Source organism: Monodon monoceros, unplaced genomic scaffold (genome assembly GCF_005190385.1).
Source record: "Monodon monoceros isolate NGI ecotype Baffin Bay Population unplaced genomic scaffold, NGI_Narwhal_1 Super_Scaffold_3, whole genome shotgun sequence".
Classification (NCBI taxonomy): Eukaryota; Metazoa; Chordata; class Mammalia; order Artiodactyla; family Monodontidae; genus Monodon; species Monodon monoceros.
The window spans coordinates 83,938,272-84,082,450 of NW_021703780.1; the positions used below are offsets into that span (position 1 = coordinate 83,938,272).

The window sequence follows — 144,179 nt, forward strand, 5'->3', positions numbered from 1 at the left end:
CCCAACATCCAAACCAATTTGGGGGGTTGGGGGTTGAGTCCACCTTCTGCAGGGCAACCACTCACTGTGCAAGAACACCAGAACAAAGTTTTTAAGATCACAGAAAGAGGTATTAACCAAATGATGCACTTTTGAAAAAATGATTCCGTTCATATTGATTAGGGGAGAAGCGGAAGTGTTTGAACAGAGCCCTCGAATCGGAGTGGCTGAACTGCTTCTCTGGGCTGCTGGGTGACTGCTTCAGGAAGTCGTTCAGTGACCCACCGGTGGGTTAGCCCTACCTTCACTCTCTGGGTCCAAAGGAGCCAGATTCATTGCTGCATCTCCCTGCTGGAGAGGAAGGGGACTGCAATTTACTTTTAAGGCAGTGAGGCATATCACTTCTGCCCACGCTCCATTGCTGAGTCACATCCGGCTAAGGGTTGCTGGTAAATGCAGTCTCTAGATGTCCAGAAGAGTGACCCGGTACCCAGGTAAAACGTCTTGGGGGAGGGGCAAGGGGAGGGAGAGAAAGAAGGGAGAAAGGAGGGAGGGGGGGAGGGAGGAAAGAGAGAAAAGAGAGAGGGACGGGGGAGGGGCGGGGGGAGAGAGAGAATCTGAGAATGGATGAATGAATTGTGGAAGACAATTGGAGTCTACCAGCCATACCTTCCATTCAGGGATTTTCCCCCTCCCTAACCGAATCCGGGAGAATTAACAGGGAATATTTAACAACTGTTGTCCAACGGACTAACGATAGCAGACAACATTTAACTCCCAGAACCCAATCACAATACATAGTTAGCAATATTACTGTGAAAATTTCTTACTTTGAGCAGCAAACATTTTCTTTTAAAATTTTATACAAGAGTAAATATTCACTCATATATGCACATCCTGGGTCTGAAAATATTTTGCTCCTCCATTTTGAACTCCAACTTGAGATTTCAAAAATATATCTTAAGAGGAAATGTTTAGGAGGACAGGCTGATCAGTGAAAGGGCCTTGGCAACATCTAAGCAGAGAGCCATCATAAAAGAAGAAGGATTGATGTTACTACCAACACACAAGGCTGTGCCTGTCCATCTCACAGTGGACCCTATGGAGAAGGGACGAAACTGATTTGATTCGAGACAAGACAGGAGAGGTGAAGGTTTGAGGGTGGGGCGGGAGGTGGGTAGAGGTGAAACAAGACTGGCATGGAGATAATTATTGGTAAGAAGCTGCATGATGGAGATAGAGGCTTCCTCATACAATTTGGTTTAGTTTTGTTGATGTTTAAAAATTTCCATAAGAAGTTATTGTTTTGCTTGTTTGCTTTGAAGAATGAACCACACACACTCATGCCAGCCTCAGTACTGTCTCTAGGGAACAGGCCTGTTCCCAGTCACGTGAGAAAACACCACTTGTGAAAACCATTAAAACGGTGCCTGACTTTATAATCTTGTGAAAAATGAAGTGAGAAAAGAGTCGGGTGAGATTTCTGATGATAGAACCAATGATGAGTAAAGCCTGTTTATGTGTTTCACCTGTCACTCGTCTGGTTTGGTAAAGCTCCAACAAAAGACACAGGGATATGCTGGGAAGGATGAAGGTCTTCAGTTAGATAACCGGGTTTGTGAGGGCACAGTTTTGGCACACACTTTTCTACAGTTAAAAAAAATGCTGCTCTTAAAAAAAGGCTCAAGTCAGACATGACAGTTTTCATGAAAATCAATGTTTGCCAAGAAATCCAAAGGTCCATCTGAGTTTGGTCAGTAGCTGCTGGCGTAAGGTCTATTTCTACCTTAGAAAGCATGGAATCCATTCACAATATTTATATCAGACTAGATAGTTGACTTAAGTTTTCTTGCATAAATTCTCACTTTACCTTACTTTTAGAAATTCTGGCCTACGAAGTTCCAGCTTCAGTGAGAGATTGTCCCGGGGACTGGAAGAAACAGCACCACCATCTTTATAGCCCAAGACTTTGTGTGCTTTGCACAGAATTATTTTAAAGGCTCTCCATGAAGCATGATCACAAGGTTTTTGAAACAATGGTTTGATAGGTGCTAACTTTGGTAACAAGTTAAAATATAATAACCAAATAGAAGGGTACACTCCTCAATAAAAATAATGACGATGGAGAGAGGTAACAAATGACAAAGTTCTGTTTTTCTTTGGATCGTAGTGAGTCAGTAGGTACAGTTCTAAGTTTTCTACACAAGCTTCACATTTGTTCTCTTGGCTGTGTACATGTAGTCTAAGTTTTTAGGTAGCGATTTAAAATATTAAGTTGATATATATAAAAGCAAAATTTTATAAAAGTTATACGTCTTTTAACCTGGGGGGAAACAGATGATGGACCCAATCAAATTTTCACCACTTATGAAAAAGGACATGTTGAACGTTATATAAAAAGAGCACTGAGCAAAATTACCCATAACTCCACTTGAAGTCTATTTTTCTTATCCAACAAACTGACCAAGGAACATTTCTTGAACCCAAACTAAACTGAACCAAAATTAATCCTTCTATGACCAACTATGGCACTTAGTACAGCAAAATCCTATACACTCATGGGACACGTTACTCCAGAGGTAAAGTTACACATAATGTGCATTTGTAAGCCCTGGCTGAATAAATAATTACAGAATGGACAATTTTTTTTTGCAACTGTTAGTGGGTTAGCACGGCCACTTTAGTCAGTTAAACACATTCCAGAAGTTGTTTATTTGCAACGTTGAATCCATTTACAACACTTGGTGGGTTTTTCAAGGCCAGGCTACACTGGCATCGCCGTACGGCCAGCAACTAGCACCCTGCCTAACCAACCCGTGATCAACACCCTGTTACTATTGGCTGAATCAAGACAGTGAAGTCCTGTGAGTCCATTCCTGATTACAGTCAGTTTTGCATGTCATAATTTTCCTTCATGCTCCAAAACCTCACTGATGTAACACATTATTTTTATACTACCTTAAAACTCATGCAAACAGAGCCTTCCAGTACGTAAAATGAAAACTTACACAGTTAGTACTATATTACAGACTTTGGAGTCTTTACCCATTTTAGAACGTGGGCTATATAGAAATCCGCTTGTAGTACCAACTGACAGCTGTGACAAAAATAAGCATATGATATTAAAAATAAATCAAATGATATAGAGTACCATCATTATTCTGATACAGAATTTTTACACAGCAATATTGATACAGGTACAAATGACAGGATGTCAGGCAATCCATTACAACAGACCTTTGGGTTACAAATAAAGTTTAAATGACAACTTAACACCGATTTAAAAATGATAACTAGTGTTATGCCAGATTAAAATCAATACTTTCTCTTCAAGTGACATTTTCTAGAACATCTCTAACTAGGAGACTTTCGTTAAAAAAAAAAAAGCAACTTTTTAAAAAGGAAAAGAAATAAATGTAATATTATACTGGAAAAGTCTTTTTAAAAAATCCCAAATCTAGAAATCTGGACTAAATTAATTTGACTTCCCATTCTTTCTGTCCTCATACTAGTCAAACTGCAGACCTGAAACCCACTTGCATAAGCAGGTCCAGTTAAAGTGCAGAAGCACCCCTGCCTCCACTCCATATAAGAGAAGTTTGGGGGGTCTAGTTCAACTACACATTCTTTTCACTGTTTAAGTATCAGGCAAAAAGCTTGATTCTCATCAGTGATTCTGCCAGCAAGCTCAAGGATGTGGATCCCCACTTTAAAATGCTACAGGCTCAGAGGGAAATGCCAAACAATAAAATGAGAGTCTTAAAACTCACTGAGGAGTGAGGGAAAGAGACCAAGGTGTGTGTGTGTGTGTGTGTGTGTGTGTGTGCGCGCGCGTGTGTGTGCATGTGTACACACGCAGTGGGGCAGGGGGTGTTTTAAGAAAAAGAAAGTTTCTGTACCAAAATATCAAATTCCTATTCTCCGCACTTCTGTGAAAATGGACAAGTTATTGGCATTAAAAAAAAGCCAAACCAAAACACAAACAGGGAAATGAATGAGAACTGGCTCCATAATGCCTTGCACTTTACATTTCTATACAAAACATACATCTGCTTTCGATTAAAAAAAAAAGAAAAGTAACACATCACTTAAAAATCAAAGAGGAGGGCTTCCCTGGTGGCGCAGTGGTTGAGAGTCCGCCTGCCGATGCAGGGGACACGGGTTCGAGCCCCGGTCGGGGAAGATCCCACATGCCGCGGAGCGCCTGGGCCCGTGAGCCATGGCCGCTGAGCCTGCGTGTCCGGAGCCTGTGCTCCGCAAAGGGAGAGGCCACAACAGTGAGAGGCCCGCGTACCGCAAAAAAAAAAAAAAAAAAATCAAAGAGGAAAACGTTACTTGGAAAGTTGAGGAAGCAATAGCATTTCTTTCTGGCATATTAATTGTTTGGCACAATCACAGGTAAACAGACTTTACGGACGTCGTGTGGCTGTTCACACTTAAAGTTTCTCCTCTAAAGTGGTTACTTTCGGGCTAAACAAGTATATCGGTTAAACGAAGTCCGTGAACAGGCTAAGCCGGGCAGGCATGGACACGTGTGATGCATTCTCCGTCCAAAAAATGGAACCTAAAATAAAAAAGAAAACTGAGTCAGAGCAGGAAATGTTAAAAAAACAAAAACTTTGTTGAGAAATCTCTTTGAATAATAATAGCTAGTGTTTACTGAGTATTAACTATTCATCAAACAACAGGCTCAGCATTTTTTTTATGTATTATCCTTTTCCATCCTTACGACCACTCTGTGAAGATGGCAAATACTTTAATTTACCCATTTTACAGACAAGAGACTGAGGCACAGAGAGATTAGGAGCTTGCCCAAGGTCACATATCCAGAACTTGAAGCTTGGCTGGCAGGGGGAGCTGAGGGACCAAGCTTTTAACCAGCAAGCTACACTGCCTTCTACTTGTTCTCATTTTAATTCTTTCTAGAGCGTCCTGTGACTGCAGCTCCTTGAGAAGAACATAACATTATGGGCACAACCACATGTATACTGTGAGCAAATAAAAATTCACTGATAATGAGAAATATATAAATTCATACATTTGTGCAAATATGTGAGGGAGTTCCCTGGTGGTCTAGTGGTTAGGATTTGGTGCTTTCACTGCTGTGGCCTGGGTTCAATCCCCGCTCAGGGAACTGAGATTCCACAAGCCGCACAGCGCGGCCCCCCCCCAAAAAAAAAAATCAATAAAAAAAACCCGAGAAACCATTCCTCCCCCCCACCACCAAAAAAAAAGATGTGAGACGAAGTCAAAATTCTGGGTGGGGCAAGGGGATAATAAGAGTAAAATTAGGGAAGGAGGCAAGCTCGATTTGCAGAAATGCAATAAAGCAAACCTGGGCTTAGGGAGAACCAGCAGTGAAAGGTCAGCTTCATTCCAAGAGCTGTTCAATTGCTATTTCTAAGAGCCCTGCTCATGTCTTGGGTGAAGCCGGGTTGAGGAGGGTCAACCAGCAACTGGGTTGGTGGTTCTCTGTGCCGCGGCAAGTGGAGGACCCTCAAAACACGTATGCTTTCTAGAGGCAAACAGCAAAAACCATTCTTCCCCCTGTAGGGGTGGTGCCCTCTTGAGAACCTGCATGCTTTGCAAGTGATAGGGAGAAAGTTTAACCCCAGGCCTGGAGGCAATGGATATTCAATGAAATGGGATGGCAAATTACCCGATCCAGGGTAATATGAGAGAGGCCAGTTCTTACAGACTCACGCCTCCGCTATCCTTCTACAGTTTCCGCAAGGCACGGAAATGCATCCTTCCCGCCTCCCAACTCTTTGGTATCATTCTAGCGTATTTCCTATTCCTTCCACCAAAAGAGGCCGCCCCACACCAGTAATCTGTCCTTAGGAGAAATTCTGAGATGCATCTTCCAGATGCCCTCTAAATCATTTCTTTATACATCAAACAAAAGGCTGTCTGCAGACAGTGGCAGAACCATTCTAACCTTATTGTTAGGTTGCACTGGATGACCCATAGAATGACCCATTGAATTGGATGGATTCAGGCTGATTACTCTGGGCATTATCTTTGGGTGCTCCCATGCTCGTGTTCTTCTTACCTCCTTTTTCCTTTTTCTTCTCTTCCTCTTTCTTCTTTCCTGCCTTCCATTTCCAAAATGGTTCTGGAAGGGCCAGGGAGATGGTTGAGATCATAAATACACAGGGAAGAAAGGGAAGCAGTAGGACGGCAGGGGAGGTATGAGGTGAACAGGCTGAGCCATTCCAGTTCCGTTGTCTTTTTGCAAGAGCATTATTTTCAAGGTTTTAATGACAGCGTCTACTCGGGGGCACCTGGGCCATCGGCTCCATGCAGACGCGTGCTAGAATGGTTCTGTCACTGTGTGTGTCGAAAGGCCCACGGATAGCTGGCTCATTTGTTGCCACCGAGACTATGTCAGAGGAGGTGGAGGCAGCAGGAATGGCCTGGACAATTACAAGTGGATGGTATGAGATGCTATAACTCATGACCTTTATGATCCTTTCGTGACCCTGAGATCTGAGAGATTCCTTTCACCGAGCCCCAAACGACTACACGAACCAATGGTTCTCAATTTGGGGTGATTCTGCCCCCAGCCCCCCAGGGGACATCTGGTAACGTCCAGAGACATTTTTGTGTGTCACAAATGAGGGGAGGGGGCAGCACTACCGGCCCCCAGTGGCTACAGGCCAAGGATGTTGCTAAACATCCCACAAGTCAGGGGACAGTATCCACAGCAAAGAATTATCTGGTATAAAAAAATGTCAACGGTGCTGAGGTTGAGAAAAATGAACACAGACAGCGATATCCAAGGAGCCTGGAACAAGTGAGCTCCAACTGTAATAAGGGTGTCAAACTGTATCCATGGAGAACGCCAAGCATGTGTCTTTTATTCATTCATTCAACAGGCATTTACTGAGTGTCACCAACATATCAGACCCTACTTTAGGTCTGCAGATACAGTGACGAACCAAACAGGAAAGGCCGCTGCCCTTCATGGAACGTAAATTTTAATGACAGATACCCAGTAAGACAGTTTCAGGTACTCAGAAGAACTGCCCTCTTGGTTTCAGTGTGGTGCTCTGTGCATCTCGACACCATGGTCACTCTTTGGCTTGTCACGTAGGTCGTCCTCAGCAAAAGTAGCAGGAAAAAGAAATTAGCGCTGGCGGCCTGCCACGGGCCGGGCCACATCAAGGCATCATGTATGAATGTCACACCAAAGCGGGAGCCAGATTTCTGCCTCGTTTTGACACAAGCCAAGGGGCCTCCACTTGAGGTGAATTAACGTACCTGACTGAGGTCACCCAGCTAGAAAAGGAACGTGTCACAGTCAAACCCAGCTCCATCTTCTTCCAAATACCACCAGGCCCAGACTCCAGGCTCTGGGAAGAAAGGGACTCTTGTCTCCGAGGACATAGCACTCTGCTTGGCACACAGGCATTTAACAAATATTTTCTCGAGTGTGTCCTATCTCCTGCGCCCACCACAGGCTGTGACCTCCCTGGAGGTAAAGGGGTGACCTTCTCAGGTCCTGGAGCTCCCCCTTCACCCCGAGCCCCCCTGCCTGGCACTGATCAATGCCACCAAACTCGGAAGCCAAAGGCTCTCGCTTACATAGGGTCCCTCCAGGGTCTAGGAGGGGCCCTGGCAACGTGCTCACTAGGTCGTGTGCTTTTGTGAAACCCTCAAAAATATCTTTGTGTTATTCTTTTTCTTACTGAGAGCACCAAGACTGTGGAAGCCTCAACCTAGATCTGCTCCAACTGAACTTAACATAATGATTAGACTGTCCTGCAGGTCCCTTTATACCTGAACGCCCTTTTCTTATTTTTATGCTTTTTCAAGATCCAGTCTGTGTTTCTCCCTCCTTCCTCTGAGCCCTTTTTCACTGGACCAGCCTGTAGCAGTTTTCTCCTCCATCTATGAGCTCTTAACCACACAGACCACGACTTCTGACACAATACACCCCATAGATAACTTGCCCGTTTCTTGACTGGTCCATTCACTGCTACTTCTACATTCACTGTATGACAAACCTAATAGGTGTCTGACAGTCACACATGCATGAGAAAGTGTTCATGGAAGATGCATCTTCAGATGTACCCAAGGAGCTCATCACTCAGTACCAACTTGATGGTTTACTTTAGAATCAACTATACACTCAAGCCAATGTTTCTAATAGTCTAGGTTTCCAACCAGCAAATTCTAGAAGTTACCGAGGCAGAACCTTCAGCACTCTTGAGAAGGCATGATTCCCAATACATTCGCAGCACTTTTAAAGAGAAAGCAGTCCTGGTATGAAACAGAAGTATTATTCGTGCTGTCTCTCAAAACAGAGTCAATTGTGTAAAAGAAGGAAACATAATGGGACATGTGCAGAAAAGCCTAGTCACGTGACATAAAAAGTACTGGCCCTATTATAATTTTAATCTTAATAAAACCAGGCTTGTTACAACTTTTCCAATAGAAGTACACAGCTCAAAAAAATTCAAATGGTATAACAGTGCATAAAATAAAAATGACAAGTCCCACAGCTTCTGGTTGTAATAGCTATGCAGAGTGCCACCGTATCTTAATTTGGTAAAGTTCTAAATTGTTTCTTCTAATCTTTTTGGAGTAGGTATATACTCACATAACCCTAAATCATGCAGTACTTTATCTGCTCCCATCCTGTGAGTAGAGGGTTAACCTGGGGCCTGGGTTGATGGAGGCCGACCTGACATGGACCTGGGCCTCCCACTGCAGTGTGTCCCCAGAGAAAGTAAAGAAAAGCAGGGGATGGTGGGTCAGCCTCACTGGTTGGGTGAAACTGCACTTGAGTTGGGGGAGCCTTGAGCCTCTGGAACTAGGGGGATCATAAAGGATTTGCAAGAAATGAGTGGTAGTTTCTATGAGTCAAGAGGACACCCCCGACACACACACACCCTGGCAATCATGTATGGCAGCCACAGCACCTGTGTGGACGAGAGGGCAAAAGAAGCTGTGTGCTCGGGGAGCTGATGAGCTCCCAAGGAGGCGAAGATGCTGTACTTCCTACGCTGTGTCCTGTAAGGCTAAGTAAATGAAGTATTAGACAGGTGTGCTCAACCGGGGTGATTCGAGCCGCCTCCAACACCCCCGTCCTCCCCGCCCAGGGAACATGTGGCAATGTCTGGCGGCACTTTTGGTGGGCACAACTGGGACGGGGTGCTACTGTCATCTAGGGGGTAGAGGCCAGAGCTGCTGCTAATAAACATCCTACAATGCACAGGGCGGCTCCTACAACAAAGAGTCATCCAGTCTAAAATGTCAAAAGAGCCCAGGTTGAGAAACCCCGTATTAACCTAAAGCATATTCATGTCTTGTGAGTTTCTCTGCCAATCTGAACCTGTAATCATGGGCATGAAGCTGTCCTGAGAGAGCAAATGCAGACAGTGGCTCTTGACATCTGTGACAGCAAATGAGCATGCTTTGTTTCTTCCACCCATCTTTCGCTAAATTTTGCACTTATATTAGTTATATTTTAGTCAGTATTAAAAAAAAATTTATACTCTATTCGGAAATTATACTGTTTCACCATAAGTTGGTTCTGAAATAGAAACAGCTAATAACTTTTTAATTCTTCCTTTTTTTTTTTTTTAACATGAACAAGACCCAGGTTTTAATCAGAAATTTTTTGCTTCAGAAAAGGAAAATGTATTAGTCAAGTTTTAAAGTGCAGCTCAAAAATAAAAATAGAAAACCAAAATGAGGGCTAAAAATGTTAATATAAAAAATGGAATGTAATTTAAAAACAAGATTGTTTGAAGGAAACATAGTCGTTAAAATTTTTTGATAAAATAATAAGCAATAAGAATAAAAGTACTAGTCACATAATTCTAAACTTCCAAAGCCAAGGGGTAATCAGAATGGGATGGACATGGCTAATCTTTATAAACTCTAAAAGTGTGGGTATTAATAGAAACGAATGTTTCTTAAACAGCAAAGTATTCCCAGTAGACATACGATTTAGTAATGCATTCTTAATTGTTAAAAAACTAATTGTTAAAAATCAATACATGTTAAAACTATTATTTGCCTAAAAATGTGTTTAGAAAACATGCATCCTATTCTTTTTAAGTAGACATATTTTGTTCTATTTTTGAATTATCAAATGTGAAGTTAAAAACTTTACAATTACAAAACCGTAGCCTAGCAGTGACTGTAAACTCTACAAGTTAATTGATACATCTGAGAAACAAAACAGTAAAATAAACTCAGGGGCCACCAGTTTCTACTTAAAGGTCTCAGTTTCATTCATCAAATACTGTTCACTTTATCAAAATAAACAAACACCTGTGGCTAATGTCAAGACCAAACCAGAATGGAAAGTTTAAAATTTGAGCAGGTGTAGTCCTCACCTATTCATAGCCCGTGTTTTTAAAGCACCAATACCTGGGACCACAGTCAGAGTTAATCCACTTTATTTTTTAACCAAACAAAAAGAAAACAGGGAGGTAAAAGTAATAAACACATCGCATTAAAAAGAATTTTCTATCTACGTTTTTACCATCTACTAATGAGCTCTAAAACTTCAGAGTGGAGTTTCACCAGGATATGTTTATTAAAAAATGTTTGTTCTTGAGTTGTTTTGAATAGAATATAATTGAAAGATACTCTGGAAGAACCAGATTTTCACCGGGATAAATTTCGCCCAAGACAAGTAACAACTCTGGGACTAGAACTCGGTCATTGAAATGACCTATGAAAATGTGTTTTCAAGACAGAAAAAAAACCAATATGAAAAGCTGCAACACTGAGGTCTAGAAACACATTTCAAGTGGGCATCTGACAAGGGGGAAGTTCAGATCTGACATTAAAATCTTATTTTTTCAGTACTTCAGTTCTTTTATCACTTAATTCTGTTAGGAAAACCCTACTCGGTTATTATAGACTTCGTTAGTAAGTGTGATAAAAGCACAGCACAGAGATGTCCCTGGGTTTACGGCAGGAGAATGACTTTGTTTCCTTTCAGAACTGACCTTGCACTAAACCTCAACTAGAAACTAGAGGAACCCAGGGAGGCAGAATCTGGTTCTCTTGTCAAAATATGTCAGATTTGGAAAACTCATCGGAACTACAGGATGAGACAGGGGCCAACTCTGGACCATTGTCCCTCATCTCAGTGAGCATCTTCCCCACACAAACCAGTTCGGGTTAACTGCACTGAAAAACATGTTCAAATTAAACACGACGACAGCTTTCACGGAAGTAGAAGAATATAGTGGTTAAGACCACACAGACAATGGAGCATCAGACAGAAGTGAAATCCACAGCCTGCCCTCTGACCTATCACCTCGGGACCTCAGCCACTCACTGAGCCCCTCTGCGGCTGAACGTTGTTGCACGGAAAATAGGACAAAAGTAAATCTTTCTTCGCAGGCTTCCTGTGAGTATTACCGTGAGAAACACATCCACAACACTTAGTATCCAGTGTCTGGTACACCACTGCATCCAACGAACGGCAACTAGTACTGCGATTCATACAAAAATAGTCCCCCAGAATGTGTCACTCTTCACTCGCTTTAGCAAACTGGCCCTGAGATTCTTGTACCTGGGGCACACGTGAGGTTATACTAACACTGTACGAAGACAACGTAAGTCTTAAAGGGGGGGTGAGTTAAGAGTCAACTTTTCAGCAACAGCGACTCCAATGGACAAAAATGACTCTCGTTGGATAAGGCAGATGATAAAAACTGAGATCAAGGTCAAAGGCGGCTGGGGCTTCACCATCCCTCCCCACCTGGGGTGGGGACGGGCAGGGGGCAGAGTCTGGCACAGAGCCAGACAACTAATGGTTTAAAACATTTCCTGTCTCAAAATGGCCAAGAATAAAAGGTGCATATCATGCTTACAAACGACAAGACCGGCTCACGGGGAGGAGAGGTCTAAACACAACAGGAAGTGTTTCTCAAGGAAACCACAGGAGAGCCCAATGCCGTCTTCAGATGGGTCCAATCAACCAGGGTCCCCACTACAGCACACAGAGCGAAACCCAAGCCAATACACGTCCTTCCTTATTTCATTCCAAGAGAGTCAAAATATTAGCTGTTATCTGTAACTCTGGAGGACGGGAAAGATGTTTGGCACTACTACAGTTTTAAACCCTAAGCCGCATGTGGGAAAAAAAAAAAAAAAAAAGAAGCAGCAGAAGGTGGAATCTAGCTTGCTTTGAAAACATTCAACCTATTTTAAGACTAGAGGATACCACGTGTAGAGAGAACACGGCAGGTGACTGAACTCGCTGCCAACGAGCCACCAGGCCTGGGACTTGTCCTTCAGCACACATCCCTGCCCCTGCACCCCACGTAACTGTTGGGTAAATGAAGACGTACCACTAGAAGAGCAAGGCACCTGCAACCTGGCATCCCTGGGGGATCTGGCTGTACTCATACTGTATTTCAAACGTTTTGAATCTGAAGGGCAAGGATTCTCCAGGCTCCACAAACTTCTCTGCTCTCTCCTGCCTGCCACCCACCCCCTTCCAGATGTCACGTACAGCTGCCCGACCCCTGCAGTCAGGAGAGTCTGCAACCCCTGGGGACACAACCTCTAAAGCCCTGTCCAGTCCTGCCATTGGTCCTGCCACTTCTTGGCAGTCACTTTTCAAAAGTGGCGTTCAGGGCATTGTGATATTGAGCTGTTAGATAATAAATTGGCACGTTAAATATCATGAACCTCCACGGTTGTGAACAAGGCATCCTGTGGAGAGAGTCAAAATAGAGGACTTTCAAGTTAAGATACAAGAGTGATTGCATCATGGATGATTTTCTGCAAAAACCAAAACACAAACTTATTTACTTCTGCCTTTTTGGTAGGTCTGACGTTAAACGTCTTTTCAAGAGTGTGCATACTCTGATTTCTGCAAAGAAGCATACGCAGTATATATATATATCCTGAATTTTTTAAAGTAAATTTAAGTGTTTGAAATTATTTTCATGAAATGCTTCTAATGCCAAGAGAAGCATGATATGTAAATGATTAATAGAATAAGGATGGTAAAGGATACAATTCTCTCAAATGGAAAGGGAAAGGAGTGAGGAAGTGGTTTTCCACTTCAACTTCTGATTCCCAACTTCTAGCACATTACCCTGGGTTTCATGTCACACAGGCCTTGCTCAGAGTTGAGTTACTGCAATGTAAGAGAAGCACCAAGAACACAAATATATATACTAACTTTACGAGTCAGCGGATGGCAGCTGTCTCCCACTTTGCCCATCGGTGTGCAAATCCGTATGCTCTTAACCCAGATACTAACAGCACAGCACATGCCTCCACCACACTGGGGGTCCTTGTCGCAGGCCTGAAATGTAATAAGCAAACACATAAATACAGATAACAGGAATGACTCAGGCTAAGGGGATCTAAAATTAGCAGTAAAAAAAAAATGCCCTTTTAATATCCAACCGCTATGATTTTAAGAATCTTACATATAAAAAAAGAACTGTTATCTTCATTTGCTTGAACATATTTACAACAAAATCTGACCAGAAGTGATTTTCCCACTTGGGTTAAAAAAAAAAAAAAAAATCACCTAAATAATGGCCCACACATTATGAAAATCTTAAACCACAAGATTTTTAAAAAACAAAATGAGCTCTCTTTTTCTTGCGCTTTATGGATGAACCAGCTTTGAATTTGAAGAACGTGTCTATATTAGTCTTTTACCATACATGGCCATTAGGAACTCTATAAATTGAGTCACAAGATTTTATAACTATTAGCTGCAGAATACATTGGGCCCGATTTTAGAAAGGGATTTAAATGGTCTCTAAATCTGGCATGAAATGCTCCAGACCCATAAAGGCACTGATGTCGATTTTTGAAATACTACTCATTTTCTCTTTCAAATATTTGCATTTTGGTTCACGAGATTTGATGTTTCTCACACCACTGACTTGATTTTCACCATTTCCTTTTGAAAGAAAGAAATCTCACAGGTTGAGAATGGACAGACCAAGACTTTTTGCCTTATATTACTCTTTTCCGGGTGAGTAACCTGCAAAAAGGAAATTACTGGCTTAGGATATACATATGTGTACATTACAAAATTACCTGAACTATCCTATAAGATCCATCAGATTTAGAAATGCAAGCGACAGATGCAATTATCAACAGTGATTACTCAAGACTGTTGTTCCTGATATAAAAAATTGTAAATACATATAATCAAAGAATTAACTATGGAAGAATTTCCATACTTGACTAAGTAGAAGTAAATAATGAAGTCTAAACTTATTTGCATGAAAATAGATCTGAAGAACTATTCTCCTCTCCTAAACCAACCATAAATAGGACGCTTTGTCTCAATGGTGTGCAGTAATGTTTTGCTAGTGATAAGGTAAAAGCATCCTGTACTATATACGTAAGAAACTAAAAAGTGTATAATTTAGACACAAATTTTAAATGTAGATTTCATGGAAACAACTAAAACACTTCTTCAGAGTTCTTGGTTTTGGGGACAGCTATAACTTCTCAAAATGGAAATATATGGGCACACTCTTATTCACTATTTTTTCGTTAAAAGTGATCAGCTATCTTGTTTTAGAGTTGGTTTTCTTTCCTCCATAAGAATTTTTTCTCGAGCTATTTAAAACAAATATCTGGATTTTAACTACAATTTTCATCTTGGGGTATTTGAACATTTATAGGAAAATATATAAACATTCCCACTTTTCCAATTTTTATTTGAATGCCAGAAATCACACATATGTAGCCATTTTACATTCCATAAATGAGACGTTCAATACACGATCTTTTCCAATACTGCTTTAACAAATTTATGTGGCCATATAAATCAATTTAAAAATAACTACATATACTACCCCCCCCAAAAGTAAATATTTAAGGTGGAGGTTTCAGGCAATATTTTACTTCAACAGATGCTCAAGAGCAGGAATTCTGAAGCCCCACTAGCTCTTTTAATAAGACAATCAAAATTCAGCCAAAATCTCTTAAAATTCAACCAATCACTTGGACGTTTAACAGCCTAGAGATGACATATCTAGATAAGTTATTGAGTTTTTTTATTTGACTCCAGATGGTTCCTGTCATGGAAACATAACTACATTTCTTTATTGCCATGTTGTTTTAGAGAAATTTTTTAAATTCTTTTTTTTTTGTAGCACTGATTTAAAACAACAAGAAAAACAGCACACATCATTATATAATAAGCCCAGTCTAAACCTTAACAGATAAACATTCAATGTGATAAAATTTCATTTTGTAACACAAAAAGCTTCAGTTCTCAGACATACAAAGAACTGCATAGGTTTATATATTTTTAATTAGACAGCTGTTTCCTAATGCCCTTCATATTTAACCCACTGCTGATCTATTCAAATAGTGTTGTCTTGTGAATGGAACAAAAAGATACTTATATCACAAAGGAATCTGGGACTCCGAGGATTAGGAGAAATTTAAAATGAGCCAGCAGGGGAAGAGGGGGAAAAGAAACTCATCAGGTTTCAATTCTCATGGATTCGAAAGACCTGTAAAAACTCTTTTTCAACCACAGGGACTGACAAAGCTATTCAAATACATTTGTAAAAATCTCTACAAACTATTCTCATAAATATCACAATGCTTATAATTAAGCATCTCTTGGCTGTCACCCAAATATCTATTGGCTGTAACCACATACTGTTCTAGTATGAGGACTTTCAATGTGCTATAAGCCTACTAACTAACATGGAGACAACAGAGCTTAATTTTCTCAAGACAATGACATTTCCCTTAAATTTAAATGTTATTTCATTATCTGTGTATCATCATTTCAAACACAGAAGTTTTATTTAAACCCTATTGTGTGCACTTAGATATCTGAAATAATTTAATGGAGGTGTAAAATAATTTCAGACTTAAAAAAGAAGAGTAAAGCATTTAACAAGCAGGAAATGGTAGCGATTTTGCATTGTTGACGAAGACTAGACATTTTTATCTTGTGCTGTAAACTCATCCTTCGGATCCACACAAAGAAAACTGTTGGTGGACGCAGAAGAGAACTGAACTAGTTCCTACTTGTACAAATGATGAAGACATCTCTCTAAACTGCAACATCTACATGGCAACCTACTCCATAATTAAGCCAGAGCGCTGGAGGTGCTTTATCAATAACTGGAAGTGGAAAACTTTTACAGGGAGAACCTCGGGACGCTGGAAAGACAAAAACAAACAAACCAAAAAACCTGGAACCCAGAAGGCAGCGTCCACATTGCTTTTCAAAGTGCACATATGTCCTCAGACCAAGTTATTTCCAAGGGTTTTTGCGGAGGATGCCTCGGGGAGCAAACCCCTTGACTACAGAATTCAGGCTCCCGGGATTTGGGGGTACAGGTCTTGCCCCTCTGCATTTCAGGACACTAAAATTTTAAGGATAGAGGCTGGAACGTCTGGGGAAAGTGCTTGAGAAAACCGCGAAAGGAAACTTCTTTCAGCTTAAGAGAAAAACAGACCAAACACGAGGAGAGAGGGGGAAGCAAGCGGGAGAAGGTGGTGATGAAGGTGATGAGGTGAGACTGTGGTCACTTTTTCTTCCAGGGAGCGCCCGATGTCCCGGCCGTCCGCGGCTTTGGGAGCGGGGCACTTTTCCAAGTGCGCCAACGGGCGACTGGAGCAGGAGTCCCCACCCGGGATGACCCTCCCGGTGGCCCCCGCCTCCCCGTTGCGGTCGCCACCCCGCCCCCCACCCGGTGCCTCTCGGGCGCGCGCGGCCCGGGCGGACAGGTGCACCGGGGGCCGCTTACCCCGGTGATGACGGCGGCGTCCCCCGCGGGGGGCTTGAGCAGCAGCGGCGGCAGCAGCAGCAGGAGCAGCAGCGGGGCGCAGCGCGGGCTACTCATGGCGCCCTAGGGCCTGGGCGGCGGTTGGGGGGCCGTTGGGGGCGCGCGGGTTGGAGCGCGGAGCGGCTGGCTGGCGGGCCGGCGTCTCGCGCGAGCCTGCCGGCGGCTATAAAGACGAGCCCCGCAGTGACTCACACCGCCACCCGGGCAGCCGCACGCGCGGGGGCCACGGCGCGGGCACACCTCCCGCGCCCACCCGGCCCGGCCCGGCCCGCGTCCTCACCGCGCACGTGCTGCCGCGGGCCCCCGCGCCCCCGCCCCGGGCGCCACGCAGGCAGCGCCCGCCGCAGCCTTCCGCACGCGCCCGCATGGCTTTTGTGGTCGGGGACACCCTCCTCTGCTGTCCTGGTTTCCCCAGTTCCACGTGCTCAGCGCCGCAAACTTGCAGCTCATTTGCTCTCCAGATGTTTAAGGAGCGCCTACTACGTGCTAGGCGCTGTGGACACACGGGGGGGAGCAAGGGAGGTGATAAGAACCGCTCAATTCGTTCATTTTTGTATGTCACCTACTGACTCTGGGTCCGTCCTTAGGGTCCAGTAATCGAACAGAGAAAGACATCAAACAAACGCCCTGGGAACGTGGAAGACGGGGGTGGGGGGGGGGAGAACAAAGGGAGGGCAAAATTATCCCACATCCCTGACGACGCTGAGGGGGTCTGTGCTTCCAGCTGTGGGAGTCCAATTTCTTTCTTTCATTTCAAATGCTGTTCCTTTCTGCTCACATCTGTTTCCGACCCTCTGCTCTCTGATTTTCCTCGCATGCATTTTCTCTCTTTAACATCGCGCCAGCTTCAGGCAGAGCAATTCAGAATGATGCCAAAGCGGAATGAGATCGCCAGGCTTCGGATGCCAGCCTGAGGCCCCTTAAGCTCTAGGTAGGCAGCTCTCTCTTTTACTTTCTAGCCCAAGATAATCACCGTTCAGTCTTTGTAAGATGCCATACGGCGGTACTAGGATTCGTTCATTTGTGTCAACATGACTTGAGTGCCTACTGGGTTCTAGGCCACCTACGAGAGGACCAGTGACAGATTTGCCTTCCACCTGTGACCTCGAGCCTAGCTCCAAGAATCTCAGACTGTTCTTCCTCAACGAAATTGATTTCAAGAAATCCTAGGTGTGACCATACCAAACTTGCTGCCACCGAAGTTTTGGGAAGTCCAACTTTCTTCCTGAAACCTCAGCTTTCCCTGGTCTCAAAAGGACCACAAACTGTTGAAAAGCAGATGCATCTTCCAGCCTCTGTAATAAATGCAGTGAGGAGAGTGGGGAAAAAGTTACTTTCAGACTGTGGGGCTCCCCCATGGCAAAGCATTCAGACTAAACGTGGAAAAACAAAACAAAAAAAACCAGGCAATTATCCTAATGAAAACAGCTGAGTATTTGGAAAACTAGATCTTTGACTGATTTTACAAAGCTTTTTCATGCGTGTTTTTATGTTTGAGAAACGTCTTGAAAGAGAAAGCAAAAAAGCATCAAACCTTTTTTTTTTATGTTTTAAAAAACTGTTAAAATTGGATCCACGGTAAAATAAGTGGGAACAGCAGCAAGTGACAGATTGGTGGAAAGTTTCCTTTTCCAGTCTCCATGCCAACGCTAGCACTGGAATGCTGCCGGGTAAACGTAAAAACCAGTCAACAAGGATTTTAACATTCCTACAACTTTTTTTTTTAATGGTCTATTTCATATTTGTTACTACTGAACGCCAGCTTGGGTATTCCCTGCTTCTCCAAGCGTAGAAAACCAGATACCTACGTATTCATAGGAAAATCAGTTTTCAAAAGTAGATGGCTTCATACACTGCTGTTTGGAAAACAATCCTCATAAGGCTGTTTTGAAACAAGGTTGGAAACACTTAACAATAGGGTTGGTTTGGTTTCATATCGATTCTTTTGATCCTGCTGTTTCTTTTAATTGTTTTAATGCTTTAGAGGAGAAATGAAGGCCTCTGATATGACAGATCTTTGCATCCACGGCCAAGTTAGAAAATTGAAGTCTGAAAGGTAGTTCCATCTTAGAAAGATGAAAGGCTGAGTTTAATTAGTTCATAAATATCAGCTAGGAAGGCCACTTTACCGAAATAGAAATTGATGCGTAGTTTAACTATCCTGTTCTCTTCCTTACCGTGAATTGTGCCACACGATCAATGCAGCCGTGGGATAACTATAGAAGGAGACGCAAACTGTGTGTAGTTCGGAGTGTAGCCTCCCGTGTTCTAGCAGACCATCAAGGCTCAGGTGAATTGAAGGGGCAGCACAGGAAAGTCCACAGACGCCAGGTTTGTGAGTCAGGCTGACCTGGATTGGAATTCTCAGTGACCAGTGGACAAGTTGCTTAAATCTTTTAAAGCCTCTGTTTTCTTAGTTGTAAAATGGATAAAAAAATACCAACCTCAAGGTGTACAACCTCCATGGGGTTTAAAGATTATAATACCTTAAGGTGCTTATTAGCACGTCCTTAAAACATACTGGGAGCCAGCCCTGTTAAGCACTGCCTCTTATTCAGTCTCTTCCCGTGGTGCCCTCTGATAATGTCAGCCAACACTGACAGTTTTTTCTACCTTGCCCACCAGACTAGATTATACACTCACTGGGACAAGGATCCTTGTGTCTAATTTAGCACACACTCCTCTTGGCACATAGGCATGTGGCAGGCCCTCAGGAACTGATCATCACTGAGAGTATATCCTATGGACGACAGTCTGGATACAGGTTACAAGAAAGAGATATACAGTGTGGACACATTTAATTTACATGAATCAATTAAATTTACTCATCAAAAAGCTAGAGGGATACATGCTTTACCTGGGGCAGTTGATTCAGCCTGCCACTCTACTCGGGGGACATGTGACTGAAATGAGGTAAACTAGGAGATACAAACCTCTGATTATAGTCACTCTGGGACTCAGGCTGACCAAGCCTCCATCTCAACATGTGCTTCATGATTGCCAGTGTAGGGTGGTGTCATGGGTTAAATTATGTCCCCACCGAAAGCTGTTTTCAAGTTCTTACCCCACAGTACCTGTAAATATGACCCTATTTGGAAGTAGGGTCTTTGCAGATGTAATCAATTTAAGACGAGGTCCTACCGAATTAGGGTGGGCCTAAATCCAATGACTGGTGTCCTTATAAGAGAAAGAAGAGGGATACTTGGACACAAAGACACACAAAGAGAAGGCTAAGTGAAGATGGAGGCACAGACTGGAGTGATGCATCTACAAGCCAAGGAGCCCCAAGGATTGCCAACAACCACCAGAACGTGGGAGAATCAAGGAAAGTTTCTTCCCTAGAGCCTTCCGAAGAAGCATGGCCTTGTTGACACCTTGATTTTGGACTTTTAGCCTCCCGAACTGTGAGAGATTAAGTTTTTGTTGTTTTAAGCCCCCCAGTGGTGGTAATTTCTCATGGCAGCCACAGGAAACCAAGCCAGGTGAATGGAGCTGGAGGGTTGCACACCAGCTCTCAAATGCCTCTGCCTGGAATTGACACCTATCACTTCTGCTCACGTTTTAATGGCCAAGAAGAAGTCAAAGGACTTAGTCTGTCTTCAAGGTGGCAGACAATGCAAGTCTGTAATACACTCTGGTTTCTGAGGAGAACCAGAAGTCTGGTGGGCAGCACCATATTTTACAGGAAAGGAATCCTTCATGGCTTGGACTCCTTAATGAGCACGTAATAGGGAAAAACCTTTGAATTCTATTACAAGTTAATCACTAAAGGGATGTTGCCTATAAGCTTAAATTATCCATGAAGGCCCATATCTGGGAACCCTGCCTTCCAGGTAAGGAGCATTAAGCTGAAATACCTTTGTGTAGCTCTCAGGGAACATCCTGACCAGGCCCACCTGTGAATGACTGCAGGGAGGAAGAAATTAACACATCCCCTCCCAGAGGCTGACGGGAACCAGGAAATGTTTGACTTTACTCCCTCCCCTTTTAGTATAAAAGAAGCCTAACTTCTAACTCAGGCGAGAGGGTTCTCTGGGATACAAGTCCGCCATGTTCTAGGTGTGCTGGCTTTCTGAATAAAGTCACTGTTCCTCGCCCTAACATCGCATCTCTTGACTTATTGACCTGTTGTACGGCGAGCAGTACAACTTTGGACTTGGTAATAAGCGTAATGAACTTTGAAGGACACTAGTAATTACTATAAATGATAATGTATTCTTTCCTTTGTGTTTTTTCCAGTTCAGTATTCCCTATACTAGAATTATACAAAGACTCTGAAAAAAAGTAAATGTCAAAACTATTTTCTTTTAGGCCGGTGGTAAACTGAAATTCATTTACTCAACAGACACATCTACTAAGTACGTACCACACGCACATGTTGGGTAAGGCACTGGAGGTACAGCGGTGAGCAAAGCACGTGAATCCAGCGCCCTGGGACTTTATAGTCTAGTGGGAAGAAGGACATGCATCAAATAATCATACAATTATGTAATTACAGGAAACATGTAGAGCACTAGGAGAGAGCATATGGGGAGACCTGGAGGTTTCCTTAAGCTAATGGTGTCAAAGCTGAGATCTGAAGCTTGAACAGGATTTAACTGAGATAAATGCGGGCAGCGGGAATGCGTGGTGGCTGGGCATTATTCCAGGCTGGGGAATTGCTTACTGGAGACTGGAAAGAGCATCCATGTTCAAGGAGCTGAAGAGAGGCCAGTGTTGCCCAAAGAACGAGTCTAAAGGGAAGTCTGGTACAAATGTGAAGCCAGAGCAGTGGTAGGGACCCAATACAGAGCCTTTTGTAGGCCACGCTGAGGATCTTAGTCTTAATATGGCTGGGGAAGAGAGAAAACATAAGGATGGACCAGGCATGGCGCAAGTAGCTTTTGAAAAGGAGACTCTTTTCCAGTACCAAACTCCTCGTGCCCCTACCCCGAAGCTCTTTGGGTGAAGGCAACTCCAACATCCTGAGGATGACCTTGGGGCCACCGTTGACCTTCTCTTTCTCCCACACCCCCTGTCCAATCCATCTGGAATCCGACCACTTTTCCTTTTGTCAGGGCCACCCTTCTTCCTCTTTTCTTCTTTTTGGTGGTACGCGGGCCTCTCACTGTCGTGGCCTCTCCCGACGCGCAGGCTCAGCGGCCATGGCTCACGGGCCCAGCCGCTCCGCGACATGTGGGATCTTCCCGGACCGGGGCACGAACCCGTGTCCCCTGCATCGGCAGGCGGACTCTCAACCACTGCGCCACCAGGGAAGCCCAGGGCCACCCTTCTTGTTTGGAGCCATCATCATCTCCAGCCTGGATGACTAGCATCGCCTCCTTACTGGCCCCCTGGCCTCACCCTTTCACCCTTGCCCTCTACATCCTATCATCCCTCCAGCTGCCTCAGCTCTTCCACTCCAGCCATACCAGCCTCCTGGAGGCTCCAAAACACACAGGCAGGCCCCCACACTGCGAACTTTGTTCTGAAACCTCTCTTTGTCAGGACTGCTCTTCCCCACAATGATAGGAACATGACTGAATCCCTCCCTCCTTCCACCCAGACCTCAGAGGCTTCTCCCAACCACCCTGATAAACGTGCAACTGCCCCAGCTCTCCAGATGCCCCTCACTCTACTCCTTTTCACATTTTGCTTTCTCCTCTAGAGCACTTAGCACCTTCTGGTGCTGTTATTTACTTACATATTATATTTACTGTCTTGCTCCACCCGCCTCACACATTACCGGAATAGAAGCTTCACAAAATTGGGGATTTAAAAAAAATATCTTTTGTTCACCAATTTAAGTCCAGTGCCTGGAAGAGTGGCTGGCACATGGCAGGCACTCGATAAACATTTGGTGAACGAATTACTGAAAATGTGGAGAAGAGACTGGATGGAGGGATGGATGGGTGGGTGGGCGGGTAGATGGATGGACGGATGGACGGATGGACGGATGGACGGATGGATGGATGGGTGGATGAAGATGTGTCTGATGGGAGGCTACTGTAGTGGTCCAAGGGGCTTCTGCTACTGTTATTGGCAGTAAAGAGGGAGAGAAGTGAACTGATTCACTCAAGCAGTGAACAGGCAGAACCTACTATTGATTGAGATAAACAGTGGAAAAGGAAAGGTCAAGATTCATCACCAGGATTCATCTTGTATAACTGATCAACAACAGGTATGCTGGGGTGCAGGAAACTACCTGGATGTGGGGAAGGGCAGCCAGACAGGCCTGGGGTGCAGAGAAGAGGCTGGGCTGGAGATAATATTCTGGCCAGATATATTCCCTTTAAATTATCTTTTATTTGTCCATTTCATACAATATAGCCAGGGGTTGGGAAACTGTGATTTACTACCTGTTTTTTTAAATAATGTTTTATTGGAACACAGCTACACCACGATTTTGTGTTGTCTGTGACTGCTTTTAGACGACAAGGGAAGAGTGGAGTGCTTTTGAGAGGAAGATTGTATGGCCCACAAAGCTAAAAACATTTATTATCTGGTCCTTTATAGCTTCTGCTGACTCCTGCTTTAGATGATAAAGAAGAGGAGTCTGGAGTTTCTCTACTGATCCTCAGGGCAAATTTATTTCTTTTTCTTTTATTTTAGGGCAAATTCATTACCACCATATTTTCCTGGGCTTGTTATGGGCTGTACTTTTGATGATCTCTCTGGTTTTTCAGTTTAATTCATCTGCTTCCTGAGTTTGGGAATTTTCCCCAAGTGCTACCTTCCTGATGGACACCTACCACGTTCACCTTGTTAGATGTAATTTCATCTTAGTTGCCTGTTACACAGTAGGTGCTCAATATATATTTGTTGGTAGAATTTGAGGTAGAAGGGCAATAAATGTGTGTTTGGTCTGCCATCTTGAACTGGGAGCCTGAAACCTTTTCTCACATATATAAACGAAGAGCACTTTCATTACTCTTATACGTGAAGTTCTACTTTTAAAAGTGATTCCAACTTGCTTGACAACTTACTTTTTTTGTGTATCATCTTCGTATGACTTCTAATTATCACAGCATAATAGGTGGGCCTGATAATTTAATAGCTCGGTCCCATCTTTCTTTGTGTAAATGATTTTCATTGAGATGCATTCAAAAAAAGTAAAATAGGTATTCTGCTTGTTTTTTCACCCTTCATCCTTTATCATTGTGCTATTACACGGTGGCTTTTCTTGTTAATAAACCCATAATATCCGTCTGAAATATCTTTTAAAAATAATAACCATGCTTTAAATGTGACATAAGAAAAATGGAATTGCTTTTACAATTCTAAGTAGACATCTATTTTAATCTATTTCAATGCTGATGATTTCTCTTTATTTTTAAAAATAAATCACTATGCTTCAATTTGAAAGCCAACTGTCTACGGAGGCGCTAAAATTATTTGGTCTATTCAAGTGATAATGTACAATAAAGTTTACCTATTTTTAAATAGTTGAAATATTAATCCAGGAGAAAGAGTTTTCTTAAAACAATTAGTATAAGATACATTTGAAATAATATGAGGGGTCAGGATGATCATTTGCTTCTAAAAGATTTAGGTTTTATTCATTATAATACTGAATGTCTTTAAAATTCGTTTTTAGCTTGAAGAGGGGCCTAAGGCTAAAGCTTATATATCATGTATTTCATCAAAAGGGAGGGATCGTTATGCACATCTGTAGCATATTTGGTAACTTTCCAGAGTGAAAGAGGAAGTCTCATATAGTAAAGAGTTTTTTTTAAAGATAAAAGACAGGGCTAGGTCATTACTTGTTTATTATTCTAGATCAACATTTATTCATGATCCCACACTAAATTTCATTTAGCAATTTGTTTTTCTCCCCTAAATGTGAATCATATTTATTTTTCTTCTGACAGAAAGGATGTGAAATAATAAGGCATCTGGGTAGACGATTTTTTTTTTGAATTTTAGTTTTTATATAGCAGTTTCTTATTACTTATCTATTTTATACATATTGGTGTATACATGTCAATCCCAATCTCCTAATTTATACCCCCCCCTTCCCTCCTTGGTGTCCATAGGTTTGCTCTCTACATCTGTGTCTCTATTTCTGCCTTGAAAACTGGTTCATCTGTACCATTTTCGTAGATTCCACATATATGCATTAATATACAATATTTGTTTTTCCCTTTCTGACTTACTTCACTCTGTAGGACAGTCTCTAGGTCCATCCAAACTGAATGATTCGGTTTCATTCCTTTTTATGGCTTAGTAATATTCCACTGTATACATGTACCACATCTTCTTTATCTCTTCGTCTGTTGATGGTCACTTAAGCTGCTTCCATAACCTGGCTATTGTAAACAGTGCTGCAATGAACATTGGGGTGCCTGTGTCTTTTTGAATTATGGTTTTTCTGGGTATATGACCAGGAGTGGGATTGCTGGGTCATATGGTAGTTCTATTTTTAGTTTTTTAAGAAACCTCCATACTGTTCTCCATAGTGGCTGTATCAATGTACATTCCCACCAACAGTGCAAGAGGGTTCCCTTTTCTCCACACCCTCTCCAGCATTTGTTGTTTGTAGATTTTCTGATGATGCCCATTCTAACTGGTGTGAGGTGATACCTCACTGTAGTTTTGATTTGCATTTCTCTAATAATTAGTGATGTTGAGCAGCTTTCCATGTGCCTCTTGGCCATCTGTATGTCTTCTTTGGAGAAATGTCTATTTAGGTCTTCTGCCCATTTTTGGATTGGGTTGTTTGTTTTTTTAATATTGAGCTGCATGAGCTGGCTATACATTTTGGAGAGTAATCCTTTGTCTGCTGATTTGTTTGCAAATATTTTCTCCCACTCTGAGGGTTGTCTTTTTGTCTTGTTTATGGTTTCCTTTGCTAGGCAAAACCTTTTAACTTTCATTAGGTCCCATTTATTTATTTTTGTTTTTTTTTCCATTTCACTAGGAGGTGGGTCAAAAAAGATCTTGCTATGATTTACGTCAAAGAGTGTTCTTCCTATGCTTTCCTCTAAGAGTTTTATAGTGTCTGGTCTTACATTTAGGTCTTTAATCCATTTTGAGTTTATTTTTGTGTATGGTGTTAGGGAGTATTCTAATTTCATTCTTTTACATGTAACTGTCCAGTTCTCCCAGCACCACTTATTAAAGAGACTGTCTTTTCTCCATTGTATATCCTTGTCTCCTTTGTCATAGATTAGTTGATGACAGGTGTGTGGGTTTATCTCTGGGCTTTCTAACCTGTTCCATTGATCTATATTTCTGTTTTTCTGTGAGTACCATATTGCCTTGATTACTGTAGTTTTGTAGAATAGTCTGAAGTCGGGGAGTCTGATTCCTCCAGCTCCACTTTCCCTCAAGATTGTTTGGCTATTCAGGGTCTTTTATGTCTGCATACAAATTTTAAGATTTTTTGTTCTCATTCTGTAAAAAATGCCATTGGTAATTTGATAGGGATTGCACTGAATTTGTAGATTTCTTTGGGTAGTGTAGTCATTTTCACAGTACTGATTCTTCCAATCCAAGAACATGGTATATCTCTCCATCTGTTTGGGTCATCTTTGATTTCTTTCATCAGTGTCTTATAGTTTTCTGAGTACAGGTCTTTTACCTCCTTAGGTAGGTTTCTTCCTGGGTATTTTATTCTTTTCTTGCAGTGGTGAATGGAATTGTTTCCTTAATTTCTCTTTCTGATCTTTCATTGTTAGTGTATAAGAATGCCAGAGATTTCTGTGCATTAATTTTATATCCTGCAACTTTGCCAAATTCATTGATTAGCTCTAGTAGTTTTCTGATTGCATCTTTAGCATTATCTATGTATAGTATCATGTCATCTGGAAACAGTGACAGTTTTACTTCTTCTTTTCCTATTTGTCTTCCTTTTATTTCTTTTTCTTCTCTTATTGCCGTGGCCAGGACTGCCAAAACTATGTTGAATAATAGTGGCGAGAGCGGACACCCTTGTCTTGTTCCTGATCTTAGAGGAAACGCTTTCATTTTTTCACCATTGAGAATGATGTTTGCTGGGGTTTTGTCATATATGGCCTTTATTATGTTGAGGTAGGTTCCCTCTAGGCCCACTTTCTAGAGAGTTTTTATCATAAATGGGTGTTGAATGTTGTCAAAAGATTTTTCTGTTATCTATTGAGATGATCATATGGCATTTATTCTTCAGTTTGTTAATACGGTGTTTCACATCAATTGATTTGTGTATATTGAAGAACGCTTGCATCCCTGGGATAAGTTCCACGTGATCGTGGTATATGATCCTTTTAATGTGCTGTTGGATTCTATTTGCTAGTATCTTATTGAGGATTTTTGCATCTATATTCATCAGTGATATTGGTCTGTAATTTTCTTTTTTTGTAGTATCTTTGTCTGGTTTTGGTATCAGGGTGATGGTGACCTCATAGAATGAGTTTGGGAGTGTTCCTTCCTCTGCAATTTTTTGACAGTTTTGAGAAGGATGGGTGTTAGCTCCTCTCTAAATGTTTGACAGAATTCACCTGTGAAGCCATCTGGTCCTGGACTTTTGTTTGTTGGAAGATTTTTAATCACAGTTTCAGTTTCAGTGCTTGTCATTGGTCTGTTCATATTTTCTCTTTCTTCCTGGTTCAGTCTTGGAAGGTTATACCTTTCTAAGAATTTGTCCATTTCTTCCAGGTTGTCCATTTTATTGGCATAGAGTTGCTGGTAGTAGTCTCTTAGGATGCTTTGTATTTCTGCGGTGTCCGTTGTACCTTCTCCTTTTTCATTTCTAATTTTATTGATTTGAGTCCTCTCCCTCTTTTTCTTGATGAGTCTGGCTAAAGGTTTATCAATTTCGTTTATCTTCTCAAAGAACCAGCTTTTAGTTTTATTGATCTTTGCTACTGTTTTCTTTGTTTCTGTTTCATTTATTTCTGCTCTGATCTTTATGATTTCTTTCCTTCTACTAACTTTGCATTTTGTTTGTTCTTCGTTCTCTAGTTCCTTTAGGTGTAAGGTTACATTGTTTATTTGAGATTTTTCTTGTTTCTTGAGGTAGGCTTGTATAGCTATAAACTTCCCTCTTAGAACTGCTTTTGCTGCATCCCATAGGTTTTGGATCATTGTGTTTTCATTGTCATTTGTCTCTAGGTATTTTTTGATTTCCTCTTTGATTTCTTCAGTGATCTCTTGGTTATTTAGTGACGTATTGTTTAGCCTCCATGTGTTTGTGTTTTTTACATTTTTTCCCCTGTAATTTATTTCTAATCTCATAACACTGTGGTCAGAAAAGATCCTTGATATGATTCCAATTTTCTTAAATTTACCGAGGGTCACAAAATTGATTTGTGACCCAAGATGTGATCTATCCTGGAGAATGTTCTGTGTGCACTTGAAAAGAAAGTGTAATCTGCTGGGTTTGGATGGAATGTCCTATAAATATCAATTAAATCTATCTATTTTTTGTGTCATTTAAAGCTTGTATTTCCTTATTAATTTTCTGTCTGGATGATCTGTCCATTGGTGTAAGTGAGATGTTAAAGTCCCCCACTATTATTGTGTTACTGCTGATTTCCTCTTTTATAGCTGTTAGCTTTTGCCTTATGTATTGAGGTACTCCTATGTTGGCTGCATATGTATTTATAATTGTTACATCTTATTCTTGAACTGATCTCTTGATCATTATGTAGTGTCCTTCCTTGTCTCTTGTAATATTCTTTATTTTAAAGTCTCTTTTATCTGATATGAGTATTGCTACTCCAGCTTTCTTTTGATTTCCATTTGCATGGAATATCTTTTTCCATCTCCTCACTTTCAGTCTGTATGTGTCCCTAGGTCTGAAGTGGGTCTCTTGTAGACAGCATATATATGAGTCTTATTTCTGTATCCATTCAGCAAGCCTGTGTCTTTTAGTTGGACATTTAATCCATTCACATTTAAGGTAATTATCGATATGTATGTTCCTATTACCATTTTCTTAACTGTTTTGGGGTTTTATTTGTAGGTCCTTTTCTTCTCTTGTGTTTCCCACTTAGAGAAGTTCCTTTAGCATTTGTTGTAGAGCTGGTTTGGTGGTGCTGGATTCTCTTAGCTTTTGCTTGTCTTTAAAGCTTTTGATTTTTCCGTCAAATCTGAATGAGATCCTTGCTGTGTAGAGTAATCTTTGTTGTAGATTCTGCCCTTTCATTGCTTTAAATATATCATGCCACTCCCTTCTGGCTTGTAGAGTTTCTGCTGAGAAATCAGCTGTTAACCTTATGGGAGTTCCCTTGTGTGTTATTTGTTATTTTTCCCTTGTTGCTTTTAATAATTTTTCTTTTTCTTTAATTTTTGTCAATTTGATTACTATGTGTTTCGGAATGTTTCTCCTTGGGTTTATCCTGCCTGGGACTCTCTGTGCTTCCTGGACTTGGGTGGCTATTTCCTTTCCCATATTAGGGAAGTTTTCAACTATAATCTCTTCAAATATTTTTTGGGGTCCTTACTCTCTCTCTTCTCCTTCTGGGACTTCGATAATGTGAATGTTGTTGCATTTAATGTTGTCCCAGAAGTCTCTTAGGCTGTCTTCATTTCTTTTCATTCTTTTTTCTTTACTCTGTTCTGTGGCAGTGATTTCTACCATTCTGTCTTCCAGGTCATTTATCCGTTCTTCTGCCTCAGTTATTCTGCTATTGATTCCTTCTAGTGTATTTTTCATTTCAGTTATGGGATTGTTCATCTCTGTTAGTTTGTTCTTTAATTCTTCTAGGTGTTTCTTCTTTAATTTTTCTAGGTCTTTGTGAAACATTTCTTGCATATTCTCGATCTTTGCCTCCATTCTTTTTCCAGGGCCCTGGATCATCTTCACTACCCTTATTCTGAATTCTTTTTCTGGAAGGTTGCCTATCTCCACTTCATTTCATTGTTTTCCTGGGGTTTTATCTTGTTCCTTCATCTGGTACATAGTCCTCTGCCTTTTCATTTTGTCTATCTTTCTGTGAATGTGGTTTTCATTCCACAGGGTGAAGGACTGTAGTTCTTCTTATTTCTGCTGTCTGTCCTCTGCTAGATGAGGCTATCTAAGAGGCTTGTGCAAGCTCCCTGATGGGAGGGACTGGTGGTGGGTAGAGCTGGGTGTTGCTCTGGTGGGCAGAGCGCAGTAAAACTTTAATCCAGTTGTCTGCTGATGGGTGGGGCTGGGTTCTCTGCCTGTTGGTTATTTGGCCTGAGGCGACCCAGCACTGGGCCCTAGAGGATCTTTGGTGGGGCTAATGGTGGACTCCAGGGGGGCTCATGCCAAGGAGTACTTCCCAGAACTTCTGCTGCCAGTGTCCCTATCCCCACGGTGAGCCACAGCCACTCCCTGCCTCTGCAGGAGACCCTCCAACACCAGCAGGTAGGTCTGGTTCAGTCTCCTATGGGGTCACTGCTCCTCCCCCCGGGTCCTGATGCACACACTACTTTGTGTGTGCCCCCCAAGACTGGAGTCTGTGTTTCCCCAAGTCCTGTCGAAGTCCTGCAGTCAAATCCCACTAGACTTCAAAGTCTGATTCTCTGGGAATTCCTCCTCCCGTTGCCGGACCCCCAGGTTGGGAAGCCTGACGTGGAGCTCAGAACCTTCACTCCAGTGGGTGGACTTCTGTGGTATAAGTGTTCTCTAGTTTGTGAGTCACCCACCTAGCAGTTACAGGATTTGATTTTATTGTGATTGTGCCCCTCCTATAATCTCATTGTGGCTTCTCCTTTGTCTTTGGATGTGGAGTTTCTTTTCTGGTGAGTTCCAGTGTCTTCCTGTAGATGACTGTCCAGCAGTTAGTTGTGATTCCGGTGCTCTTGCAAGAGGGAGCACACGTCCTTCTACTCTGCCATCCTGAACCAATCTTAGGTAGGGGAGTGTTAGGCACAAACCAGTTTAACAGAGTCTTCATTCCTAAACGTAAAGCCACCTCTCTCTACGCTTTGCATATGGATGGCACTCAGTAATTCCCAATACATCTTCTATAGTAGCCGCAGCTACCCTATGGGGCAGCTATCACAATCCCCATTTTACAGACAAGGGAAGTGAGATTAGGAGACAATAATTATGTTACACAGAATCACAGTAACTTCTAAGTAGTAGAGCTGGGTTTCAACCCAAGTTGGTTTGATGCCCAAAACTTCAATATTATAGCTTCCCTTCCCATTTATATGCTTTACTTAAATATTGCCATAAAAAATTTAGGTACCAATAACCAGAAGAAGCAATCACTATGCTATGAAGTTTCCTCAAACTCGTCTTAAGACTTCTTCTTCCTCAACTAAGAGATCAAGACTTAAAAACAAAATGGCAGAAAATAGGTACAATTCTGGACTTTGTGTTTAGGGGGAATTTTTCCAGAGGGTTCCCTAAAAAACAGATTCAGAAGAGCTATTAATTTTTTTTTTATAAAGGAAAGAGGCAATCAACATTTCTTTTCTGCAGTTTCATTTGTCAGAGTTCTAAGACAAGACTGGTACCTCTGGTCTCACAGGTAGCCTATCAAAGGCATCCTGCTTGTATTTTTAGGCAGAAAGATCAGCAGAGTGAGCTTAAGGTTGGAGGCTCAGGGCTCTAACACAGCATTTGCCTGTGAGTGTTCCTTCTTAGAAAAATACAGAGCTTTATGATCAAATGATTTTGGACACTTCTTAAGGACTCACAATTCATATCAACACATTAAAGGCCCTGAGAACTCTTGCAAGAAGACACCAGCCCAACATGGTGCAACAGAGCATTTCCAAAACATGTGGGGATAGAGCCCTTTTTCCACATATCAGAGATAAAATTTTAGGCAAATCTAAATCCCCTACCTTGACCACATGCCAGCCTTAACAAAAAATCCACTAACTTTAGAATACGTGTTTTGAATACGTAGACAGTCTTAGATGAGCTCATCAATCAAATACAAGGAATGTTCAGACACTCTGATTCATCTAACTTGCTTTACAGACGAGGAAACTGAGAATCCAAAAGATTTCATCTCATAGGAAAAAGGAGACAGAGCTAGGAGTAGGGCATGCTTCTCTTGCTTCCTAGTTCAGGGTGCTTTGTTTTGTTTTATTTTGTTTTTTGACTACACATGAGGCATGGGTACCCATCTACAAACCAGTTATAAACACATTTTCCAAATACAGGAGACTATGTTGTAGATATTCCTGCCCTGTATGTTGAGTCATGGCAGTCGTTGGTACTATCGTTCCTACAGTAAGAGAGATGGCCAGCAAATTGTGTATTCATGTTAAAGCACCCTGGTTCTCTATCCACTGGTGTCATTTGCCCTTCACCCACTTTGGCAGAGTTTGGGTTTGCTAAATGTATACATAAGTATCATCAACATTTGGTCCATGAATTTGCAAAAAGGATAGCATAGGCTGGTGGGGGGAGGGTGTTTGTTGGAAAATTAGTTTTGGTGGGATAAACTCTCACTTGGAGAATCCTAGGTGGTAAATTGTTAACTCATTTGTTTACTTCTAAAATGTTTTTGAGTTGATAGATGCAATTCACCATAACGAAAGTATTTCCAAGCCATAGCCAATGATCCATAGTAATGGCGCTTTTATGATCTCATTACAGCAATCTCCCCCCCATTTTCTCCTGGGTTGGGCTGTTTAACAGACTGCCATCATAACAGGTGGAGATGGAGGGAGGAGCAGACAGGGAGTGTGGTCAGATGAGTTATGGGTGCTTCAAAGTGTTTTCCTTGTACAGTGGGTGGGGCTCCAGAACCCCGCCTTGTCTGAGGGGCTCACAGTCCTCAAAGCTGATGAAAAACCCCAAATTTTATCCCAGCACCAAGTGCTTCCAGCTGTTATTTTTAAATTAATTAATGGCCAGTCTGATTTGTACACTGATCTCCGACACACTGTTTGTGTAAAAGAGTAGATTTCAATTTTTTTTTTTTCTAGTGGAACAGTCAAGTTTTGATCAGAATCCTGTCAGATGAAATTCTTCCTGATTTCCTTTCTTTTATATGCAGAGAGGGCAGTGGGAACTGTGAAGGGAAAGCAGAGGCAATTTTATTCACCAGAGACCCTGCTATATGCCTACAGGGAGAAAAGTGCAGTGAGAACCAGCAACCACTGCATGTTGCTACCAGATGGTTCTTTGTGGAGCCACAGTTTCACCACTACCATGTTCAAAGCCCTAAACTGTTTCCGAAACGAAGAGCTCATCTCATTAAGTCCACACTCCTCTGAAAAGTATGGAAGATTCCCTGTGATTTGAACCCAGCCTTCCTGTTCAGTAGTCTCACCTTTGAATTCTAAGCAAGCAGGTTTCTTTCCTGGAGTCACACAAGCCAGGAGCATCCATCAGCATCCCTGCTTCCGCCTTCACTCCCGCAGGGTGGTCCCTCTTCTGTCTTGCTACTTATTCACTCTTCAGGGTCAAAGCTGTGCATGGCCTCCCTTGCAAAGGACGGCAGTCAACATTTAACTGTCTCTTCTGAAGTCTGAGAGCATGTGGCGTGTAGCCCCTGACCACTTGAGAGACACGTCTACATCTGAATCAGGGCTCCTTCAACTGCTCTCTTTTACTTCATGGCTCTGAGCCTCAGCTTTCTCATCTGTAAAATGGGGATAATGATGGCTCCCTCCTCAGAGACTTGCTACGAGAATTAAATGAAATAAGGAGTACATGTGATCCATCAACTGCATCACTGTAAGAGTTCAATAAATGTAAGCTATAAGCATCCTTATACCTACCTAATAGGTAGGAAATGACTGGTAGGTAATAACAAGAAGAACTGAAAGTATTAAGTGAGACCATGTAAAGTGTTTAGCAGATTGCGTGGCATACAGTACGTCCCCAATCTTTGTTTGTTAGCTATTATATTACAAAGATGATAATGATGCTAACGTCATAGAGTAAGAAAAAAAGGAAGTGACTCATCTAAATATCTATGTGCCTAGCACAGTGCCTGGCATATATGAGTCTTTGAAAATGTCAGCTATTACCATTGCGTATCCTTCTGTATTTTTATCTACCTATTTACTGAATGTGTTTGTAATTTTTCTGTTTTCCTCAAGTGTTAGGCCTCTACTGTTTTTTTTTAACTTTTGAATGTATGTCCCAATTATAACGAGTCACAGTATATCAACTGATGACCTTGTTAAGTCAGAGTCTGACATGTACAACCCCCTGCAGTACACTTTATATTTTGAATGCTACTATTTACTTTTATTAAATATCATTATACATTTATTAAAAGTTGGGGCAAATTTTGGGTTTAGTAATGTGCTGTCAAAATTTGGGGGCTCTAGTCAACAGCTCCCCTTTTCCCCTCCTGAGGCAGGGCAGATTTAACAGATACTGAATCAACTCAGAGGTGTAGGCTGTGAAAGGTAAAAAGGCTTCCGGTCTGACCTTTGAGGCCTGCTTGTTAAAGTTTTTCAACATTGATTTGTATTTAAAGAGTGTTTGCTCTGCAGTCAGACTTGATGAAGTCCAGTCCCAGCTCTACCATTTCCGACCTGACTAGCCTTGGGAAAGATAGTGAAGTTCTCAGAGCTTCAGTCCTCTTATCAATAAAATGAAGCTAATAATAATAATACTTGCAGTAGAGCGCGGTTACGAGAAATAAACAATATGCCTGATGCACTGTTAAGGACCCAATAAAACATTTGCTATTATCAGAAGAAAAGGGTAATATGCCAGCCTCAGTGTCCTGGTCTTGACAATGGACTCTGATTATTTAAGACGCTATTGTTGGGCGAAGTGGGTGAAGGGTAGTAGGGAACCCTTTGCATTATTTTTGCAATGTCTTCTGAGTCTAAAATTATTTCCAACAAGGTGTTAAAAGAAAAAAGAAAGAAAGAAGAAAAGGAAGGGAGGGAGGGAGGGAGGGAGGGAGGGAGGGAGGGAGGGAGGAAAAAAGAAAAGGAACAGCCCCAGAGTACAGTTCAGCAATGTTGACCATCATCACTCCTGAGGGCGCCCGGCCAGAGAATGTGCCTGCCTGTCTCCAGTGACAGGCAGGTCTCCCTTAAACTTGGCAAATAGCACATTCAGACCACACAAGCCACTGCCCTTGCTCACTCTGGATCCCTGCAGCCCTCTGCTTAAACAGGGGAGGAGAGGCTCTGGGAGCCAGAGGGACTGAGCGCTGGTCCTTGGGCAGTGAGGGTTTATATCCTACATCAACAGATTGGCCTTCTAACTTCATGACCCACACCAAGGAGACCTGGTTATCACAAGTGCCCTGCTCCCTCTCTGGAGGTGCGGAAGGTCAGGCTCTGAGTCTGCAAGGTTCAGGGAGACCTTGGACGATCATCACTGAATCAAGGTGAGGTCAACTTGTGACCTCTTTTGGGAGACAGCCAGGAAGGCTTCCCCCCAAAATGCCTCCCTTCCCAGTTCTGCAAATGGAGGGTCTGCGGCTTTTCCAGTTCTGGTTTTAATCACTCCCGATACAGCACAGTGCAGCCCGATAGAGCTTTCCCCAGTGATGGAAATATTCCATATCCATGCAGTCCAGGGCAGTACGACCAGTCACATATGCTTACGGAGCACTTGAAATGTGGCTGGTGCAAGTGAGGAATGAAATTTTCAATGTAACTTAAATAGCCACACGTGGCTAGTGACTACTGCATTGTATGATACAGACACAAATTAAAATTTTTCTACACTGCTGTGAAGATGTTTGAAACATAAGGCTGGACAAGAATTCAAAAAATGTACCAATATCTCTACCCATATCCTTTTTGAGCAAAATGTCTTAAGCTACGAGAGCCTGATGGCAGGAGGAAGATACACAGCCCACAAATACCATGGATGACCCACTTCTATGGAAGATATGTCTGTCAGGAAAAGATATGAACCAGCTCTGATAAAAGTGATAATAGCAAATATTAAAATAAGCACTTACTAGATGCCAGAAATTGTGCTAAGTGTTTAGTATGTATTACCTTCTATAATCCTCCCAACATCCCCGAACAGTTATTATTAGACCAACATCTAACATCTCGAGCGCTTCTCATGTGTCACGCGTGATTCTAAAGCCTTACTTGCTTTGTCTCATTTAATCCTCCCAACCCTGTGAGCTAAGGAGTAATATAACCCCACTTGTAAGCCCTGTGGCTTTGTGCAAGTTTCTCAACTTCAGAAAAATGGAAACATAGAATCTAAACATAAAAGTGTAAAATATATATGTACATTAAAAAATACTAATAAACCAAGGGCCTGTGTGGCCATCATTCAGCTTCAGCATTTGAACACCGCATGTGCTTCTGAAGCCCCTGTGTGTCCCTCCCCAAATACACACCCTGATTTTTTTGTTAACCACTACCTAGCTTGTGTTTTGTAGTTCTGCCAGTGATGTACAGATCCCTAAACAAACACGGGCTCTGCTTCCGCTTCATTTCACAAGTATCTCTGGGTCCTTATTCTGTTCCAGGTTCTACAGAACTTGACTTCTGAATTCCTCAGGAAGCTTTAAGTTGCAAGTACTAATGAAACCCCATTCATGCTGGCTTAAGCAAAGAGAAAGATTTTATGTACTCTAGAAAGTGGAAGGACCAGGGGTGGGTCCAGGCTGGTCTTCATCATGTTTTGGGTTGAGCTGGTCTCCTCTGTCGGGCTCTCTTGAATGAGGTAGCCCCTGCAGCTCCAGGCTGACACCGTCTCTGTTTCTCATTTACCAAAAGCAGGGGCTAAACCTTCCTCTCCAGTAATTCCAACAGAGATCCCAGGACTGAGTCTCGGTGGACCATTTTGGGTTAGGTGTTCATCTCTGAACCCATCACTATAGCCACAGGGACGGACTACACTGTTGGACAGGCTTGTGATATGGGGGTGGTGGGGTGAGGATGGTACACATGTGAGGGTAGTCCCACCAGACCACTTGAACTTAAGGTGAGAAACAGGTGGTTCTCCTAAGGAAGATAAAGGTGATAGTAACAAAGGAAGAGAGGATGGATATGCACAGGTAAAGGCAAGAGATGGGTGCCCCACTTCTGAGACAAGAGGGATACTTTGTACACATCTCAGCTACTGATGAGCTATACACACCTTCCCAAGACACAGGAAGCAACATAACTGCTCCCGTGAGAACCTTCTCGACCTCTTGGGAAAACAGACGCTGTCTCCAAAATTGTTCTATTTCTAAAGGAAGACATTACCAAAGTCTTTACCTTTGGCTTTTCATTTTTATAGACCGTACTCTTTGACTATAAAAATGTACTTTATACTTTTAAATTGGATAGTATGTCTCTAACTTCCTACTTGATGACTACATATATTCTCTGTATACCAGAATGAGGTAAATGAAAAAGAAATTGGTGGGTGCTATTTCAGAGATGGATGGTACAGAGATCAGCAGAAAAAGCTAGAAACGAACACAAAGCAACCCATGATTACTCATAATAAAGATAACCACCAAACAATGAGGCTTTATGGGGCTAAAATTATGAAATATTTATAGACTAGTTCATTTTGTTTGCCACTGCAAACTAGTTTTCATTTTTCACATTTCTCTCTTTGTTTCTCTTAGAAGCCATGGAAATAGCCCCTTCCATTTCTTTCTTCTCTGCAAATGGATTCACCTCAGCATTTGCTGACCTTTTCTTGACATACTCCCTTTGACTGTGGCCAGTTGCAAAAGAATGCAAAGAACCTGATCATGAATGCTTCCAGAGGATAACGATTTCCAGCCTGACCTTGAATCAATGATGGCACAATCACTTTGTAGAATTTTAAAATACATACATCAACGACGATTCTTCTACCTTAAAATAATTATATTCCTCAACAAGACTTTTGGAAAGAAAAACAGTATGCTTCACTCTATAGACCTATTTACCTAAAATTTGCAAGCAAATCCCACTTTTGTAAACTGAATCACTGGTTAAGGTCCAGGGTAACTTAGAAATTTTTTCAGTGAATCATGGAATAATTCTAATTTTAAAAGAGAAAAATACTTCTGAGCTATTTTGCATAAGCTTACTACGTAAGCTATCTTACATAAGTTTCTCCATTTGTAGCTGTGGAAACTGAGATATACAGGGAGAAATGACTTACCTAAAGTACACTTAGAGCGAGTTTCTTCTGTGATTTGTACATATATATGTACACATATACGTGAGTGTGTATATATACATGCGTGTATATATATGTGTGTATATCTGTATAGCGTACATATGTATGTATATATTGATATGTATGTACGTATGTATGTGTGTGTATATGTGTGTGTGTGTGCGTGTGTGTATGTAATTGCAGATTTTGTTTTCAATGTTTACTTAAAAGAAGGTCGGTCTACAGGACCAAAAGAAGATTATTTTCTTCACTCTCTTGTTGTTTGGATATAATTTATCATTAATTATAAACTTGGTAGATAATTAAGGTAAAACTTATAGATTTAAAAATGGCTTTTTAAATGAAAAAGGTCATATCACCAGTGCTTTGCAACCGGGGGCGATTTTGCCCCACAGGAGATATTTAGCAATGTCTGGAGATATTTTTGTTGTCAGAACTTGGGGGAGGGGGTGCACCTGGCCTCTAGTTGGTAGAGGTCAGGGATGCTGGTAAACGTCTTACAACAGGATTTCCTGTTGTAACACTTCCTGTTGTAAGGACTTCCTGTGGTGGCGCAGTGGTTGAGAATGCACCTGCCAATGCAGGGGACACGGGTTCGAGCCCTGGTCCGGGAAGATCCCACATGCCACGGAGCAACTAAGCCCGTGCACCACAACTACTGAGCCTGCGCTCTAGAGCCCGCGAGCCACAACTACTGAAGCCCGCGAGCCTAGAGCCCGTGCTCTGTAACAAGAGAAGCCACCGCCATGAGAAGCGCGTGCCCCGCAACGAAGAGTAGCCCCCGCTCGCTGCAGCTAGAGAAAGCCCGCACGCAGCAACGAAGACCCAACGCAGCCAAAAATAAATAAATAAATTTATATACATATAAAAAAAAGTCGTACAACACACAAGACAGCACCCGCAGCAAAGAATGATCCAGCTCCAAATGTGAATAATGCCGAGGTTGAGAAACCCTGATTTAAATGAACCCATTACTGCAGGTAAAGACTTCCGCAAAGATAACAAACCCTGTTCTTTTACTTATTTTGTTGGCGCCGTGTCCAAGCGTCATAGGAACCCTGTATCTGTTTGAGAAGCCTTTTGACCCCCTTTTGTACTTATTCTCTGTTTCTTCCTTCCTGTGAAATTGAACTTCACCTCCCTGAGGTCAACTCTCCGCCAAGGCTTGAAAGCTGCTTAGGACTAAATTCAGCCGCACATAAAAGAAAAATCCAACTTCCTCTGGCTTCACCAATGGGGGTCTTGTTCTCCTCACTTAAAAGAAGATGGCTGTCCAGGGCTGGTGGGCTGGATCCATGATGCCATCCGCGATGGGGGCTTCCTCCCCCGTTCCGCTCAGTTACCCTTAGCACTGCGGTCCTCATGCATGTCCCCACATGGTGGCAGGAGGGCTGCTCCGCCAACAGCCCAGGGGAGGGGCGGGGAGTGCCAAGGGTAAAGACTGCCTACAGGTTGAGAATGTCCGCCTCCGGTAACCAGCCCAACTAGGTACTCATCCGTTAGTCTCTAATATAGCACTCTGTTCATTTCCTATGCAGCACTTACCATGTTTGACAACAATTTTTATCTGGTTTCTTGCTCTCGGTCTGTCTCTGCCCCCCACTAGATGATACACTTTGTAAGGAGAAGGTAGCCGCCTTGCTGAGGCTCTGCCCACCCACCCTGGCATCACTTGTACCGTTTCTGTGCTCTCCGCCCTTTGCTGTGAACGGTGGAGCTGCTCTCAGGCTCCTGGAAGGGATTTCTTCTACCTGTGCAGGGAGCCAGGAGTGCCAGAGTATTTCCTTCCCCGTGGGGTGACCTGGGGCCAATGACCTGCTAACACAGGACTATGAAAGCCTAGCTCCCTTACCTTGAGTCAGGAAAAACTCAGAGGTGTCCTTTATACTCCAGAGCACCGTGCAGGGGCAGGTTGAGGCTGGGGCTTTGCCTGAGAGCACCGCCTGGCTTGCCTCCTTCCTTTGATTGCTCTAGTCCCACACACTCCTCCCTTCTTCACCCCTCTCTCCTGGGAACACTGCCTTAAGAAGTCATTTCCACAAGACTTTTGGTCTCAGAGTCCCCTTCTGGGGAACAAACCATGTTGTTTTTATTTACCTGGCACCTAGAACAGTGCCTGACATACAGTGGGTACTTGACAACCTCTGCAGGACTGGTTAAAAAAATACAGCATTAAACTTGATCAAGCCACCAGTCCTAGAGAAAAGACACATTTGAATTCAGTCAAGTTCATATGAGTCAGTAACAATTAGTAACTCATCTCTGTGGAGGTTTGATTCTGTGGAGTGAAACAAATTTAAAATAATGGCCAAAGTTGGTCATCACAATTCTTACTTAAATTTGAGGGCATGGATCAATATACTATGAGAAAGATGAAGTTTTTAAAATGTGTAACATTCTTCCATTTGTTTAAGTTCCCACTCAGAAGTCCGGAAGTCTCACCCTACCAAGAGGCCACAAAACTCTCCTTTTTGTAAGCAGGCTGGCTGTACTCGTATCACAGAGCAAAGCTCCAGGGAAGGATGGCTGAAGTTACTACACGTCAGAGCTGGGGGTCAGGGAAGAAGGATGAATCCCTACGGGGCGCCTTCATTTCCTGTGCAGAGCTCTCAGGGCCTCAGGGCTCATGGAGTCTGCTCACGTACATAAGCCCTGGTGTGGGTGGACTCGCCCCTGGCCTGCTGGCTGCCCTTCATCGTTCTGGGTGCTTGTCCGTGGTGATGCTACTTCAGGTCATGGTGCCTGGCTCCTCCACCAAATCTCCTTGAAGCCACAGAAAGCCCTCCCTCAGAAGCACAGGCTTAAAAGAAGGGAGCCCAGCACTGGCTAAGTACTGTGTCTGAATTTCAGTTAATCTCTTACCTCACATTTATATTATTTCCCCTTAGGGCCAAGTAAATATTTTCCTGCCACAAGCCATTCTTGGCTTTGGAATTGAACTCCCTACATTCAAATCCCAGCTCTGCCACATCCAAGCTCTGTGATCCAGGGCAATTCACTCAATCCTTTTTGGTTGCACTTTCCGGTTTATATACTGTGGGGCATTTGAAGGCCAGGTCTCGGTCTTTTTTGACCGTTACTATATTCCCAGTGACTAGACAGTGCCTCGATTACTATATTCCCAGTGACTAGACAGTGCCTCGATTACAGCTAGTGCTCAATATTTGCTGATTAAATGAGTGAGGGTGTTGGTGAAGGTTGAAAGAAACCGTGAATGTAAAGAACTTAACATAGTGTCTGGCGCAAAATAATCTCTCAATAAATTATAGTTACAAATATATATATACTTTCACTTTTTTTTTAACATCTGGAAACTTAATTTCTAAGCACAATGCAACATGTTAGAATTAATCCTCTTGATTAATAGGGCATCTCCGTATTTTCTGATAGCAGTAGTACATGTGGTAAACATAGATGGTTGTCCAATTAGCCTCTATTCCCTCCTATGTTTCTTCCTAACAGAAGCCACATTCCGGTCAAGTATCCACCATCCTACGCATCCCCTGACTTAGAGGAATGTAACCCAAGACTAGGCTCTGAGAGTGAATCCTGAACCATTTGAGCCAATCACATGCCATCTGTCCCGGTATCTTTGAACTACTGATGGTTCCACCCCTTCCTCTAATGTCAGATAATATATTTCCTTATTGTTTTAGTCATTTAGGATGGACTTCTTGCTACCCTGAAGCCAGAAACATCCTACCTAATGGACTACAGAATTATTTAGGAGGTGATACTAAAAGTGCCTTCTTCAAATAATAGTGGTAACAGTGGCAACGATTACTCACCACTGTGTGTCAAACCTTGTACCAATACCTTTAATTATTCTACTTATTTATTCTTCTGAACAATCTTATGAGGTAGAGAGTATTATTAACCTCGTTTTTCAGATGAGGAAACCGATGTCCAGGTACATGTCAAAGTTACAAACACACAACACTCTAAAACGGGTCAATGGGAGAGCTGGGATTTAAACACAGACAGTCTGGCTCTGGAGCCAAAATTATGCCTAGCCATAAAACCTAACCATTAAGCTATATAGTATTTACTGCTATGAAGGTTCACAATGAAGAGGAAAAAACCAGAATGGAACATGCCTCCATTTAAAAAAAAAAAAAAAAAAAATATATATATATATATGTATATATATATATATATATATATATATATACACTAAATCTTTCTTAGGAAATATTTGAACACTAGCACAATTTTATTGCTGGTGTACCCTGTTTCATAAAATCATCCCCTTTTGAAAACATGTATTCATTTACTCAATCATTCATCAAATATTTATTGGACCCTTATGTGTTAGCCATGTGCCCGGTGCTGGAGATACAAGAGTGAATAATTTCCTGTCTAGTGGGAAAGATAGACAAACAGCAATCACCATGCTGCGTGACAAGCACTTTCATAGGGGAAAACACAGTGCCTGCCCCATGGGAGAATCTGAATGTGGTGCCAGTGTATAATGCCTGGATGGCCAGATGAGAGGAGTCTCCAAAGAAAGCTGAGAAAGCATGATCAGAGATGTCCCCAGGGCAGGAGAGCTTTCTAAGGAAAGGGGGAACAGTGTCAGAGGCTGCAGAGCAGTGAACTCAGAAAATGAGCATGAAGTGTTCAAAGGATTTAAAAACAAGGTTTTTGGTGTCCCTGTGGAGAGCCATGTCCATGGAGCAGGTTTGGTTTGGGGTGTGTAGAAGCAACCTGTGGGTAAACCACCAATCTCTTGTGCAGGGGTTACTTACAATTCAGAAAGTCACTGTGATTAGTGATGATGCAAAGATAAAGAAATTATAGGGCAAAGGAGAGTTCCAGTGGGTTTTACTCTGCTTTACGTTTCTTTACAGGATCTTTTGCAAACTTGAAATGATGTAATTTGTGGGCTTATTTGTCATCTGTCTCCCCTCCAGAATGGATGCACCAAGAAGGCTGAAACTTTGTCTTGTTCATTCCTGCGTTTTCAGAGCTTGGCACAAAGCTGCCATTCAAAAAATATTGGTTGAATAAAGGGTTGAAAGAATCTGATGAAAATACGTAAAGGAAAAATAATAAAATAGAAATAGTACATTGAGCTGTAGGGACATGAGTCCAGAATATTTACGAAATAATTATAGATGACGGTTCAAATAAGAAGGAAGTTGTGAGGATAAGGATAAGACGTCTCCTGTGGTCAGCCTCCCAGACTTGTAATTTAAAAGGAAATCGACAATGCTCAGAGACTGTGACGCATTTCAAAAAGACTTTTCTAATCTACAGCTCTCCTATAGACTTTTATGAAGAAATTTTATTACCAATTAGATCCTACACTGCAAAGTAATCAGCTTAGGGAAAAAAAAATAAATGTATGTGTGTGTTTGTGTGTATGTATGGGTACATATATTTTTTCTTCATGATTTTAATCAAGTAAGAGAGAGAAGTATGTCTAAGTTTGAAGCTTGTATATCAGAAGCTTGCATTTTTACTGAAGGTACTATCATATATAATATACAACATCTATGCCAAAGACATGTTTGGCTTCATTGTAGGAAAAAAGACCTACTTTCTACCGAATCATTTTTATGGGAGATAAACATTGAAATGGCACTCCCAAGAAAAGCACTTTCCTTTGCCTAATTTGCTTTTATCTCTGCTTTCTACTGCTTTCTTTATGTTAGATGTTTTAGCAGAAATCAATTAATTATACAATCATTTTAAATGAAATATTTCATAATTTTACCAGACCCAATTCTACCAGTGACTCGGTGTGGTAGATACGCATTCAATTTAGATATTGAATCCTGGTTTCCAAACCCTGTGATTACAGTGATAAGGATGGAGTGCGGAGAAGCGGGATAAAGAATGTCTTTCAAATATTATGGACATTATTCTTCATGACTACACAGGAAATTAAGAAGGAAAGACTTCCACTTAAAATATCTTTACAGTATAAGTAAAAAGCAGAACTCATAAAGTCAGAATGATTTGGGGAAATTCATTTGTCCTTGAATAGATTTTACAAGTGTGAAATGGCTGGTAATATTCCAGATTGCCCTAGCTGTCTAATTAGTCTGTTTAGGGTACCTTATGTTGAAGAAACAAATACACCCTCAAATCTCAACGGCTTTCAAACAGAAAAGCTAATTCTCATTATACACCTATCTCAGAACAGGCTTTAGAGAATTCTATCTCCAGGATGGCAGAGTAGGTTCCTGATTGACCGCTCTTCCCACAGATAACAAAGCTGAAGCCTGAACAAGATACATAAAAAAGCAACTACGTACGTGGAGAGTGACCAAAGCAGGCAGATTTCAACAGGAGTCAAAATTTGGAAGAGGCACCATCAGAGCACGAGTCTCCCCTTTTTATGGCTTCATCCGACAACAGGCTGCAGTCACAGCACAGGTGGCCTAAATTTAGCTTCACTAGAAAATCTGCTGTCTTTCTGGCCTGAAGAACCAAAGGTTCTGGTGCTGGAGAGTGAGGAGGGAATCCCAGAAAAGAGAGAGCCAGAGCAAAGGAGCCTCAAATTCTCTGCATAAACTTTGCCCAAGTCTCTGAGCTCTGAACAATGTATGCATGGGGCAGACTCAAAATAGCTTGGAGGACGGCTAAGAGCAGAAAACTGAAATCTGACCTTCTGTCCTTCACCGGCAACAGAGTTCAGAGTCTGAGTCTGTCCAAGTTCACCGCCTGCTAAAACAAAATCATCCACACTCTTTGTAAGAATATGAGAGAACCAAGAGCTTCTACAACATAACCAGAAAGAAGGCAGGAAAGAGAAAAAGAGGAACAGAAGGCAGAGGGGAAAACAGAAAAAAAATAATAAGATGCCATAACTAAATGAAATCATGTGGATAACTACATTAAATATTAATGGATAAACAGTCCCTTCAGATGGCAGAGATGATCACATCTGGTTCTGGCTCGTCACTCTGTAACCTAAGCTACAGGAAGACATTTCTAAAATGCAGCTTCTATGAGGGCAGAACGAAAAGAGCAATGGGGAAAGTACATGATGACTCAGAGATTCTGCTCAGAAGTAACAGCCATCATTTTCACTAGCATTTTCTTGGATAAGGCAAGCCACAGGACCACGCTTGGCTTCAATAGGGCAGGAAGCTGTAATTCACTCACACAGAGGGGAAGCTGATATGTTAAAATAAATAAAAAAATCTACTCATGAAGACATGTTTACCATTATGAAAGAGTAAGTATCTTAGGGTCAATGACTCCTACATAATGGAAATGTTCTTAGAAAATATAAACTCTCCTGACAAATCCATCCAATATTATCTATGTGACCACAGATAACTCAGTAGCCAACCTTCTGCTTGATCTATACCCCTTTCTCAGAGATGCTTTCTCTTGCTAAGTGGACTATACAAAACCAGTAATTATAGACAGAGAGAAGTTTTTGCAATTTTGGTATAAAATTTTGTACTATAAAAATTGATTCTGAGCTTCCCTGGTGGCGCAGTGGTTGAGAGTCCGCCTGCCGATGCAGGGGCACGGGTTTGTGCCCCGGTCTGGGAAGATCCCACACGCCGCGGAGCGGCTGGTCCTGTGAGCCATGGCCGCTGGGCCTGCGCGTCCGGAGCCTGTGCTCCGCAACGGGAGAGGCCGCAACAGTGAGAGGCCCGCGTACCGCAAAAAAAGAAAAAAATTGATTCTGACGTAGCCATATGTCATTTATAGTTATTTGATATTGCCTTTTTCTCTTCAAACATGAAAGGATATAATCCAGTACACATTTTATGTATACGGGTACCTTTCATGGACTAATTTATCTTCATATCTTATTCCTGATAGGAAATCCACATCACATAGCCTTAGTTCCTTGATTTACCTTTAAAAATTGCATGAGCACATCTCCACTAATTTTATTTTGCAAACTTGTCTTTTTATATAGTGAAATATCTAAATATAAGTTCAGAGCCTCATATATTTTAAGAATTTTTGCCTTCTTTTGTCACATAATTTAGAACTATGCCGCATAATCTTATCTCATACAATTCAAAACAGTAATACAAGATACATAGACAAAGGCTCTCCTGCGGTTTTAAACACCATTTAGCAAGTTCTATAGTTGAAGGGTTTGCAGACGTAACTATCACTTCCTTATTATGGTGAGTATATGAATATTTTTATAAACCAAAGATGCTTCTATAGCCAGACACAGCTTGAACCTTTCAAAAGACAATTTTAAGTCCCTTGCTGTTAATCCTGTTCTAGTATTTTAGGGAAGCGGTACAGTAAATTCTCAATTCTTTAGACTCACAGACAGAAATGTACAGCAAAGAAAGTACCTCAGTCATTCCTAGTTGGCTTTGGTTTTCATTTTTATACTTAGAAAGTGCTGTGAAATTAAAAAAAAAAATTTATTACATTATCAAGTATACTATATTCATTTACTTTCATATTTTATGTCACTGGGGACTAGATAAGTTGTACCAGATAGCAACATTTTTTTTTTAATATCTATCTATTTATTTATTTATTTGGCTACGCTGTGTCTCAGTTGTGGCATGTGGGATCTTTTAGTTGTGACATGTGGGATCTAGTTCCCTGACCAGGGATTAAACCCAGGTCCCCTACATTGGGAGCACAGACTCTTAAATGCTGGACCACCAGAGAAGTCCTCCAACATTTTCTTTAGATCATGTCATCATCACCTAAATTATGCTTAGAAATAAAAAGACACTAACAACACTTCTTAGCATGGCCTTTTTTATAATGTGTTAGCCTGCAGCCTTGGACTATCAGTTGAAAATTATAGCACAGGACAACAAAGTAGATCAGTTGATAAATGAACCTGACCATCTTTTGCAAAGTTAAAAGCACCATATCAATTTAAAGTGTTATTGCCAATAATTAAGGAGACCAAAATCACCAGCTGAGGCTAAATTGAATCTGTTACCCAGTGGAACAGATTGTAAAAATATTCCCTCACAGCTCTTTTGAACTCTGAAGTTTCTTTTTAGAAACAGCTTTGCACATAAAAGGAAATTGTTTGTGAATGCTAGCTAATTTGGTTTTGCCTGATGGTACTAGCACTGGTTTAAATGCCCTTGGTGAACCCTCTGATAAGCTTCATTCAATAATCAGAGTTACTTACTGGAGAGGCCTGATTGGACTTGCTAAATCCATGATGTGCTCCACTGATGTGGAGGGGAGGTGTTGAAAGTTCATTATCAAATACCCAATCCCCTGTCTAACTCAAACAAGGTATTTCTTCCCCTCGAAAACCACAGTTGGTCTTCTTAAAACCTTGTGTAATTTCACTTAAGATGCTAACATTCCTCCCCTCTGCTAGGCAGCCCTCGTAATAAGGGGATTTGATGGTCTCCATGTTCTTTGAGGTCTACTTGGCTTCTATGGTATCGTGAATGCCTTCGCTAAAGCACTTCCACAGTTCAATTCTGGCAAGAATTACAATTAGTGACGGGCAAAATTCATTTTGCATTTATTATTGGGCATTTAGTATCTCTCAATAGCTTGAAAAGTATTATAAAACAGCCATGTAATTATTCCTGTCACCCAGCCTTGTGGGCAGGCTGAAGACAAATCACTCCACCCAGAACAAGCTGTCCTAACCTTTTAATCCTAAATTAAACTCTGATGGCATTTACTTGAGGAGAGGAGTTGGGGAGGGCAACGAATTCTGCCTCAGTCACAGATTCGCTGGGATGACCTTGGGCAAGACACTTCCCTCTCTTAGGCTGTTTTCTTGTTTGTAAAATGGGGGTCATACGGCTTTTATGAAGAATTAAGTGAGATCATATTTGAAGTGTTGAATAATATGTAGGAAGGGCTTAATAAATGGTAGCTACCATTATCCCATGGTGTATTAGCCAGGGTCTCCAGAGAAACAGGGCCAACGGAATGTATGTATATGTTGTATGTATATGTATGTATATATTGTGTATGTATGTTGATTGTGAGATTGATCTTAAGGAATTGGCTTACATGATGGCAGAAGCTGGCAAATCCAAAATCGGTGGGGTAGAATGGCAGGCTGGAGATCCAGGGAAGAGCTGCAGTTAGAGACCAAAGGCAATCCGCTGGCACAATTCCTCCTCCCGGGGGGAGGTCAGTCTTTCTCTACTGAGGCTTTTAAATGATTGGGTGAGACTCACCCACACTGTGAATAACCTGCTTTACTCAAGGTCTATTGAGTAAAATCAATAAATCAAGGTTTATTGATGTAAATGTTAATTTCATCAAAAATACCTTCACATCTAGAATAATGTTGGACCAAATAATCTGGGCACCAGGGCTTAGCCAAGTTGACACATAAAATAAGCCACCACACACAGTAATGAGAATATGGTGCCTTGTGGATGTCACTTTGGTAAGTATTTTAAGGATATTAATTTAGTTACTCCTTCACCACAATCCTTTGAGGTGGGTACTGTTATAATATCCATTGTACAAATGAGAATGCCTGAACAGAGAGAGGCTGTGTAACCTGCCCAAGGTCAAAGAGCCAGGAATTTGAGCTCTTAATGGCTGGGCTAGACTATCAGCCACATGAGAAGAGAGCCACATGGCTGTGGCACCTGCCATATCTAGCACAAGTCTATATGAATATTTGTTCAACAGATACCCAAATGGCTCATTCATCTACCCTCTTGGGTTCCTTTAGGCAATGGGATATTTTCTCTGAATTGATTAGCTATTTTGCTTGGTTTTGTCTTGTGGATGAAAGCTTAAAATGACATATTCTTTCATGCCTGAGATAATCCCCAGCAATTAGTGACAATGTGCTGAGTAAATGAACTTAAATGTGCAGAGTAAGTGAACTCATACATACATAGAGGCTTTAAGGAGACCGTGTAAGTTTCCAGGTGGACTTGTGTATGCCAAGGGAATGGCCCAGGTTCGGAGAAAATCTGGAATTACTGAAAAATATTTACTCATCAGTATAAAATTTTTGCTCAAGCATTCCTAATATATGTATATCTATTTATAGATTATGCTGCACGCTATTGCATTGATGGATAAAGACATTCTAAGCATCACAAAGAATGAACTTTAAATGAGTGATATAACAAATAAATGTTAATGAAATTCTACCTTTTTTTTTCCTTCTCACATCTCAGTGGCTTGTCTTGTATCCTCCCCACTTTGGTTTTCACTGACTTAAGAATCTCAGGTAATTGGAAATTTATCCATCTGCACAACTTAGTAAGAAAAGAGTTGGCTCTCCCCACCAGCCTCATGTACCCAAGACGATAACGGGGCTCGGCAGAAGAAAAGAGTGAGGATTAAATGAGATAATATGTGAAAGCCCTTGACACAGCGCGTGGCACTTGTTTTGGTCACGAGAGACGCGGTATTGCATACATGTTAAGAGTACAGATTTTAGAGGCAGGCACTTGGGTGCAAATCTCAGTTCTACCATGTACTAGCTGTAACTGAATTGATGGAATTGTTACGTGGATTAAATGAATTAAAACAAACAAACAAACAAGTAACATCGTGGCATGTAGTAAGCACTATATAAACGTTACGGGGCTTGATCACAAGGGTCCAGTCAACATTAAGTGTTAATTATAAAAGCCAATGTAATGACATATGCTGAGGTCATTATGCCTCCACCCCTATTTCTCTGTTCACCCAAAATGTGATATAATAAATGTTCAGAATGATGACTTTGAAATACTGCCCCAGGATTACATTCATCTGCATACCCATCACAATTTTTACCATATCTGAGTACCATCTGTACTGTTATTTACTTAATATGTCTTTTTTTAAAAAACAAATTTATTTACTTATTGGCTGCGTTGGGTCTTTGTTGCTGCATATGGGCTTTCTCTAGATGCGGCGAGCTGGGGCTACTCTTCGTTGTGGTGCGCGGGCTTCTCATTGTCGTGTCTTCTCTTGTTGCACAACACGGGCTCTAGGCGCCCGGGCTTCAGTAGTTGTGGCTTGCTGGCTTCGCTGTTCCGTGGCATGTGGGATCTTCCCGGACCAGGGCTCGAACCCGTGTCCCCTGCATTGGTGGGCGGATTCTTAACCACTGTGCCATCAGGGAAGTCCCAATATTTGTCTTTAAATCTAGTTGGCCCTAACACCTAGAACTACTTCATTATTTCTGAGAGCAGTAATATTAGTGAAATCATGCATTTGCTACGCTAGTAATATTTGTTTTCCTAAAAATAAATGACAATAAACACATAACCACTAAACCAGTCCTCTCACCATAAGAAATACTGCATTACACAATCCTTAAATTATGAATGCTTCAATTATATGTTCATTTATTATTTGATCTCATTAAGTAGACTGAATATGTTAGATATTAAACCATGTTTCCTTCAGAACACCCTAGTTCTCAAGAAGTTTAGCAAATTGAGATTCTAATCTTCTTGTTTTTTTTGGTATTTAATTGTCATTTTCTTTGGATGAGAAGAATTTCAGTTTCATTCTTCTTCTTTGGGTCACTTCATAATGATTAGATTTTCCTTTAAATAAATAAGACCCATAAAAACTTTGATGATTGTTACCATAGGGATTATAAAAGTACCAAGTTACATTCAATTAACCGGATTTCCCCACGCATGCATATGAGAGACAGATTAATTAAAAAAGAAATTCAGCAATATTGAAATCAAAACTATCTCTATCAAAAGTGTGGAATTTCTACCTTGAACCTGACCATAAATAATGTCCTAGGCAAATGCATGTTGCAGTGAATCAGAGCCTTTGATCTTCCTGCTGTTCGCCGTCATTTTTTACTCTGGAAATAGACTCTTCTTATCTAAATCAGAATCCCAAGCAGATTTCTTTTAAACACTTTGAACCAAACTGCTAACCTCTTGAAAACCTATTAGATAATCAGATGCCTTTGATTTAAAGTGGAAAAGATATCTGCTTGAAAATAATATAAATGCTTGTGCAAATTAATTTCTCTAATCTATATTCAAGGGTCCCATTTTAGCCTTCAACTCTATCATCTTTATTACACATGTTAAAGTCATTATTACTATAACTATTAGGGAAAAAATCATGAGAGCCAGATTCATGCTTTCCATTGGTCTTGCTCTCAATCTACGGGACAAGATGGAAAGTGATCTCTTTTAAGAAAACATTGGATTAAATGGGGTATTACTTAATGAAACACACTGATATAGGTTAGGATTTCTCAGTCTTGGCGCTACTGACATTTGGGCCTGGGTAAGTCTTTGCTGTGGGGCTGTCTGTGCATTATGGGATGTTTAGCAGCATCCCTGGTCTCTATCCACTAGATGCAAGTAGCACCTTCCTCGAGCTGTGACAAGCAAAAATATCTCCAGACATTGCCAAATGTACCCTAGGGGCAATCCCTCCCCGCAGAAATGAAAACCACGAACAGGTCAACAAGAAGGCTTTGCCATTGCTCTTCTGAATTGTCACTGCTGTGTTTGGGGGAAAAAGTTGATTTCTTTATATGAGATTTTTGTGTGTGTGGCTGTATTATAAAATCCAAACTATAAATAACAGAAGTGAGAAGACTGAACATTTATTACCCAAAGCCATATAAATTCAATAATAAATAATGGCTCTCTAAAATATGAGAAGCCTTTTTCAAAGTCATTAGTTCTAATCATAAATGAATTTCTTTAAGTTTTGCACCTCTGTAATGAACTCTGATAAATTCATGGAACTGGATGTTAAATAAAGAGATAGAAAGGTCTAATTTGCTGCTTCATTAAGCTAGCTGATTCCAAGACATTGCGCATATTGCTTTGAATTTCATATTTCTGAGCAGTGGAGACAATGGTTGTATCCATGTTTAATGTAGTGTGGCAGACAATTAGGAGCTCAAATGGATTAAATCTCATTTCATCAGAGATACACACAGTGATTATTATTTTATTGCCAAATACCGTCAGCATTACATTTCTTCAAGAGCTACTGTGATACCTGACTCGCATGCTTACATTGCATTAAACACTGTGTGGTAACAACGATTTGGGCCGTTTTTCTTATAGGGCATTATTCTGTGCTTTATTCCGTGTATTCACCCAACGCTAGTTTTTGTTTGTTTGTTTGTTTAATTCAATTAACTAATTATTGGCTGCATTGGGTCTCTGTAGCTGCGTGAGGGCTTTCTCTACTTGCGGCGAGTGGGAGCTACTCTTCGTTGCAGTGCACGGGCTTCTCATCGTGGTGGCTTCTCTTGTTGTGCAGCACAGGCTCTAGGCCCGCGGGCTTCAGTAGTTGTGGCATATGGGCTCAGTAGTTGTGGCGCACGGGCTTAGCTGCTCCGCGGCATGTGGGATCCTCAAGGACCAGGGCTTGAACCCACGTCCCCTGCATTGGCAGGCGGATTCTTTTTTTTTTTTTTGCGGTACGCAGGCCTCTCCCTGTTGTGGCCTCTCCCGTTGCGGAGCACAGGCTCCGCACGCGCAGGCTCAGCGGCCATGGCTCACGGGCGCAGCCGCTCCGCGGCATGTGGGATCCTCCCAGACCGGGGCACGAACCCATGTCCCCTGCATCGGCAGGCGGACTCTTAACCACTGCGCCCCCAGGGAAGTCCCCCAACACTAGTTTGAAGGGGATAAAGTGTTACACACCCTTGATTAAACTTTTACACACACTTGATTTCCGAGATACAGCTGGAGCATTGAGGGTACAGCATTGGATTAAAAAACATGTGCTCTAGTCCTCAGGCTGCCCCTTTCAACCTAGGTGACCTTGGGAAGGTCACTTTACCGAAAATAGAACTAGAAGAAAGGTAATTTTCTTTCATTGTTTTAAATATTCTTTGTCAGATTTTTCAAATTCTAAAAATAGTGCTCTTTGAAAGAAATGAAATTATACAACAAAACAATTATTCACCCCTACATCTCCTTGACCACCCTATAGCCCACCCCTCTTCAAATCACTAATATTAACCATTTCGTATATATCTGTCATTTTTCCACCAGCCTCCTGTGAACACCTGCAAGTAATTTTACCCCAATACACTGTACTTTCTTTTTAAATTAAAAAATGGGATTATATTAAACAAATTTTGCTTCAACTTTTTTTTGTAACTTTAGACCTAAGCCACTGTTTAGATTTAAAATAGCTGCATAATATTTTATAGTATAGATAGTATAGGCACAAATATTTGTTCAACCATTTCCCTCCAGATTGACCCCACCTTATTTCCAGTCCAAACCATGATGCAATCAATGTCACTGCACATACAGCAGCGAGGCTAGATTCCTTCCTGCAACTGGAAATGGAAAACAGGATGTTTCACCCAGATTGACTAACTCCTTTGCGGCCCAGTTTCCACAATTGCACGTTGAGAATCACAACATCTGTCCTCCTTCCTTCAGACATCCAAATAAGGATGGGCTGAGCAAGCATACACAAATGATGTGGTGGTTCTAGAGTCAGGAGGACCCTTGAGAGAAAGCCCGCTCAAGCCAGGCTGCAGCCTTTCAAAGTCACCGGGTTTTGTCTGCACGATCTGATGTGAAATTTGTAAACTTGTCAAAAGCTCCCCAACTCTAGAGCATTTTTATCAGTAGGTATCACCCCTTTATCAGTAGGTAATTCACTGTTACAGGGATTGGCATTTAATTTACAAAGTATCATAGCAAGTACTATTGCAATGCAGTGCCTGAGTTCTGAGAGCTGGGGTAGACAAGATGTGTGTGCGTGTGTGTGTGTGTGTGTGTGTGTGTGTGTGTGTGCATGAGACAGAGAGAAAGGAATCATGCATTCAGTAAACTCACTTAGCATGGAGTGAAAGGCATCCAGTAACATGTTTACAACAGTGCAGGCTTTGGAAACTGCTCATAGGGATATGCCATACATTTAACGTTTAACCTGGTAGCATAATTATTTTTAATTATTTTATTTTTAATTATTCTACGAAAATATCTCATAATGTGCAGTGTAACATCTCTCTCCTGGAAATAAAAGGTCTTAGAAATACATTCATATTTATATCATATTTGTTCCTCAAACTATGCTTGTATTTATGAAGCAGGAAAGTGTCGACCGACAGTGACTGTTTCACTCTTATCTGAGCGGCTGCAAAAGTGCACATGACATTCTAGTTCAAGGACTTGGGTCTAGACCAAAGGTTTTTAAACTGTGGTCTGTGATCCACTGGGTTATGAAGTAAAGTTAGAGATCAAGATTGGCATTTTTAAAATTAAACAGAACAGAATGGAAAATATCAGATTTATAGTAATAATTCTAATTATTGTTTCATAAATACAGGTGTGTGTACGTGCACACGTGCATATGTACTGATCTCAGCGTTGAATGTTTTTCTCACTGTGGTCGCTATCAAAGACATTTGAAAGTCCCTATTCTAGTGACACTTTGCTCATGAGAGCTGTGGGCAGTCACCACTTTGCTGTCTAGTACAGCTGCCTCTGTCTGTGTGCTGCAAAGATGCGACTGGAGGAGCTTTCTTCCCTCTTCTCCTTTTCTTCTCCCCAACATCTTTTCTTGGAAAGTGGTTTTTGATGGGACAGGGTAAAGACACAAGAAGCTGATACTAAACCTCAGGAGGCAGTCATTGTTAGTGAGTTAAAAGTTTGTTTGCTTGGAGGAGGCTTTGCTCTGAAGAATTGGACCTGAAAGACCTCATCCTGGTTATCCAAGATGGAGCAGGAACCCTGGGATTCCTTTCGTTGTTATGTGAAACAAAAATTAAAGCAGGGGCTTCCCTGGTGGCTCAGTGGTTGACAATCCGCCTGCCGATGCAGGGCACACGGGTTCGTGCCCCGGTCCGGGAAGATCCCACGTGCTGCGGAGCGGCTGGGCCCGTGAGCCATGGCCGCTGAGCCTGCGCGTCCGGAGCCTGTGCTCCGCAACGGGAGAGGCTACAACAGTGAGAGGCCTGCGTACCGCAAAAAAAAAAAAAAATTAAGCTCTTGTGGCTTTCGCACAATCTGCAGAGCAGAAATTCAGATGCCCTTTTCTTTTGTATTCAATTGCTACACTACAACTAAGGTTGCAGTTCATCATAAATGGTCAGACGAGTTTTATATCTTCCTCTCTCTCTCCCATGACCATTATGCCTGCAGACAGAAAGACATTTCCTCCCCAGGGGCAGCTAAACGGCGCTGGGGTGAAGAATCCCTCAATAACCACTGAACTGACTGAACACTGATTACTAATTAAAATAATTTTTTGCATTTTAATGTTTGATTTTTCTAATCTTCATTCTTTAAAAACATTTTTTTCTAACATACAGGAAAATATCTACCTACCTCCTCCATGTAATAACTCTTAATGTTTTCCTATATTTGCTTCAGATGAATTTTTTCCCAAAGAAATAAAAATTACAGATTCAATAGAAGTTTCTTTTACACTCTTCTCCCTCCTTCCTCAGAGGTACAATGAAGCAGATACTCTGATTCGCTTTTTGGATTTTTTAAAATCTTTTACTACATCCTGTGTGACAGTAAGCAATATAAAGTATCTTCTAAAACAGAACATTTTAAACATAAAGAAAATTAGGGGGAATGGTAGGAACTCTGGAGTTTTTTAACATCTGAGTAAATGGTATCATTTTCCATAAATCCTCTTGCAGTTTGGTTTTACATGCCTCATCTTGTTTCTGAGGGGGATCCAGGTTGATAGATGGAGATCTATTTCATGCATTTTAACGGCTCTGGAAAATCCCATTCTAGGAACGGCTACAACTTACTTCTCATCCCTCTGATGGTGGAATATTACGTGACTTCCCATTTTTCCAACAAGGCCGCAGTGAGGACCCTTGTACACATCTCCTTGCATGAATGAGGGTTCCTTGAGAAGTGGAATATAGGATCGAACAATAGGCATACTTTGAATTTTACTAGGTTTTGCCCAATTGTTCTCCAAATGGTTACACCAGATTTCACTCAACACAAAGAGCCTATGATTGTATTTCCCCACATCTTCACCAATACTTGTCAATGTCTGAATTACACATTTTACCCATCTTAATGGCTGTGACATTTCTGTGGTTTTAAGTTGCATTTCTTGGACACTAGTGGGGTTGAACATTTTTTCAGGACTCCTCTGTGCCTGAAGACGTCATTGGCTATATTCAGATTGGGGTGTTGATCTGCTTCCTGTGGATTTGTTTGACTGGAATCTAATCAAGAATAAGCACTTTGTTCAGGCACAAGGCTAGGGGCTGGGAATACAAAACAAATGAGGCACCGTCTCCATCCTGGAAGACTTCTCAGTTTCATGGGGAAGAACAACGCACGTGTGAACACACATCATACAATAAAAACAAAGTCTGAGGGCCATGGGACCACAGAAGAAGGGAGTTACACTATTCAAGAGACTTTCAGTTGAAAACGGTAGAAACCCAACTCAAACAAATTTAATCAAAGAGATTTCTTGACTCATGTCAACTGAAGGTACAGCATGGCCGGATCCGGGGCTTGTACAGAGCCTTCTGGAGTTTCTCTTTTTCCATTCTCCTCTCATCTTTATTTCTCTTTGTGTGTTAGACTGATTCTTTGTATGCAAAGAGGCTCTCTTTAAGTGGCAGTGTTGGGAAGTTGTGAGGGGGGGGGGCTGGTTGGAAGATGACAGCTGAATTGTTGAGAGAGAGAGAGAGAAAGTAACCTGTCTTATCCCAGTTTGGAAAATTCATCGAAATGATGCCCCCTGGAATAATAACAAGCATTACGAGTGGCCTGACAGTATAATCCTTCTTGAGGTAGAACAGAGTAATGGGAGTGTGTCTGTCTGTGGGTGCGGCACTATAGCTGCCAGCCTTACCACAATGACATGGAAAAGACAGGAGTTTCTCAGCAGAAGAATACTGAGCAGACAGAAACAAGAGATATATCAATATATAACAGAAGGGCACTAGAAGAAGCCTATAAGAGATGTACATTTTTGGCCCCCTTTAGAGCCCACTGAGACACAGATGCAAAAACACTGGGTTTGGAACCAGGAGATTATGGTAACAATGCCCATGTTGACACTTACCAGCTGTGTGATTAACTAATCGCTAACCACCCTGAACCCATTTCTTTATCTGTAAAATGAGGATAGTTATGTCAACTTTCTAGGGCTATGGTGATGATAAATACTATAACCATCCACACATTTTCAGTGGATGTCTTCAAGTTGCCCCTCAAAACGGGACATTGCCAGCTGACTTCACTTCGTTACACAGAGATCTTGGTGGTGCTGGAGTTACAAGTCTTTATTCTCCTGCATTAAATATTTAATCGCTTGTGCTAAGAATGAAACTGAATGAAAATACTCTCAAAATACAATGTATATTTAATTGTTATTTCATTCTTGATACATTTCCGTTGATGCCTTTTGTAGTGATAATCTTTTTAATAAATATTCATCTTCTTTTGAGAGCAAAAGTGGATTCATTGGTTTCCAATACTACATTTTAAACAGGGCATATTTTTAGGCACCAGTGATTTTTAAAAGTCTCTCTTTGAGCTCCTGGAAACTTGTTATTTTCAACTGGAATTAGAGAACATTTCTAACATATTTCAGACAATTTCCCCGAACAAGGACAACAAGGACGCAAACAAATGTATTTCACTAAGGAAAAATACAAATGGGAAAGGGCTTTTTGAACAACAGGTAATGATATTTCAAGGACGATGCAGAACTATTCATTTCCGATATTCTCATTACCATTTCTAGCAACAGGCATATACGTCTCTCAACTTCTGTGTAGCTCTGTTAACCTCTCTACACAATATTCAATTTTCTTGCAACAATTCAGCTGATTTATTATTTCCCTCTTGCCTTTTAACTGCTAAAGATGCAATGTAACCCCATAAATTCGTTTCAGTCTCTCAGTTTCCATACCCAAGGTCGTTAATACCCCCCATATATCCTTTGCTTACATCACGCCTTTAAATGTGCCCTTTCTTGCCCAATGAGTTGTTACATAATTACACGGTGCCAGTAACAATATCATCTTGTTTTTATAGTTTTATGATTAAGGATATAAAAATGAACTGAATTCAAGAAAATGTTAGAAGATATTTGCAAAATATAAGAGATTGCTACCATCGTTTATCACATATAAATGATAAAGTATGTACATATTTAAAATTGAATTTTCTTAGTAGATAGATTAAAAATGTGTTCTGGAAAAATCGTTATATTAATGTGTGACCTGATGATTACGTATACATGGAGTATATCTTCTTTACAGGAGGGTTAAAATAATTGTGAAAGATTTATTTTTGCTACCACGAACCCCCCCAATTATAACCAAAAGTTTTCTATTGAACATTTACACCTAAAAGTATAGTGCTTGAGAAAGGAGAACAAATTTTTTAATGGGAACAACTCCCATACCATACAATTCTCAACCTGATTACAACTCAAAGTGTACCAGGGAGTAGTTAGGGTGACAGCTGTGTTCCAGTGTGCCAGGGACTGAAGGGTTACTGGGATGTGGGACTTCTGGTGCTAAAACTGGGAAAATCCCAGCAAAGTGGGATGAACGGGTTCCCCCACGAGGAGTCTGGCCTCAGTTCTTTATCCCTATCCCTCAGCATCCCCATTTTTGCCATGATCTCACTGTGGACAATAACACTTCCTTGTCCCTTGACTTGGGGCTTGGCCAAGTGACTTGTTTTGGCAAAAATATATGGGCCTAAATAATAGGTTTGAGGGGTCTTGTGTGTTTTTGATTTCTCTCTTGCATCTCTGCCACACAAATGCTCTGCACTCGGCCCTGACTAGCCCACTAGCCCAAGGAGGGTCAGAGACAGGTGGAACACGGCCACGCCAGCTGACACACAGACCTGCAGTGAGAAGCAGCTTTGCCCAGATGAGCCCAGCTGAGATCAGAAGAACCCTAGCCAAACCACAGATGTATGAGTAGAAAATGCTTACTGTTATAACGTCACTGAGATTTTGTGCTTATCCACCACACAGAATTATTGCGACAAAAGCTAACTGATACAGGTGGTTAACAAGTACTCATTTAATAAATATTTATCAAGGTGTTACCATGTGCTAGGTCCAGGGGATGCAATGACAAGCAAGATGAACAGAATTGTTATTCTCATGGAACGTATAAGCTATTGCAGTGGTCCCTGAGACCGTTTCGGGAAGGTCGGCAAAGTCAAAATTATCTTCATAACAATACTAAAACATTACTCGTCTTCTCCCCATATTTATTGTGCTGACATTTACACCAATGATACAGACAATGGAGAGTGTAACTTCTGATATCCTGATACAAATCCAGGCGGGGATGCTGAACTGCAGGAGAAGTCATTGTATTCACCACCCCTCATGCACTTTCAGTTACAAACATGTCAGTTTGGCTTATGAATGTCCTTGATGAAGTAGTAAAAATTACAGATTTGATTCAATCTCCACCCTTGAGGTTAAACTTTTCAATCATCTGTATGACACAGCGAGATATGCCCCTAAAGCACGTCTGCTTATAATGGAATAGTCAGTATTTGATTGAAAACTGGTTACTCCTTCGTTGGAAAAGTCAAATCCCTACCTCGCAACACACTCAAAACTATCTTCCGCTCAGATTAAAGATGTAAATACAAAAATAGAACAAAACACTATTAGAAGGAAATACACAAGGACACGTTTTTCTACAACACTGACTTAGGATACTTCTTTCTCAGCATTGCATAAAGGCCAGAAAGCACAAGGGACTTCGGTGTTTTCCTTTACATATTTCACTGTTGTTTTAATTTCTCTGAGATTATTTTTACAATAAAAATAATTAAATTAGCCCCACTAAATAAACAAAACAAGTCTCTGCTGGCATTCTTCACCAATTGCAACTCAGGATTCATTGATGTCATATGAAGAACAAGCAAGTTTTAAACACAATTATTACACAACCGATCCCAGTTTAACGGTAAATCTCATCAGAAAACAGGTCTAAACAATCCAAGACTCTTCACACCATTTGTCATCCAAAGTCAGCATTGGATCCCCGCGAGAGTGATGGCCCATTATATAAATTATGTAATTTCCCTAGACGTTCCAGAGGGTGAGGAACTTTAAAGAGTTCGTGACAGCTTACTAAAACCAAAATCAGAGAGGGTAAACACAATCGTAAGATGTTCCGGTTGGAACAGTCAATTGTTAACAGCTTCCCTTAATCTTTTTCGGGCCTAAAGCATCTTCTTCCTGGGATACGGCGCCAAACCCTATGGCCTCAAATTAATTCTTATTAAAGAGCCATGCCTTGTAGTGAGGTGGATAGACCTAGAGACTGTCATACAGAGTGAAGTAAGTCAGAAAGAGAAAAACAAATACCGTATGCTAACACATATATATGGAATCTAAAAAAAAAAAAAAAAAAGGCTCTGAAGAACCTAGGGGAAGGACAAGAATAAAAATGCAGACACAGAGAATGGACTTGAGGACACGGGGACGGGGAAGGGTAAGCTGGGATGAAGTGAGAGAGTGGCATGGACATATATACACTACCAAATGTAAAACAGATGGCTAGTGGGAAGCAGCCGCATAGCACAGGGAGATCAACTTGGTGCTTTGTGACCACCTAAAGGGGTGGGATAGGGAGGGTGGGAGGGAGGGAGACGCAAGAGAGAGGAGACATGGGGATATATGTATACGTATAGCTGACTCACTTTGTTATACAGCAAAACTAACACACCATTGTAAAGCAATTATACTCCAATAAAGATGTTTAAAATAAAATAAAGAGCCATGTCAAGACTGCTTTTTAAGTGGCAGCCCACAGAAACGGGAAGGATGTGAGTCAGACTGTAGGTTTTCACAAGGTCTCTGTTAGCACATACCATGCCCTTACAGGAATTAGAAAAAGACATCCCTCCTCTGGGTGGATAACAAATTGGAAAAAGACACATTAGAAAAAGGATCCTCCTCTGGGTGGATGCAGTGAAGCATCAGCTGGATTTCCACAGCCCCTAGTTCCCATAGCTGAAAGCCGTTGCGAGGGTACAGCCTGGCCAGCTGTGTGCTATATAGCCCCATGTCTTCACAACATAAGCTCTGCTTCTTGCTGTCTGGCCACAGAATTATACTTTAAAGAAGCAATAATAGGGAATATGCATTCATGCTGTAAAATTCCTCCTTGAACTATCTGTGACACAAAGCTTATTTGGACATTCTAGTATTTGAGACACAAGGATAAAGGTATAAAATCTTAAACTAAATTAAATCTTAAAGCTCTATCTTTTATTATGTTATAGCAGTGATCAACAAACAAAAGTCCATAAGCCACAGCAGCCAGGTTTTGTAGATCAACTTTTACTGGAGTAGTAAACCCACACTTATTTATGTACGGTCTATGGATGCTTTCATTCTACAACTACAGAGTAGCTGTAATAGTCACCATGTAGCTCACAAAGCTTCAAATATTTACTACCTGGTCCTTGGGAGGAAAAAGTTTTCCAACCTCTGTATTAGATCACCAAGTAGCACTGTCTCCATCATACTATGTCAGCCTTTTGCCTAAATGTCCTTAATGAATTGCAATTTATTTATTTATTTGTTTTTTTAAACATCTTCATTGGAGTATAATTGCTTTACAATGGTGTGTTAGTTTCTGCTTTATAACAAAGTGAATCAGCTATACATATACACTGCAATTTAATGCTAATCCCACTGCATATAAAGATGAATTGTATAATAAACAGTCATGTCCATCAGATCCTCTCTATATAAAACACCGTTAAAATGATGATATTTTCCAATTTCAAATGCAGTTCAACCTCAAAGTTTCCATGAAACTAATTGGATTTCTATAAAACCAAAGATTAAGGAAGGCAGTAGCCATTAGGTTACTGAGCATCTCTTAGTAAAGAACTCCGGTCACAAATTCCTCCATAAAATCATGAAAGGGAAAACAGAAGCAGACTCACAGACATAGAGAACAGACTTGTGGTTGCCAAGGGGGTTGGGGGGTGGAGAGGGAAGGAAAGGGAGCTTGGGATTAGTAGATACAAACTATTATATATGGAATGGATAAACAACAAAGTCGTACTATATCGCACAGGGAATTATATTCAATATCCTGTGATAAACCATAATGGAAAAAAATATGAGAAAGAATGTATATATATGTATAACTGAATCGCTTTCCTGTACAGCAGAAATTAACGTTGTAAATCAAGTATACTTCAATAAAATAAATTTTAAAAGGTCTTGGAAGGGAAAAATTTGTCTTTGCAAACGAGCTCACTGCCTTTGTTAAGAAAGAAAGCATTATATAATTCAACTCCTTTTACCTGGCTGCTACGACACTCACAGCTAAATTCAAGACTCACCTAAAGTAATTTGTCACTCCAATGTAACATATGCTAAACTATCTTTGTGCTGTTTACTTTTTTAACTGTTTTGTTTTTATATCATGTTATATTGCCTTTATTCCTTTTTTGAAAGGAGGAAGTTTTATAAATCTTCTATTATCAAATCATCTTGGCCCAGTGTTCCTCCCACCAACAACAATTTCGTGTAGGGAAAGTACATGGGTTTCATGCCAACCAGATCAGGGTTCAAACCTTAGCTCTGCCCCTTACTAGCACCATGCCCTTGAACAACTTATTTAACATCTTTGAGCCTCAGTTTCTTCACGTGTAAAATGAAACAGTAATACCTATCTTGCAACGTTGCCAGGACAATTAGAAAGAATATATGTAAAGTACCAATGAACTTTGCTTATATCATGTGTTCCTACTGTTACAGATTGAACCACAGGCCCCAAAATGGCATCACTTGCGCTAAAGCCCATGATACCAAACCTAGATTAAATACCTGACCTAATTGCAGTTTTCACCTTCCCCAGGAGTATAACTTTTTATTTAATTTTTTTTAATTTTAATTTTTCATTTTATAATTACATTTTATTGAAATATAGTTGACGTATAGTATTATGTTAGTTTCAGGTGTACCACTTAATGACTTGACATTTGCATATGTTATGCAATGATCACCATGGCAAGTCTAGCAACCATCTGTCCCCATAAAAGTTATTACAGATTATTTAGTTGCGAGGAGGAACCAAGATGGCGGAGTAGAAGGACGTGCTCTCGCTCCCTCTTGCGAGAACACCAGAATCACAACTAGCTGCTGGACAGTCATCTACAGGAAGACACTGGAACTCACCAGAAACGATACCCCACATCCAAAGACAAAGGAGAGGCCGCAATGAGACAGTAGGAGGGGCACAGTCACAGCAAAATCACATCCCATAACTGTTGGGTGGGTGACTCACAGACTGGAGAACACTTATACCACAAAAGTCCACCCACTGGAGTGAAGGTTCTGAGCCCCATGTCAGGCTTCCCAACTTGGGAAGTCCGGCAACGGGAGGAGGAATTCCTAGAGAATCAGACTTTGAAGTCTAGTGGGAAGTGATTGCAGGACTTTGACAGGACTGGGGGAAACAGAGACTCCACTCTTGGAGGGCACACACAAAGTAGTGTGTGCATCAGGACCCAGGGGAAGGAGCAGTGACCCCAAGGGAGACTGAACCAGACCTACCTGCTAGCGTTGGAGGGTCTCCTGCAGAGGCGGGGGGTGGCTCTGTTTCACCGTGGGGACAAGGACACCGGCAGCAGAAGTTCTGGGAAGTACTCCTTGGCGTGAGCCCTCCCAGATTCTGCCATTAGCCTCACCAAAGAGCCCAGGTAGGCTCCAGTGTTGGGTTGCCTCAGGCCAAACAACCAACAGGGAGGGAACCCAGCCCCACCCATCAACAGTCAAGTGGAATAAGTTTTACTGAGCTCGGCCCACCAGAGCAACAGTCAGCTCTACCCACCACCAGTCCCTCCCATCAAGCCTCTTAGATAGCCTCATCCACCAGAGGGCAGACAGCAGAAGCAAAAAGAACTACAATCCTGCAGCCTGTGGAACAAAAACCACATTCACAGAAAGACAGACAAGATGAAAAGGCACAAGGCTATATACCAGATGAAGGAACAAGATAAAACCCCAGAAAAACAACTAAATGAAGTGGAGATAGGCAACCTTCCAGAAAAAGAATTCAGAATAATGATAGTGAAGATGATCCAGGACCTCGGAAAAAGAATAGAGGCAAAGATGGAGAAGGTACAAGAAATGTTTAACAAAGACCTAGAAGAATTAAAGAACAAACAAACAGAGATGAACAATACAATAACTGAAATGAAAACTACACTAGAAGGAATCAATAGCAGAATAACTGAGGCAGAAGAATGGATAAGTGACCTGGAAGACAGAATGGTGGAATTCACTGCTGTGCAACAGACTAAAGAAAAAAGAATGAAAAGAAATGAAGACAGCCTAAGAGACCTCTGGGACAACATTAAACGCAACAACATTCACATTATAGGGGTCCCAGAAGGAGAAGAGAGAGAGAAAGGACCAGAGAAAATATTTGAGATTATAGTCGAAAACTTCCCTAACCTGGGAAAGGAAATAGCCACCCAATTCCAGGAAGGGTGGCGAGTCCCATACAGGATAAACCCAAGGAGAAATACGCCGAGACACATAGTAATCAAACTGGCAAAAATTAAAGACAAAGAAAAATTATTAAAAGCAGCTAGGGAAAAATGACAAATAACATACAAGGGAACTCCCATAAGGTTAACAGCTGATTTCTCAGCAGAAACTCTACAATCCAGAAAGGAGTGGCATGATATACTTAAAGTAATGAAAGGGAAGAACCTACAACCAAGATTACTCTTGGTTGCAAGGATCTCATTCAGATTCGATGGAGAAATCAAAAGCTTTACAGACAAGCAAAAGCTAAGAGAATTCAGCACCACCAAACCAACTCTACAACAAATGCTAAAGGAACTTATCTAAATGGGAAACACAAGAGAAGAAAAGGACCTTCAAAAACAAACCCAAAACAATTAAGAAAATGGTCATAGGAACATACATATCGATAATTACCTTAAACGTGAATGGATTAAAAGCTCCAACCAAAAGACACAGGCTTGCTGAATGGATACAAAAACAAGACCCATATATATGCTGTCTACAAGAGACCCACTTCAGACCTAGGGACACATACAGACTGAAAGTGAGGGGATGGAAAAAGATATTCCATGCAAATGGAAATCAAAAGAAAGCTGGAGTAGCTATACTCATATCAGATAAAATAGACTTTAAAATAAAGAATATTACAAGGGACAAGGAAGCGCACTACAGAATGATCAAGGGATCAATCCAAGAAGAAGATATAACAATTATAAATATATATGCACCCAACATAGGAGCACCTCAATACATAAGGCAACTGCTAACAGCTATAAAAGAGGAAATCAACAGTAACACAATAATAGTGGGAGACTTTAACACCTCACTTACACCAATGGACAGATCATCCAGACAGAAAATTGATAAGGATACACAAGCTTTAAATGACACAATACAGCAGGTAGATTTAATTGATATTTATAGGACATTCCATCCAAAACCAGCAGACTACACTTTCTTCTCAAGTGCGCACGGAACATTCTCCAGGACAGATCACATCTTGGGTCACAAATCAAGCCTCAGTAAATTTAAGAAAATGGAAATCATATCAAGCATCTTTTCTGACCACAGCGCTACGAGATTAGAGATAATTACAGGGAAAAAAATGTAAAAAATACAAACACATGGAGGCTAAACAATACGTTACTAAATAACCAAGAGATCACTGAAGAAATCAAAGAGGAAATCAAAACATACCTAGAGACAAATGACAATGAAAACACGATGATGCAAAACCTATGGGATGCAGCAAAAGCAGTTCTAAGAGGGAAGTTTATAGCTATACAAGCCTACCTCAAGAAACAAGAAAAATCTCAAGTAAACAATCTAATCTTACACCTAAAGGAACTAGAGAAAGAAGAACAAACAAAACCCAAAGTTAGCAGAAGGGAAGAAATCATAAAGATCAGAGCAGAAATAAATGAAACAGAAGCAAAGAAAACAATAGCAAAGATCAATAAAACTAAAAGCTGGTTCTTTGAGAAGATAAACAAAACTGATAAACCATTAGCCAAACTCATCAAGAAAAGAGGGAGAGGCCTCAAGTCAATAAAATTAGAAACGAAAAAGGAGAAGTTACAACAGACACTGAAGAAATACAAAGCATCCTAAGAGCCTACTACAAGCAACTCTATGCCAATAAAATGGACAACCTGGAAGAAATGGACAAATTCTTAGAAAGGTATAACCTTCCAAGACTGAACCAGGAAGAAAGAGAAAGTATGAACAGACCAATCACAAGTAATGAAATTGAAACTGTGATTAAAAATCTTCCAAGAAACAAAAGTCCAGGACCAGATGGCTTCACAGGTGAATTCTATCAAACATTTAGAGAAGAGCTAACACCCATCCTTCTCAAACTCTTCCAAAAAACTGCAGAGGAAGGAACACTCCCAAAGTCATTCTATGTGGCCACCATCACCCTGATACCAAAACCAGACAAAGATACTACAAAAAAAGAAAATTACAGACCAATATCACTGATGAATGTAGATGTAAAAATCATCAACAAAATACTAGCAAACAGAATCTAACAACACATTAAAGGGATCATACACCATGATCAAGTGGGATTTATCCCAGGGATGCAAGGATTCTTCAATATACGCAAATCAATCAATGTGATACACCATATTAACAAACTGAAGAATAAAAACCATATGATCATCTCAGTAGATGCAGAAAAAGCTTTTGACAAAATTCAACACTGATTTATGATAAAAACTATCCAGAAAGTGGGCCTAGAGGGAACCTACCTCAACATAATAAAGGCCACATATGGCAAACCCCCAGCAAACATCATTCTCAATGGTGAAAAACTGAAAGCATTTCCTCTAAGATCAGGAAGGAGACAAGGATGTCCACTCTCACCACTACTACACAACATAGATTTGGAAGTCCTAGCCACAGCAATCAGAGAAGAAACAGAAATAAAAGGAAGACAAATTGGAAAAGAAGAAGTAAAACTGTCACTGTTTGCAGATGACATGATACTATACTTGGAGATCCTAAAAATGCCACCAGAAAACTACTAGAGCTAATCAATGAATTTGGTAAAGCTGCAGGATACAAAATTAATGCACAGAAATCTCTTGCATTCCTATAAACTAATGATGAAAAATCTGAAAGACAAATTATGGAAACACTCCCATTTACCATTGCAACAAAAAAATAAAATACCTAGGAATAAACCTACCTTGGGAGACAAAAGACCTGTATGCAGAAAAGTATAAAACACTGATGAAAGAAATTAAAGATGATACCAACAGGATATACCACGTTCTTGGACTGGAAGAATCAATATTGTGAAAATGACTATACTACCCAAAGCAATCTACAGATTCAATGCAATCCCTATCAAATTACCAATGGCATTTTTTACGGAGCTTGAACAAATCATCTTAAAATTTGTATGGAGACATAAAAGACCCCGAATAGCCAAAGCAGTCTTGAAGGAAGAAAACGGAGCTGAATCAGACTCCCTGACTTCAGACTATACTACAATGCTACAGTAATCAAGACAATATGGTACTGGCACAAAAACAGAAACATAGATCAATGGAACAAGACAGAAAGCCCAGAGATAAACCCATGCACCTACGGTCAACTAATCTATGACAAAGGAGGCAAAGATATACAATGGAGAGAAGACAGTCTCTTCAATAAGTGGTGCTGGGAAAACTGGACAGCTACATGTAAAAGAATGAAATTAGAACACTCCCTAACACCATACACAAAAACAAACTCAAAATGGATTCGAGACCTAAATGTAAGACCGGGTACTATAAAACTCTTAGAGGAAAACATAGGAAGAACACTCTTTGACATAAATCACAGCAAGATCTTTTTTGATCCACCTCCTAGAGTAATGGAAATAAGAACAAAAATAAACAAATGGGACCTAATGAAACTTAAAAGCTTTTGCACAGCAAAGGAAACCATAAACAAGAAGAAAAGACAACCCTCAGAATGGGAGAAAACATTTGCAAATGAATCAACGGACAAAGGATTAATCTCCAAAACATATAAACAGCTCATGCAGCTCAATATTAAAGACACAAACAACCCAATCCAAAAATGGGCAGAAGACCTAAATAGACATTTCTCCAAAGAAGATATACAGATGGCCAAGAAGCACATGAAAAGCTGCTCAACATCACTAATTATTAGAGAAATGCAAATCAAAACTACAATGAGGTATCACCTCACGCCAGTTAGAATGGGCATCATCAGAAAATCTACAAACAACAAATGCTGGAGAGGGTGTGGAGAAAAGGGAACCCTCTTGAACCGTTGGTGGGAATGTAAATTGATACAGCCACTATGGAGAACAGTATGGAGGTTCCTTAAAAAACTAAAAATAGAACTATCAAATGACCCAGCAATCCCACTACTGGGCATATACCCAGAGAACATAATTCAGAAAGACACATGCACCCCGCAATGTTCAGTGCAGCACTATTTACAATAGCCAGATCATGGAAGCAACCTAAATGCCCATCGACAGATGAATGGATGAAGAAGTGGTGGTACATATATACAATGGAATATTACTCAGCCATAAAAAGGAATGAAATTGAGTCATTTGTTGAGACGTGGATGGACCTAGAGACTGTCATACAGAGTGAAGTAAGTCAGAAAGAGAAAAACAAATATCGTATATTAATACATGTATGTGGAACCTAGAAAAATAGTACAGATGAACCGGTTTGCAGGGCAGAAGTTGAGACACACATGTAGAGAACATATGGACACCAAGGGGGGAAAACCGTGGTGGGGGATGGTGGTGTGCTGAATTGGGTGATTGGGATTGACATGTATACACTGATGTGTATAAAATTGATGACTAATAAGAACCTGCAGTATAAACAAACAAACTAACAAACAACTAATACTAAACTTTCTTTGGGTTATTTGTATGGAAATATGTTAACATAAATGTTTCAGACATTACATGAAGTTTCTAAAAATCTTATATGTTCTGGTATAACGTTATGTCATAATTCTAGTTATTACTTTAAAATGTATATCTCAAAAATAACTAAATTTCCTTGTCAATTGCATTATTATGAACTTTCATCAAATCTTTAACCGTGGTCATTTTTAAGTCTTATTTATTTACAGACAGTTCTGGTTGTACTCTGATGATTTTGCAAAAATTTTCCTATAAAAGGGTTTCATCTTCAAGGAATTCATGGAAAAGACTGACAAGTACAGGTTTCTGGTAACCGACTATACTGCTGAACTGAATGAATAAGCATTTTCAGAACTCTAATGGAAAACTGATGAACTCATAAAAGTGCTAACAAAAGATCAAGATGAAAAAAATTAATTACATGGGACTGAGTGAACTGATGAGGATGATTATAATTTTTGTGACTTTCTGTTTGAATAAAAAAAAAATCCCACAAGGACTGAGGGGGAAAAAATATACAAATCAATTTTCACTGCAAAGTAAAGGAGCTGTTACAGTGGAGGATTCCTGGACTGAATGTCAATATTATGACACAGTATGCGTGTGTTTCGCGTTTGGTAATGGCAACATTGTTGCTTTTGTTGTGGTCATCCATTTACAACGCTTGGTGTCAGTCTATTTACCTCTTGTGAAAATAAAATACAATGTGTGTGTATGAAAAATAAAGTTATTACAATATTATTGACCATACTCCTTATGCTGTATATTACATCCCTGTGACTTACTTATTTTATAACTGGAGGTTTGTACCTCTTCATCCCCTCACTTATTTCATCCATCTTCTCACCATCTTCAAATCTGGCAACCACCCACCTGTTCTCTGTATCTATGAGTCTGTTTTGTTTCATTTGTTTGTTTGCCTGTTTGCTTGGTTTTTAGACTCCACATATAAGTGAGATCACATGGTATTTGTCTTTCTCTGTCTGACTCATTTCACTTAGCATAGTGCCCTTTAAACTATCCACATTGTCGCAAACATCAAAGGAAAGATCTTTTGCACATCGAAGGAAACTATCAACAAAATGAAAAGGTCACCTACTGAATGGGAGAAGATATTTGCAAACGATATATCTGACAAGGGGTTTACACAAAGTATACAAAGAACTCATACAGCTCAATATCAAAAAAACAAAACAAAACAAAAAAACAACCTGATGAAAAAATGGGCAGAGGACCTGAATAGATATTCTTCCAAAGAGGACACACTGATAGCCAACAGACACATGCAAAGGTGCTCAACATCACGAATCGTCAGCGAAATGCAAATGCAGCGAAAAAACCACAATGAGATACCACCTCACACACATCAGAATGGCCATCATCAAAAGAGGACAAATAACAAGTTGGTGAGGATGTGGAGAAAAGGGAACCCTTTAGCAAAGTTGGTGGGAATGTAAATTGGTGCAGCCACTATGGAGAACAGGAGGATAAAGGGATACAATCTTAAATGAAGGTTACTAAAAAAATTAAAAGTAGAACTGCCGTATGATCCAGAATTTTAACTTCTGGATATTTACCTGAAGAAAACGAAAACACTAATTTGAAAAGATGTTTGCACTCCAATGTCCATTGCAGCGTTATTTACAATAGTCAAGGTATCAAAGCAACCTAACAGTCCATCAGTAGACATACAGATAAAGAAGATATGGTATGAGCTTCCCTGGTGGCGCAGTGGTTGAGAGTCCACCTGCCGATGCAGGGGACACGGGTTTGTGCCCCGGTCCGGGAAGATCCCACATGCCGCGGAGCGGCTGGGCCCGTGAGCCATGGCCACCGAGCCTGTGCGTCCACAGCCTGTGCTCCACAACGGGAGAGGCCACAACAGTGAGAGGCCCGCGTACCGCAAAAAAAAAAAAAGAAAAAGAAAGATATGGTATATACGTGTGTTTGTGTGTGTGTGTGTGTGTGTGTGTGTGTGTGTGTGTGTGTAATGGAATATTACTCAGCCATTAAAAAAATGAAACCTAGCAATGTAATTTTAATTCTCCAGTCTGGAATTTTCTGGTGAGCACCAATGAGTTAATCTGTCATGTGGGCTCTCTCCATCCCCCCAAGGAAGAAGATGTAATCAGTATTATGGACCCTCACCCTTCCCCTGAAAGGTGACCTGGCCTGAAATAATTCTTCTCTTTTGTAATAGCTTCCTTGTCCCACCCTCCTTCTGCTTATAAAAACCTTCTATTTTGTACAACCCCTCTAGAGCATCCTTATATTTATTAGATGGGATGTTACCTGATTCATGAATCATTAATAAAACCAATTAGATCTTCAAATTTACTTGGCTGAATTTTGTTTTTTTTTTTAACGCTACCCAATATGCTTATAATATTTAACATTTATTAATTTTAATTTTAAACATGTAAATAGAACTTGAGATAGTTTTGAAATGGGATCACGTAGCCATTTGATGACTTTAGCATAATGTTCCAGGAGAACTTTCACACAGTGTCTTGGACAATAAAAAAACATTATTTTGTCATACCCAAATTTTATTAAAAGAATAGTATTATTCCTGCTTAACAACCAATAATATTTGTAATTTTCTTTGCCAATGTGTTCTAGAGGTAGCTTTGTTATCTGTCAGATAATCAGGATCACGAGAGGAGTTCTTAAAATTCTTTTCTCTGCATAATCATGTTTATGATCCTAAATTGATATTTGGCAAATGGAATAAACTGATAAATCACTCAAAACATTTTTTTCCATACAACATTTAATAATTCATCTTTGAAATGGCATTGTTTATACCATTATAGCCTCAATTTACAACAGACTCTTCAAATTATATGGAGGCCAAATCAAAATATATCGGATACAAATCATGACGAAAATAACAACTATTATTCTGACAAGAATTTAGATATGACTTAACTGAAAAATGAACAGAACAACACATTCATTAACTATATGGAGCTTATTACTTCTTATCCTAAAAACAACACAGAATTAAAATCAAAGATTAGTACAGACAGAAAAAAAATGGGAAAAATATGAAAGAAAACCAGAGCACATTTATTCCATTCAAACATCAGCTTTATTTGATTGCAAAGAGCTATGGAATAAATCAACCCGTCTAAAGTTACGTAACCCGAAAGGAAAATTTTTCTTTTCAGATGATCACAAATGGACCCCACGGAAGGAGAGGTTGTGTTTGACTAGTATTCGCTGCTCATCAATTTTAAATGTATAAGCACATGAAACATTAACATATAGACAGTTGGCTTCTTCTAGCCAGATCTGTGATTTGGACTAAATCAGAGTAAGTCCTCAGACGAGAATGCAGTCCTGCTTGGATGGTGTCTTGCAGAGGGCGCAGGATGCAGAGTCCCACGTGACCAACCCCCAACCTTTGCCTGGAGACCGTCAAGTTCTCTCCCCCTCCCAAGAAGATCTGGGGCCTCTCCTTTTCCCCTCAGTTTCTTGCCTTGGAATAAAACTTGGAGCTTCTTCCTGAGGTTGCAGAAGTGCTCTCCAGGCCAGGCCCAGCTCCTGAGATAGGACTGCCAGATTAAATGCTGGTCACCCAGTTACATGTGAATTTCAGAGCAACACCAACTAATTTTTTTTAGTGTAAGTATGTCCCACGAAAGATCTCGGATAAAATTATGCTAAAAAATTATTCATTGTTAATCTAAAATTCAAAGTTAATCGGGTATCTTGCGTTTTATGTGCAAAACCTGGACACCCTTGCTGGAGGGGACAATTTTTTTTTTTTTTTTGGCGGTACGCGGGCCTCTCACTGTTGTGGCCTCTCCCGTTGCGGAGCACAGGCTCCGGACGCACAGGCTCAGCGGCCACGGCTCACGGGCCTAGCCGCTCTGCGGCATGCGGATCTTCCTGGACCAGCGCACGAACCCGTGTCCCCTGCATCGGCAGGTGGACTCTCAACCACTGCGCCACCAGGGAAGCCCCAGAGGGGACACTTTTAGATGACAACATTATCGTTCTGGCAGCTGTGAGGCAATCGAAAACTAGTCCTACAGCAAAACCCAAAGACTGAAATCAACATGAAATAGAACTTCCAGAGTGTAAGGAATGTCCTCCAGTATCAATACAAACATTCAACAAAGGTCGGTCTGAGGTCTTTTATATTAAAAATGAGAAAAACTTGGCCCAGTTGGTTGCTTGGGGGAGAGAAGATGGGTAAGAAAAATTCATACTGATCTACTTTTTCAGTTTTTGAAACTGTAAAACCTTTATGTAACTATCACAATATAGCAAAGCTAACTAACTCTATCTCATTCGCTGTATCCCATGTGTCACATTCCTACCATCTTCAGATGATTGCCAAAGAGCATTTCTTTTTTTTGTGCATTGGCAAACTTCCTTTTGCCTCATCCTGTGAAGCCAGTCCCCCACAGGCTTTCTGCTGGTCGAGTGGCTATGATGACTTGATCAGAGGTATTATTTTGAGTGCTGGGTGTGTAAAATGCTTTACATACAAAACTCTATGGGAACCCTCTTACACGGCTGGTGGGAATATAAATTGGTGAAACCACTATGGAGAACAGTATGGAGTTTCCTTAAAAAACTAAAAATAGAGCTACCACATGATCCAGCAATCCTACTCCTGGGCATATATCCAGAAAAGACAAAAAGTAATTCAAAAAGATACATGTACCCCAGTGTTCATGCAGCACTATTTACAAGAGCCAAGATATAGAAACAACCTAAATGTCTATTGAGAGATGAAAGGATAAAGAAGATGTGGTATATATACAATGGAATATTACTCAGCCATAAAAAAGAATGAAATAATGCTATTTACAGCAACACGGATGGACCTGGAGATTATCATGCTAAGTGAAGTCAGTCAGACAGAGAACGACAGACAAATATATGATATTTATATGTGGAATTTTAAAAAATGATACAAATGAACTCATTTACAAAACATAAATAGATTCACAGACATGGAAAACAAATACATGGTTACCAAAGGGGAAAGATGGGGGGGAAAGATGGGAGGGAAAACAAGTACATGGTTACCAAAGGGGAAAGATGGGAGGGATAAATTAGAAATGTGGGATTAACAGATACATATTACTCACAACACTGTAAAGCAATTATACTCCAGTAAAGATGTAAAAATAAAGATACACACTACTATATATAGATAAACAACAAGGACCTATTGTATAGCACAGGGAACTATATTCAATATCTTGTAATAACCTATAATGGAAAAGAATCTGAAAAAGAATATATATACGTACACACACACATACATATACACACAACTGAATCACTTCGCTATACACTGGAAACATTGTAAATCAACTATACATCAATTAAAAAAAATAAAACAACTCTGTGAGGTGGGTACTGATATTCCCATCTCACAAGTGAGAAAACAAAGACCCAGAGGCTATCAGCTTGGCCTTGGTGGGTGGTGCGGCTATGAAGGTAGGACTGGTCTTTAAATCCTGAGAGGAATTCTAGCCCTATGGTCCTCTATGCTACCTCCTTCTTCTCTGAGGCCCTGTAGAGCGATCTGCACGTGCCCAAATTCTGCCCATCATTTGCAGAAGGCCACGAGGTGAAAGTGAGACCTCCAAGGGGAGAGTGAAAATTCAGGGGAAGAATTACTAGGAGTCAGGTGCATCCTGCTTTCTCCACTTCCCTTCTTTGTTTGTTCTTTCCATCAGTCCTTATTTTTTATTTTTTTGTGGTACGCGGGCTTCTCACTGTTGTGGCCTCTCCCATTGTGGAGCACAGGCTCCGGACGCGCAGGCTCAGTGGCTATGGCTCACGGGCCCAGCCACTCCGCGGCATGTGGGATCTTCCCGGACTGGGGCACGAACCCGTGTCCCCTGCATCGGCAGGCGGACTCTCAACCACTGCACCACCAGGGAAGCCCCTTATTCTTTTTTAAATGAGCTGTAACCCATGCTGAGTACCTCTGCGGGTGCTACTCATCAACTGTAATTACCATCTTTGGTAAAGTAAGGAGAAACAGGAATACTCTTCCTTTTAGTTTTATTGCTATACGTTTTCTTTTAGATAAAGTCAAATGGACTGTGCATGTAGGAGCCCCTCAAATACAGGCCATGGCTTCAAGGTGAATCTGTAGACCACTGTTTGCCCTTAGATTTCAGACAAATGAAAAGCCGCTTGAAATGAGGAAGGGTTTTAGAAAGAATGTCGGTAGAGCAGAGGCAAACATCCATCTTTGGATTCCTCAGCTAACATTTTCAGGCACCGGCTCAGATGATCTTTAATGATGGTAACAGTTAACATTTATTAAGTGCCAACTAAATGCTGAGTACTTTGCGTCCATTGTCTTTTTAAATTCTTATCCCAAACCATTGTGTTACCCTCATTTTACAGATGGGGAAACTGAGGTTGAGAGAGTGAAAGTTCCTTGTCCAAGATCTTACAGCTGATAGAGGCAGAATTCAAATCCATGTCTGATGGTTCAAGAGCACACGTCCAAACACTGCTTCTATCCAACTGCATGTGCCAAAATAATTAGGGTTGGAGGGATGCGACACAGCCATCAGCTTGGCTAAGGGATGTCTTCCTGAGTGCTGTATGACCGAGTGCGGGTCAGTTCTTGCCTCTCCGTGCTCCAGAAAGGTTCTGACCAGAAAATATTCAAGGACCAAAGAGGTCAATTCTATCTTTGAGAAAGAAGGGAATTCTCTTCTCAGTTCTGAAAGATCTGTAGACGTACATTCGCTCATCCTCCCTAGTATGGGCTGAACTGGGTCCCCCGCCAACCCCAATTCATATGTTGAAACCCTAATCCTCTTAAAGAAAAAAATGATTCATGATACTTGTTCAAGGTGGTGAGGGCAACTTTATGCAACAAGGGGTTTGCAGTGGGGGAAAGAGATCAGCCCCAAAATAAATATAACAAAGACAAGTGGAGATTTATAGACAAGGAAGAGGGTAGGGAGGTGAGGGTGGGGGTGTGTGGAGGAGTGTCAGCAGATAGAAGATTACTAAAAGGCTATGGGGATTTTTGGTAGACCCACTCAACAGGAATCTTGCCAAAGACAGGACCGGTGCTAAGGTAGCCAGGGTTGGCAATGAGGAAACTGATCAGCTATCCAGGGTGAGAGATTTTTGTTAAATTGACCCAGCAGGATTCTTGCTAAAATTACACTAAGTAGGCCAAGGACAAAACCCAGGGTCGGGCTTCCCTGGTGGCGCAGTGGTTGAGAGTCCGCCTGCTGATGCAGGGGACACGGGTTCGTGCCCCGGTCCGGGAAGATCCCACATGCCGCGGAGCGGCTTGGCCCGTGAGCCATGGCCGCTGGGCCTGCGCACCTGGAGCCTGTGCTCCGCAACGGGAGAGGCCACAACAGTGAGAGGCCCGCGTACCGCAAAAAACCCCAAAAAACCCAGGGTCAGGGCTTTGAGAGCTTAGAGCAGCCTGACTAAAGTTTGGTTAAGGAGTCATTGTCAATGACCAATACCTCAGAATATGAGTGTATTTGGAGATTGGGCCTTTAAAGAGGTAATTAAAATTAAATGAGGTCATTATGAATGGGCCCTCATCCACACGACTGTTTTTGGAGACAGAACCTTCAAAGAGGTGATTAAGTTAAAATGAGGCCCTTAGGGTGGACCCTAACGCAATCTGACTGATGTCCTTATAAGAAGAGGAAATTTGGACTTGCAAAGAGACACCAGGGATGCACATGCACAAAGAAAAGATCATGTGAGGACATAGCGAGAAGGTGGCCATCTACAAGCCAAAGAGAGAGGCCTCAGAATGAAAGCAACCCTGCTCTCACCTTGATCCTGAACTTCCTGCTTTCAGAACTGTGAGGAATAAATTTCTCTTGTTGAAGCCACTTAGTCTGTGATATTTTGTTATGGCAGTGAAAACGAGCATGCCCCTGTGGGGTCCTCTTGGGTACAAAAACCCCTCTGTGTCCCCCATTCCTGTGTGTAGAAAAAGGCTTTAGTCTCCCAGGCCTGCCTTGAGTTCAAAGGGCAGATTCAAGCAGTTACTATTGATAATTAGGGAAGAGAGGAAATGCAGAAACAAAGGAAAACTAGTCAAGAAATAATAGTGCAGTGAAAAAGCAGAGTCCTAATTCCTCCTCAAGGGATATACCTAACAATCTGTTGCCTAACTTCAAGTTTTTCTGTAGGAACTAAGACCCCCACCCAGGTAGAGGATGGTGACTGCGTGTTGAGCACAAGCACTTAGACCCCAGACTGGCTGAAACCAGAAGGTTGATGATTGAGATCCTGAAACATCACCCTGTTACCTCACCACCAACCAATCAGAAGAAAGTCCTGCATCCTTCAGCCCTTACCCCAATGTTGCCTTTAAAAACGCTTCCCTGAAAGCTATTGGAGGGTTCTGGTCTTTGGAGCATGAGCTGCCCGTTCTCCTTGCTCAGCCCTTGCAATAAACCTTTCTCTGCTCCAAACTCTGATGCTTTGTTTCGTTCGGCTTTACTATATATCGGACACACGAACTTGGGTTCCACAGCAGCCCTAGCAAAGGAATACACCCTCTGAAGGTCAATCTTAATGAGCATCTTTAAGTAGAAGAGAGAAGTAACTGCTTAAGAAGAAAAACACTGCAAAATATTCTGTTTTTAGATGTAATCACTTAGATCTAAAAGACCTTTAAAAATAAGAAGAATGAACTCCATTTGACCAAGTTTCTTCAGAGTGGTGTCCGCCACTGAGCCCCTGATCCTGTTGCTTTTGGGGGTTATTAAGTCCTTCATCTAATGAGACCTTTCCCTATTGCTGGGCCAGGTGAACCACAAGAAAGACAAATCTATATCATAAACTCATTGAACTATATTATATAAATAGCTTTCGGGAAAAAGAACAAAACACACCCTCTTATTTCCAAATGATTGCTTCAGGAGCACTTCCTTCATAAACTGTCATCAAATATCCAACCACGAAATGAAACTATTAAATTACATTAATTTCCAATTAAATTCAAACTAGAGAAACACAGGCAGTCAAGTGCTCTGGGTTGTAATCTCGGATTCACCATTAATTGTAGAAGTAACTAGTAACTAGTAACGAGATGAGACACATTTCTTTTCTGTGTCAATTCCAAATCTAGACAATAAGACTACTAATGCATTTCCTAACTAATATTTGGTAAGTGATTAAAGTGATGAAAATAGTTGTGAAATATTTGGAAGAGAAATGGGCTAGGGAAGTATAAGGTAATATCCTAGGTAGCATTTTTCTTACTGGTTTAGTTAATTTCTATAAAAAATAAACTTTGGAAATAAATTCATCTAGACGTATCCTCAAGAGAATCTTATAAAATATATACTAATTAGAGGTGGGTTTTTTTTTAATGTATTACATTAAATAAATTATGTGACCTCTTACTGAAGTAACACATTACTATATAAATTAACGACCAAAACATTACACAAACCCAGAAGTTTTTCATATACCGCTTGGACTGCTGGTCCACAGTTTTCTCAAATGTGTAAACTCTCTTCCAAATTTCGGAGTGGCTACACTGAAAACTTTCTATGTTAAAGACTACCAAGGCAAACTTTGTCACTCTTACTCATAACAACACCCTTCCCACCACATTAAGCTTGTCTTCCCATAGCCCCAACAGTGTCTGAGCCTCCATGTTCTCTGTAAGAAACTCAGCCTCCTGTGGAATTCAGTGATCACGTGCATGGAAACTGTACCCAAAATTATATGCCAAATTTTGACCTTGTTGAAGCTTTGAAACAAAGTGTCTGTGTGTGTGTGTGTGTGCTTGTGTGTGTGTGTTTCACCTTCTGCCCTGCACTCATACTGTCTTAGGTTTTGTTCCCTGAAACAAGAATGTGAGGTGAAGTAGTTCATCCAGGAGATGGTTTCAGGAAGTGGGGGAACCAGAAAGTGAGATGGAGGAGGGAAGGAAGCTGATTAAACGTATGTCATCAAGCAGGTGAGAAACGCGGGCAACTGTGGCTCATCCCCTCTGGGGACCTCTGCGGGGGCAGTGTAGAGCACACCCCAAAAGCTGGAGTATTCATCCACAATCTCCCACCAGGTAGCAGTTCATCAATGCCATCAGCATGAGCCTTATTTTCTGTTCTTTCTCCTTCAGTCTTCTCATCCATTCTCTCACCAAAGCTGATGAGTTCTTATCCCTCTACCGTGTCTCAGCTACACACGTCCTTTCCCCGCCCCCCCCACCACATCCACAATCATAAGTCCAATGGGCAGAGCTCCGTGAATCCTTCGTGCTGGGAGCCCTGTCTCCAGTCCCACCCTGGCGCCATCTTGGCTGTGTACTACCATTCAAACACCACTGACAGACGGTTATTTCTCTCTTTTGCTCAGGTGGTGCACTGCTGTATGTTATATTAAAGCCAAAAGATTTGGCCCAATCTTTCCTTTTTACCCAAACTTAACCCCAGATACGTAAACCTACTTGATGCTTTTTGTGGTATCTGTACCATCTTGCTGGCCCCTGGCCCCTTCTGGCCATACCATGCCATTCACCCTGGGTTCTCTCCAAGTCAGCCATATTTGCCTTCTATGAGTTCTTGAATTTGTCAAGTCCCTTCCACCTCAGGGCTTTTGCACGTGCTGTTCCCCTCCTTTGTCTGTAATATTTCTCTCTGTTCTTCACTTACCAACTCCTCTTCCTCCCTCAGTTGGAATGGCATTTAGTTCAGCCCTTTCTAACTGATTTCCCCTTACCCAGCCTCCATTCCCTGTACCCTGACAGGTCAGGTGCCCTGTTACATATTCTTCTAGCCTGTTTTTCTCCTTCATACCACTTCTCATGACTGCAGGTAATTTATTGATTAATTGCATTAACTGATTAATTCCATTTTAAATTTCTGCTTCTCCCAGCAGACTGTAAGTTACATGAGTGACTATGCTACTCACCTGTGTATCCCTAACACCTAGCATGATGCTTAGCATACTACCAGCACTCGATACATATAAAAGAATGAATATACACAACTTACACTGTCCAGCTCTGAAGGCTTTGATTTCTCCTCCCATGATGGCTTCCATCCTCTTCGTTTAGATGAAATACTTTGTAAACAACTGTGCTCAACAAACATTGTGGCTGGATCCCCGGACAAGCAATTTGAGAGGGCTCTGGGTAAATATAAAGAGCAAAATGCTACAAAATCATTATCATCCTTTGTCTATAATCAAAACATCACATTGTGTGTCATTTGCCAATTATATGTAATGAAACAGTAAGATTTTCAGGGATTTGATAACAATGCTGGCAGTAGGAGACTATAGAAAATAAAATGATTCTGTGAACTTGGTTTTTTTTTTTAAATTACTGCTAGATCTTTTCTTTTTCTTTTTTTACATTTATTTATTTATTTTTATTTATTTTTCGCTGCTTTGGGTCTTCATTGCATTGTGCGGGCTGCTCATTGTGGTGGCTTCTCTTGTTGTAGAGCATGGGCTCTAGGCGTGCGGGCTTCAGTAGTTGTGGCTCACGGGCTCTAGAGCACAGGCTCAGTAGTTGTGGCGCACAGGCTTAGTTGCTCCGCAGCATGTGGGATCTTCCCGGACCAGGGCTCGAACCTGTGTCCCCTGCATTGGCAGGCAGATTCCTAAGGGAAGTCCCATCTGTGAACTTGTTAAAGCTTGTGGTTACTCTCAAATTTAAGGGGAAATGCATGCAGCGCTAACAGAAGTCAGACAGTGACTTAATGCTTTGGAAATTTATGGGACAGGTGTGACAGCCTATTGTGTCTCAGAATAAGGAATTTCAGCAAAGCCATAAAGTATACAGACGAGAAGAGAATTTGATTTCACTTAATTTTATTTGATAGAACTTAATACTTGAACAAGTGCTGTTGCTAAACAACAGGAGCTTAAAAATTCTCCTTTCTCCCTAATGGGGCCCAAAGAGAAATGTATCCATTTGTTCCATCATAAATGTTCAACTTCAGATTTGGGGGATAATAAAAGCTCTGGCCTTGCTATTTAATTATTTAGTTGACTGCTAGAAAGATTTATCTACCCAAATGGGCTTGTAACTCAGAAATGTTAATACATGTGTATTTAAAAAGATAGTCATGCAATTCCAAGACAAACTAGTGTCAATCCAGATTTTTATTATGACTTTGGCAATTATATAAAAAGCTGTAAAAAATTTGGCAAATTCGCTTTTTACTTGGTATTCTCAAATACGCTTTCTGAGACAAACACTATGTTCTTGGAACTTCTACACTGAACACTGAGAGTGAATCATTGCAAAAACGGTGACAGTTAGACACTTATAAAGATATTTTTCTACTCGGCGATTATGTTTTGAAGAAGAGTTTAACGTATATTTCATAGTAGACCTACTTTAAAATATGTACACATCACTAAAGGGGAAACCTCAATAAAAGCAAGCACTGTATAATCAATTTCCGGTAAAACTTTAAAATGTTGTCATTAATTACAGACGGAGCACTTTTCCTGCAATATATTCCTGTTTGTTTGACACCTGGCAGGGCCAGCACCAATTTATTCACTTTCTCTGTTACACGACATTCAGTCCCTGGGGCCATTATTTCTGAGGGAAACTGAGCAGTATAACTAGAAGCCTACATAAATGATTCATACTAGAACACTCTAGAACACGCCACTCAATGGGAAAGGCTGATCGTCTAATCCGACTTGATGGCTGAAGCTGCTGTGGTGTCAGAAGGAAGGGATCCATTTACCAGATCCTTCAGATTACCTACGTTCTTTCTGCAGCTGCAGAGCCCTGTCATCTTCCCTTGTCTACAGGAAGTATTTGCAATACTTTATCGTGATGAAGCGTTTCCTGAAAACACACACACACACACGCACACACGCACACACACACAGTATAATGGCTGCTTATCTTTGGCACCTCCCACTTAGTAGCGACTTTCTCTTGTATTTTTGATAACCCCTTTATTATTTTAGAGGCAGCACATTTACATTTATAAAAAATTACAAAACACAGACAATCAAGCAAACAAAACTCCACCTTCCTGTCACCCAGAATCACCACGTCTTACCTTTCGGTGCATATGCTTCTGGACCTTTATATGTTTGCATGTATATTTGTATCTATATATACACACACGTTTATGCGTATTTTTCTTTCCCAGGAGGAGATTATATTCTACATACTGTTGTAACACTTAGCCTTTTTTGGTCAATGAATCTTGACCTTTTTCCGCTTCAGTACATTTTCTATGTCACGGAAGAGCCAAACCATATTCAAATTTCCCCACTTAAGCTAAAACAATTCTTCAACTGTTTAGTCCTATCCAGGAGTCCTAGGAAGAAAGCTCTCTGGCTGCTATAGCCCTTATTTCTCTTCTGTCTGTCAGGATCCCCTTTTCATGACACTGGCTTTTTGAAGACATCGGGCCAGTTTTCCTGTGGAATGTCTCCCCTTCTAGATTTCTCTGATTGCTTCCTTGTTGTACCATGTAGCCGACTCCTATACCCCTCTATCTCCTACAGAATGCAAGTTAGATCTAAAGGATGGTTGGATTCATATTTTGTCTAGAAAACACCATAGGGGATTCTGTACCTAGAACTGTACTGTCCAATGTGGTAGCTTCCAGCCATATACGTAGTCATTTACGCTTCAGCTTCAATTAATTAAAACTGAAAATTAAGTTCCTCAGTTGCACTGCCCTTTGGACAGTGCAGATATGGAAAACTTCCGTCATTGTGGCAAGTTCTACCAGACTTGCTAGCTAGAGATTGAGTCTGTCTCTTCACTGCTTGAGTCTGGGCTTGGGTCAATCAGATACTAGTAAACGTGATGCAAACAGAGGCTTGGAGATTGTTTGCGTACCAGTGGTTGCCCCCTTTGGCTGCTGAACCCTTGAGACTGCCATGTAGAGAAGCTTGGACTGTTCTACTGCAGGATAAGTTACCCCACGGACAGTGACCAGAGCTCTTCCAGCTGAGGTCCCAGAGATGTGAATAAAGCCATCCTAGGCCTTCTTGAGAGACAGTACAGAGAGAGACCTCAGCCATCCAGCCATCCCTGTCAACTGCCTGACATATGAGTGAGGCCACCTGAGACCCATCGGCCCCAAGTGAGCCATCAGCTGAATACAGAGACTAGTAAAGCTGCTCCAGACATAAGAACCAACAAGCTGACTCATAGAGTAATGAAGAATAATACATGATTATTATTTTTAGCCACTAGATTTTTAAATTTTTTTAGCCACTCACCTAATACATAAATCTTGCCTAAATCCATAATTTCATTAGGTTTTGTAAAATTATGTTTTCAACTTCTATCATTCCTTCTGCATTTATTAACTGGCATTCTTTTGTAAAGTACAGCTTCTCTTCATCAATTGGGCTAATTGTTTATTCTGTCATACAATTTCTCCTGGAAAGGCAGGATAAATATTTAGTTTTTTCCTTTAATTATCAATTAAAAAGTAAGGAGTTGTTTAATGGCCATCTCATACTACGCTTTTCTGGCTTTCTCGTTTTTGAGTGCCTTTATGAAGTCATGAGTTTTATATATTAAACACATTTTATCTATATCTATAATCATTATTCTTTTTGATGCCCCAATTATCCCAACTTTGGCCACTGGGAGCCCTTTCAGACCACCTTCTATGTCATTTTGATACAAGTCTATTAACCTTAGAAAGCTTCCTTTCCTTCTGTCAGAATAAGCTATCTCAAGTTCATCCTGCATCTTCCCTGCCCCAGACCTAGAACCAGCCATATCTCTTAAGAGTCCTGGGGATGTACTGACGTGCACAATCTGGGTGACAATCGATCCTGAGGTGACAATGCTTGCACCATTCCATTTATAGAGATGTGATTTGAGCGTACACGTCCTCTTCCCTTTCTCCGACCCCTACTTTTGTTCTTTGTTCTCAAATGTGCTCACAGCACTTCTCACTCAAGATGCAACCCTCTTCTGTGTTCGACCATCTGGCGGGTTTGCAGCTTATAACACGTTTCAGAATCTCCCTTCCTTCCTGTTGCACCAGTGTTGATTTCACACCAGTTTTGCTACCTCTTGGTTTGGGGGTTTCTCTGCCTCTTAGTATTGCCGAAGATGTTGTAAATGAGTTTTGATTTTTGTTATCCCTGAGGCTCTCCTTGCTTTTCAGAAAATGAAGTAGAAAGGTTACAGACTGGGCTGCCTTCAATCCCTATACTCAATCCTCAATCCAAACAAGGGTTGGGCAAGTGATCCAGGTCAGGTTAATCAGAAGGTTCACCTTCCTGATTATGGTTTTGGGTCAGGAAAGGACACTGACCCAACTCTATCTAATCAAAAGCCATCTGGGCCTTATGCTGGAATGATTGGGCTAGAGGAGCTGAATGAATAAAAGCCTCGAATTGCTAGAAGCTACTGGCTCTCTCATGGAGAGAATCTGGCTGAGACTGATGCCATCATGGAGGAGAGAATTGAAAGGTAGAAAGAGACAGACATCTGAGGGCCTCATTTGGGCTCCTGGGTCCAGCCTTACCTGTAACAAGACCAAACCTAGGTTTTTTCACTTACATAATTTTTAGAAGGTCCTTTTAAAGAAATAAAACAATGAAGATGAAGTGGTTATCCTAGTGAGTGGCACACAAGCAGTCCCAATATACGCTATCATTATTATTTTTGAAAACTTATCTGAGTTAGGTTTCTACCATTTGCAAGTGCAATATTAACAACAAAAAAATAATACCAAAGATTTTTGAGAATTGTGCTAGGCACTTTACATATTACTTCACTAAATCCTCACTTCAAGCCTTGAGAGAAGTATTCTTCCTCCCATTTTAAAGACTTAAAAAGGAGCTAAGGCTTCAATGAGCCTAAGTAAGCTGGTCAGAGAGCTAGTGAGTGGCAGTGCTGGAATTTCAACCTTAGCAGTTTGAGTCTAGAATCCAAGCTCCAAACGGCTTAAAAATTCTTGGCGATTTAAATATAATTAAAAGTAATAGGTACTTAATCGAAAGCAGCCGGAAGATCACCTGTAACATTGTGCTTAGTCAAGAAATATGTCTGTGTATTTGGAATCTACGCTTTGCTAACGGCTCATGAACTTAGAAGCTGTGCTCATATTCTCCCAATAACGCACCATAATGACTTCACACCAGATTTTATAATCGAATGCTCAATTTCACTTTGCGGAATTCTTCGTGTTAATTTCTTTGAAAACTGCCAGTTGAAATAATTAGCAGAGTAGCTGAACGATTGAACCTATGGGATAAGGAAAACCAGATTTCCAGGAAAGTGCCTTGTTGGTTGAGGGGGAATTCTGTTCATCTTTCTCTCGCTCCCGACACAATGAAATTTCCCCTCCCAGACAAATATATAAACAGTATGTTTCAAAATATGCACTCTTCACCATTTAATTAAAATGATTCCATTAAAGTGTTATAAATTGTATTCAATTACTACCCATTTTTCTTTTTAAATATGCTTAATAATAAGTAAGTTTAACCAAAGTGATGTTATTGTTATAGATTCATTTTCACCCCATTCCTTCACAGCACCTTTGTCATGATCATCTCATTAACAGGCACTAATGCTTTTCTACATCCTTGCTAAAGAAAGAAAAAGGAAAAAAAATGAAAATACTCTATCCCATCAACATCTAATTGGAACTTCTCTGGGGAAAGGCATTTTAAAACAAAGTATAAATATGTTGCTTTGATAATGATAATTCTCTTTAGTTTATAGCCAGCCTGCCTATGGGAAATTAGTCATGGAGACACCAAAACAGCAGAAAGATTCTAATTTACTTCTGTACATTTTCAGCCAGTACGCAATAATACTATGCGTTAGGCACAATTTTTACCCATTTTACAAATAAGGAATCACAGGCTTAGAGAGGTTAAGTAAGCTGACAAGTACACAGCTAGGAAATGACAGGATATAAACCTGGATGAGGCCAACATTTACCCTTGTAACTTCTAATTTTTTCTCTTTTAATAAGAATTCACTGAAAATTTGGGAATTATAGAAATACTCCACAGAGGAGAACTCACATCTGCTCCAAGAGTAGTTACTTCCAGTGTCTATAGTCCTGAACTCATTCTGAAGATGAGTTAAGTGGTTAAGAACTTATCTTAAATGCTTCCCAGGAGACCGTCTATAAGTCAGGGATCAAATGAAGCCCCCCACCAAGGAATCAACGTCTCCCTGAAGGGGGAGAAAAGTTTTCCCTAGCTGAGTATAGTTCCCGGGGTACCTGTGAGGTCCCGAGGGTGACCAACAGTGGTAACATCCATTTGCTTAAAGGGAAGCCCCAGCACCTCACTACCTCACCCAACATACAGTATGGTTCCACCCAAATGGCCAGGACCCGACCATCACAGTGAACCAGCCCCAGTTCCCCAGCTGGGGCTGCTCACTCTGTGTGTGAAGCCATCACTCAGTGGGGAGCTCTCTACCACGCCCGATCTAGTCTTTCTTCTAACCTGATGTGAAGGAAATCTGCCTTAGCCAACGCTCACAATCTCTATAAGAAACATGTAAATAGCTCTGGTAAATTTTTCAGATGTAGGATAGCTTCTGTCTAGCTTTCAGAGAAGGAAATTTTCTCACCCCGTTCTGACACACTCTCACTTTATAGGACTAAACAGAACACAGCCCGGCTGCAATGTCTGCCTGTGGGTGACTTCCCAGATTTAGATATTGACTCACAAGTCTCAACTAGCACTGCCCACCAGAGGGGATCTCCTATAACAAAGGCTGACTTTGCTCCCAAGATAATCTCTACCCTAGAGAGCAAACATTTTGAAATCTTAAAAGTGACAGTTTTTTTTTTTAAGTTAAGTTTATTATGTATTTACTTATTTTTGGCTGTATTGGCTCTTCAGTTGCCACGCGCGGGCTTTCTCTAGTTGTGGCGAGTGGGAGCTACTCTTCGTTGCGGTGCGCGGGTTTCTCATCGCGGTGGCTTCTCTTGTTGCGGAGCACGGGCTCTAGGCACGTGGGATTCAGTAGGTGTGGCACGCGGGCTCAGTAGCTGTGGCTCGCGGGCTCTAGAGTGCAGGCTCAGTAGTTGTGGTGCACGGGCTTAGTTGCTCTGCGGCACGTGGGATCTTCCCAGACCAGGGCTCGAACCCGTGTCCCCTGCATTGGCAGGCGGATTCCTAACCACTGCGCCACCAGGGAAGTCCCAAACTGACAGTTTTTAACTGAAAAAAAAAAAAAGTTTAACCTCTGCCTCTGCCAGCTCTTAGAACTCCATTCCATATGGAACACACAGCCACACAGATGCTTGGTGTCAGGCAAGGCAAAGTGGCAAAGCCCCAAAGGCTGTGACTGCCACATATGGACCATCTTATACAAATGCAAAGTTAATTCCAAATACTTCGTGATTTCATGCTGGGGTTCATGAGCACCTTAGGTGGCAATGAATCCAGTTTTCACCCAGGGTAGGGTATAAGAGAGACCTACATGGAGACCCACATGGCTTCCACTTTCCAGAAGTGGTCAGCAGTCCCATGGCTGAAAGTAGTCCCCCGATCTTCTATGGCACTTGTTTGAAATCCCAAGGTCACTGCCACCTTCCACCTCATCTTAGTTTGGAGGTAGTATATAGTAAGACTACAGGGAGCAGACAACCACTCAAGACTTAGCATGGACCTACTCCATCATACTTCAGCCCAGGAGAGCAATGAAGGTAGTCTTGGGACGAAGCATTCCACCAATGACTAGCCAAGCAGCATCCAGGAGGGGCCCACAGAGTACGAGGCACCAGGTTGAGGGCCAGGAAAGAGAGCTGAGATACAGAATTCTTGCTTCTGAAAGCTCACAGCCTGCTGGAGAAATCAAGGGGGGATCTTGGTTGTGGGGTAAGCAGGGCGGGTGTTTATGATATGACTTGGAAGTGTGGCAAGACTCCCCTTGCCTAACAGCCCCTCCTTATCTGACTATGGGGCTTGGAACCGCTCAGACTCTGGGGCTGGATCAAGCTGTATCTGAAGCAGTCCTTGGCTCCTTAAAGCCCAGCAACTTGGTTCTTAAGTGAAAACAGTCACTTCTCACTCTATTTTCAGGTTAATCCTGAATGAAAGGCAGGATCCCTTAAAGCCAACCACCGATGGTTCAAAATTCATTCTTTTTTTTAGTTAAAAAAGGGTCTGGACATTGAGGAGAGCATGGACCCCAAGGCAGATACAACCTACGCATTTTGGGGGCCCACAGTCTTGTGGGCAACATAGAGAGTTAAACCAGTGACTGCAGTGCAGCGTGTTGACGACTATTTGGAGAGACTACGCACAGCTCAGGAAGTGCACAGCAGGGGGACTGAACCTAATTTGGGGGTAGATCTGAGCTGAGACCCATCAAAGGATGAATAAAGACCCTCAGGGAAGAGGGAGGCTCCATGTCACAGTGGTTAGAATGGTGGGATCTAGGATCTGACGGCCTAGGGTTCAAATCCTAGGCAAGTCGATTAACCCGTCTCAGCCTCAGTTTCCACATTTTAAAAATGGGAATAGGAATAATAATTCTTACCTCGTAAGTAACTGTCCTCAGAGGTAAAGATTAAGTAGGATATATATAAAGTTCACTAGCAGAGTAACTGACACATAAGAAGGCTTCATAAGGAGAATAATTTTTAATGATGGGAGTAAGAAATATGTCTCAACATTAAAGAAATGGCAAATGTGACAGCCTAGAGCTAAAGGAGAGCAAAAATGAAGCTGAGGGGGGCCTCCCTGGTGGCGCAGTGGTTGAGAGTCCGCCTGCTGATGCAGGGGACACGGGTTCTTGCCCCGGTTCGGGAGGATCCCACATGCCGCGGAGCGGCTGGGCCCGTGAGCCATGGCCCTCCTCCCTTTTCTCCTTAAGCGTCATAGAGACGGCCTGCTGTTCTAACCACTGGGAAGCCCCACCATCCCATGTGACCCCTCACCCTTCGGTACTAGGTGGAGATACCCTCACATTGTGTTTGGGGTTTTCCTCCCAGTACCTGACAGCTGTAGAGCATAGCCTGACTAACTCCAGTAAACCCTGAGTTATACAAGAGGATTAAAGTTCTCTCTGCAGAAACCAACTGTGGCACAAAACAATCACCCTGATCGCAAGAAACATGGCAGAGAATTCTCTGCGAAGGGCACGAACACCGTGCCAGACCCTCGCTTAGCATTCCAGTGAGTGGAATCCAAATGAAATGAGGAAATAATCACGGGGCTACGACGCTGCCTAATTAAAGCTAAATTTAGCCAACTCTGGTTTTTCAGAGCTGTCGTGAAATCCATTTCAATTCAGACAATAATCATGGCAAACCAGGATAATGAGGAAAGGGATTTAATTAGAAAGGTGGAGTGGCATCAATATAATAATTAAGATAAAATACACCACACATCTACACGAGGGCCAAACGAAACGGGCAGTTCTGGGTTGACATTTTCAGTGATTTCACTGTGGCTTTGTGGCTTTCTAACTTTAAAAAAAAAAAAAGGGGGCTTCCCTGGTGGCACAGTGGTTGGGAGTCCGCCTGCCGATGCAGGGGACACGGGTTCGTGCCCCGGTCCGGGAAGATCCCACATGGCGCGGAGCGGCTGAGCCCGTGAGCCATGGCCGCTGAGCCTGTGCTCCGCAACGGGAGAGGCCACAACAGTGAGGGGCCCGCGTACCGCAAAAAAAAAAAAAAAAAAAAAAAGAAAGAAAGCAAGAAGAATATCAAGTGATACTGTGATTCTTTCGCCATTTCCAGGGGCACCCAGTAAACCTGGTGCCTCATGGCAACATGGTCGGGGCGGGGATGGTGGAGGACCTCCCCCAGGTGCTGGAGGTCTTTAATTACAAGGCAGGGCAGATGACAGCTCTGTCCTTCGTGACAACTCCATCGCCGGCCCTGGAGTGACACCACAGACCTGGCTCCAAATCAGATTGCAAGGAAAGGGCAGTGAGGCTCCTCCGGAGCTGGAAGCCTGCACCAAGTAGGGGCTTTGGACTTGGGCTGCCTTTCCGCTAGGAGGCTTTGCTTTCTCTTCAATTAATATATGTCACTGAGAAATAATCGAGAAATGTCTGTGAAGCTTCCAGTCTCATGAAACGGAAACAGAGAGGGGAATGGAGGTGACGGGGGAGGAAGAGGTTGATAAAGGAAATACTCTTTACAGCCAAGATTCCAACACACGCACACACGTGCATACATACATGTAATAAGAAGGCTTCAGCTGTTTTATGCCTTTTTCCAGCCCTTACAGGCAGGAAAAGGACATAAAAATCTAAAGACTGATTATGTGGCTACTGACCTGCCATCTCATTCCAGAGACAACTTAGTGAGCAAGCCATTCAATTTCTCTTAGAATTCCCCAACATTCAATCTGTTATCTCATAGGTATCAGGCACTTTAATTGTCTTATTTTATCAGCGGTGCAATACTAAAAACTAGGTATCATTATCCCTAATCTACAGATTAAGAAACCAAGGCTCCGAGAAGCTGAGTAAGTTGCCCCCATATCACAGAACAGTAAGTGCACGTCTGGGATTCAATCTCTCAACTGTCAGACTACAGTGCAATACCACCTCCTAGCTCCTGCACGCAGCTAAGGGCCAAAATGTCTCCATGTGCTACACAGCCTGATTATGAGATACCCATTGTGAAGATTTTAAAAATATGGCTTTAAAAATGCAAACAACAGATCTTCCTTGACTTATGATGGTATTACATCTCGATAAACCCATCCTAAGTTGAAAATATCTTACATTGAAGGTGCATTTAATAACTTAATTTACCAAACACCATAGCTTAGCTTTGTCTACCTTAAACGTGCTCAGAAGGGTCACACGAGCCTGCAAGTGGGCAAAACCTTCTAACACAAAACCTGTTCTACAATACAGGGTTGAATATCTCATGTAGTTTATCGAACACGGTACTGAAAGCGAAAAACATGATGACTGTCTGGGTACAGCATGGTTGTAAGAACTTGGGCTGTTTGCCCTGCTGATCTGCGGCCCCCGCCTCTGCCCAGCATCACCAGAGAGTATTGTACCACATATCTCTAGCCCAGGGAAAGATCAAAATTCAGAATTCAAAATTCAAAGTATGGTTTCAACCAAATGCACGTCACTTTCACACCATCGTCACGTTGAAAAATCCTAAGTCAAACCATTGTAAGTCAGGGACCATCTGTATTAAGATTCAGCTTTAAAGACAAAATCCAAGTAATGGACCAAAGAGACTTTCTCAACCAGCCCTGAGTCTTATGATACTCTAAAAGAAGCATAAATAGAACGTTCTTTTGGAGGGTAATAATGCCACACACTATGTGAATCCAAGGGTTTTTTTTTTTTAATACACCCAGGAATTAGATCCACTGAGAAAATAAATTAGCATATATATGTATATTTATAATCAACTTTATATGAAGATAAGAATAGTCACAGTCTTTGCCTTTGTCTGACCTCCAAAGAGAATCTGCTCTGCTAATTCTGACACCCTCTTCCCCCATTCTGCCCAGGTTCTATGGCATTGATTCTCAAAGTGTGGGCCAGAGAGAAAGACTGTATGGACAGAAGAGGTGTGAGAAATGCATCAAATAATACATCTCTCTCACCATACCTTTGTGAGTCAATCTGACAGTCAAGTAATTTAAAGGGCTATCTACCAAAAAATAATGCAGCCCAGGAAAGATACTACTAAATACCAGAGGGACAAAATGATTTTATCCCTTCAGTGCTGTGGTCAATGCTATTTTCTAAGACTGGTTGTAACAATCTCTCCCTTCCTACTCGTAGTATGACTCTGACACTCCCCTCACTGATAGATGGGTTCAAATTTCCTCCTGTTGAGTTTGGGCAGGCTTGTGATCACCGTGAAGGTGACTTCCAAGGCTTGGCCATAAAAGGCAATACAGTTTCTACCTGTTTGCCTTGGAGCACTTGTTCCTGGAACCCAGCCACCATGCTGTGAGGAAGCCCAAGCAGCCACATGAAGAGGCCAAGTGCAGATGTACTAGTCAGCAATTTCCCTGAAGTCTCTGCCAATGTCAGCACTGACTGTCAGATAAGCAAGTGAGTGAGCCCTCAGGTGATGCCACACCCCACCCACAGAGTCACCTCCAGCCCTCGCGTCTTCCTAGCTGGGTTCCAGACATTATGGTGTAGAGACAAGCTGACCCCTCTGTGCTCCCTTTCAAATTCCTGACCCACAAAATCATAAGCGTAATAAAATGGTTGCTATGTTATGCTATAAGTTTGTGGAAATTTGCTACACAGTAATAGCAAGGAGAATAAACACCCTTCCTCCCTTTCTTCCTTCCTTCTCATCTTTTAAGACACAAGTACTGTCTTCTTTGTGACTCTAGCCCCTGTGCACTAATAACAGTTTATATCCACCTCTATTAAAGCAAGTATCATTTTAATCCACCAGTGATTATACTTCTGCCTGCCTGCCATCAGCTTGTGGGCTTTCCAAGGACGGGGACTTTTGCTTATTGATTTCCATTCCCCCAAAGCATTTGCTGTGTGAATGAATAAATGAATGACTGAAATCACCTAGAAACCATCGCACTTTTGACCTCAATCTCATCTTCCCAAACACAGAGAAAACTTGATAAGTTTTTTTTTTTTTTTTTTTTTTGCAGTACGCGGGCCTCTCACTGTCGTGGCCTCTCCCGTTGCGGAGCACAGGCTCCGGACGCGCAGGCTCAGCGGCCACGGCTCACGGGCCCAGCTGCTCCGCGGCATGTGGGATCTTCCCGGACCGGGGCACGAACCCGTGTCCCCTGCATCGGCAGGGAGACTCTCAACCACTGCGCCACCAGGGAAGCCCAAACTTGATAAGTTTTAAAGCTACTGTGTTTGTGAAGAGTCATTACTTACGAATCGATACACATGCAATCAATACACCTTCTTACTCTGTGTGAAGAGGCTAAGCTGAAAATCTAGGAATTGAACACAAGAATATTCACAGGTCTGGTGGCAGATGCCGGCTGTGCCCCTCCCATGTCCCTGTGAATTGCTGGGGTCTCCCAAGCACATGCCTACTATGTCCCGTTACAGGTACCTACAACTTCCCCTAAGGCTTGCTCTCAGCTCCCAAGCAGCACAGGCCAGAAGTGCTGGGGAGTTAAAACCATAGAAACAGCCCTTAGCAATGACGGATATGAGGTGGATGATGAATGTCCCCCACTTCCTCACTTCTTGGCTGGGTAATTCTGGGGCTCTTTCTACACCTGTCCACCAGAATACCCCAGCAGGAATGAGCCCAAGGGGCTCTATATGGAAAACTTCTCAAGAACTCACCCTTCTTTTCCCACTTTTATTCCCCCAATCTCTTGCTAATACTCTTGGCATAACCTTTGAAATAAGCCATTGGTACTCAAATTCTCTACCCAGGGTCTGCTTCTGGGAAAAGCTCAAAATGAGCGGTACCCTAAAAACAGAGAACAGATATTACTGACAAAAACAGTAACAAGAAGAGGGTACAGAGGGATAAAATTCACCCCGCGAGTTACAATTCCTTCCAATGGGTTTTGACAAATGACTCCAATACAAATTGCCATGGCTGTTGATTAAAGATAATCAACTCAAGATTCAGGCCACAATAAAGTATAATAGACAAAGGGTCCATTTATACATTAGTGAGGACACTTTTGGCTGCAAGGGACAGAAAACTAACACAGAGTGGCTTGAGAAAAGTAGAAATTAACGGGTTTGTGTAACTGAAGTCCTACAAGAAGCGGAAGGTCTCCAGGCAGTGGTGGACCCGTATCAATATTATCAAAATTCTGTTTACCTCCGTTGTTCAGCTATGCTTTTCTCTTGACTGTTGTTACTATTCAGTAAGCTCTTTGAAAGCAATGGGAAGATGCACCTTCAGATTTACATCCCCCTCACGTAGTAACATCAGTAGAAAGAGAGATGCTCTTTCCCAAGATTTCCATGCAAAATCTTGGGCTTGGCCTTTGTTCCTGAAGTGACAACTACAGTCAGGGAATACAGAATATGCACACTGTACAGCCTGGAAGTGCGTCAGCAGTGGTTCCCTGAAGGAACTTCAGGGTTAGAAGGACAAGGAATATTACCCAGAGGAGCCCAACAGACACCCATGACAACATTAAAACAGAACTGTTATTTCAAAAAGGAGAAAGTACAGACAAGCCAAAACAAAGACACTGAAACTTTCAGTTACTCAAGGAGTAAACACTCCATCTTTTGGGAAAGCCAGTTTCTCTGGCTTTCTTCTCTTCTCTTCTCTCCACAGGGGCTCACCTGTGAATTACTCATTCCTGGAGCTGGCTCTAAACAACATACACAGCCCTTAGAACTGAGTACCGAATAGACTATGCCCAACTTCCTGGCAGGGCCCTGGGTGGTGAAGATCCGGAACAGATCTAAACAGCACCACACAGGATTTGAAAACTGAACTGACCCTGAAACCACAGACCACAGAAAGCTGGTTAGAAATTGAGCACTGAACCCCCCCCCTTGGGCTAATTAACCACTAAAACAAAAATATCAATGTTCTCCATAGGATTTCAGTAAGACTCAGAGTCTCATAATGCAATATTTAAAATGTCCAGGATATAAATCAAAATTATTCAGCACGTGAAGAACCAGGGAAATCTCAGCTCACATAGGAAAAGATGCTGACACTGAGATAACACAGATATTGCAATTACCTGACAAAGGCTTTAAAGCTGCTATTAAAGAAATACTCCAGTAAGAAATCTGGAAGACTCTTGACATAAATGGAAAAATAGAAAGTCTCAGCAAAGGAAAAGAAGATATAAAGAATCAAATACACGTTTCAGAGCAGAAAAATACGATAACCAAAATGAAAAACTCACTGGATGGGTTCATCAGCAGAACGGAGACGAAAGAGGAAAGAGTCGGTGAACCTGAAGATAGATTAACAGGAAGAACACAACCTGAGCAACACAGAAAAGGAAGAGTAAAAGATCCTTCAAGATCTGGGAGACAATACCAGAAGGTTTAACATTCCTATCTTGGGGTTTGAGAAGGGGTAGAGAAAAGCACAGAAAACATATTTGAAGAGATAACAATTTGAGAACCTACCAAATTTGGCAAAAGGCATAAACCTGAAGAGTCAAGAAGCTTAGCGAGTCCCAGATAATAAGAACCTAAAGAGGGCTTCCCTGGTGGCGCAATGGTTGAGAGTCCGTCTGCCGATGAAGGGGACACGGGTTCGTGCCCCGGTCCGGGAGGATCCCACAGGCCGCGGAGCGGCTGGGCCCGTGAGCCATGGCCGCTGAGCCTGCGCGTCTGGAGCCTGTGCTCCGCAACGGGAGAGGCCACAACAGTGAGAGGCCCGGGTACCGCAAAAAAAAAAAAAAAAAAAAAAAAGCTAAAGAAGTCCATGTCCAATAACATAATAATAAAACTGCTGAAAACTAAAGAAAAAGAAAAAAAATCTTGAAAGCACCTAGGAACAATCGACACATTATTTACAGGAGGACAACAACTGAAGTAACTGCAGATTTCTCATGAGAAACCACAGAGTCTGATATGAAGTATAACCATACACTTAAAGTGTAGGAAGAAAACAGTGTCAAGCCAGAATTCTAGTCTAATGAAAATATCCTTCAGGAATGAGTTGAAGTAAGGACATTCTCAGGTGAAGGAAAATTAAGAGAATTACCAGCAGACCTGCTCTAAAAGAATTTCCAAAGATGTTCTCCAGGCAGAGGGAAATGATACCAGAAGGAAACTCAGAATGTCAAATATGAGGAAAGAGAAACCAAAGTGGCAAATTTCTAAGTAAATATAATAGGCTACTCTTCTCCTACTGAGGTTTTTAAAATATGATTGATGGTTGAAAGCAAAAATTGTAACACCGTCTGGAGTTTTCACTGTCGATGTACAAGAAAAACTGGTACATCTACTGGTAAGGTTTCAATATTCAACCTGAAATGCTAAAATATCTAAAAGTGAAATATTATGTAAATTGTAATCCCTACAGCAATTGCTAAAAATACTATATAAAGATAAAGAGATCTAGACACAAAAACAGAATATATACATACAAAGTATGCTCTCAGACCACAATGGAGTTAAATTAGAAATCAATAACAGAGAAGTAGCTGAAAAATCTCAGAAGAACAGAATAGGTAAATAAAAATGGGAATACTAAAAAATACGTTCAAATAACCCCCCAGAAAGGTAGGAAAGGGGAAACAGGAATGAAAATAGAGGAAACAAACAGAAAGCAAATAAAATAGTTGACTAAATTCAAGCATATCAAAAAACTGCATTAAAATGTACATGATTCAAACACACCAATTTTCAAAGATAGAGATTATCAGAATGGATTAAAAAACATGACCCAGCTGTATGCTGCTTATATGAAACTCATCTTAAATACAAGTAGGTTAAAGTAGGTTAAAGTAAAAAAGATGAAAAAGATATACCACGTAAAAACTAAAGAAAAGTAACCTTGAGCGGCTACAGTAATGCCAGATAAAGTACACATCGAAGCAAAGGAAATTACCAAGGATAAAAAGGGATATTACATACGGTAAAAAGATTAATACAACAAGAAGAAATAACAATGATAAATGTGTATACATCTAACATAGAGTTTTAAAAACACATAAAGCAAAAACTGAGAGAACTAAAAACAGATAAATCCAAAATTATAGCTTGAAAATTCAACACTCTTCTCTCAGTAACTGATAGACTAGTAGACAGAAAAAAAAGAATATAAAAGACTAAACAATATCATCGGAAAACTGGATTTAATGCCCCAAATTGGAAACATCCAAATGTTCTTCAACGGGTGAACAAACAAAGAAACTGGGTTCCATCCATACAGTGGAATTATGCTCAACAATAAGAAATGGACTGTGGGTACAGGCAACAGCTTGGACGAATCTCAAAGGTATTATTCGGCTGAGTGAAAGGAGCCAGTCACGAAAGGTTTGAATCCACTTATGGGACTTTCCAGGAAAGACCAAACCTTGGGGGTAGAAAATAGATCTGTGGTTGCCGGAGATTAGGGTTGTAGGAGAGGGTGTATTCTGATGGTAGCTGTGGTTTACATGAATCTATACAAGGGTCAAAGTTCACTGAAATGTACAGATATGCAAAAGGTCAGTTTTACTGTGTTCATTTAAAAAGTAAAATTTTAAGAAATTCTGAAAACGAGTTAAAATGTTTTCAGTGAGCCAACCCAACATAATAAGAAGAAGCCAGTTATTCAGATGTACTGTTTTGTAGGTAAAGATGACAAGGAGGAAAAAAAAAAAACCACCTAAAAAAGAAAAGTAAGTTTTGGCTTGAGCAGTGACTCTCAAAGTTAAGTCTCTATAAGAATCATCTGGAGGATTTGTCAACATTGTTTATTCTGGACCTTGCCTCGTCCCCATCTCTGAGAAATACTTGGCTGGACCAGAAAAGGTACGAGTCGTGAAGTTACCCCTGCCTGCTTTAAAACGTCAGATGAAGAGCAAACTGGACTTGCTCTAGTAACTCAGAACAGATGTTTCTGGATTCAGTTAAGTAATTAGGACAAAATTTTCCTTCCGAGAGTTTACATTTGCAGTGCTTAGGCTTGTAAATTGAGACACATAAATAAACCCTCCTCCTACCATCAGAACTAAAGCTTTTTTCCCTCTTCTTAGATTGAAGCCATTCACATGAGATTCTCTTGAGTTTTCCTATACAGTCACCAAAGAGCCTGAGCCTTAAAAAATGAACCCTCCATGAAACGACTTCCTGCACGTTTTTGGTGGAACATGAAGACTTTTGTTTGTTTGCCTGTTTTTGGCAGGGAGAGGAGATGCAAATGCATAAAAGCAACCAAATGGGGCATTTGGGATTCTGGGAAATAAAGTCAAAAACGCAACTAAAAAGGTCCCTCTCTCTTTCCTCCAGTTGTAGTTTGATGTTAGCTTAACTTTAAAAAGTTTGTTTTGAAAAGTCATTGTGAAGGGCCCTATCTAATTTTTCATAACGTTTTTAAAAAGAGAAAAGAATAAAAGTGAAAAGTGAAATAAACTCCTAACTTGCTTATGTGGTTCCAGTATCTCCAGAACATGTGAAGTACCCTCCATTTGGGAATGATGCAAACGAAGGTGCTATCTCACTTGTCACCATTTTACAAGAGTGGGACGTGAAGGGGAGCTGGGTGTTCTAATCCCAGTGGTATCAGTTTCACGAGGGCTTCAAGGACGTAGGACCTGACAGCTCCACACATCAAAACAGCGGCTGTGGGGCTTCCCTGGTGGCGCAGTGGTTGAGAATCTGCCTGCTAATACAGGGGACATGGGTCTGAGCCCTGGTCTGGGAGGATCCCACCTGCCGCGGAGCAACTAGGCCCGTGAGCCACAACTACTGAGCCTGCGCATCTGAAGCCTGCGCTCCGCAACAAGAGAGGCCGCGATAGTGAGAGGCTCGCGCACTGTGATGAAGAGTGGCCCCCACTTGCCACAACTAGAGAAAGCCCTCGCACAGAAACGAAGACCCAACACAGCAAAAATAAATAAATTAATTAATAAACTACTACCCCCAACATCTTCTTTAAAAAAATAAAAATAAAGAAACAAAAAACAGCGGCTGCTTTCCCCAGCCCATGTGCCCAAGCCCAAGCCAAGAATTTTGAACCATAAGGTACAGGTTGACCTTCCAGGGCAGTGGGCCCATTCCCCCTACCCAAGGAGGCGACTTGGGGGTTTCAAATGACCAGAGTTGCCTCAGCATCACACCTTGGGTGGGAAGAAAAGATCCTCTGTTTTCATTCTTTCAGCAGGGGAAGTGGAAGATCCTCTGTTTTCATTCCCTCAGCAAGGGAGCTAGATACAGACAGGAAAGGAGGAATCACAGGCCTGTTCTCTCTCAGCCAGCAACCTAGAGAACCGGTCCAGGCCAGCAAGACTGTTACTGAAACTGATGCTCAAAAGTACAAAACAGGAACGGCCACTTTGGAAAGCAAAGTTTGGTAGTTTCTTACAAAACTTGCCACATGATCTAGCAATTGCATTCCTTGGTATTTACCCAAGAAGTTGATAAGTTATGTCCACACAAAAGCATGCACACAAATATTTACACCAGCTTTATTCACAATTGCCAAAACTCTGAAGCAACCAAAGCGCCCTTCAATAGGTGAATGGATAAACAAATTGTGGTATATCCATTCAACAGAACATTATTCAGTGACAAAAGAAATGAACTCTCAAGCGTTGAGAAGACATAGGGCAGCCTTAAATGCTTACTGCTAAGGAAAGAAGCCAACCTGAAAAGGCTACATACTCTGTGATTCCAACTATAGAACATTCTGGAAAAGACAAAACTATGGAGACAGAAAAAAGATGAGTGATTACCAGGGGTTCAGGGAGTCGGGGGAGGTGGGGGAGGGATGAGTAGATAGAGCATCGAGGACTTTTTAGGGCAGTAAAACTATTCTGTATGATTCCATAATGTTGGATACACGTCTTAGAACACATGACACCGAGAGAGAACTCTAATGGAAACTATGGACTTTTGACAGGTTTTGATAGGTTTATCAATAAACTATGGATAGGTTAATAATAACCTGTCAATATCGGCCCATCCATGGTAACAACTGTATCACACCAACGCAAGATATTAATAATAGGGGAAAATGGAGGAGGGGGCAGGGGTGTGAGAGACTATGTGGGAACTCTCAGTGCTTTCTGCTCAATTGTTCTGTAAACCTAAAACTGCTCAAAACACTAAGTTTAGTAATAATAATAATTTTTTAAAACGTACAAATCATGTGTCATGGGCCTCTTACCGTGGCCAGAGCCCTGCACTCTCCTTGAACTCCCAGGGCCCCCTTGCAACATTTTGTTGACTTGGTTTATTTCCCTAATGGTTTGTAGCCCTGAATTTCCTCAGCTCCAAGGGACCCTAGCGGCCGGAGGTGTTCATTCCTATGTGTTGTCTGACTTTGCCGCCTTCGGAACCACCGGGGGTCATATACAAACTGCCTGTGTCAAGAATCTTTCCAGCTTCCCTCACAGGTTTACCGGCAATACTTTGAGTCTTCGTCTCTCTGAGCGACAGCTTCCTCATACCTAACACCGGGGTGATGACAGAATCCATCTTTACAGCTGTTCTCAAGGCACCCCTATTTACCAAGTCCCTGCTCTGTTCAAGGCACTGTCCTAGGCACTGGAGATACTACCATGAAGAAAAGAGACAAAAATTCCTGCTCACATGGGCTTCTTCTAGTGAATGGATTCAGGGAGACAACTCATGGAGGTACTAAGCATAGTTTTAGGCCCTTAGCAGGTGCTCAGTAAATACTAGTCATTGCAGGGGTGAAACCCACTGTGTCCACTGGCACAAGAGCTGTAATTCAGAGCTTGGAGTTTTTGCAAACGCCCTCCACGCCATCCTCAGGTGGGCAGGCTGCAGAGCCTTGGCGCTCCAGCAGATGGCAGCAGTGGCAGACACATCCCACGGTGGCCTGAGCGCGTGGACCAGGGGAGGAGAGATGGACTGATGGATGTGAGGCTCAGACTCTTATCCTCTGGATCACAGTGAAAGCCTGTTCTTTCTGAGGAGTGTCTCTGAAAACAGAGCCCCTTATCTTATCGCATCATCTCTTGCTCTGTCCTTTCAAAAGCAGCCACTTAAGCCCCTGCGGCAGGGAGACAATCCCTCTAGCCCTTCAAGACAAACCTGAGGTTTCAGCTGCTGCGTTTTAGAGCTGGAAGAGACTTGAGAATTCATGGGCTCAGGCGTTTGCAAAGTCAAAAGCCTCCCGGGCTGGGCGGTAGTACACACCTTCCAAAGCCCTTCCTGGCTTCCAGAGATCAGCGGTGCACTCACCCCAACGTCTGGGACAAGCCAGCTATCCTGACTTTGACATGATACCACCTGCTTTTCAAAGCACAGTGCTGCCCCAAGAACTTGTCTGCTACCTGGATTTGGCCTCCAGGTGGTGACCCCTGACAGTTCACAGTAGCGATTTCCACATAAATTCCAAGTCCTCCCCAGCGCCCAGAGAGGAGGAGGAACTTGCCCAGGGCTGCCCCAGAGAGCTGAGCACAGCCCAGAGCTGAACAGAGCTCCTACCTGCTGGCTCTGCCTGTGCACCCACTGACCTGAAGTATGTGTGTGTGTCTGTGAGTGTGTGTGTGAAGAAAAGCAAAGTGGTTAAAATGCTACGTATAGCCCGAGATCACTGTGACTGGTATCACTCCTCCTTTATGGATAATAACACCCCCGGCAGGAGCAGAGAACATCGATGGGCATTTACTACATGCCAGGCCCTGGGCTCAGCACCTTCTATGGATTAACACACTTACCCCTCACAGCCACCTGCCCAGGCAAGTATACTCACCAGCCCCATTTCACACAAGGGCTCTGAGCAATTTGCCCAGCATCACTGAGCCGTCAGAGGCAGAACCTCAATCCTTCCTTTGCTTTGAGAAGGAAGATGATCAAGAGAGGGCTCTTGTCTTGTCCAGGGGCCACCCCAGGGGAGGCTGGAGAGAAAGCCCCCCTTAGATGGCAAGGAGCCAGGATGCAAGCCTGCCAGGGTTTAGAGAGGTTGCTTCCTCCCCACCCGGCCTGCTGCCAGCCTTCCACCTGTCTGCATGCTCAGGAGGAAGGTGACATAATGACACTGAAAGAGACACAGGCCTAGACCAGTAGCACTGTGAGAAGCGGGGTCAGAGACCGGCTCTGGCCTCCTAGGAGACACCGATCCCAGTGAACTGTGGGGACTCCACTGAGGCCGGGGGGTCTCTAGGGCAGCTGCACAGCCAACTAGGAGAGGGGTGGATGCCTGTCAGCTCTGCCAGGCCCCTCTCGGAACAGAGAGTGGACTCAGAGCCAGAGGGAAAGGGCGGCCAGAGCTCCTCCCCTTCCTGTCGACCTCCGAGTCGACTAAAAAAGTATTCACAACCTAAAAGTTCAGAGTTATGTTTTATTTGGCAGGAGTTTTTAGAACTTCAAGCCTGGGAGGCAGCATCTCAAGAAACCCTGAGAGAACTGCTCCAAGGAGGCGAGGGGGAAGCTAGGATATATAGGAGTTTTGCAAAAAAGGGCAGGTCATCTGAACGTCAAAAGACTATGTTAATTAAAGAAAACTAGAAATCTCAAGTTAAGGAATTTAGGGCTTTTCTATGTATGGGAAGATGCAAGAGTCTGGGCTCGCTGAAATCATTCCTTTGACATGCACCTCAGCTATCTGGGGCCTGTATCCTGTGTTTTCACATCCTGAGTTTCTTCAGAGCTCCCCGGAGGGAGTGGCTGCAGTCTGATGGCTGCTAGATGGCAGGTATTCTTTCCTTCCTGAGTCCCCTCAGGGCTCACCGGCTCACCATTGGTGGTGGCCGCAATTGCCGATGACTGTGACATCCTCTGTTTACTGATATGGCATGAAATATTCCATTTCTCGTCTGCTTATGCTTCTTTGAACGTCCTCGTCTCACAGTAACTCCCTTCCGCCTCTCCTGACTCACACTCACACACACACTAAATGGTCAGCGCTTTCCTGGTGTTTTCCACCTTGCCAGAGTGCTCAGAGCTGTCATGCTGTGTCTGGGCTCTCCTCGGCATTTACGAGTTTATGCCTCCAGTTAACCTCCCCAAGCCTCAGTTTTCCCATCTGTAAAATGGGAGATAATGACAGAGTACGGCTTGAAGAGTATGGCTCTTGTAAACTTTAGCAACCACAGTACAGCGCCTGACATGGGGTTCACACTCAGTGAATGGTATTAGTTACGGTCATGCTTCCTCAGGACAGAGCCTCATGCCTGGCGCTTCCCATTCCCCCCAAACACCAGCAACAGCAACAGCAACAGAAATCCTTTAGTTCTGCATCCTGGGTGGGCTTTTACAAAGACTCAACAACCAATCAAGAAGATGAATTCACAAAAAAGTTGAAATGGAAAAGAGTGGTTTAATGTGTTTCCCCCTCCCGGGTAAGATTTGCATTTTAACAAAATGTTTCAACACCTTGAGTTGAAAGAGTGATGAATGGAGGGGGTTTCAAGTAGAAATCAGGCGGCTGGTGTAAATGTACAGCAAAGGAGTACTGTGGTCCTGATCCTAAGGGAAACTGCGAAAGAGACTACTATGACACATTGTGATCTGGAATCCCTCACTCCTCTCCTGTACCTTTTATATAAACACACACACCGAATATCTAGAGACATCTCAAGTCAGAGCTGTGCTTTCTTACTCTATACCTTTATCTCCTAAGGTATAAAATGACATGATAATAATAATATCAATAGTAGCTATGTCTTGGACTCCCCTGGTGGCACAGTGGTTAAGAATCCGCCTGCCAATGCAGAGGACACGGGTTCAAGCCCTGGTCCGGGAAGACCCCACATGCCGCGGAGCAACTACTACTGAGCCTGCGTGCCACAGCTACTGAAGCCCGTGGGCCTAGAGCCCGTGCTCCGCAACAAGAGAAGCCACCACAGTGAGAAGCCCATGCACCACAACAAAGAGTAGCCCCCGTTCACCACAACTACAGAAAGCCCACCTACAGCAACGAAGACCCAATGCAGCCAAAAATAAAATTAATTAATTAATTCAAAAAACAAAAGACCAAAAATCAAAACATAGTATCCATGTCTTAGGGTTATTATTGTGAGGATTAAGTGAGTTAATACATGTAAAACTCTTCAACAGTGACCAACATTCAGGAAGCACTCTACAATGGTGAACTGTATGAATTGCCAGGTTGGCCTTAATTCTCAGCTCCTGCAAGTGTGCCATATTACTAAATGTTATTCCTTCTACTCAAACTCGCGTTTGAAGGTACGCACACCACATTTCCTGAAATCTTGCACAGGCCTCTCAAACGTCATTCCCATTTGCTTTCAGGGAGAACCATACCTAATCTGTATCCTATAGTTTAGCATAAAGCAGCTTGATATAGTGGGAAGGACACAGGGACAGAAGATGATTCAGTGCTCACTGACCTTGGACAAAGTCAGATCTCTCTGAAACAGAAAACATTCACAGAGTCCTTTAAGGATCAGATGGCATTATGGATGTGAAAGATTTTAGGTAGAAAGCTATTATTACTACCCCTACCAAGTGGAGTCCTGGGAAGTGGGGTCATGAATTCTATGACCACTGAACTAATTTTCTCCCTCCTCCAGCCCTCAGACTCAACATCTGACCTGCATTTGTCTGCCCAGGCTGCTATAACAGAATACCATAGATTGGGTGGCTGAAGCAATGGAAATTTATTTCTTATACTTCCGGAGGCTGTGATGTCCAAGATCAAGGTCCTGGTAAGGGACGTTTCATTCCGAGGCTTCTCCTCTTGACTTGTACTCAGCCATCATCTTGCTGTGTGCTTACGTGACCTCCTCTTCAAGTGTGCACAGAACGAGTGAACTTTCTGCTGTCTTTTCTGAGAAGGGCACTAATCCCATAATGATAGCCCCACCCTCATGACATCATCTATACCTAATTACTTCCCAAAGTCTTATCCCCAAATACCATCACATTGGGGGGTTAGGGCTTCAGTGTATTAATTTTGTGGGAACACATACATTGAGTTTATAACATCACCCATCAGTAAATGCCGGTGGGGTGACTGGGCTGCTGGCTTCCGTGTTACCTAAAGCTGGCCCATGGAGATGTTTTGGCTTAAGGTTCAGAACAAGGAAGAGCTGACTGACACTTTTCTTGTTAAAAAGGAAGATTACAAGCCTTATTCTTGCTCTATTGTACCTGACCATGGTATACAGCAGTATGGCAACAAGGTCTCTAAATGGGAGCAAAGTATCTCGCAGCAAACCATGTCTTTGCTTCATTTGGTAGAGTTATCTAACATCTCTGCACCCCAGTTTTTTCATCTGTAAAATGGGGATAATAAAATTACATATCTCACAGGGTGTTGGAAGCGTCAGATGTGATGACGCTTGTTAATTGTTTAACAGAGTACCTGCCACAGTACATGGTGAGAAAACGGCAGTTTTGAATCTAGAACAGTTTTTAAAGAAGGAGGAACATTAAACTTTTTGCTACAGAACTGAGGCTCAGAAGAGCTTAATTTGTGTTTGGATCTGAGTTCTTGGGCAAGACACTTAGCTTCTCAGTTTCCCTACTTAGAAAATAACCCAACCAGAATTTCCTAACATGTGTCTACAAAGTATTCATCGTTTTGGATATCCCATGAAAAGGGTGTTGTAGCCATGAAGTCTTGGGCAAACCTCCATCCTCTCTGCCTCTGAGAGTCCCAACAGAGGGGTACTGGAGCTGGCCTGGGCTAGCCGATGGTTAAATTTTCAGGAATTCTGTGAGCCAGCTATGCATTCAGCGACGTCATGGTGGTAGCGTCACATCACTCAGAGCAGGAGTATTTATACTCCAGAAATTGGCAAATGCTCAAAATCAGGGCTGTATTTTTTTCCTCAGAGAACTTGTTGTTAAACATGTATCAGCACACATTGGTCCTAATACCTATGAGCTTATTAAAGTCTCCAAGAAGTCCAGCAATCAACTCATTTACTTGGGTGTTTCCCAAACATTTTACACCAAAGGACTACTTCATTGACAGGGTTCAGAAAACTTTTTGGAAACCTAGCACTAGATGATTCTGTGGCCCTTTTAGTCTACCATTTTCCCATTAGAGGATGCAGCCACTGAGTTCCTGAGTTGGAAGGGACTCCTGGTTGCCTGAAGGTTGAGTTCAGTGCTCTTTTCACCACACTTATTGACAAAGAATTATCCTTTCACAATTCCATGAGATTTCCAGACTCATCCCCTTGCAAATGAAGGTTTTCTTGCATTCTTCACATTGATGGAATGTATCACCTGCCACAGGTCTTTATACACAATGGTCCTGCTGTCTAAACTCTATCCTCCTCCTAGTTAATGCCTCTTCACTCTTGAGATCTCACCTCAGGTATCAGTTTGTGTGTGGGGGGCAGGTAGAGCTCAGCCTTCAGTCAAATGAGATTCTGCTGATCCCTCCGACACTTGCATGAAACCCTGCTCCTGGTCTTCACAGCACTTATCCTGTGGTAGCTGAAACATGTCCAAAAAGTCTCTGAAGCTCTTCCTATCAAATTGACTTCCCCACCTTTTGAATCTGGGCCGGCCCTGTACCAGGCTCTGACCCAGAGAACATGGAGGCCTTATGCCCCTGGAATGCAGCCCTGAGACCTCTGTGCTAGTCCGCTTAGAACAGACAGCAAGCACTGCAGTAATGCTGGTCTCTAATATGAAAAATCAGATTTTGAAGGGAAAAACAGCCTTTGAAGCCAGATTATCCCTGTGAGAGAAGATTTCCCAGATTCTCACATTCCCCTTCAGTCCAAAAGCATCTGACCCTAGAGGGCACAGATTTTAGTTTTTTCTCATGACAGCTCTTTGTTATGGACAGGATTATGGGATGTTTCCACACTTCAGCACAGACAGTGCGATACTCTGTGTTGGCTTAAGCCACGTGCTAGGGAAGACTGCTGCCAAAATGAGGAATTTATACACCAGGGGCGTTCAGCTTGCTTTACGTCACAAAAGCCCAATTCCAGGCACTGAGAATCCTTAAGTGGAAGAGTCTTTGATAATTAATAAAAAGAACATGAGAAATGTATTTTCGTTGGTAAAATTAGGGGTGTTAAATTAACGTATTAGATACGATAAATGGGTTCTCATTAAGTAAATCAGTGGTATTCAAGATACGTGCCTAGGCCAGGGCCTGGAGAGACAGTCGTCTGTCCTTAGGTGAATATGGTATAAAGTCCAGTGAGCCCTTTAGTGTGTACACTCAGGATGATACCAGAGGCTTGGTCTCTTGATGCTGTCTCTAGATTAGCATCACAACTGCTTCATGTGAACCTTCCAAGAAAGGTGAGGTTAAAAGGGCAGAGACTGACGTCTCATCCAGCTTGCAAAAAATTTTTGTATAAACACTTTCAGGCCTGCTTGTTAATAAATACTTAAATAATATGTCTAATGTGTATGGCACAACTTGGTTGGAGACTTGGTTACATTATGACCTGTCTTTCAAATGCATGAGGTGATCCCTTTCACTTGCCCGGGTTTTCTGCTTTGAAACTCTTTCCAGATCATGGTGCAGGGAGGGAAAACTGAAGCAAAGAACGTCAATTTCACCAAGTAGATTGGAGTTAGTGCTGATAACATGGCCAGAACTGACAGGGCAGAGTTGTAGAGAGATGGAAATAATACAAAGGAGCTTCAGAAATCTGCACAAGGATCTCCTAGAATCTTTGGGTGAATACCAAGTGGCCTGTGTGCAGGACAAGCATCCTTGAGAGAAGGCAAAGAACAAATACTGCGTACCTATGAGTTGAATTGAGATTCTGGAGCTTGAACAGACTGAGAGATAGTTTTTTAAGTGTAAGTGGAGAAATCACTTTGAAAATTCTGGGCACTCAGTTGACACACAAGAAAGACCATGCATCAGGGGAAGGGTTACTATCATTCAGAATTAAGAATATACTAGACCTTCCCTAACAAATATTAAAAACAAGAGTCAGGGGCTTCCCTGGTGGCGCAGTGGTTCAGAGCCCGCCTGCCGATGCAGGGGACGCGGGTTCGTGCCCCGGTCCGGGAAGATCCCACATGCCGCGGAGCGGCTGGGCCCGTGAGCCATGGCCGCTGAGCCTGCGCGTCCGCAGCCTGTGCTCCGCAACGGGAGAGGCCACAACGGGAGAGGCCACAACGGGAGAGGCCGCAAAAAAAAAAAACAACAAGAGTCAAAGGATCAAGCTGACCCATAAGGAAATTAACTGCCTTCCAGACAAAATGCAACGTTATTTAAAGGAAGACCACAAAATCCAGACATTCAACACTGTATCATCCACAATGTCTAGCACACGACAAAATATTATTAGACACATGAAGAAGCAGGAAAATGTGAAGGAAGAAAAATCAGTCAATAACTGAAATAGGCTAGAAAAGATAGAGGTGATGGAATCAGGAGACAAGACTTTTAAAAACCACGATTATAAATGCAGTCAAGGATATTAAAAGAAAATACAAACATTATGAGGGAATAGGTAGTGAGTCTTAATACAGAAATAGAAACTATAAAAAAGAACTAAAATAATATCTAAAAACTGAAAAATACAGTATTCAACATGAAAAATTCACTGGATGGCATTAACAGATGAGACACTATGGAAGAAAAACATCAGGAAACTCAAAGAAACTAATAAAACTGAAGCATATGGAGAAAGAAGCTGGAAAAGTAACTTAACAGAGCTTTAAGGACCTGTAGGATGATACCAAGTCTAACATTTATTTCTTGGTTCCTGAAGGAGAAGATAGTGACAGATGGGCAGAAAAAGTATTTTAAGAAATGTAAGGCAAAACCTTTACAAATTAGATGAAAGATATAAACTCACAGATTCAAGAAGCTCAACAAATATCAGGTGGGATAAACAAAAAGAAATACACACTGAGGCGTATCATGAGAAATTTGCTGTAAAACAATGATGAAAATAAAATTTTAGAAGCAGTCAAAGAAAAAAGACAATTTATATACGGAAAAACAGTCATACAAATTATGGCTGACTTGTCAAAAAAAAAAAAAAAAACCCAATGTGGGCCAAAATATTGGAATGGCATCTTTAAAGTACTGAAAGAAAACAATCTAACCAGAATTCTATGTCCAGTGAAAATATCCTTCAAAACTGGAGAAACAAACTCATTATCAGACTAACAGAGCTAACAAAATTCATCACCAGCAGAACTTCACAAGACATATTAACAGAAGTTCTTTAAGAGAAGAAAAATAACAAATGAAAATCTAAATCTACACAAAGAAATCAAGAATATTTTAAATGATAAATACCATTAAATAAACCTTCAGCCTTCATTTCTAACTTCTTTAAAACATAACTGACCGGCAAAACGAACAAAATATCACGGACGTTATAACATATGTGCACGCAGAATGTATGACAATAGCACAAAGGTTAGGGGGGGAAACAGACATATAATGTTGTGACGCTTTTACACTGTATGAGAAGTGGTATAATGTTATTTGAAGCTGAAGTGTGATAAGTCAACAATGCAGATTTTAAACCCTGGAGCTACTGCTGAAAGAAACTATCTATTGAATGAATGGAAGATTTATTCTAGGTATTAAAGACCCACCTTTTATGGGACTATTGACTGAATTAGATGTGACATTGGTCTTCTCCCGAACACTTTGCTTCAGTGGGATAAGACAGTGGGAAATTTTCACAAGGGCAAAGGAGGGAGGAATGGGAAGCAGAACAGGGTGAATTTTCTGCTTCACTTTACCTAATACAATGCTCCAATTGTTAGAATGTCATGTTAGATTCAACCAGGCAGTACTGTAAATTCCAAGAGAAATAAAATATTCCAGGAAAGTCTTCCAGTCAAGACCTGGGCTGGCCTCCTGTGGTGACATTTCATTAAGAAATATTCCAGCTTACAGTTGATGAAAGGATTAGAGCTGACAAAGTGTCTTCCCTGCTAATGTAAATACTTGAAAGAAAATTAAGATTTTTTAGAATATGACTTGTCCTTCACTTTCAGTGTCTGTGTGAGGAAACACCTCATATTTTCTCTTCTGACTTATGTCTTGCTATCTATTTGCATGTTTTATAAGTGCTGTGCAGGAGATTTAGGAGAATCACATTTTGGGTGCTAGATACTAATACTGCTGGGCCAATGGAAAGGAAGCTTTCTTGGTTGTAGAAAAGACACAATTTGTTACTAGAAGTTTCTATTCATGGTGTAACCCCCAAAGGGTATATATAATCAAAGAACTGATGGATTTCCACAAAGCATTATCTACTCCTCTTTTTCACTGGAAGATAGTGTAGCTGGGTCACAGAGAGGACTAGAAATGGGAGTGGATCCCCAGTAGAATGGCTTTGAAAGGCATGGAGTTGAGTGACACCCACCCTCTCCCTTATTCCTTGGAGCTTCTCTGCCCTTTTCTCTAGTGTTCTGAATAGAACTCCATGGTGTGCAGTTTGGAATCAGTGTAACAGTATATGTGATTACAATAATCATTTTGCATGCATATAGCTCTTTTCTTCCAAAAAAACTCAAGGGCAATGTTGAAAGAAAAATATGACTTCCAGAACCTTGGTTAGCTTGTAAGTCAGGATTCCTTAACTTGGGGTTTGAACTCAACCTTGGCTTTGAGGGCATTGGTGAGTTGCCTGAAATGGCTTGGGGAACAAACATACATGCATTTTCCCAAGAAGAGGGTCCTTAGGATTATTGTGTGTTTGTGCATGGGGAGACGGGAGAGTAAGGTCCAAAGCAAGAGAAAAATCCATTGTTGTAAAAGAGGCATTTCTCTTTCAAAAATTTAGAAGCAACAAAAAATATTTAATCACTGAATCGGATCATTGCATCACTGAAGCTAAGAGTGAGAAGAAAAATGAACATATTGAGTGTATATTTTCTCAGTCTCCCAGTCTACGGGATAAATATTATGCACCTCTTTTACAGAAAGGATTTCAGCTTGGAGAATGCATGTGCTTTTCTGAAAGCAAACAGCTTTAAAAGTTCAAAAGAGGATTCGAACCAAAATATTTCAGTCACCAAAGTCCTATTTTTTTCCGCTTCCTTTTCCTGCTATCGCAGATAAACAGTCCATGCTCCAGCATAAACCAGTCCCTCCATAGGCACACTGGGTTCCATCTCCTCTCCCCTGTTCGAGGACATTTCTCCAGCAACCCTCCCCTCTATCTCCTGCACCAGAGGTGGGTAATCCAGCTGGCCGCTGTTTCGCTATGGACCATAAGGTAAGAATGGTTTTTACATTTTTTTAATCGTTGGGGAACAAAACTTAAAAAAAAAAAAAGAATATCTGTGATATGTGAAAATATGAGATATGAAATTCAAATTTCAGTGCCTGTAAACACTTGACTGTCACAGCAAGTCAAACTGCTATGCAAATTTCTCAGTGTTTACTCTCAGTTCCTTTCATATGTCGTGGCACTGATTTCTGCACCATGCGGCGGAGCTCTGCCATGGAGTGGGGATCCTGCAGTGTAAGGAATGGTGCCCACTTGGAGGCAGGAACCTCTGGAGATCATGCTCTGGGTAGCTTGGACTCTGGGGTCACCGCTGGATGACTCCAAGCCCACATCCAGGGCCTGTGCAGGCCTCTTCCCCAGATCCACCCTGGCCAGCATGTGAGCCTCTAGGCCACAAAGGGCACCTGTTTGTGGTAAGCTGTGGTAGGAAGAGAAGCAGACAGAGCCATGGGCCTGGGCCTCTTCTACAGCTGTAGAATTCTGAGTATTCTGGAAAGTCTTTTGGTCAAGATGAAAGTAAATTTTAAGGTAGAAAGATAAAACCTTACTTAGTTAATAGATTATAAGCTTCATTTACAACTTTGAAGTATTTGGATATGTGGTATGTAGGCCTCCATCTGAACCCTTGCCTCGGGTCCCATAAATTCTAGGGGCAGGTGAATCTATGTGATTCTACTCGAGGCTTAGCTCAGCTCTCACCTTTTGCCTCAGTTTCTTAGGGTGGCCATAACAAAGTACAACAAACTGGGTGGCTGAGAACAATACAAATGTATTGTCTCACAGCTCTGGAGGCCAGAAGTCCGAAATCAAGGTGTTCCTAGGGCCAGGCTCCCTCTGAAGATGCTAGGAAGGTATCTGTTTCAGCTCTGTCTCTTAGGTTCTGGTAGCCTCGGGCATCCCTTGGCTTGTAGATGGCCATCTTCTCCCTGTGTCTCTCTTCATCTAATCTTCCCTCTGTGTGATGTCTCTGTGCCCAAATTTCTCCTTTTTATAAGGACACCAGTCATATTGGATTAAACCTCACCCTAATGATTTCATTTTAACTAGATGACCTCTGTGAAGGTCAAAGTCTGAGGTACTGGTGACTAGGATTTCCACATGTCTCTCTTGGGTGTGAGGGTGGCAGAATTCAACCAAAAGTGCCTTCCTAGCGAGAAGTCCCCAGAGGCCTCTCTTCGGTGCTATATCTTGCCCCCTTACCAGCTCTCACACCCTCAGACTCTCTCACCATGATTTGCTTTATCTTTCTTCCATTTTGATTATCATCTTCTAACATGGTTTATAGTTAATTTATGCATTCAATTTATTGTGCATTGAACGTCTCTTCCTATAAGAATATGAGCTCCCTGAGGGCAGGGATCTGTCTAGAACAGCACTGGGCTCATAAGAGGCGCTCAGTAAACATGTGTGGGATGAATGATTTGATCCACACTGTCTTCAAGGGGAAGAAAAACGGGCCTTCCTTGCAATAGCAGAAAAAGAGAAAAAAAAAAAAAAACCCGGATGGCCATCAATATGGGTAAAAAAATAATAATAGTAAGATAAATAAGCTGTAGTATATCTGTACCACTAGTTCTCAACCTTGACGGTACCCTAAAAACATCTGGCAAGCTTTTAAGAAGATTTATGGTGATTCTCAACTGAGAAACAATAGAATCCTTATTGCCACGTATGGAGTCTGTAATATGTGCATCAGTATTGTTTAAAAAGAAAAATTCAGGGTTGAAAAACACTGATCTACGCCATGAACTCTGCTACCTTTAAACAAAGTTGAGACATATGTACTAACATATATAGATCCAGGTACAACGTGAGACATTTTAAGGAAGTGTACAGTGGTGGGCAGCCTCAAAAATGGCCCCCAGTGACCTCCACCTCCTGACAGTGTCTCCCCCTCAAAAAGAACCTCTTCCCCTTGGATTTACGGACTTGCTTAATGAATAAACTATGGGGGAAGTGATGAGATATCATATCTGAGATTAGGTTACAAAAGACTGGGCTTCCATCTTGGGTGCTCGCTTCATTCTCTCTTGGATTTCTCGCCCTGGGGGAATCCAACTCCCACGTCATGAGGCAGCCCCGTGAGGAAGCCTTGGTAGCAGAGGAATGGCGCCTGTCAACAACCACGTGAGTGGGCTTCAATGTCGGTCTTCTGTCCAAGTCTGGCCCTCACATAAACCCAACCTGACTGCCAACAAGCTTGACTGCCACTTAATGAGACACTCTGAGCCAGAAATACCCAGCTAAGCTTCTCCCCGTCTTCCTGACCCAGAAACTGGGAGATAATAACGCTTGTTGTTTTAACTAAGTTTGCATAATTGGTTGCATAAATAGATAAATAATAGAGCAATCTATGTATTTTCAATGTCTCCACATATATGTATAGAAAGACACAGAAAAGCATATAAAAGGAGCAGACAAAAATAATGGTGGTAACCTCAGGGGTGGTGTGGGTCTGGTTTTTTTTTTTTTTTTTTTTTTTTAATAAGGACTGGTCAAAGAGATACTAGCTTTATCTGGACAGCTTCATTTTTATTTACTGGGAGAATACACGCATGGATTGCTGGTCTAATTAAAACCATAGGAAAAGATGTTGTGAGCTGTGGCTGGGAGAGACAGCTTTCAGTTACTGGGCATCGCAGCTCAGAATGAGTGTTTGTGGTGTCTCCAGAATGATGTGAAGAGACTTCCACTTGCTCCCCTTCCCCTGGTGAAACGTTTATGAGTGAGTTGTATTTCTGGTTCACGGCCAGTTCCGTCACCATGCTCCATGCCACAGTTCAGAGCCCTCTGGGAAAAGTGGGTTGAGGAAAGAAGGAGCAGTCAAATGAATGGAGAGAAAAAGCGCTCTCGGGGACTGAGAATACGCCTGCAGAAGTGGCCCTGAGACTTCAAGAGTTTGTGTGGGGCTTCCCTGGTGGCGCAGTGGTTGAGAGTCCGCCTGCCGATGCAGGGGACACGGGTTCGTGCCCCGGTCCGGGAGGATCCCGCATGCCGCGGAGCGGCTGGGCCCGTGAGCCATAGCTGCTGAGCCTGCGCGTCCGGAGCCTGTGCTCCGCAACGGGAGAGGCCACAACAGTGAGAGGCCCGCGTACCGCAAAAAAAAAAAAACAGTGAGAGGCCCGCGTACCGCGTGTGATTTCTTCTATCATTTCAGTTTCGACAACTCAGACAAATAAATAAGCAGCCACACTTCCTAGAATTCCCGGATGCCAGTCGGGAAGGCCAACCACTTTAACTATGATCCAGCGAGGGAAGTTCCTTACTCGGCTGACCGGGAAGAGCCAGAAGTCCATGAGGAAATGCCAGTTTCTGGTTACCAACAAGACAACGTCATCCCGCCAGCGAGCATTCACACTGCATCAGGGCGTGTGCGCCGCACGTAACTCTCGCGACACAACATCATGAGGCGGACACTAGCCTGCCCATGCTAAATGAGAGGCAGGTCTTTCCAACTACTCAACCAGAGATATGCCATTTTGGGTCCCTGCCAATACCTGGAAGCCAAAAAAAGCAACAGTCCAGCTAGCAGGGTGCCTCAGGCAGAGGGTTTCCTGAACAGGAGCTCTCTTTGATTAAGGGAAAAGAAAAAGAGAGTCTAGCACGTGCCAATGGGAGAAGAGCAATAAAACGTAAAACACAGCTATGCTCTTGCCAACAGCAACGGGCCATCACTGGGCGCCCACTGGTACCAGTGCTGTGATGGCTCTGGGTACAACAGCCAGGCTTGTGTCTTGGCCAACCCACAGCGGCCCAGGGCCAAGGAGCGAAGGCAGGGGGCCTGGCTCTCCATCTCCCCCTTGCTCAGTGGGGCTCAACACACGCCCAGTTCTTCTGGCCTCCTCCCTTTCCCAGGCCTGCCCAACCCAGGCATCACCCTCAACTTAGAACCCACCTCCTTGTAATCCCGCATTCTGTCCCCCTTTCTGCAGGGACCAGCTGTCAATCTGCAAAGAAAAGAGCTTTGGGGTCAGGTGGTCCTACACCCAAATCACACCTGGGCCACTTGCCAAGCTCTGAGACTTTAGGCAAGTCATTTCACGTCATGGGGCATCGGTTTTGCCCTCTGCCAGCTGGGGACAATGCAAGATGGCACTAAGGGGTGTGATATAAGAAAAACCTCACAGGCAGGACTCAATGAGGTTTGGGTTTCCAGACTCTAAGGATTTCATGACTAATCAAAACATGCTTTTCCTCCCCTAAAACATTTGCATTTTAAAAAGAGTTCACGAGAGATCTTTATAGGTTAGGTATTTGCAGGCAGTAGATAAGGATTAACTTGGTGGAAACTGGAAGGTAGATGGGATCATATGGGAAGAAGGGGACCCTCTGGAGGCCTTCAAGTCACACTTCGTGGCTGGTGTGCAGACTGTGGATAAGCCTTTTCAGAATCATCCAGAGAGCCCAGTGGGGCAGGCAAGAAAGCTGACCTGTATTCCAACACCTGCAGGGATTTTGATGCAGGGTATGTCTAGAAGGTCCCCTACGCTTCCCAGACATAAGACAGGTCCTGCTGAGGGGATTTCTGTTTGAACCGGTCTTTCCTGCATGAATCCACTTGGCAAAACAAAAACAAAAGTGATTTCCCAAAAGTTTTTCACACATGTGAAGCATTTCTTGATGTCAGCCCAGCTCTTGCAAAGCCAGTTTCTCACACCCCAAGTAACCTTTCAGAGCCACATGCCTCATTTTGAATGGAGAGGATGAGAAACAGTTTCAGAGAATTTTCCTATGTATCATGCCTCCAAAAATAGCCCTTTATTTCCTTCTTATCCAGTGACGAAAAAGGTTAACAGCAGTCTAAAAGCAAAGGGTTGAGAAACTCACACTTTAGAAATGAGGATGCATGTATGGAAGAAAAAGAAACCCTCTGCTTCGGACTGTCTTCTCTCCTCTCTTCGGTATTTCAGTGAGTTCTCTGAAGTCAGGCTCACGTTTTCTGGGCCCGTCTTGTCTATTGTCTGGGGCACTGTTCTCCACTGTGGCCGAAACACCCTGTCACCACGAGCCTGTGCTGATGGGGAGACGTTTGGTTTGGTGCAGGGGAATTCTGGGGTTCCTGATTCATTTATGTAGTTTCCTCTTTTTTTTTTTTTTTTTTTTTCCTGAGGAAGTCCAGAAAGAGGAATGGGCAGCTGTTGCCAAGTCCTATGGACACCTGAGTTTGAACTCTCCTGAAAGATGTCACAGTGTCTATTTGACAGCCTGTAGGAGGGCTGCTCTGAGGGGTGTAGCAGTCAGGACTCCTTGAGTTAAGGAGCTGAACCGTAACTCAAACTGCTGTAAGCAAAGAGAGAAGGCGCTGGCTCAGGCAGCAGGGAGGGATCTGGTGATCGGCACCCACATCTAAGGCAGGCATGCCACAGGGAGGACTCACGAGTTAGAGCTGGTGCGCCCTGTCCCCTCTCTCTCCCTGGCTGCCTCTGCTTTCTGCATTCTCTCAGGCTGCTGTTTCACAAGGCCTCCTCCACGCAGTGGGAAGACGGCACCGCTGCTCCCGGCTGACACAGCTGCCCCTTGTCGTCTCTACCTCACAGCATCCGTCGTTTATCTCAGGGGAGGATGCTGACTGGGCCTGCAAGTTGCTGCCACTACTCCTTGGACCAATCACCTTTGCTGGCTGGATGAGGTACCAGGATGGGCCAGGCCTGACTCATGTGCCCACCTCTGGCCCAGGCAGTTGTGCTGAATTCCAGAAGGGCATTGCCAATACTTGCTGGACAGGAAAGAAGCAAAAGCTATGAGTGTCCACTTGCAGGGGCAGGAGAGCTTGCCCAGAGCCGAGGGGACCTGCCGCGAGGCGCAGCAGAGGCAGCAGCGAAGTAGATGCAGTGAATTTGCTTCTACAACTGTGCTGGGTTTGGGGGAGATTTCTTCACAGAAATGCCCGTGACATGGTTGCCACGGACGGCTTGAAGGGGACCGAAAAAAGAGAGCAAGCTGGGAGACTTGTGATGAGTCCCATGGGTTATTTTTAATGGGGAAAGTACAGAAACATTTTAAATATCCAACAACGGAGCAATGGTTAAGTAAATTATAGCACCAACTCATAATAGACCATCATCAAGAAGTTTTTATGACAGAGAGTAAAATGGCTACATGATAAGGTTAAAGGTGAGAGGCAGGACACAGAAATCTATATGCTATGTGGGCTTAACCATGTACCGCCATCCCTCTGAAAAATGATAAACAGAAAAATATGCCTACTCACCACGGTAGTGTTTGGGCTGTAGGATTATGTGCCCTTCACCTCCTTATCTCTATACCTTTTTGTCTTTGTTTATTTCACTTTCTCCCTTTTATAGCGAGCCTGTCTTCCTTTGGTAATGAGAAACAAAAAATAACTGTAATAATATCCTCGAATTGAGCTCTAGAGGTTTGAGAATAACTAGAGGAGACTTTAACAATTCCTGGAATCCCAGGAGACCGACTCCTGAGAGCCGGTGTGGGGAGACAGAAGAGACAGGCAAAAAGGAGAGAATCCCGAGAAACTAAAATCCTTTTCTTTCTCTTGAAAGCAGTATTTTCTGAGTAGCTTTACAAAGATTGTCTCCCTTTAAATGTTTCCAATAACTCTAAGATGTCAGTAGAATTGTCCACCCCATCTTTCAGATGCGGAAACAGAGGTTCCGGGAGGTTAGCTGACTTGTCCAGATCACACAGCCAGCAGAGGGGAAGAGCTGGGCTTGGAACCTTGCTCTCTTCACGGCACTGCAGCAGAAGGAAGTGTGGGTGGGGGAAGGAGAAAGAATGACAGTTTCCCCCCAGTAAGCATTCCCAGAGAAGGGTCTGACCCAAGGCAGAAAAACACCACAGTCACGCAGAATTTATTTTAGATTAGAGAGACACCTGTAAGAGCGTGGCATCAGTTCATGGTTTTCAAAGATGAGACCACTGAGGCCCAGAGAGGGTAAGTGACATGCCCAAGGTCACACAGCAAGTGTGTACTGTTGCCGAAGGTAGTCAAGGCTTGTCATTAGCAGTGCAGGGCTCTTTGGGGGCCATCACGTGGCAGTGCGTCATCTGTTATAAAAAGAAGCAGGCACCTCAGTAGGAAGGGAGCATCTGTGCCTGTCTCCTAGAAACACGCATCCCTGAGACGGATCTAGAGCTACAAGGGATGGATGGACTTCTTGATACAGGGCTGAAAAATCTGCTATGTTTAATTACTGTTCAAAAACCATATGTAACTTAAAGGCATTTTTTTGGAGAAGGTAAGGAAGAGCCTTTACATGTTTCTTCATACCCATATATTTTTTCAGTGTATTTTGTTTCTGTTGCACTCGGCCTTAGGTTGCCAAGGAGACCGTTATCAGCAGAACTAAGTTGTTGGTGAATAATTAATTGTCCGTCCCCAGCTGAGGCTCGGAAAGAGAACTTCTCAGAGGGTCTCTGTAGGGTTCGGGCAGAATCGGCCTCTGTCTACGGCCAAGAGAGGAATGACGGGCCAGCGTGATGGCCACAGAAGAGGTGGGGGAGCAAGATGGAGGCTCCCCCACTCCCCGCAACGGCAGTCTCAGCAGTGGTCACTGCCACGGCCACTCATGGCCCTACACCTGACCAACGCAGGGGACCTTGCAGGCCACCCATGGCCACCGTTGGCATTTTCTTGTTTGAGAGATTTTCTAGCACCAAGGTCTTGAGGTGGCCCGTGGCAGGCCAGAAGTGCCAAAAAAACTATTGGGAGCAGCCCTCAACCAGTGAGTGATGGAGGGACACGGGCTGCTCTCCACGGGCACCCCATGTCCCAGGGGGATTCAGCTCCGCTGACCCACATGCTTGCTTGCTAACACACACTTTATCGGCTTCCTTCCTTTCCCAGGCTTACTCCTTGGCTCGCCAATCAGTGCTTCCTGAAAACATCTCCCAGATCAACTCCTTGCATTCAGATTGTTGCCTCAAGTCTGCTCCTGGGCCAACAGGCACTGAGAAGATCACAGTGTGGGCAAGACCCCTGTGGGGACGCAGGACCTAGGAGCAGTGCTTCCCATCTGCTCTTCTGTTCTGCCTTCGTGTGTCAAAGAATATTCTGTAACATGCGATTTCTCCAGTTCCTCCTTTCTTTTTTTAGATTAGCCTAAACCCAAATAATTGCATGCTCTCAGTGACAATTTCTCTCCAGTAAACACAAAAGGAGTTGAGGGGCTCCTAAACCCTGGTGAGTGTGTGAACCAGCTAAAGAGTGCTTGATCTATAACTCGGCGTTTACGTTCCCAGAGAAGGTTATGATCCAAGACAGGAAAACACCACAGTCACGCAGAATTTGTTGTAAATTACAGGACCCTTGTAAGAGCGTGGTATCATTTTATTGCTCAAACAGCTGCAACTAAGCCTCAGCCCAGGTCTGCCTGGCTTCTCCAGCTACATGTGCAGAGGAGGACTGAGTAGAGAAGGAAAGGCCTCCTAACCTTCCAGAACCTTCTGTCTGGACCTTTCCAATTCAACCTCCTCGGGTTGAAAGAGTTGCAAATCCCAGCTGAGATGTATAGTCAGACACCTATTTGGTGCATTAAACGATTCGGAACATCTTTCAGGTGAGGTGTTCAGCTAATGTTCTTGGTTATGCAGAAGAGAACTTTGGGTTATAAGCACCTCTGCCCCTTTGTTACGCAAAGGGACCGGATCTTAAGGTTCCTAGAAAGCACCGAGTCCTCTGGAACCTTCAGTGGTTCAGAGAAGCAGGAACCACCCTCCACCTTTCCTCAAACATACAGACTGCCCGCTTTACCTCTGAGCTCTTACTCAATTCTACTCCACAGAATACAGTGTTAGAACTTAAACCTCTGTTCTTCTCCAGTTCATCTCAAAATCCGCTAATGAACTAACCATCTGAACGTTTTCTCCGTTGTCACAAAAAGTCGCGTATCTTAAACACTTAATAATACAATGATGCTACAACTGCATTCAGGTAGCGGCAACTTTCTTTGCCAGCATCTAAAAATGTGCCACTCTTTCTGGGTTGTTAAAATGAAGACTCTTCCCTCTGCCCACCCGCCTAAAAGTTTCTAACACATGAACTGTCTTGCCAAGCACTGTTGAGGATTACACAGCAGCGAACCATCTATTTCCCACAGACAGCATTGTTTACTTCTGCAGCGAGGGGAGAAGAAGCACTTTGGTGTTTTTTTGTGTTTTTTTTTTTTTCCAGCTGGCTGGCTACTTCATACAAAATCACCAAGGTTAGACAAACATAACAGGGAGAGAATGTGTTTATCACTACAAGCAATGCAACTTCTGGGTGTATGGGCAGAACGCAGGAAAAGGTAAGAGCGCAGGCAGACAGACCCAAGTTCAAGTTCTAGCCCCTCTCCTCCTCAGCTGGGAGACCTCGGGCAGGTTGCTGTACATCTCTGAGCTTCGGTTTCCTCACAGAGTTATTGTGGGGATGAAGAGGAGATAATATATAGGAAGTGCTAAGCTCAGTGCCTGGGCACAGTGCCTAGGCTGGTCAATTAATTATATCTCCTTTCTTCTTCTCCAAGTAAATGAAGCACCACCCTAAACAAGGAGGCAGGAAGGGTGTTGTGGACATGTGCTTTTGCCTGCCCATCACTCTTTCCTCCTCCTTCCAAGGACCGCATTCTTTTTTCCCCAGTGATAACCTTTTACATGTGTTGGGTGAGGTCTACTGCCTTCTTTTCTCTTCAGCCACCAAGGTGGGAATGAGTCTTAGCCTTTGCTGAACCTCCCACCCTGCCCGAACTACAATGATAGATACAGGAATGGATACATGAGTCAAAATGTCTCTATTCTGAGTCCTCCCTGGAACTTTCTTCTGGTTGGAGATACCATAATAGATTCGTTCAGTGCTAAATTTGTACGGGTGAGGACTTTATGCATATGGCGGCTGCCTTTCCTGCTGTATCAGAGTTTGCTCAGAAAAGTAGAACCTGTAGAACACGCATATCATGGTGGATCTGTTACAGTGATTTGGCCTTTTGTAATTTTAAGAGTGGTTAAACAGTCTACGGGAGGGTGTTCTTTCTGTGTTGAGTGCAGGAAGCTGAGGTCTGCAGGGCAGGCTGTTGAGAAGGGAGGAAGGACAGGAAGCAGGGGAAGCAAAGATAAACTGAATTCCGCGAGGATGGGCAGGAATTCATGTGGTGAGACTAGAATACACACTGGTCTCACCCCACCTCCAAGCGACCCACTTCAATGATGGAAGTAAGCTGGAGGAGAAGCTGGCATCCTTCATCGAGCTAAACAAGCACTTGGCCCAGGAGTAAGAACAGAAGGTGAAGGAAGATCCAGCAGAGGTTGGAGATGTTGTATAAGCCCAACCCCACCAGGTGAGTGAACAGGTAAGGAACAGCATGAGCAAGCCATGGCAGCGCCTCATAACCCGCACTGGCCTTCCAAGCATAAAAAGAAATACGAATGCTGCTCTAGTTCCACATCCAAATCTCATATAAAAAGTCTACGTGGTTCATACTAACCAGGAACTATGCAGAGAAGTGAATTCTGGGAAATGTAGTTCCAGCTTAGCTAAGCCGACAGAACAAATTTACTACACCAGCTGTACGATGAGAACCATTTAAGAAACGGGGAGAGAGGAAAAGCCCTGATGATACCATTTGAGCCTCTGGATCCAGCCAGTCCTGAAGCTATAACTATCCCTAGAATTTCCAGTTGTGTGAACCGCTTAGCTTATGCTGGTTTAAATTGTGTGTCTGTCTCTGAAAAGAAAGTGGCCTGACCAATATAAGTATCTAGTTCACCTTCCAACAGTAATTTGGTTCAGGAGTTGTGATAGAATTCCACTGAAGACCCTAACTTTGTCATGGCAATTAGGAACAAACTAAAACCTCTTGGATAAGTGGGAATGACTAGTACAGAGCATTTTCACTTTTGATGGGTAAAGAATTTGCTAAGAACTGGCAAAAAGGCTTATATACAAAACATGATTAATGTCTGCTATTAACATACTACCAAGTGGCAGGTGCAATCTTTGTAGGAGGTAGGCTGACACATGGTGGGAAGCCAAAGGGACGCCCAGACAGAACCTCATAGGTGGGGAACCCCCATATTTCAAACATTCATTCTTGGTTTTGCAGGTCAAAAGACTTCATCTCATCAGCTTTGGAAGTGGGGGTCTGACCTCCTTACCATTCCCTCAAGAGACTGATAAATAAACCAGCGTAAATTAATTTACAAAGAGGGGATATATTTTTCCAGTAACTGGAATCTTTGCGCCCCTCACCAAAGATACATCTTTCCCAGAGACAGTTCACCTGGGATATCGAATGAAGATTCAGAATGCTTTTTTGAAGAACATGGGACAGTCTGAGGGAGATTTTACCCAGGCTCTGAGCAAGCCTGGTAAACCCTTATTCTCCAAAAGTGGACAAAATACTTGTGAATGTCATGAGATTTGGAGTCTTCTTTTCTTAGGTGGTTGTTTGGATCATGTTCCATTCTCAAAATACTCTGTAATTTTTGTGACTCTATTACCATATCACCTTATTGTCCCGGTTATGGATAACTTCTTAGAATATCACCTACACAGACTTTCAACTTCACCACTAAGTACAGGCTTTAAAAAAATTAGGTTTTGACAAAAAATTATTTCCTTCCTCTTCTTCTAAATGAAAGCTGTTTCTCTATTCACAACACTTCTGACACCAAATGTGCACGTCTTCTGCACCAAACACTTCTCCAGTTCTCTGTAGACACCAATGAGGTGTCCAGTAATTCAATCCAATGCTGACCCTGACTACCCGGAGTTAGCCCAAACCCACAGGTTTAGGGCTCAGTCCCATAAGACAGCCCCCAACTTCAGACACCAATAGCAGGTAGCGGGCTGTCAGGTCACCCATGCTACTGTCCGACCTGGCTACAAATCAAGGATTCTCATGACTCCTCCACAGGTTCAAAAATTTGCTATAGTGGCTCACAGAACTCAGGGAAATACTTATATGGTTTATTTTAAAGGATATAAATGAACAGCCAGATAAAGAGGTACATTGGGTGAGACTGCAAGGGTTTCGATCAGAGGAGTGTTTTGTTCCCATGGAGCTGTGGTGCATACCTTCTTGGCATGCGAATGTGTTTGTCAACCTGGAAGCCCTCTGAGCCCCCTAGTTCGGGGATTTTTATGGAGGCTTCATCATGTAGTCACGATAGATTATGAACTCAATCTCTAGCCCCTTTCCATTTCCTGGAAGATGGAGTATATGGTCTGAAAGTACTAACTTTCTTATCATGGCTTAGTCTTTCTGGTGACCAGCCCCCATCTGGGAGCCCACCAGGAGTCAGCTCATTAGAAAAAAGAGGTTCCTATCACCAGGAAATTCCAAGGCATTTAGGAGCTCCATGTCAAGAACCAAGGGAAAAATATATTTCTTATCATATCACAACATCATACTTTCCAAGCTTTTTAGGTACCAGGCAGTGTGCACCAACAAATGGAGGACAAACACACGGATAAGATATAGTCATTCCCTCAAAGTGTGCAAAGAATCACCCTCCTCATTCTAGATACCATTTTTCTAATCACGCTACCAAAAATTCCATTACTATTTGGGAAAGCCACCTCCCACTACATGTTGAGCCTATGATCTGCCAAAGTCCTACATATTTTTCTTCTCCTGTATGTATGTATTAAAGCCAACTGCTCCCGTACGCCACCCCAGTTCATTCCTTCAGTGGATGTTTTAAATTCTTAAACTCATCTTCTTCCAGTTTCAGAACTAGTAAATGCAGCATACAGAATCTTTAGGACACCATGCCCCCCGCCAACTTTTTAAAACTACTTTTATTCTCAGGTAGTTACTTTCTCAAGCGTGGGAGGCCCCTCGTCCACTAACTGCACTAAGAGTGGATAGATGGGATGGACCTCACACCCATCACCACTCTTGGTCTCTGGTCCTACTGCCCTGGTACAAGCCGCCTTCATCTCTTACCAGGCAGCCCAGTTGCTTTGTATCCTGTCTTGTTACTTCTAGTTTCGTGTATCCCCTTCACAGCAGCCAGAGTGTCACTTAAAATGTCAATCAGATCACCGCCCTCCCTTGCTTAAATCCCGCCAATTATGCTTCAGGGAAGCTAGAATACAACCCAACACCTCTCAGGGTCTACAAGGCTTTGTCTCCCTCTTCACTTCCTCATTCTTCACATTCCAGCCTCTTGGGGTTTCTCTCTGACCCTCAAGCATGCCCAGCTGGTCCCCCTTCAGGTTCTCAGCACAGGGAATGCTCCGCCCTCTCCTGGCTGGCTCCTTCTGACTTGGGCCTCACATCACAGGTCACCACTCCCGAGAAGCTCTCGCCATCTACCTCCCTCGGGAGGTCTCTCCCTACCTTTCCACCACTTGTTTATACCCCCTTTCTACTTTATTTTTCGTCACTGCACTTATCAATATCTGAAAATATATTGCATGTTTCTGAGTTTATTGACCACCGACTCCACAAGCATGTACATTCCCTAAGGGTGCGTTGTTGAGAGACCCCACAGCAGAGTGGTTCTAGTAGTTTCCTTCATATCTAGCAGTGGGAAACGGGCCCCAGGTGCTTCACCATCCTTCGTCCATTTCCTTTAGCCCTGCCCTCATCTTTGTAAATGGGGTCTTCTTCATTAAACTCTCCTTCATGACCCCGGCAAACGGGCCATCTCTTCCCTCCCAGGTGCTTAGCTCAGGTTTTAACTTGACTTTCGGGACAAAGGAAGAGGTAAGTGTCCCGATGAGAGATGCTGGATTCTCAAGGGCTAGTCCTCTGCCCTTTGGTCCAAGCATCAGGACCGTTACCTCCCTCCTGATCTCTGAAGGCTCTTTCATTTCCTTCCAGTGATTGGCATCATGGAGACCCAGGAATTATGCATTAATGGATCTCTAAAACTTAAGCACTGAATCAGGCCCTTTATTTATAGCTCATTTTATAAATGTGAATTAAAGTGGGTCAGTCTTATGACACACTCCAATTTATTATCCCCACTTGATGGCCTGGATAGTTAAATACTTCAGTGAATAAACTTAGAATTCATTAAGTCTCATTTTGTCATATTTCATGTATTTGCAATCCACTCTCTTCCCTGGCAGTTTTCAAACAAGAAAATTAAGCCTGGCTCTGAAATTTATGGATGTAGTCTTCTAATATTCCTTTAATTAGAAACTCCTATGCAGCTTCCTAAGCAAGCCACCCATGGAGATAACTTATGGGACTGGGGCTCCTTATTGTATGACGACTTCCTAATTCCATTTTTTTCCCTTAAGCTCTCATTAGCTCTGAAACACCCTGTAGGTAATGTTCTGTAGAAGCACAGGCAGGAGGGCTAACTTTTCACCTTCAGGTGGGCATTAAGCAAGTTTGGGAATAGTTTATTGGTTTAGTTTTCACTGTTGAATATTAGTGGAGTGGAATTGAGCCACACAGCCCCTGGTCAAGGGGGAGCTTTCTGAGAGCGTTTAAAGACCACAGTTAATTGTATTTGGGGGGAGGGAGTCTACCTGCCCCGCTTATGTTTCTAGATGCAAAGATCTACCTAAACCTATTCTGCCACCACTTGTGCTGGATACAGCTGCCATTTTGGCTATCGTGTTAACTACCTGTGGGAGAGGGGAGAGCAGAGAGGAGGAGAGCATATGGCACGTATCCAGGTGTGGCATTTGAGCACAGCTTGGATGGCCAAAGTAGCTCTGTTAAGTGTGCCTAAAATCAGATAATACTCCAGGACTCTGGGTTCAGCTGCTTATGGTGGGAACTGTGCAAGAAGACTAGGGAGTAGAGGTATCTAAGATGTTTAGAGCTAAATAAGTTTGGCCTGAAACTTAATGAAGAGCATTAGAAGGAGTCAAGTCAGTCAACAAAATATTTACTCAGCTCCTATTACGTGTGTTCCTACTTCTAGATGCCGGAGATAGAGCCCTGACCCAGCAGCTAATGCTTAGCACCGTGCTTATAATGGGCCAGGTATGCTTCTCAGTGTTTTATATATATGGACTCCACTTAATCCCCACAGTACCCTGTAAAGTAGGTTCGAATACTATCCCAATCTAAAGATGAAGAAACTGAGGCTCTGAGAAGTTAATGTGCCCAAGGTTATACAGGCAGTAAAGGGGAGAAAAAGAGATTTGACTTCCAACAGTATGACTCCAGAATCCATGCTCCTAACCATTGAATTTCTCGAGATTCTCCAGAGAAGCAGAACCAACAGGATGTGTGTATACATATAGAGGCAGATTGATTTTAAGGAATTGGTCCATGTGGTTGTGGAGGTACAATTGTGACACCTGCAGGGTAGTCCAGCAGGCTAGAAATACATGGAAGAGTTGTGGTTCATGTCCAAAAGTAGTCTGCTGGCAGAATTCCTTCTTGCTTGGGAGAGGCCCATCTTTGTTCTGTTAAAGCCTTCAATTGACTGGACGAGGCTTACCCACATTATAGAGGGCAAACCGTTTTATTCAAAGTCTATCAATTTAAATGTTAATCTCATCCAAAAACCACTTTCAAAGAAACATCCTGAATAATGTTTGACCAAATATCTGGGCACCATGGCCCAGCCAAGTTGACACATAAAATTAACCATCACGGGGCTTCCCTGGTGGCGCAGTGGTTGAGAGTCCGCCTGCCGGTGCAGGGGACACAGGTTCGTGCCCCGGTCTGGGAAGATCCCACATGCCGCGGAGCAGCTAGGCCTGTGAGCCATGGCCTCTGAGCCTGTGCGTCCGGAGCCTGTGCTCTGCAACGGGAGAGGCCACAACAGTGAGAGGCCCGCATACCGCAAAAGGAAAAAAAACAAATTAACCATCACAACCATTTCTATGGGCTAAACTGAGTCCTCCCAAAAAGATATATTGAAGTAGTGAAGTTATTCTATTCCCTCAGAATGTGATCTTATTTGGATGTAGAGTCATTGCACATGTATTAGTTAAAAAGACGTCACACTGAAGAGGGGTGGGCTCTTAAACCAATATGACTGGTGTCCTTATAAAAAAGAGGGAGAGACACATAGGGAAAACGGCCATGTGAAGACACAGAAACACAGGGAGAAGGCCATGTGAAGACAGAGGCAGAGACTGGAGTTATGCTGCCACAAGCCAAGGAATGTCTGAGGTTACGAGAAGCAGAAGAGGCAAGGAAGGATCCTCCAACGCCTTGATTTCAGACTTCCAGCCTCCAGAACTGTGAGAAGATAGATTTCTGTTGTTCTAAGCCACCCGGTTTGTGGTATTTTGTTATGACAGCCCCAAGAAACCAATACAACCCCATGCTTTGGGGTTTCTCAACAACCCCATCCTTAGGGAGTCTATATTCTTGGAGAGAGGAGGGCAGATAATAATCATGAGACCTACATTAGGATCTTAAGAGTCATAAAAGACTCTTTCAGTGGTAAGTTTGTGCAGGTGAGCCTTTATGCATATGGTGGTCACCTTTTCTGCTCTATCAATCAGGGTTTGCTCTGAAAAGCAGAACCTTTAGAAGATATATATTATCAGGGATTTGTTATAGGGATTTGACCTTTTGCAACTGGCAGAGCTGGATCAACAGTCTGTGTGAGGCTGCTTTTCTGTGTCTGGTACAGGAACCTAAAGTCTGCAGGGTAGGTTGCTGAGAAAGAAAGATGGCCGTGAAGTGCACAAAGCAAGGATAAACTGAAATCTGCAAGGTGAAGGCAGAGGATGGCAGACTAGACTCAAGGTTACCAGACTTCCTATTGAGGGTCTTTCCTATTACTCCATCATATCTTTTACAGAAGCCTAGAATTTATTTTCTTCCAAAAGAAACCTTGAAGGCTTCACCAGACCTTTAGGAACTAAAAAGCATCAACTGCTCAGTGAACTCTAGTTAAAGTGATTCTTTTACAGAAAGACATAGAGCCAAATGCGTTCACTAGTTATTTTAGAATTTGGGGACTGGGGTTGGTCAAAAAATTTCTTCTACTCTATGTTTTCCAAATTTTCTATAATTATCAATTAAAATGAAACATAAGACAATCATTCTTCAGAAGAAAAAAGAAAACTCTTGATGCATCTCTGAACCACGTATCCTTCTCAAGGAGGATCAATGTGCATTTGCTGGCTGGCTGGTCCTGGCTGGCATTCAAAAAAAGGATAAAGCCAGTGGTTTTAGAATATGAGGAAGTTCTGAATTCCTGGCTTAGAATTACACGTCCTAATTTTGGCCCCCGATGTCTACTTCCTTTATCCCCACCACTCAACCTCAGCTTTGTGTAAGGATATGGCAGGCTTAGGGCTAGATAATTCCTAGCCTAGGAAGCACAGCAGTCCTTAGATCCAAAATTAGGTTGGTTTAGCATTAGGGTAACCATGCTGTTGGCTTCTGAGTCAATCATCTACTGGTACTAGTAAATACATTTCTAAGTAATACACTCTATGGTTCCCTACCTTTCCACATCCTTCCCTGACTTAATCAACCCAATTTATTCCTCCAGAACCTGTGTTCTTTCTGATTTGGTCATTCATTGAATCAGTATTTATGAGTTCCTCCCATGTGCCAGATACTGTGACAGGCAATGGGGATGCAAAGATGAAAAAGACATGATCCTGGGCAGCTACTATGTAAAACAGTATGGAGGTTTCTTTAAAAAAAAAACTAAAACCAGAACTACCATATGATCTATCAATTGCACTCCTGGGTATATATCTGGAAAATATGAAAACTAATTCGAAAAGATACCTGCACCCCAATGCTCACAGCAGCACTATTTACAATAGCCAAGACACGGAAGCAACCCAAGTGCCCATCAACAGACAACCGGATTAAGGAGATGTGGTGTATCTTTACAAGAGAATGTTACTCAGCCATAAAAAAGAATGAAATACTGCCATTTGCAGCAACGTGGATGGACCTGGAGAATACTATGCTTAGTGAAATAAGTCAATATCACTTATATATGAAATCTAAAAAAATAATATAAATGAATGTATATGCAAAACAGAAACAGACTCACAGATATAGAAAACAAACTTGTGATCATCAAAAGAGAAGAGGGAAAGGGGGAAGGGACAGATTAGGGCTATGGCATCAACAGATACAACCTACTATATATAGAACAGATAAACAATAAGGATATACTGCATAGCACAGGGAATTATACCCATTATCTTATAATAACCTACAATGGAACATAATCTGCAAAAATACTGGATCACTATGATCTATACCTGAAACTAACACAATATTGAAATTCAACTGTACTTTGACAAAAAGAAGACATGACTCTGGTCCTTGATGGATTCATAGATTCATTATCAACTACGCTATAACACAGTCTATACTTTAAATAGTAGTAAAGCACAGTGGCTAAGAGTCTAGGCTTGGCAGTCAGAATGTCCGGGTTCAAATCCTGGCTTTGCTTCTTACTGGTCATGTGACTTTGATGAATTTTTCTAGACCCCATCTGTAAACGACAGACAATGATGATGACAGCAAAAAAACAGCTAACATTTATCATGTCCTTACCGGGTGTTCGGCCCTGGGCTCTTCCATGTGGATTACCTCCTTGAATCCTTACCAAATCCCTAAGAAGCAGTCATTTTTATCATCCCCATTAGACATCAGGTTTAGGAGGTTAACTTACTTACTAGGAAAGGGGAGTGGTGGGAAGGGACTGCTGAGGACCTCTATGTGCTACACCTGAGTGGCCCTGGGCCCACCTGACTATGCCCACTGCGGCGGCACCCACCTGATCCTCTGAGCTCCGGAAGGCACGCTGAGAGCCGATGCGAGCTCCAAAACGAGACGGCCAGGGTGTATAAATTAAACGCGTGCCTCCCGCCTGGGAGAATGACAGGCTCCCTGTGATGACTGCCCTGTGAAAAATGTTAGCCTTCAAAAGGCTTCCTCCCTTCCTATTCTGTTAGCACTCACACAGAGGTCTATTAGCGGTGCTCCCAGCCTGTCAGGGATGCTGGCAAGGCCATGCAAAGAACCCACTCCCCGAGAAGAGCTGGCTGTGTTTTTAGCTCCAGGCTGCTGGCGCGTGCCACCTGCCCAGGTACCCAGTCACAGGATTTATTGTGCTCTGGTGTGTTGGCTCCCATAACTGCCCTGGAATCTCACACTGACAGACATATGTTTCGTGGAGAAAAATACAGGCCACTACACAATGGGGAAGGAGAGAGAGAACACAGGGAAGAGGGAGGGGAGGGGAGAGGAGAGGAGGGAAGGGGAGGAAGAGCAGATCAGAAGGCAAAGGCTGTAAAAGATTCTACTCCATCCCTGAGCCTTTAAAAGTAGGAACCACTGAGCTAGGGGCTTCCCTGGTGGCGCAGTGGTTGAGAGTATGCCTGCCGATGCAGGGGACGCGGGTTCGTGCCCCGGTCCGGGAGGATCCCACGTGCCGCGGAGCGCCTGGGCCCGTGAGACATGGCCGCTGGGCCTGCGCATCAGGAACCTGTGCTCCGCAACGGGAGAGGCCACAACAGTGAGAGGCCCGTGTACCGCAAAACAAACAAACAAAAAAAAAGTAGGAACCGCTGAGCTGATCTAGAGTTTATGACCCAGAGTTTCGGGGTGGCTATCTCCTCTGCGGTCAAAGGAGGGCAGTGAGCTTGCAGACACAGCTCACTCCTGCAAGGGCTGTGATGGGAGCAAAAGGAAGTTGAGCTGGTAGGGCAGGAAAAAACCAGAATTCCACACAAGGCTGAGCCCACCCTTTCCCACCTTTGGCTACAGAAACAATTCCTACAGGGCAGTATCTCAGGAAAAGATGCTCCAGGTCCATGGGAGCAGTGCTATGCAAGTATGGGCTGCTGGCTGGAGCATGTCTGAGAATCTTTGGGTACCAGTTGGTGATAAGGTAAGTACAGAAATGAGAAAACATGATTAGATACTTTTAGCGTGATCTAACGCTGTGGAGATATCCCAGCGAATGATTGCTGACTTGTCTCACTGGTCGTGGCATGGACCAGTTTGGGTGTTGAACTTGAACTTGTGGGGCGAGAGGCCCATGGCCTGAGCTGTCAATTACTCATGCACAGTCACATAACGTCCTGGGCAGTGGGTTTGACAAGCACTCTTGAGGAGGTTATTAATATACCTCTATGGTCACTAGGTTGCTGTGCCCTTATGAGCGTCAGTTTCCCCGTTTGTAAACTGGTGATAAATTACCTATGTCCTGAGGACTTTGGGAAGATGAAATGAGATGTGGTATGTCAAGGGGTTAGCGTGGTAGCTGACAAAGGCTGTGCACTCAGTACAAGTGAGCTCTTGTTACTCAGTCATGGTGAACAGACAGAGCTTTCAATTTGGCTTGGAACAAGGTGTCTCTGCACCACAGATATCCAGGGAAGCGAGCCCAGTCTCGAAGACTTGACCTAGAGCAAGCCAAGGATACCTCCAAGTGCAAGACAGAGGGGCTGGTCACCGGCCAGGGGATGAAGATGGTAAAGCTCATTCCCTTGACCGGGAACAAGCAAATCGATGGTGAACGAAAGCCTCGGGTCCTCTAGTGCTCTAAAAGCCGTTAATAAAATTTAAAATCAATGGCGAAGCTGACAGCAAACCGATGGCAGGGCCAGAGACCAGGCATGAAGTGTCTCCATGCTGGGAGCAGGCAGACCGCCTGGGTGCAATCCTGGGAACAGCACACGGAGCATCCAGGTGAAGGCGTCTGGGCGCCTGGGTTTGGCAGAGATCCGGCCTCCTAGGCTGCTGCCACCCCATGGACGCAAGAGGCACACGTGGGGAATGAGGCTGTCCGAGAGTAACACCTGGCCCCCCAGTACCGTCCTGTTGTATTCATTCAGCTTTTGGAGGAGCACAGCCAGAGCCTGGGAAATCCGATTTTACAGCATTGATTTCAGCAGCATTAAAAAAAAAAAAAAAAAAAAGGACAATGTTGTCTAGCACATTGTTATGGGCTGAATGTGTGCCTCTCAAATTCATAGGCTGAAACCCCGATCCCTAACGTGATAGTGTTAGGAGTTGGGGGCTTTGGGAGGTAACTGAGTTATGAGGTAGGAGCCTCATGATGGGATTAGGGTCTTATAAAAAGAGGAAGAGACTAGAGCCTTCTCTCTGCCTTGTGAGGACACAGCAGGAAGGTGGCCGTCTGCAAACCATGAAGAGAGCTTTCACCAGAAGTGTAGCAACCAGCAACTTGATCTTGGACCTCCAACCCTCCAGAACTATGAGAAATAAATGTTTGCCATTTAAGCCACCCAGTCTCTGACATTTTGTTACAGCATCCTGAACCGAACAAGACACACAGACAATCACAGTATTTCTCAGGTGAGGAGCAATATAGATTCATCTACCTGCGCAAGCATTTCTTGATCCCCCCTCGATGTTCTAGGGACTATAGCGAAATGGGACAGTTGAGAAAGTAATGAGTTCAAGACTGGCAGGGGAGAGAGACAGGTTAGCAAACACTTAGCACCCAGGTTACCAGGTGCAACAATGGCTTTATGAGGCCAGAGGAGGGTGTAGGGAACACTACCTGGGGGGAAAGGTGGGGTGGGCAGGGAGATGATGCTGAAGAGATGACAATACCTTTCCTGCCTACCTGTTCTAAGGACGTGGTGGGACTCTGGGTGGCTGCTGTCATGATGTGTGATGAAGGTGAAAGTGGGCCAATCAGACTATCTTAGGAATTCTAGTAGTAAGTGTAAGTGCAGGAATAAAACCTATAATGGGCTGAAGAAAGGAAGAGGATAGAAGAGAGGCTCAGAGTGAAGGAGAAAGGCTGAGAGAGAGAGACAGCGAGACACAGAGAGAGACAGAGAAAGGGAGAGCAAACAAGCGTGAGGCAGGGAAGGAGGGAGGGAGAGAACGACCTAACTTAATTTTGAAAACTTTAGACCCAGTCCTATAGTTCTGCTGCCCCGTGGCATGGCTATATTTCGCTTCTAGCTTTGAAATATGTTTCTGTAGGTTAGAATGGGTAACGTTTACTAGAAGTAGTCTCTATTCTCAACAACCCAAAGAGCCCTAACGGAACTCTAGCAGTGATCTGGGAGAGCAACACTGACTCACAGAAATATAACTGCACGGGGACTTCCCTGGTGGCGCAGTGGTTAAGAATCCGCCTGCCAATGCAGGGGACACAGGTTCGAGCCCTGGTCCGGGAAGATCGCACATGCCGCGGAGCAACTAAGCCCGTGCGCCACAACTACTGGGCCCACGCGCCACAACTACTGAAGTCTGCACACCTATAGCCCGCGCACCACAACAAAGAGTAGCTCTCGCTGGAAGCAACTAGAGAAAGCCCATGCGCGGCAACGAAAACCCAACACGGTGAAAAATAAATAAATAAATTTATTTAAAAAAAAAAAAAATACAACTGCACGGTCTCAGCCAAACACAAAAAGAGAAACGCTGCTGCTGACATCACCCTTCTGCGCATGCGCCCTGGCCTGAGTGCTTGGTGGGAGCCGTGACCCTGCCTGTCCCTCCGTGGGTCAGTGAAGTCCGCTGAGTGTGAGCACCTCACTGAGCTGAGTGTGCGTGTTGTGTTCATTATACGTTTTGGAATAAGAAGAAGAGAGGGAAAAGGAGAGAGTATTTAGCAAGCAAGGGAACGAGCATCTTCTTTACCGTGAAGGCTCATCATTTATATGAACTGAGGTGCTTGGTGAATTAAAGCCACATGTGAGTTAAGTGTGTTGATTTCATGGCCTAACTTTAGAGTGAAAACACTCAGATTCCGCCTTTGGTTTGAAGAACTGAAGCCAGTAATTAACTCTTAAGTCTTAAACTAACAAACAGCTTCCTTTACAAGCTAAGTGTCAATTGAACCTCGATTCATGAAGTCACCAATTAGTCTTCTTGGCTTCATGTTCAGTCCAGAGCCATCAGATTAATAAATATGTTACATCAGCGGTCTCCAGCCTTTTTGGCACCAGAGACAGGTTTCATGGAAGACAATTTTTCCATGGGTGCGGTGGGGGGATGGTCAGGCGGTAATGTGAACGATGCAGAGGGCAGATGAAGCTTCGCTCCCGCGTCGGCCGCTTCCCTCCTGCTGTGCGGCCAGGTTCCTAACAGGCCGTGGACCAGCACCGGTCCATGGCCCAGGGGTTAGGGAACGCTGTGTTACATCATCTCCCTACACTGCCTCTTTGCCAAAGATAAACGGCAGAAGAGCAGATTAAAACTAAAACCCAAGACAGGATACCTGTCTGAAATCAGAGGGGTCTTAGGGTTTCCAAATGAATGAGTCCACTGGAATTAACAACTTTTTCTCTAAGCTCTGTAGGGAGAGGGGACAGCCAGATGGCCCAGTGCATCCCTTTGTCCATTTTAAACTCGCTAAATGAAAACCACGTGAAAGGTTGCTTAGTGAGCCAGACGATGTCCAGGATTTAACAGCTGGAAGAGGTGTGAGCTCAGCCCTAGTGTAGACAATCTTCTCCCTAGTGTAAATACTCGGGTTGAGCGCCTGCAGAAGCTTTGCTCAGACAGATGCACACGGCGGCCCCGACCAAGGCTGAGAAAGGACTCAGCCTGTGAGAAAGGACTCTGGAAACTCCGCCCTCAGCAGAGAAAAGCTAAGCAACATACACGTTTATCTCAAAGTTAAAGATTTAAATCAAGTCTAACTCTGAATTATTCTCCTCTGTGAAACTAACAGTCAAGCAATACATGTTCATTTTCGTGCTAAAGGGGTTCCAGAATATGCCACGTCAAAATATGCCATCTTGGCATAAAGGTTATTTTGAGCTGAAGGCAACTGAGAGGTAACAGATGCAGGAAGGGGATTTCTCCGCATTCCCCTTATCTGCCTAAAAGCAGGGCAGAGGTTTCCCTTTGTGAAGGTGCCTCCCCAGTGCCAAAAAGGGAAGAACAAATGGTCACCAGAGACTAGGAGTTGACACTGAGCAGAGTTGGCATCAACAGGCCTTACCAAAATAACTCTCATAGGGAAAACTAATGGAAGACATTTTGCAGTCACTGGCCCACAATTTATCATCCTTTGAAACCTGAACCTCTTTCCTTTGATACAATGGTATATGATCCCCCAGACCCTAATCACTTTTTTCAGTTTCACCTCTTTTCTGTGAACTCCTGCGCACATAAACACTAATAAAAATTATGTGCCTTTTCTCGTGTTAATCTGCCTTTTATTAGTTTAATTCACAGGCCCCCAGGTATTAAACATAAAAGGGCGGAAGAAAACTTTTTCCTTCCTGACAATGTTGCAGTGCTAACCTCAAAACTTAAGGGATACTTACTTAAAGGGATAAATGTAAAAGGAATCCCTACCCACCAAGGATTGTAAAAGCAAGAATGTACTAAAGAAAATATCAGTATGCTCATAGGAATGACAAACATTTTTAAAGACCAATAACAACAAATAATGGCATAGATGTGGCACAATGGCACTTTTCAACCTCTTGATGAGCACATACATTTGGTGAAGACTTTTTTGGAAGGCAATTTGGTGGGCTCCATCAAAAATGAAAACATACAAACTTTTGATCTAGCAGTTTTATTTCTAGGAATTTAAGGCATCCTTGCATACATGCACAAAGTCAGTAGGTGAGAATTTTTGTTTCAGCATTGTTTTTAATTGTAACACACTGAAAATGACTCACTATCCAGCAATGGAGAAGTGGCTACAAGGAGTCAGCAGAAAGAAGGAGGTAAACCTCCATCCATATACCAACATGGGAAGATTTCCAGGACAATGAAAGTGTTTAAATAGTAAGTCACTGAAGTAGACAAAGATTTCTTAAATAGGTCACACTGAAGCACAGTCCATTAAAAAAAAAGATTGATAAATTGAACTTCATTAAAATTAACAACTTATGTTCATCAAAAATACAATATTAAAAGAACCCACAAGTCCATCAAATGATGAGTGAATCAACAAATGTTTTATATCCATACAATGGAATATTATTCAGCAATAAAAAAATGAATGAGGGACTTCCCTGGTGGCACAGTGGTTAAGAATCTGCCTGCCAACGCAGGGGACATGGGTTCTAGCCCTGGTCCGGGAAGGTCCCACATGCCGAGGAGCAACTAAACCCGTGCGCCACAACTACTGAGCCTGAGCTCTAGAGCCTGCATGCTGCAACTACTGAAGCCTGTGCGCCTAGAGCCCGTGCTCCGCAACAAGAGAAGCCACCGCAATGAGAAGCCCGTGCACCGCAAGGAAGACTAGCCCTTGCTCGCCACAACTAGAGAAAGCCTGCGCGCAGCAACGAAGACCCAACGCGGCCCCAAAAAAAGTTAATTAAAAAAGAAAAGAATGGAATTCTGATACATGCTACAACATGGATGAACCTTGAAAACATATGCTAAGTAAAAGAAGCCTGTCACAAAAGGTCACATATTGTATGATTCCATTTATATGAAATGCCCAGTACAGGCAAATCTATTAAGACAAAATTAGATCAGTGGTTGCTAGGGCCTAGTGGGAGGGACGAAGAGGGAGTAATAGATATGGGATTTCCTCTCAGGGCAGTGAAAATATTCTGGAATTAAATAGTGGTGATGGTTGCAAAACTTTGTGAATACGGTGAAAACCACTGAATTGTATACTTTAAATACATGAATTTTACGGTACATGAATTGTATCTTAATTTTGAAAATTGCCTTAAAATAAACAACACCAAGAGAGTCAAAAGGCAAACCCCAGACTGTGAGAAAATAGTTCAAATATATAGACCTGACAAAGGATTCATATCAAGAATATATAAAGGGCTCATACAAACCAAAAAGAAAAGACAACGCGATTTAGAACAATTAGAAAAAGACTTTAACAGGCACTTCCCAAAAGTGTTTACAGAAATGGCCAAACCTTATTAAAAAATGCTAAACATCTTTAGTCATCAGGGAAATGCAAACTGTAAGCACAGTGAGATAACACCACCCACAGTCCAGAATGCCAAACAGTTAATAGCAAGTGTTGGTAAGGCTCTATGCAAATGGTACTCCCATACTCTGCCGGTAGGAATGTAAACTGGTGCGGTCACTTTGAAAATCTGTTTACATTATCTTCCAAGGCCAAACATACATCTACCTATGACCCAGCAATTTCTTTCCTAGATATACGCCTATCAGAAATGAGTGCTTATGTCCACTCAGTGACATGCTCAAGAATGTTCACAGCAGATTTATAAGACCCCAATGTAAACAGAATAATTGTCTTTCAACTGGGAATGAATTAACAATGAAATACAGTAGAGTACTACTTAGCAATAAAATTGAAAATAACTAAGGAGACAAACAACAACATGGATAAACCTCCCAAACAATTAAGTGAAAGAAGTCACTCACTACAGAGTACATACTAAATCGTTCCATTTATTAGAAGTTTAAGAAAAGCCAAATTGCTCAATGGTGACAGATGTCAGAATAGTGACTACTTTTATAGAAAAGCAGGGATTAGAAAGGGGCATTAGGACGCCTTCTAAGGTACTGCAGATACTCCATATCTCAATCTGGGTGATGGTCATAGGGTATATACATATGTTAAAAAAAAATCATGAAGTTGTATGAAAAGCAAGTGATAAAAAATTTATGTAGATCCTTATCAAAATCCCTCCTGTCTTTTTTTTTTTTTTTTTTTTTTTGCAGAAAATGACAAGCTGATCCTAATATTCATATGGGAAATGAAAGGCACTCAATACACAAAACACCTTTGAAAAAGAAAAGTAAAGTTGGAGGATGCACACTCACCAATCTCAAAACTTATTACAAAGTTACAGTAATCAAGACAGTTCGGTACTGGCATAAGAAAGACATACAGACCAATGGAATAGAATAGAGGGTCCAAAAATAAACCCTTACATTTACGGTCAATTCATTTTTAACAAAGGTGCCAAGATAACCACAGGGGAAAAGAAAAGTCTCAATAACAAATAGTATTGGGACAACTAGATAACTGCGTGAGAAAGAATGGAGTTGGACTTTTTCATTACAATATACACAAAAATTGACCATGACGGGATTACAGACCTAAATGTAAGAGCCAAAGCTACAAAACTCTTAGAAGAAAGTTTTGGAGGAAACCTTCATGACCTAGCCTTAGGCAAAGCCTCCTTAGATATGACAGCAAAAGCATAAGTGATAAAAGAAAAAAGATGAAGTGGACTCCACCAAAATTAAGAACTTTTGTGCTTCAAAGGACACCACCAAGTAAATAAAAAGGTAATTCACAAAATTGAAGAAAATATTTGCTATCTAATAAGAGACTGGAATCCCGAATATGTAAGGAATCCTTACAACTCAATAATAGAAAGACAACCCAGTGTAAAAATGGACAAAGGATCCAAAGAAAATATGTAAATGGCTATTAAGCACATGAAAGGAAGCTCAATATCACTGACCATTAGGAAAATGCAAATCTAAACCACAATGAGATACCACTTCACACCCCTTAAGATGACTATAATCAAAAAGATAGACAGTAACAAATGTTGACTAGGATGTGGAATATCCTCATAAGATTTTGTTTTAAAAAAAGGATGGTACATGATTATATTTCAAGAAGCCTGTTAAAATATATAAAAGTATGATTTTACATACATATAAACAACCCATCTATAAATATGTAGATAGATATGCATGAATTTGGGTATATATTCCTAGAAGAAAGCTTGGGAAGATACATCCAGAGCTCTTAAGTTGTTTCTTCTGGGAGTGAAGGGGTCTTCGGCCATTCTGGTTTGTTTGCTTCTGCACTGTTTCATTATTATTCAGTAAGGATGTTATCCCGTATTACTTGTATAATAAAAACAAAGTTTTGGTGTAAAAAATTGCCAACAGGCAGTGTACAAGGAATTGTCTGCAGGTGGCATGGATATCCAGAGGAGGGAGTCATCATCACGGTGTGACAAAATGAAGGCAGAAAGTTCGTGGAAAGGTTCTCTGATTTGGAGCTGGGAGTTTGGATGTGACGTGCCTGGGCAAGGAGATGATGTGGAAATTCTGAGAACGGCATTATGCCAAGTCCAGTATTGCCTAGGTTTCAGTTTTTAAAAGTATATTCATTAAGGAACACGTATATATGTTGAATCTATTCCTTTGAGAAAACTATAGTCAGATGTCAGTATCAGAGAAGATTTATATTACAAAGAAAAAAAGAAGGACGGAAAAAAAGGAAGCAAGGAGGAAAGGTGGGAAAGGAAGGAAGGAAGGGAGGAGGAGGGAGGGAGGGAGAGAAAAAAAGCAAAGCCAAAAGGTGAAACCCCAGTGCCATTTTAAGCAACCAGACCTGGTAAGAAATAAAGTGCTGAAAGTTCTCGAATACCCTGGATTCTATGCAATTCAGTTCTTTCCCCTGAAAGAAAGTCCCAGAGCAGCCTTAATAGTACAGCTGAACCTTGAACAAGGAGAGAGTTAGGGGCGCTGGCCTTTCACGGTCGAAAATCCGAGTATAATTTACAGTCAACTTTCCATAACCACGGTGCTTCATCTGTGGATTCAACCGACCGCGGACCATGTACTACTGTAGCATTTACTACTGAAAAAAATTCACAAGTAAGCGGACCATGTTGTTCAAGGGTCAACTGTATTGTCTTTTCCTTGATAATTCTGCTCTCTGCCTCACTGTTCAGTCAGACTTCATCATCAGATAAAAGCATCTTTCAGAACATTCTGCAGCCTGGAGCTGTGGCGTCCTCTACGAAGAGCTGCTGGATAAAGATGGTAGCACATGTTTGACTTCACGACCTGGGTCATCCTTAGCTTGATCTTTGGGGTGGTTCAGGGTAAAGTTTCTAGTTAGCTTGGCCTTCCAACAGCTCATGAAAAGTCCGGCTTTGCCTCCAAAGTGTGTGCAGGCAGGAAAAGAGCTGACCAAGTCGGCTGTGCATATACACTTGGCCAAACTGTAGAAGGTATAACTCAAGTCATAAGAATTCCTGTCTGTGGTTCCTGGCAATTTTTGATCGCTTTATTTGTCCTGGGGCAGGCAGAGCACTTGTGTAGACGAATAGGATTGTGATTATCCCCTCAAGTACCCTGTTTTAAAGCGGGAAAACAACGATAAAAAGAGAGCAAGGCCAGAAGGACCTTCAGGATGGCAGAGGAGTAAGACGTGGAGATCACCTTCCTGCCCACAAATACATCAAAAACACATCTACATGTGGAACAACTCCTACAGAACACCTACTGAACACTGTCAGAAGACCTCAGACTTCCCAAAAGGGTCTTGGTGCTCTGGCCGGGTGTCAGGCCCGAGCCTCGGAGATGGGAGAGCTGAGCTCAGCACACTGGACCACCAGAGACCTCCAGGTCCCACGTAATATCGATCAGCGAGAGCTCTCCCAGAGATCTCCGTCTGAACGCTAAGACCCAGCTCCACTCGACAACCAGCAAACTCTACTGCTGGGCACCTCATGCCCAACAACTAGCAAGACAGGAACACAATCCCACCCGTTAGCAGAGAGGCTGCCTAAAATCATACTAAGTTCAAAGACACCCCAAAACAGACGACCAGACACGGTCGTGCCCACCAGAAAGACAAGATCCAGCCCCACCCGCCAGAACACAGGCACCAGTCCCCTCCACATGGAAGCCTACACAACCCACGGAACCAACCTTACCCACTGGGGGCAGACACCGAAAACAACAGGAACTGCGAACCTGCAGCCTGCGAAAAGGAGACCCCAAACACAGTAAGTTAAGCAAAATGAGAAGACAGAGAAACACGCAACAGATGAAGGAGCAAGGTAAAAACCCACCAGACCTAACAAATGAAGAGGAAATAGGCAGTCTACCTGAAAAAGATCTCAGAGTAATGATAGTAAAGATGATCCAAAATCTTGGAAATAGAATGGAGAAAACACAAGAAACGTCTAACAAGGACCTAGAAGAACTAAAGAGCAAACAAACAATGATGAACAACACAATAAACAAAATTAACAATTCTCTAGAAGGAATCAGTAGCAGAATAACTGAGGCAGAAGAACGGAAAAGTGACCTGGAAGAAAAAATAGTGGAAATAACTACCTCAGAGCAGAATAAAGAAAAAAGAATGAAAAAAATTGAGGACAGTTTCAGAGACCTCTGGGACAACATTAAACACACAAACATTCGAATTATAGGGGTCCTAGAAGAAGAAGAGAAAAAGAAAGGGCCTGAGAATACATTTGAAGAGATTATTATTTGAAAACTTCCCTAATATGGGAAAGGAAATAGTCAATCAAGTCCAAGAAACGCAGAGAGTCCCATATGGGATAAATCCAAGGAGAAACATGCCAAGACACATATTAATCAAACTATCAAAAATTAAATACAAAGAAAAAATATTAAAGGCAGCAAGGGAAAAGCAACAAATAACATACAAGGGAATCCCCATAAGGTTAACAGCTGAACTTTCAGCAGAAACTCTGCAAGCCAGAAGGGAGTGGCGGGACATATTTAAAGTGATGAAAGGGAAAAATCTACAACCAAGATTACTCTACCCAGCAAGGACCTCATTCAGATTGGATGGAGAAATTAAAACCTCTATAGACAAGCAAAAGCTAAGAAAATTTAGCACCACCAAACCAGCTTTACAACAAATGCCAAAGGAACTTCTCTAGGTAGGAAACACAAGAGAAGGAAAAGACTTACAATAACAAACCCCAAACAATTAAGAAAATGGTAATAGGAACATATATATCGATAATTACCTTAAATGTAAATGGATTAAATGCTCCAACTAAAAGACATAGACTGGCTGAATGGATACAAAAACAAGACCCCTATATATGCTGTCTACAAGAGACCCACTTCAGACCTAGGGACACATACAGACTGAAAGGGAGGGGATGGAAAAAGATATTCCATGCAAATGGAAATCAAAAGGAAGCTGCAGTAGCAATTCTCATATCAGACAAAATAGACTTTAAAATAAAGACTATTACAAGAGACAAAGAAGGACACTACATAATGATCAAGGGATCAATCCAAGAAGAAGATATAACAATTTTAAATATTTATGCACTCAACATAGGAGCACCTCAATACATAAGGAAAATGCTAACAGCCATAAAAGGGGAAATCGACAGTAACACAATCATAGTAGGGGACTTTAACACTGCATTTTCACCAATGGACAGATCATCCAAAATGAAAATAAATAATGAAACACAAGCTTTAAATGACACATTAGACCAGACGGACTTAATTGATATTTATAGGATATTCCATCCAAAAACCACAGAATGCACTTTCTTCTCAAGTGCTCATGGGACATTCTCCAGGAGAGATCATATCTTGGGTCACAAATAAAGCTTTGGTAAATTTAAGAAAATTGAAATGGTGTCAAGTATCTTTTCCAACCACAACACTATGAGACTAGATATCAATTATCGGAAAAAAAAAACTGTAAAAAATGCAAACACAAGGAGGCTAAACAGTACACTACTAAATAACCAACAGATCACTGAAGAAATCAAAGAGGAAATCAAAAAAATACCTAGAAACAAATGACAATGAAAACACAATGGCCCAAAACCTATGGGATGCAGCAAAAGCAGTTCTAAGAGGGAAGTTTATAGCAATACAATCCTACCTCAAAAAACAAGAAACATCTCAAATAAACAACCTAACCTTACACCTAAAGCAATTAGAGAAAGAACAAAAAAACCCCCAAAGTTAGCAGAAGGAAAGAAATCATAAAGATCAGATCAGAAATAAATGACAAAGAAATGAAGTAAAAGATAGCAAAGATGAATAAAAGTAAAAGCTGGTTCTTTGAGAAGATAAACAAAACTGATAAACCTTTAGCCAGACTCATCAAGAAAAAAAGGGAGAAGACTCAAGTCAACAGAATTAGAAAAGAAAAAGGAGAAGTAACAACTGACACTGCAGAAATACAAAGGATCATGAGAGATTACTACAAGCAACGATATGCCAATAAAATGGACAACCTGGAAGAAATGGACAAATTCTTTGAAAAGCACAACCTTCCGAGACTGAACCAGGAAGAAATAGAAAATATAAACAGACCAATCAGAAGCACTGAAATTGAAACTGGGATTAAAAATCTTCCAACAAACAGAAGCCCAGGACCAGATGGCTTCACAGGCGAATTCTATCAAACATTTAGGGAAGAGCTAACACCTATCCTTCTCAAACTCTTCCAAAATATAGCAGAGGGAGGAACACTCCCAAACTCATTCCACGAGGCCACCATTACCCTGATACCAAAACCAGACAAAGATGTCACAAAAAAAGAAAACTACAGGCCAATCTCACTGATGAACCTAGATGCAAAAATCCTCAACAAATTACTAGCAAACAGAAACCAGCAGCACATTAAAAGGATCATACACCATGATCAAGTGGGCTTTATCCCAGGAATGCAAGGATTCTTCAATATATGCAAGTGAATCTATGTGATACACCATATTAACAAACTGAAGGATAAAAACCATATGATAATGTCAATAGATGGAGAAAAAGCTTTTGACAAAATTCAACACCCATTTATGATAAAAAACTATCCAGAAAGTAGGCACAGAGGGAACTTACCTCAACATAATAAAGGCCATATGTGACAAACCCACAGCCAACGTCATTCTCAATGGTGAAAAACTGAAACCATTTCCTCTAAGATCAGGAACAAGACAAGATTACCCACTCTCACCACTATTATTCAACATAGTTTTGGAAGTTTTAGCCACAGCAATCAGAGGAGAAAAAGAAATAAAAGAAATCCAAATCAGAAAAGAAGAAGTAAAACTGTCACTGTTTGCAGATGACATGATACTATACGTAGACAATCCTAAAGATGCTATCAGAAAACTACTAGAGCTAATCAATGAATTTGGTAAAGTAGCAGGATATAAAATTAATGCACAGAAATCTCTTGCATTCCTATACAGTAATGATGAAAAATCTGAAAGAGAAATTAAGGAAACACTCCCATTTACCATTGCAACAAAAAAAATAAAATGCCTAGGTATAAACCTACCCAACGAGACAAAAGACCTGCATGCAGAAAAATGTAAGACACTGATGAAAGAAATTAAAGGTGATACAAGCAGATGGAGAGATATACCATGTTCTTGGATTTGAAGATTCAACATTGTGAAAATGACTCTATCACCCAAAGCAATCTACAGATTCAGTGCAATCCCTATGAAACTACCAATGGCATTTTTCACAGAACTAGAACACAAAACTGCACAATTTGTATGGAAACACAAAAGACCTCGAATAGCCAAAGCAATCTTGAGAAAGAAAAATGGAGATCGAGGAATCAGGCTCCCTGACTTGAGACTGTACTACAAAGCTACAGTAATCAAGGCAGTATGGTACTGGCACAAAGAGAGAAATATAGATCAATGGAACAGGATAGAAAGCCCAGAGATAAACCCACGCACATATGGTCACCTTATCTTCGATAAAGGAGGCCAGGCCAGGATATACAAAGGAGAAAAGACAGTCTCTTCAATAAGTGATGCTGGGAAAATGGGACAGCTACATGTGAAAGAACAAAATTAGAATACTTCCTAACACCATACACAAAAATAAACTCAAAATCGATTAAAGACCCAAAGGTAAGGCCAGACACTCTAAAACTCTTAGAAGAAAACATAGGCAGAACACTCTATGACATGCATCACAGCAAGATCCTTTTTGACCCACCTCCTAGAGAAATGGAAATAAAAACAAAAATAAACAAATGGGGCCTAATGAAACTTAAAAGCTTTTGGACACCAAAGGAAACCATAAACAAGACGAAAGGACAGCCCTGAGAATGGGAGAAAATATTTGCAAATGAAGCAACCAACAAAGGATTAATCTCCAAAATATACAAGCAGCTCATGCAGCTCAATATCAAAAAAACAAACAACCCAATCCAAAAATGGGCAGAAGACCTAAATAGACATTTCTCCAAAGAAGATATACAGATTGCCAACAAACACATGAAAGGATGCTCAACATCACTAATCATTAGAGAAATGCAAATCAAAACTACAATGAGGGCTTCCCTGGTGGTGCAATGGTTGAGAGTCTGCCTGCCAATGCAGGGGACACGGGTTCGTGCCCTGGTCCGGGAAGATCCCACATGCCACGGAGCGGCTGGGCCGGTGAGCCATGGCCGCTGAGCCTGCGTGTCCGGAGCCTGTGCTCCGCAACGGGAGAGGCCACAA

The 144,179-nt window shown here is 42.2% G+C and overlaps 1 protein-coding gene across 2 annotated transcripts; it reads right to left on the reverse strand.

The window, feature by feature from the left end:
- Positions 1-4,320: 4,320 nt before the first annotated feature.
- Positions 4,321-79,707, reverse strand: PROK2 (prokineticin 2). 2 transcript variants are annotated; one of them, XM_029243678.1, is made up of 3 exons: positions 79,516-79,707; positions 13,148-13,273; positions 4,321-4,543 (listed from the first exon to the last, which is right to left on the reverse strand). In XM_029243678.1, the coding sequence occupies exons 1-3, from the start codon at positions 79,612-79,614 to the stop codon at positions 4,439-4,441; spliced, it is 330 nt and encodes a 109-aa protein (XP_029099511.1). In that variant the 5' UTR covers positions 79,615-79,707; the 3' UTR covers positions 4,321-4,438. The 2 variants fall into 2 exon arrangements, with proteins under 2 accessions (XP_029099511.1, XP_029099512.1); XM_029243679.1 differs by lacking the exon at positions 79,516-79,707 and adding an exon at positions 16,716-16,910.
- Between the last annotated feature and the right edge of the window lie 64,472 nt (positions 79,708-144,179).

What these genes read in the sequence shown, in the direction of transcription:
- PROK2 (XM_029243678.1), bottom strand. Translation starts at nt 79,614, where the DNA reads ATGTTTGTTGAGCACAGTTGTTTACAAAGTATTTCATCTAAACGAAGA. An exon ending in AGCCTTCAGAGCTGGACAGT is followed by an intron (nt 13,274 to 79,515) that starts GTAAGTTGTGTA and finishes ATTACATTTCAG; the next exon opens with GCCTGCGACAAGGACCCCCA. An exon ending in GCCATCCGCTGACTCGTAAA is followed by an intron (nt 4,544 to 13,147) that starts GTTAGTATATAT and finishes TTTTTATTTTAG; the next exon opens with GTTCCATTTTTTGGACGGAG.